The following is a 144,179-nucleotide window of genomic DNA, read 5'->3' as shown; positions in this document are numbered from 1 at the left end:
GAACAAAAACACAAGTGCTGGGGCAGGATTACTTGCCACTCGTGTTTTTGGCAACGAAAACAAAAAAAAGCTATTACTGAGCAACGAAGAGATTTGATTTGTTGTTTTGAAATGTAAACAATTTGAATTGTTTAATATCGTCACTACAAGCCCATTATTTTTCAGATAAAGACCGCAGCTTTTAAAAAGTGATGTGTTGCAATTTTTAAATAGAAAGAATAGCAGGACAGTCTTCTGATGAATCAATTATGTTTCTTATTCTGTGATTACACAGAGGAAGACGGACAATGAAAAACATGTCTTCTAGGCTTACAAAGCAACCACAGGCACCTCCAAGGTTTGACACTTTCTTGTTGCCACTGGGTCAATAATTAAATAATAGTTTTAAGGGGTTGTAGGGAAATATAATTTCATAATGTTAAATAATTTCTCCTAATTCAGTTTCAGTTTTGAAGATAGATGTATGATGGAATCATCATACATCTGTTTCTGCCCTATTCCCACTATGAACATAAAAGTTCTAATAACTTTTTTGAGGTGAATTCTAAACATAAAAAGCACCAGTGTTGTTCAGTACCTGTGGCCACTTCCACCACATTTGTCATTGTAGCTCATGCAACACTGAAACTTTAATATTTTACTTGCCTCTTATGTGACATTTGTTTTAGTGTCTTACTTTTTATCACATTAGACCATTTCAGATGCAGACCCTAGTTATTCATGAATGAAGACACTGAACTGCTTTACAACAGATAAATAAAATATCAAGAAAAAAAAATAGATTAAAAACATACAAAATATGTCCTAAGAAAAGCCAGCTTGAATAAATGAGTCTTCAGCTTGGATTTAAAACATGCCGAATCTGTAATGTAGCTGATGTCACGTGGTAAGTTCTCCAGTTTCGGAGCAGCAACAGCAAACGCACGATCTCCCGAACCTTTTACACCTGAAATCGCTGAACTTCTGAAGTTGACCAAAACAAATAACAGTTTAAAATCAATTCCAAAACCCACTGGAAGCCAGTGGAGCGAGTAAAGAACCTCCGGTTCTCTTACTCTTATTTGTACAAGAAACTCGAGCAGCAGCATTTTAAACCAGCTGGAGGCGAGATAATGAAGACTGGTTGCCTCTGACATAAAGTGCATTGCAGTAATCCAATCTTGAGCTGACAAAGGCATGAATTACCTTTTCAAGATCTTTGAGATAACAATGACTTAACTTTTGCCAGGAGGCGAAGCTGGACAAAGCTCTTTTACAACAGAATTAATCTGTTTATCAAATCTTGGGTCACAGTCAAAAATCGCCCCCAGATTCTTCACTGCTGTTCTAACATAAGTGGCTTGACCACCAAGATCAAGGTTTAAGCCATTATCCTTAACAGATGAGCCAAACACGATGGAACCCTTCTTACACTCATTCAAGTTAAGAACGTTTGGAGACAGCCAGAGTTTTACATCATTCAAACACTCAAACAGGTAATGCAGTGCATTATCCACATTTGACGAATAGATCTGCAAATCATCTGCATAACAGTGGAAGGAGAGATTGTGCTTGTGGGTGATTGACGCCTGTGTGAGCATACACCGTGAAAAAAGCGCTGGACCAAGAATGAAACAATGCGGGACCCCACAGGAGAGAGACGCACAAGACGAGGATGGAGTCTCCTATCATTACAGATAACTTTCCATTAGCTAAATAGGACGGGAACCAGCTCAGAACAGTGGGTCACAGATACCTACACACTGAACAAGGTGAGAGATGAGGACTGCATGATCCACAGTATCTAAGGCAGCTGTAAGATCCAGAAGCACCAACACAGCAGGGTTCTCCGCATCAACAGTTTAAAGAATACCATTATGAACCCTTAACAAAGCTGACTTGTACTATGGCAAGATAAAAAGCCAGATTGGAATTTCTTAAAAAGGCATTTTACAATAGATTTCAGATTCCCGATTTCATATATTCCTCTACCTGGCATTTGAAAGTAGGACATATTTTTTGCTTTGTTGTACAGAAAATGGAACCCAAAAAAGATGAACAGTGGAAAGTATCGTATTTGGCAGTAGGTGACAAATACATTATTGCTTTGTGCACAGCAGCAAACAATCCAAGTGCTGCTTTGGAGAGTGAGCTGTCACACTCCCCGCACTCAGACAGCATCACACCATAATATGAGATGTCCTCAGGGAGACTGCAGCGAAGTACATGAATTAGAAATGTCACCAATACGTTTTGGAAAAAGGGAGCAGATATGCAGCATGGCTCTCAATTCATTTCTGCACAAAACAAATTTTACCTTGAGGGAGATTATATCAAATAACCGGACTCCTGTCAGCAGTAATGGGAACACTGGATGACCATCCATCAAGTGCCAGTAAAGTAAAATATATTCCTATAATACAGAGCATCTACAATCCACATGTGTAGCGTTTGTTTTCAGAATAATCAATATAGTATTTAAAATTTCGGAATATATAACAATCGCAGTTCAAGGATATATAGATATAAATGAGAGATAAATATAAATGAGAGATGATATAAATGAGATAGAAACTAAATAGAGATAGATGTAGATAGACATCTCCATGTATGTACATCTCTCTTTATCCATCATCTGCATAACAAACTGCCCATTTCCACATTTGACAAGATGGAGACTGTTATATAATAAATCACTTGAAAAACTGTTGATTAATTCTCTGCCAATCAACTAATACATTTAGCACTAGAACACATTTGCAAAAATTTGACTTTGGACTCAAGTTACACCAGTGAGAACATCCAATCCAAAGTGTCCTATTTTGTGTAGATTTTTACGCAAACTCTAGCTCCACAGCCTGTGGTCAGACATATGCAGTAATAGATCATCCTTATGTACATTGACTCGGGCCTTAATTAATAGCTTTCTCCCAGTGCTTTCCCACATTTCTAATGGGTTAAAATGCTCCTATACTCACACTAAAGTCCACTGAGACGTACGACGCATTTGAACTTGAAGGCCTTTTTCGGTTAGCTGTTATTTCCTCTGAGGCCTGAAATGAAGACGCATTATGAGCCACACCTGGCAAAACAGATGTCTGGCTGAGGGCTATCTGGAAGCCTTTTCGTCCCCTTCTGGTGACTTCACCTCTGAGATCCACTCACTTCTGAGACTGAGCAGGAGGTTGATTTGTCCGACGCTGTAGCACCTAGAAGCATTGAAACTAAACTTTAATCTAAAATGCTCTTGAGCTAAAGACTCCCACCCTAGCGCAATGCTCAATTTGTTGTTGTAGAAAACAGCTGAGTTTGTTTTCTACACGTTGGGTTAATGGAGTTGGTTACAGAAGTCTTTTTTTTTTTTTATGTATTCTTCTAAATTCTACTTGCATGAACGTGCAGCAGCTTTTTTTTTTTTACTGAAATTACACCAACACCGATTCTATTAGTGTCCCTGTAAATACAATCAGTCTTATATAATAATCTTGCCTCTGACCTATTTCTTCTTATCAGTCGCTGCCCATTTATTAGCTACTGACAGTAGATAAGATGATGGTGAACTCAGTCTTTTTCCTCACTCTCTCTTCTCACAAAATTCCATTTCTGGTTAAGTCATTTATTAAGCCCTGGATTGTCTCCCACTGGTAAAATGTACCAAACACCTCCTGACCTCCAGCTCATTTTGACTGGATGGGCTCCGCTCCTAAAAGCAGCATGGGATGCATAGAACCCCTAACACAGATGGTGTGCATAGCAACACGGCCATTTATTAGGCTCCATTGTTTACCACATAGGGAGAGCCAGAGAAACACCGTTCTGACCTGCAGCATGATTTTGTCTTACTGTGCCCATTCAGAGAGATTGCTAACTGGACTGTTGCCAAAGACCAATGGATTTCAAGTAAGCAATGCTTAATATAGACACCATTTCAAAAAATAAAGAATAAGGACTCATGTTTTTTTGTTTATACAATGGAAAAAAAGCACAACCTAGCATTTGTTGGTTCAGTGTACATTTTGACATTTATTTTTGTCGCTTGAACCTTTAATTTCAGACCTTGCTCAAAAGTATAGTTTTTAGGTTTTGAATTAAAGACAGTAGATGGTGGAGAGGAAGCTTAAAAATTCTCCTTTTGTCAGAAATAGCATTGTCTATTGTTAAAAATTCAAAAAAAAGGCCCATTTGTACTTCAATGTTCATGCCAGAACTTTCCAGATGGACCTTTCTAGTTGCATCTGGTCGTGATCAGAAGCTGGGTGTGAGCTGAGCATAGGCCTGCAAGAATATTCCAGTGCATAGTTTGTACAATATAAATCATAAAAGAACCAAGTGCTGGTAAAATTTGTACTTTTAGATTGTTTTGCAGTTTCTTTGTATTAAGTGATTGTGGAGAGGTTGTTAATTGCAGACAATTAACACAATAAATGTCTCAGTCTAATTGCTCCTGTTAAAGTTGATGAAATTGTGTGATTTAAATGTATTTTTAAGTTGTTACCATTGAAAAAAATGATTATAAACTATTTTATATCTTAAAAAAAAAACAAAAAAATACATTATTGTGTAGACTTGTTGTAGTTTACTTCAGGTAAAGCATATTTACTGAAGGTATAGCAGGTTCGTTTTTGACAGCGACTGATCTTAATATTGTGAAACAGCACAGCAGACATTGGGCTTAGTCGACATGGATTTTTACCCTGACAGGAAACTCAAATGTTGGAAAACCAGGCACACTCCAATTCAAACAGAAATGTTAAAAAAGTTTCACAAAAGTCCTATTGGTAAAGACTCTGAAATACTTAAAATTAAAATATCACTTATTATCAAATACTATAAATCCAGGTTTGAACATTTGTTTTCTGGAAAACTTTGCTACTGTAAGTGATGCTAACCACACGCCGCTAGACATCTCATTTTATATGCTACCGACTGTAGCAGTTGCACTCACCCACTTCAGCTGATGTGTAGCAAGCAGTTTCTGGCACCAACAAGTGTAATTATCTATTTTAGCTGCCCCAGATAGGCGAATCAAGACAGCACCATTGCCAGCCATCTGGCTGCGTGAGAACTCAGCTCTCTGCTGGCAGAAACACAAATATGTTTTCACCCGCACTGTTCAAACACCCACCATAAAAACCTCAGCTGTTCTTGTTCTACAGATTGTGTGTTTGTCACGGTCACTTGGCCTCTGTCTTAGTGAACTGAGGTGCTTCTGTATTCCAGTGGCCGGTCAAATGGCCAGCCTGGTTTGTTTTACTCCTCCTGCCGTGACGACCATGAATAGAGCAACACTGTAAATTTTAGATTTAAAAAAAAAAAAAAAGGTAAGTTTTTTTTTTTAGATCTTCACAATACTCAAAGTGGAGATTTGGTGAAAAAAAAAGAAAGAAAGAAAATTTAAATGCGGGATCAATGCAGGACATTGTGTCTAGAAATATGGAGCTATTTACATTTTACATATGGCTATTTTAAGATACAATGCCACATATTTCCACAGTCACATTGTTGATAAGTAGCCTGTGAAATATGGGGTTTCCATAATAACCTTAGAAACTAAAGCATGCAGCCTCTTTCTGAGTGATGAACTCATTTTTCAAAATGACATTTTATGTACATTGCTGGTCCTTTGAGCACGAGTGCAGGAGCAAATTAATTACCCTAAACAAGAACCACAGTGGCCCTAGGTGAACTTGTAGCAAAGCAATCTTCTTGTGTGTAATGGGGGAAAAAAACAAAACCAAAAAAAAACAACAAAAAGGCGATTTTAGGGACACATACACAGGTCGGAGTTATCTTCAGTGGAGACTTAAAGCCTATTGCAGTTGTTATCTGTATGAAACAGGGCCAGATGGGACCTAACCTTGGCTCATTCCCCCACTGGGCATTCGTCTTAGCTCTAATTAACTGCTTGTAGAAGCTTGCGAAGCTCGTTCTATTGCTCTGGACACAGACACATCCACCTTGCACACCTTGGCTCTCCGTGGTGTCCAGGCCATGTTCAGAATAGGAATCACTGCAGTGTTGGAAATGTTGTTCTCTCATTAAACCGAATGTCGATAATTGACATTCTGACATCCAGTGCTCCGTTTGAATAGGATTGTAAATGAATCACTTATCAGTGAGAGTATGAATCAGGAGTTTATAGTGTAACATGTTTCTACAACGTAATGAAATCTAATGAACACTCATGCGTTACATCCAGTGATCTTCACAAAATCTCGCTGGTACAATATCTGTGAGAGGAAAACCGTTCCGACTGCCTTTATTTTGGGATACAGGCATTTGTAGCTGCAAAAAGAGTCACTTGTTCACATTTTTCAGCATTATATTTAGATTTTTTACTCACTCGCAGTCGCTTGATTTACCCCACAAAGCACTGTTTTAATTAGGCATCCCCCCCCAGTTGGTGCAAAACTGATCACCATTGTAAAAGCTGATGACGGATTATAGATCTGATTAATTTAAACTCTTGGAAAGTCAAGACATGCTGAGGTGTTCTGTTAATCCCAGAAATCCATATTACCATTAAACTGGACACAACTCTGCCTGTGTGATGTCAATTACAACTCCTGTCTGTTTGTTAACCCCTTATTCCATCCACTTGCTCTTTTTTTGATGTGGTCAAGAAAAGCAGAATACATAAAAATGAAAAAGCTATTTTGAATCAAGTACTTTTGCTTTTGAACTTGCTGTGCTGTTTACAGACACTTTGGCCACATTCTTAAATCCAGCTGATGGTTTTAATGTGGTGGCCGATAATTATAAAAGTGTCAGAACACACTTTATCCTACAGCTGTCGAAATGTTCATAATTGAAGTTGGGAGTTTGTTTTGTGATTGATGTCTCACCTCATTTTTTATTAGTTCAGAATAGCTGATTAAAACCTGTTATATGTCCTACATACTTGTACTATGTAATTTTGTACAGCGTCTTTACAGCTAAACGAAAATGACGGATTTCATATTGCAATATAGTTTTATTGCGACCAAACCTACATGTATATCTTACTTTAAGTACACATGAACAATTGCCTGAATAATTGTCTACATATTGCCTTGACTAGAGAGCTGGGGTGTAAGATTAAATCATCTAACCAGCATAGCTGAGTAAATCCCAACCCATATGAAAAATTGATCTCATACCATTTTCTAGTCCATGACATTTAGATAAGGACCGTCCTTCCGAGAACGTTTCAGTCTCATCACAGGTTGATATATTGGGAACAAGTTCCAAACCAGCGCAAGGTTTGTTTAAAATTCTGCTCTTTAACGAGCGAGTCTTTGCTTAGACTATGACCACGTACTCCAATCCTTTTTTTTCCCCCTCATGTTACAGGTAGGTCAGGAAACCGGAATGCAAGAGGTCAAGGGGGAGTCTGAGAACTTTATTATAAGAACCAATAAACACAGAGGGGGTACAGGCCTACTTAATATTCAGACCTGGGATACAGATGGACTGTTCAGCAGCTACAGTGGGAGAGCCAGACTACAAGGTCGATCTTCAGAGTTTTTTTGCCGTTAACGCGGCTACAAAACACTTTTACACATTTGTAGTTGAAAGTAAAAGAAGAGATTGAGGAAGAGACAATGATAAGACATTGAAACATTAATATGGTTGGTTGTGGTCTGTAGTGTGCACACCAACGGATTGTAGCCACAGCAACATGGCTTTCAAAAGGTACAGAAGGGAAACATCTGTACTGTAATTTAAACCTCATCGCTTTTTAACCAGTGTTGCTGTCGAATGCAGGGTAAAGCTAGACTGATGTAACAAGGATGTCATTTTCACTTCATGATCCAAAGAGTCTTGACTACCTTACTGTAAGTTAGGGATAGAGCGTTTTTCTCTCTTCACAAGTTAATTTTCATCTAATTGTGGTATGCAGTCTCTGAAGAAAAGATTTAAGTTAGTATTTTAAGCTAAATGAGTCTCTGTTATACTCTACAAGGTAACATAGCGCATCAGTATATCCTGCTCTTTATTCTGGTGTGAAATCTGTTTATTACTGCCACTTAACTGGATACCTCCTGCACCCGGACAATAGGTGGCAGTAGAGAGCAAGTCTGCGCCAGAGAAAGGAGATGACAAAGGTCAAAGGTTACATTACAGTCACTGGACTTACTGAGCGAGGGGCAAATTTGGCAAAAGTGCGTTTGAGTCAATTGCCTACACATTACAGGAAAGAACGGTGTAATTCATAATTTCTTTAAGTAGAATCTGGATAATGACTATTGTCAATTTTAGGAGAAATGAAACAACTGAGGTGTGACTACACTCCAAGTGAAGTCATGAGTTGCTGATGTTGAAGTCTAAGTCTAGTTGCAAGTCTTATAATTTTTATCAAGTCAAGACTAAAATCACCAATTTAATTAGAATTTAAATATTTAAAAATACTTTGACTGCAAAAATGAATGTATGTTATTAACCTATGCATAATTAATTACAATTATTTTTCTAAACACTTGGAACCCCTCATTTCTACAGCTTTGCAAGTCTCTGCAAGAGAAGGAACCTAATGTACAAACAGTTCATCTCTTACTCCAGGCTTGCTGCATAGCTCAGTGTAACTCTTCTCTAAAGAAAAAGCCTTGAGTTGAAAAAATAAACCTCTTGGTTTCCATCAGCTACAATAATTTTATGGCACTTTTATTGTATAAGACTCGACTCCAACCTTCTATGCTTTTCAGTTTAGTCTATTATCTGACAATGTCCTTGGAGATACTGATGCACAAAAACAGCTTCCTCATTATGTGAGAGGTGGGAAACTGGGTGATAGACGGATACACTGTGAAAGGTGACTGTCAACCTCTGTAATTAGTGGTGTTTATTCGATAAACATTTTGTTTTGCAAAGAACTTTCATCCACTGCAGCACTTACAGTGTTCGTGGTTTATTACACCGACTTACAATAATATATTACTTACTATATACCTTTTATAATACCTATACTTCTAACCCTTCCCCTAAACTTAACCATCACACTAACATTTCATGGCTCCATGGAAGTCAAAAACCCAACAATGTGCGTGTGAAAACCGATTTCAGTCCTCACAATGTGAGTTATACAGTACACGGTGCAAACACACACACACACACACACACACACACAGCGATATACTGCGAGAGCTGGCATTGACAGAACCTTGAACCGCAGCAGTGCCCATGATCCCCCTCTCTAGCCCTCTGACCAACTTGAACTCCCAATGCACAAAACCCCAATGATTTACATAATTCCAGGAACTTCTCTGACCTGGAGAAAATGGTGGGTGATCACGGTGGCAGGAAACCGTTTCCATCTGATACACCAATAATAATGGGAAGGCATAGGGAATAATAATTTATACTGCCACCTTGTAACTACTTGAATAGAAGTCAAAGTAAGACAACTGTGTACTTATTTTGATTGGTTGAAAAAAATAAAAAATAAAAAAGTACATACATAAACATGTTATATTTAACCACCACATGACCAAATACTTATCTAATTGTTTCCATGTTATGGTTTCTTTTACCCCAATTATTCCTTCCTCTGCTTTTTCATTAATTCAATAAAATTACTCTCATTTAAGGCTTAATGTTGTGTGAAAAATATGCTAGACAAACAGAGTGACCTTCTTCTGATTCCAAATCTAATCTTTCAATGCATATGCAATTATCAAGCTCTAAAAAACAGCAATCCAAACAGAAGCTATGCACAGGAACTTAAATGTCCAACCACACATCTGTCAGACTCATGTTGATTTTGGTCAAGTCTGTGATCAGTCTGTGCGCCGTTAGCAATGTCCCAGAGGTTGCTGCAGCTAATGATTCCCGTTCAAAAGGAGCAACCCTTTCATGTCTCCTATGGTTAGTTAGGTTAGCTGTGACTTCCAGCTAGAAAACACTTTGGAAACAAAGTGGAAGAGTAATAGCTTTGTGACCTGGATTCTGATGTCCTCCGTTTGGTCCTCCACAGATTCTTCAAAGTCACACTGGTTTGCAGAAGAGTTGCACAGTTATCCCAGCATGAATATCAAATGTATTTTCTCATCTTTTCTTGCAGCAACATTTTAAAACTTGACATATCTAGATTCAAAGTTTAAACCTGAATGGTATTAAGCTTTCAACATGAATTATTAGATTTACTTATACTTTCCAGCACAAACAGCAAAGCCAGAGTTGAAAATAGTTTGTGCCTCTTCAAAAGAAATCTCAAATTTATTCTACAAGGAAAAGTGATCTGCCTCAGTCTATACTATAACCATTAGGAAAGAGGCTCAAATAAAAAGGGGAATACTACAAATGTCCGGAGTTGCAGGAAACTTTTCTTGAACAAACCCTGCACCCTGCAGTGCCACCCCAGTGCACAGTGGGGGGGGGGCATGTGAGAAACTTTTAAGTTTAGCCCAACTTTAAATGACTTGTGTTTAAAAGTTACCTTTAAGGGTAAAATCTTTGGGTGGGAAGGGAGTCAATTGCTCGACAATGTGGAGTTCGAAGGTAAAAAGGAGTTTTAAGGCAGAGGTGCATTATGTGACCACATAAAAAAGTATTTTTTCCTCCATTTGCGCTCTGCTCAAGGGCATGTATCACGGCTTCGGCACTTGAGGACAGAAAGTACTTATCCCTTCTGTCTAGTTCAGACCTTTATCACCACAGATGCAGATCTGTGCCTTCCTGATGGTCTGTTCCTCTCAAGGCTAAAGTTCCATAGTGCACAATGGGAACATCAGCTTTGTGCTACAAGTAGTACTCTGAACTACAGTCTGCATTGACTGTTTCCACCAACTATCACAGATTACTGGTGAATAAAGAACGACATTTACGGCAAGTTACCAGAAGGCTGGTGGGTCAACTAAGTGTAAATTCCCATGCCTGGTTTAATTCAGGCAAGAAAACCACTTCTGTAAGGATTATTGAAGATTGTAGATATTTGTAAAATCAATCAAACACATTGTGTGGGAAGTGAATGTTACAATTTTTAGGAACAGTGTACTTTGCGTATTATATTGAGTATAAACATTTGCAACTCGCCAATGATATTACAAGTCACCACTCAACAAAATATAATGTTCAGAAAAGGAACAAAGTTTTTAGGGGAACAGGGTTGGTGAGAAAAAGAGTTTGGCAACACTGGTTGACCAAGGTACACACTGGACAGGTCACCAGTGTACCACGAGGACAACACAGAGAGACAGAGACCCAGTCTTTAGTTTTCTCATGAAGATGGACCATTGTTCGACTATTGTTCAGTAGTACAGGACAGAGGAATTTCATTGAGAGGGCAAACGGCCATTGGATTATTACTTACTACATTTCATCCCAAGATTACCTAAACAAACCAGAACAAACGTAATTTTCAACAGTGTCTGATTTATTGTCCTCTGGAGACTGATATTAGATATATATTCAGTTTACAGCATCATAGTTCAAAGTAAAAAAAAAAGTTTACTTAAGTAAATTAAGTAATTTGATGTTTTGTTTTATGTGTTTCTTACAGGTCAATATGTGTTTACATTCCCCTGTTCTAACTAAATGGCATTTGGAGATGTATAAAATATGATGTTTTGTTTATTTGACTTCTTGACCAATGAGTTAGTCACTCAGGTCTTTTTGGTCATTACATAGAAAGATTAAGTATTTCCTACCTCAATTCCCTGTTCAGAAGATGGTAAAGACTGAATTTGTGATATCCGGACTACACAGACTAAACACCACCAAAGGGAAATCTCTCATGTTTACATGCAGACAGCCCACCAGAGGTATTCTAGGTTCAGCTCTGTTTTTTGTTGACACTAGTTGTGTGCATTTATATATGTGTGTATGTACAGTATTTGCCAGTTGCATTTACTTTTTTTTTGTTTTTGCTATTTTTTACTGCTCTATGCGAGTGATAATGACCTTTTGATGTTCAAATTGTATGCTTATGTTTCCACGTGCTCTGGATTTATAATTGACACAAGGGGATACGCCTGTGCATAGAAACATGGGGTGGCCACATGTCCACGTGTTCCTGGGCAAGACACTGACCCCCATACTTCTGGTGTGTTTAAGTCCCTTTGGCTAAAAAGAGCCTGCCAACTTACTAAACGTGAAAGACCTGGTTACAATCCTGTCTTTCAATTGTAATAAGAGTAACAGTGGGAAAAATTTACTTTTTATATTAAATTTGGGAAAAAGTAGATAAGAGGGGTCACAGCCTTTACACTTCTCAAATTATCTGCATTTCTGCAAGAGCGTGGAATTATAAATTTACCTTTGGGAGTTTTTTCCTCGGTGGAGAAAACTTAAGACACCACAAGATGATAAAAAAATAAAAATTAGTGGGTCACTGCCATCATAGTATGAGGGCTTTAGCATAGACTGGTGAGTCACTGACAGACTGGCAGAGCCAAAGAAGAGACTGATGCAAGATGAGATGAGAGCTCTGTCATCACAGATTGGATATTTTACATTTTAGACCTTAGTACAGCTGTTGAAACACACTTAAAAAAAAAAAGTATACAGCCAACAGGTGTCAGCGTCAGCTCAGAAGTCAGCATTTTGTCATCGGAACACAGAGGAATTTTGGCAAAAAAAACAAAAAAACAAAAAAGGGCATTACAAGTCAGTTGACATTTGACATGTTACAGAAGGAAAAGCACAAGTTTCAGGTACTTAATTCACGTGTGTTTCTTGAGTTTGCAACTCTGGAAACTTGTCTTTAATCTGCCCTCGTCTCCAACACCTCCTCGAATCATTCAATCATATCTCGTGTCAGACCATCTACTCACCTGCTCCTCCCCTCATCTTTGCTAAACCCAATCAAACGCTTCATGAACTTTGATCAAAGACTTCCGCCCATGTATTTGACAGTTTGCATACACAGTGAATTACTATCAGCTCGCAAAAGGAGTAATTTCCTTAAGTTATTAGCAGGCTAAGCTCCCCAGAAGGCAGTTGAATTGAGATTGATGTCTTGGTAATGGTCATTCAGGTACCTCTTTGCATTAAGGACTGCTACAGGGAGAAATCCACCCCGCAGACCCAATCTGATAAGGTCACACTGGTTGAGGGTTTAAAGTGGTCCCATTTACCTGCTGGCTTCAAGACGGAGTCAGATGGCTAATAATGTTGATTTTAGAGTTTAGTGACCCAATTTTCAGACGCCTATTCCCACCTTTACCCACCCCCATCTTATTTGATGAGGGGAATTTATAATGTGGCAAGTTACGAAACCAGTCAACCTTAACACTGAAAACTTCAAACCTTAAAACTGTTAAGATTTAATGACCAAAGACTGCAAAAATAATAGTGAATGAATGAATACTGATAAAATATTAGATACACCGGAGATAAGAATATGGATTAATAGGATTTATTTTATAAGCATGTTTCAGGATTTATCCCATTTAAATTAAGTCCAGATTGCAATTTCATGTTGCCAGCTTATAGGAAAACAATGTTTCTCTTAAATCTAAAAAAAAAAAAAAAAAAAAAAAAAAAAAAAGGGAAAAAAAAAAACACTAATGCTGAAGTTTGAATGCAATTAAGTATTAATGGCTTCGAAATCTGAATGATTAAGGAAAGTGACCAAAAAACAAGCTGTGCTTCAAACGTGATAAATGCTGAAGGGAAAACAGAGGAATGACAGTACATTACAAAGCTTTTGGGCATGTGTGTAACAAAGCACCGCGCTGTGTTTTGTGAAGGGAAATCAATCCTTTTGCTAAATAACAGAGACAGGGATGTACTGCAACTCCTTTATGTACGATATGATTTTCTTGCAACGTTCTATTCTTCTCTCCCTCATCCTATTCTGAGGTGCTACAGCAGAGCATCGGGTTCTCGCATTGATTTTGCAGGGTCACAATAGATGCTCTTACCGATGCAGTGCTCCCTAATTTACTTTGCTCCGGACCTACAATCAGAGTGCACTGGCATTTTGGGACAGTTGGGAGCCAAGTTTCTTGTCCAGCTCCTTGTGCGCCGTCAACATATGGCCAGAGGCTTTAAACTGCCACTCTACCCACTGATCTACTGCTGCCCCAGAATTACTGCATTTTGACTAGTTAATTTGAGAACTGGAGACTACAATCCTCTCCCAGCATGTTATCGCATTTCATCTATAGTATCATGGACACGTTTCAAACTATGACTACGTTCAGTTTTTGGCTTCCTCATTTTCTTTACCTACTGTAACAAGTACATTTCAATAGGTGAAAGCACAGCCAAAAAAGTAATCCTCCATTCTTGAAAGCCGCAATGCAGACAAATTAAGACAAGAACAACAGCACGATGGAAATGGCTCAACTACAAATCTAAACTGTCATAGCAATGTTTTTTTAGTTGTTCTCAGAGCCATTTCCATTGTGTTGTGACTTCTGCCTCGCTTTTCTCTTTTTCCAGCACTTTCTTCAATTTGGTTGTGTTGGGGCTTTTAGCAGCGCGTTTCTTAATGCTGCGCCTGTGTTGGCAAAATCGGTGAAGTTGTTTTTGTATTTTTACTTGTGTTGTGTCTAATTGCATGCGCGTTCTCAAATTGCAGTGCTTTGAGCTTTCAGGGCCACTGTACGAGACACCACAGCAAGAGGATTCCAAATATTGTAGCATAAATGAGGAAACACCGACACACCTACACAATTATTGGATGAGGTTTGAGGTAGAGGTGTTTTGATAATGAATAGTTTCTGCAGAAGGATTATGCAAGGACAGAGGAAGAAGGATGAAGGAAGAATGAGACAGTAGAAAGCATACAGGAGAGTAAAGGACAAGCATCAAGTAGTAGAGATACATTAAAAGCCGATTTGAAATGTCTCTAAACTTTTTGATGAGAGTATGTTTTTAGTGGAATAAAAAGACAATTTTGGTAAACGAAGACAGCAGCAGGCCAGCCGGTGAGGTGCACCCACACCTTATTAACCTCCCTCTTTAAGTGTGCAAGCTAAGAGACGCTGTGGGAGGAACCCTGTCGATCTCTGTGGGATGCATGTCAGTGCAGAAGGAATCTCTCTGTAGACTCTGAAACAAACTGGCGTATAGTAGTAGTGTGTGTCTCTCGGAGAGTTATCGATTTTTGCTGGATGTATTCCCAAAAGGGGGAACCGCAAGTGCAGGTGCTTTATTTGTACTGTGTGCATGACTTTATTTGTGAACAGGGGAACAGAGTGATACTTCTGTTTCTTGTTAGTGGCTGAAGACGGTTACAAAATCTCTTTAGTCCAGTTGAGGTTAGCTTTTTTTTGAAGCCACAGGTTTGATGTGAGTAAATGGACAAGATGGGCCGGTCACCATAATATTTTAGATCACTGACATATGCAACTTGGCAGTAAATTTAAAAGTAACATCCAACAAAGAAAATGTTTTAACTTGATACTAGTTGCCAGAAGTAGCAATGTAGTTTACAAGAAGACCAGTATAAATTATAACCCCGATGACCTTTCCCATTGATCACTTCCCACTCTTACGTCACCCACGTTGCAATTAGGTGAATGTGTCGCTGAAAAAATACAATTTCAGAAACACTGAAAAAGAGGTTCAATAATAAAGATCTTCTATTTAATGGGATCAGAAGCACAGTCAGCTGACGAACCAAATGGGAACTTTAAGATTCATTATGTAAGCAAGGAAACGAAAGCTAAGGTGCGTTAGCACAAAACAAAAACAGGTGGAAGGAAACACCTGTGTGGATTAATTAATGGCAGGACAAACCTCAACTCAAGCTGTGAAGGTGCTTTGTCATGCTTCTGTTCCTTCTCCCCTAAGATGACTGGGGAGGAAACCTCTTCAGAGAAGTGTTAATTTGGCACTCTCACACTCCATAATTACCTCAGGTTAAATTCCGTCCAAATGTTAGAGCAGCTGATTTCCCTAATTAGTTTCCTCGGGGAAGTTGGTGGACGTCTGCATGGTTGACAAAGTGCAGGACATTAACGCTGAAGACCATGGCTTGCTGCCTGTGTTGCAATTCTAGAAGCCAACCCTGCAAATCCTGGAAAGCTGTAAGAAACAAACAGGCTCTGGGTTCCTACACTAATGCTTAAAATTAGGTCAAATCAGATCTCAGTGACATAGCAGGTCTCAGTGGTATATTAACTTCAATGCCTGTAGTAACTATAAAGGTTGGGGTTTGATCTGTAGTTTGACTTTTGAACTTAAGGTTGATTTTCTATGCTGACAGATTGATGACGAGCTCTCAAAGGGGAGCTCCAAGCAGACGAAGGTCTCGGTTTACCAGTGTCATTCATGAAAGATAAGAGTCATCAGTGAGATTTGGTTCTGGGTCAGTGTCACTCTTTTCCCGGAAGAAATTTCACAAAGAGACGAGTTTTGGGATACACAACAACAGATGGCCACATTTTTTAAATTGTTAAAAGTTTAAAAGTGTTTAAAAGAATTTTCTTAAAGCTACGTAATGTAACTGCAGCACTTCTCCATCTAACTGTCGACAGGTGTTGCCAAAGTCTCCCGTGAAATCGGATTCACAGATCAAAACCCAGAAGCAGTGCAGAGATGTATTTTGTCTTAAAAAAGGTATTTTGACCCAGGGTCGTTGTTCTAACCAACGTTTTAACAATTTTAGCTTGATCATTAAGTTTTGTTTTGCTTTTGGGCCTTCAAAATATTTAAATATGAACATTAAGTACGGTAGAAGCGGGCTGAAAATATTCAGCATTTGCATTTTTTGAGCCTTAGTCTTACACCGTTTTCTTACAGAGGAGGTGTGACACTGGCTGTTAATTTGCTGCTGCTTGATGCACAGCAGGTGTTAGCTCGGCACCCTTTTTACCATCTGTATAGCATGTTAGAAATCATGGTGCTGTGCATTTGCAGGACACCAAGTCTTAATGTCTCATGGTGCCAACCATGTTTATGCCATACTGAGTTAATGACTTAAAAATAAAAGATTTAGAAGCCTTGTTTAGAAGACTGAGCTTTCTACATGTGTGCTGCGGCTCTGTATCCATATAGATCTTTAGAAATTAAAAAAAACTGTTATTCAAATAGCAAACATTTGAACTAAGAGTATTGACGTGTGTGCACTTGTTCTTTACGCGTCACTTTCACTACTGCATTTTCAGATCACGGGAAGTTGCAATGCAGAGATAACAAACATTACTTAATGATTTCTTTTCCACATAGATGCCTTCAATTGACGAAAAATTGGAAAACAGAAGGCGATTAATAATGATCAATAACCAATAAAAAAAATGATTGAAATAATTATTCTGATGTTTGTACTGCACATACGAGTACTCAACGTTTGTAAAAGGAGCTTTTGCTTTTGAGCAGAGGCGTTCGTTTGTCCATGTACAGTATGTCTCTAGGATGGGGTGCATCACTGAGGAGAAGCAGAAACAGTGGAAGATGCAGTGCAGCCTTCATTTATTAGTTCAGTCTTCAAAGAATTGATTCCCCGAGGAGAACTTCAAGGGAACTAATAGCTGTGAGCGCTCTCTGAAAATGAGGACACCGCCAGTGTTTTGATGACATACACAACAGCCCAGTGTGAGAGAAGACAAGAAGTGGGAAATTATACAACTAGTGAAGATACAACAGCTATAAATATTTTTGGCAAAGAAAACTGTAAGAATTGTGGGCAAGTACACTATCTGTGCATGTGCCTTTACTACAGGTGCATTTATGACTTTTGTTTAATATCATTAAAAGCAGTGCTGCAAACATCTTTGTCATCCAAGATGAAATTTTGCTTAGTGCTGCATCCTCCAGGAGATGAGCAGAAAACAGAATCATTTACTTCTAGAAAAGGTGCAAGGGAGTCAAAAAAAAAAAAAAGATGGGTCAATCACAGCTAGGCTCCGTGTGTTTTGTTGTTGGGCAACAACACTAATGTACCCCACTACATTGGGCTTCTTAACAGTCTGTCATTATAAAGTCTTCCTAACAATTCACCACACCCCCACTAAGCGAGAGTTTTGTCAACACAGAGAAACAGACAGTAATGTTGGTGGGAATGCATTCTCTGCCAAGTGAATGAGACACCGTTCCAAGAATATTACATCAATCAGGGATGGTAAATGTTTCTCATGGTAATGTTTAGGAACAGTAAGCTATAGCGATCACTGGAAGCTAACCAGGTAAGAGGAAAAACAAAAACCATTTTCATATCATCTTTTGGGATTGCTGTGTTTCAAAATTAACAGAATTTAAATCATACAAGATTCTTTAAATGGATGTTGAACGTTAGAAATGCGCATTTACACTCGTCAAGAGGTGTTGCTGGCCCTCATCCAGTGTAAGGAAGATGAGAAGGAGGCTCATTATACATAGGGTAAATTCTGCCTTAAATTCGAGAAACTGTTACATTTAACAGCTTCAAAAGTATATTTCATAAAAATAAAAGAAATGTCTTTGTTATCTGAACTGTAGCTCTTTATAAGGTTTCGGTGTCAACGTTCTCTTCGTGTCACTAAGGCTTTTGATGATGGGTGGAGGAGAGATTATGGAGCTGCATTAACAGACGTCTGCTTTATTTTATTCTTTCCACCTGGGGGCTTCACTGCAAGTAAGTCAGTAAGTAAGTCAAATTTACTTTCACAGATATAATCACCAAGTGCTTAACAAAATGTAAAAAAAGATAAAATATTAGAGACAATAAAACTTCAAATATAAAATAAAAACACAACTACAACATGGATGCAACCATAAGAGCCCAGTCACCTAAAAGCTTCAAAGGTTTGGGCTGTGAAAGTTTGTCCGGGAGGGAACAGAGAAAACACCAGCACATTTGTGGCAACACCATGCACAACGCTGGCTTTACAACTGATTTCAGCAAAGCAACCGTGAAGTTAGAGGTGGACATAAAGTAGTTTAATACGATTGTTAACCCAATGAAGATCGCACCTGCGCATATTGCAGTGACATGAATTCATTTATTGTGCCATATTCCAGAGTGTCATCATTATACCATCACACCAAGAGAGACTGGGGACCAACTGAACTAGGGAAACAGTGGCATTTAGATATTCTAGTGATCTACAAAGAGGTCCTTGGACTTTTCTGTGTCTACTGTGAGACCTTATATACATAGGTGTGTCACTGTCTAAAAAAAGCCATTTTGCCAGACCACTCTACACTCAATAACCCATAATGATATAGTTTAATCAATTTAAAACAATTAAATATGAAAAAAAGTGAATGTAGTGAAGCGACTGCAGTCAAATCGATGTGAAGCTTTTTAACCTATGACATTGTCCAGGCTTGTTGATGAAAGAGTCATTGAGCTCACGCGTATAAGATTCACGTCTTGAGTCACACCTCACTCATCCTTTACAAGACGTACGTTCTCCCATTCCTGCCCTGGATCCTGACCTCAGGTTGATGGATGCTTCTCCCCTTACACAGACAGCAGCTTGATTAGGTTTCTTATTCCACATTAACCCTCCCATAAGTCCTAAATCATGTGACAACAGAACTGAAACAATGAAGTCGCACCAATAAAACTGGCTGGGAAATGACGAACAGCATGAGGCAAATCACTGCGTGCATCAAAAACAGAAAAGATGTATGTCCACTGTATAAAACACACATTAGCTATGCAAATGATCCCTATACATATGCAAAGCTCTCTGAGCATTTGTTTTTAAGACCTTGTGCTGTGATAACCGTAACAAAAAGAAACAAACTTTTTAAACCTTTACCATCTGACGGCGCACTCAGTGCATTTGTGGGGGAATTAGCATGTGAAAAAAGTCCACAAAATATACATAAATCACTAATGGGTACACGTGAATAACATTGATTATCAAGTTACATTGTCACATGTCAAGGGTTGGGATGCATCACATCACTCATCCCATGTGTCCACGTGATGATATTTGTGATGTAAATGGCCTGTTCAATAAATCCTTCAAGTATTTAAACTCTCGGCTTCTTCCCCCCCATGTATTTGTAGCATGTGCTGCTTCAGCATGTGCACTGGTTTTGTCAGATGCCACCTAACTCCTCCTCGGGCTAGACAGTGTTTCAACAAAGGCAGCTCATACAAAATGATGTACAGTATCCGTTGAGAGGGGCATCTGAGTTTGTGCAGAAGCAAACACTTCTTTTTCCAGCGCTGAAAAGTTAAACAGTTAAAAAAAAAAGCACAAGTCAGAGCGGAGGACTATTTGTTGTGGATGATTACCTTTCGTCTCGTCATATTTTCAATTGTGTCATGCCTGAGCCGTTAGCCATAGACCGTATTTATTCAACGTACACAAAGTTGCCTTTAATCCACCAAATGCTTCACAGAATCTAAGGCATTCGCCATTAAATTGCTCTCCTTGCCATATGTTTGTGCATCTAAAAAGTTAAGAATTCCAAGCAATTTATATCTATTGCCAGCCAGCACATGCTGCCACTTGTCACTTCCTTAGCTGTGTCACTATCCAAACTTCAGTTTTAATCCTACACTCTGTAGTCGTCAAGCAGCCCTACTTTACCTCCTATATATCATCATCTTCCAGGCAGCCTCTCTGTGGCTGTCTGTTGCAAATTCATCTTCCTTTAAGGACTGGTGATCTTGTGTTATGCTTCACCTCCTCCACTTTTCTGACTCTCCAGTACAGCATTTTAAAATTCAAAAAAAAAAAAGGTAAAAATGAGTTTAGTTACAGTGGAGCAGTCTGTGTAAAAATGTCTACATTATGAAAATCAAGTTATCTTTAAAGAAGGGGGAGTTACGTTAAGTTAAAATGGAATATCATTGATAGTTCCCAAGATGAACCATATTAAGTCAGGGCAGTTTTGAACATTACATACTGCATATTATTTAAGACTGTGGAGAGACCAGAGATGTTGTTCGGCTTAGAGACAGTGGCACTGATGAAAAGACAGGAGGCAGAGCTCAAAATAGCAGAGCTTAAGATGATGAGGTTCTTTTTGGGAGTGAAAAGGATGGACAGGATCAGGAATGAGGACATCAGAGGGACAGATCATGTTAGATGTGTTGGAGATAAAGTCAGAGAGACAAGATTGAGGTGGTTTGGACATGTTCAGAGGAGAAACTGTGACTATATTGGTAGAAGGATCCTGATGTTGGAGGTGCCAGGAAGGAGGTCTAGAGGAAGAACAAAGAGGAGATGGCTGTAGTGAGAGAGGACATGAAGTTAGTTGGTGTCAGAGAAGAGGATGCAGAGTACAGGGTTAGATGGAGGCACATGATTCGCTGTGGCGACACCTGAAAGGGAACAATCGAAAAAAGATGTGGTTTCTATTTTTGAATTTCATCATAATCAGAGTTAGAATCACAATATCCAGCTCTAACTAATGCAGGCCAAAATATTCGGCAAATGTTAGAACAGTAAATTCCACTGTGTGCGCATTGTCTGTCATCTTCATATTTCTGATATCCATGAGAGCTATTGTCCCATCAACAACAGCAATTGTTTCTCACTAGTTGGACTCCAGTCTAGTCCAATACTCTAAAAGTCCTTGACTTTGGAACCCATCCCAAATTCTAGCCTCAAAATTTCAGAGTCTAAATGTTACGAAATCGTCTAACTTTCTATGTTCACTAGATGTCGCCAACGTATCTGACATTTAGTCCATTTTGTGACTTTACTGTTGTCAGTTTATTAGGGACATCTAGAGGTAAAACTAAGTCTAATCCAACAGTCCGCACTCCATGTACGTGATAAAGTTCAGAATTTTTACAAACTGCCATATAAAGGAATCGATTTCTATAAGGAGCTGCTGTTAAACTCTACTGTGTTGAATCACAGAGGCGATTCCGTACCGAGACTGGCTGTGTAGATAGAGGTTTTATTTTAAAAAAAAAAAACATACGGTTGAATTGACCAATATGAAACAACTAACAAAATCTCAAAAGATTTAAGCTTTATCAAGAAAGCTTTATCAAGTGAGGAGTTATCAGAGTGTATTAGTTTGTGAACCATATCAACCGAGTGTGCATGTGATGATTTAATGATGATTTGATTCAAATATAGGCATCAGTCATTAAAATAAAAAATCTCTAGATCAGATAACTAATTATATATTTTGCACTTTTTTAGTTGTGCTAATTTTTTACATTGTGCATGGAGAACAGAATTTACAGAATAAGTGATCCATTCTTTTTCTATTCACTCCGCTTATACAAAGCCATGTGTGGCGTAGCATATGAATGCCATCTGGCTTTATCATTCCTGCTCAATAATTCAGTTCTGTGCCGGATGTGTTATCCGCCATCATTCATGAAGAAAATTATCTACTTATTTTCCCTCAATGGGGAAACCAGAGGAATCCAACATCCTTCTGTGACACTCCGACCCCGTTCTCTCCCTCTGCTTCATCTCACATTTTCCTATTTTCATATATTTATATTCTCAAATGAATTGTCTGCCGGGGCTGTTGTGAAGCAGGACATGTACATGAATTTGACTTGCTCACTAATAAACAACAACAAGAGGAACACAAATACAAGAGAGGGGGGCAAAAGGAGAGCAGAAGAAGAGGTAGTAGGAGAGAAAGAAAAAAAAGACTGAAAGAGAAATTTGATTATTTACATTTCTGCCACCCATCACTTCTGCAGAGAGCCAAAAAAAGAATGGCTTCTTTCCCCATCAAATTCTAAATATGTTAATATTTTCCATGAAGTGGTAAAATGTCTCGGCTTCAACAGCTGATTTGTTTATGTTCTATTGCGAATAAAAACATAGGCTGATGAGATTTGCAAATCATTCAGCATTTGATTTTTTATTTAGATTTTACACATTGTCCCAACTTGCAATTGGCTGCCAATCTCCCATTCTACGAGACATTTACACTTTAAGATCACACAGTTGCAAACTGGGTGACGTAAATTCTGGTTTGGGAACTACAGACTGCATTTATTGTAATCAGACCTAGCCTCAAATCCCTAATTAGTGACTCAGCACTTTAAAGTTAGGCATTAGGCAAATATACCAGGAAATCTATCCCCCTCTCTGAGACCACTTCTGCTTCTACTCATACTAATTAAGTGATTCTTTCATTGCTGCGAACATGTCTCTCTGTTAAATTATATGCGCTTTATTGCCATGAATGGAGTATTGCAAAAAGACGTGAGGCTGTCAAAGTTCATTGACACCCCAACACCAACTGCATCTAGACAAGTTCAACCCTGCGGCAGAAAACAAAGTCTCCTCTTTTTTTTTTTTTTCTTTTTTTTCCAACCACCGGTTGGAACCTGGAGCAGGAACAAGTCCTGCACTAGTCGGACCTGTCAGTGGCTTTTAGTCGACTCAATGTAATATTTGACATTGGACAAGTTCTGTTGCCTTGGTCTGTCGTGGCAGTAACAGTCAGGACAAACATCATAACCCTTTAATAAAGAAGAAAGCCCCATTAATTAGCAAATCTAGGAAGTTATCTGAACATACAAAGTATGAATTACCATTCCAGCAGCTTTAATGGTTGCACGGACATTTTTGGTGGGGGCTACACTCCTGGTAAGATGTAGTACAAGCAGTCTAGTTTAATAGTGTAGGATCATTTGTTTTTGCTACTACTGTATCGTACATCCATGGATGATTTAGTCTAGGGATAGTTGTACTTTTAGCTTGCCAGGATATTTGAATCAAAATGGATTTCAATTAAGTGAAAGGGCAGAAAAGGACAGAATGAGGTGGCTTTCAAGTCAGTATTAATAAAAAGTAAAGAATACAGAGTGAGGACTAGAGGAAAATGATAAGTTGGAACAAGAGACAGGATGAGAAAAGGGGAGAATAAAGGGAGAAATAAAGAAAGAAAGAATCACAGGCCAGTATTTTACCAAGTAGTAGAGCAGAGGCAAAGCCTTCTGAGACCAAACGTGTTCTCTAGCTTTGGTGCCCTCACTGACTGCTTCGTCAGCCAACACCATGTCTGCTTGGTCAACCATCACATTCTTTTCTGGACACACACACACACAGAGTGCACATGCTCGTGGAGAAAGACATCCCTGCTCCTCTGACCGGTTACTTTCTGCCATGATGAAAACGAGCATAGGCTTCAGTTCAGACTCAGAGGAATTCATGTTCCTCTCCTCCAGCTTTCTTCCTTTGTGTAGAACTTCAGGAAGGTTTTAATGCAATTCAAAGACAATGCAAGAATATTTCAAATCCAACAGATCCTTCATATCCAAAAATCTTAAGAGTGTCACGTGGAGCTTCAAGTGTAGATTTTTTAAAAAGGCATCACCTCCAGAAAAAGGTGCTGTGTGTGGGTTTGAAGTTCTGATCATGTGATTTTCAGTCTCTTGACCCCCATATACAGCCAGTTAAACGAAACAATAGGAATATTGCCTCGTTTGTTCACCAAAATCCACTGACATATCTTGATTTTCAACAGATCCGTTTTATGCCCGATATTTTTTTGTTTGTAGGTTTGCATGAAGCCGTGCATTGTGTGTGGCACTGCACCGTATGCATGAAGCTGCCTGTGGGCACATGATTCTTTTTGCATATGGGTAAGCTATGCCCCAGAAAAAATAAAAAATAAAAAATTGTGGAAAGGCCATTGCATATCCGCACTTTGGTATTAAACCTCATAATTAGACTCATTGATTACACACACGGCTCAGTAAACAATGAGGTAACTGTGTGTTAGGGGCCAGCCGGCAATATGTATATCGAAAAGTTTTCATTTTGTTGCCTCGGGTAGAATATAAAGGTCAGAAAGAGAGCCGGAGACATTTTTGCTGTGGAAGATGTTTGCCAAAATCTCTCTCGACCACAAAAACATTTATTCTCTGAAGACACCCAAAAACAGAACAGTAGCAGTTAGTAGTTATCCAATTGTAACAAAAAATCTACTTCCCAATGGAATTTTAAACAGGCGACAGCCATGTTAAACAGAAACTTTAAAAAAATAAAAAAAACAGCATTTTAAAAATGCAATTTTCTCATTGTCATCTGGGGATACTCGTTAATTTCTTTGCCTGACAGCAATGGATTCAAGTGCCACACATGAAATTTGCGTGAATCCATTTTCAGTGGTATTGAGGGTTAAGGCTCTGTCCATAGACAATATCAGCAGAATGTTTGTACAACTCCAAACTCTTAATAGCATGAAACACTGAGCCATCAGCACAGATGACAACTGTCAAGCTCAATTTGTCTAAAGAAATGATGATTTAATACGAATTATTAACTGAAAGATGCATAACATGATTTTTGATGACTGTGGGATTATGAGTTATGAGAATTAAATTTTACATTTTCTTCTGAAACAACAACTAGGTTTATACCCATTAGCTGTGTTGTTTAGCTTGCTACAGAAGCTTCACCTTTCATCAAGGTTATTTTAGTTAGATAGCAGTTCTTTCACTGGCTAACAGGAAGACTGACTTCATAATACAACTTTGTTGTAACACTGTTGAATTTGTGGCGAGCAAACACACACACACACACACACATTACATTGGACATCATAGTGTCACTGTTGTGTTGACAATGCATAGTTTGGTTTGTTGTCCAGAGTCATAAAACCCTGTAACATGGCTGCCATTTCCAACAGTTGTGTAAACGTAAATCATACTCAGCAACAGTAGAGGGAGACAAATCGCTCCAAATACCAATTATAGCTTTAAATGGTAATTGCATGTTCACCATTTATTGTCATAAATATATAAAACACTTAAGCACACAAGACAATTTCCCATGCAGAACAGAATACAGACAAGAGGAATGAACTTGAATAAGCCTGCAGGGGGTGATTGGGGGATTTCCGTCTTTCTGACAGCCTAATTGTGAGTCCACTCTCTTCAGAAGTATTTAGCTGTTGGCATTTGTCATGTCCGGTCCCTATAACAAGTCTCTCTTCTCTCAATCCATGATAGCTTATAATATATACATATTTGATGTCAGCAGGGGTGACACATTAGCATCAATATTGCGTATTCACCCTAATAGGAGGGCGTAAGAGTACGTCGTTTTAAGACTTGAAGCCTTCTCTTCTCCAGCTTTCTGACCTCACCCTAACCTCTTGTTTCCCCCTCTTCTCTTCATCTGTGTTAATCCTCTGCAATTACATTTTACCCTCCTCAAACACTTAATCCTACAGACATGTTTACTTAAGACATTTAGTTCACTGTTTGGACTGCAAAATGAAACGTTTCCTCTGCCTTGCTTCACTGTCCCCGTGTTTAAGTCACATCTGGAATATTACACTACTTTATTCCTCTATAATTCACTGCCCCCACACTCTACTCCTCCTCTTGGCCATCTCATTATGAGAGCTAAATTAACCATGGCGCATACCTTCAGAGCATGCATTGGTTTAACAGCGCCATCGGTCTCGCCTCACAAACACTCCATCATGTAATTGAATATAGAGTCTACAGAGGCCCTTCATAACTGAGTGATTGCGTGCACATAATTGCACACAGAAATATCTTTGCAAACACACAGATGCATTTGAGTCGGCTGCTGAAGGTCTTAAGAATGGTAGTTTATGGTGAGTGGACAATGTCTGGCTTTGGGGCATCACATACAGCTCCTGCTGGGTCTGATCCCGGAATCAGGACAGTGAGGATGGAATGTCTCGCTGCAAGATTACACTGCGTGTAGAAAACCAGGCTGTAGGTGAGACAGAGTATTTCAGTTTATTTTGACTAGTTTCTCTCACATAAATGTAAAAAAAAAACCACGAGCGTGTGTTATTATAATGCTGTATTATTGCACACTCAGTTTAGCAATATTACTACTAGTTACGTAATGCAGTGACATGTTACTTATGTAATTTATGTGTGAAATCCCATTGTTTCTAACCAAGTGGATTCAGTTGACGCATAAAGAGGCGAGTTATTAGTTATCATTTTGAGTACAAATCATGTTTGTTTATTTCCAGGCTCTGTGAGTATAGGGCACATTATTGTCTGGGATTTACCAGTTTTACCTTATGTATCTTGTTAAGTTTAGGTGGGGGGGCAATGTTGCTCTAGTTCGCTAGTGTCCTGACTTGTGAATTTGGAGATCCTGCACCCAGCCACCACAAAACTATTGATGGTCTCCAGCATCCGTAAATGGGAGAAGTTGGAACCACCATGAAATCGTCCCAGAGCCCGGCCGGACTCAGCGATCGGGAGAGAAGGGACTTCATCAGGGACGATGAACAAGAACCTGATTGTCACTCTGAAAGAGCTCCAGCATTTCTCTGTGGAGAGAGAATCTTCCAGAAGGACAACCATCTCAGCATTCCACTAATCAGGCCTGTATGGTAGAGTGGCCAGATGGAAACCCCTCCTCAGAAAAAGGCACATGACAGCCACCTGAAGGACTCTCAGACAATGAGAAACATAATTCTCTGGTGTGATGAAACAAAGATTGAACTCTCTGGCCTGAATGCCAAGTGTTATGTCTGGAGGGAACCAGGCACCACTCATCACCTGGCCAATACCATCCCTACAGGAAGTAGATGTTATTTTAGTGGCAGGAACTGGGAGACTAGTCAGCATTGTGGGAAAGAAGAGATTATTAATTAAAACGTGTTCCAGAGTGCTGGGGGCCTCAGACTGGGGCAACGATTCAACTTTTAACAGGACTAAGCACACACCCAAGCAAAAAAGACAAAAGAGTGGCTATGGGACAACTCCTTGAATGTCCTTAAGTGGCCCAGCAAGAGTCCAGACTTGAACTCGATTGAACAGCTCTCGCTCCAAGTCCATCATGATGGAGCTTGAGAGGTACTGCAAAGAAGAATGGGAGAAACTTTACAAAAGAGGTGCCAAGCTATTAGCATCATACTCAAAGACTTGAGGCTGTAATTGATGCTAAAGTGCTTCAACAAAGTATGAAGCAAATACATAAATACATGTGACTCATTTTTAATAAATTTGCAAATATTTCAAACAAACTTCTTTAAAGCTGTCATTATTGGCTATTGTTTGTAGAACTTTGAGGAAAATAATGAATTTACTCATGTTTGAGATAAAGCTGTAACATAAATTGTGGAAAAGGTTCAGCGCTGGGTGGATGCACTGTAGATAGTGAAAAATCCTTAAAGGGGATGGTGGAGGTGCTTAGAGGGTAAACCAAAAACATGACCAGACCAGGGTTCAAACCCCAGTGTGAGATCTGCACTAGTAAGGAAGTACAGGAGGGGTCCAACAAGCAGGCAACATGGTTTCCATGGAGTCACATAGTGCTGCTTCTGGGATGTCCAACAGTGACGCCAAAGGGTACCCTGTGGAATCACCATTGGAAATTGAATGTCAGGAAATCCTAAATTGACCCAGGATATAATCCATTTCATCATTTAGAGAAAAAAAATAAGAAAAGAAAAAGTTTCTCCTCACATAATGCTGAGTTTCTTTTACTCACTCCAGACCCTAAGAGATACATTGTTTTAGCCAGAGAAGTGCGAAGAAGAAAACGCTGTCAACTGTGCCAAATCAACTTGAACTAATTTTCTGATCAATGCCCACATTCCTGGCAAGGAGTCATTTTTGGTTTGCTCAGTGACGGCACCCATCATCATCATCATCATCATCATAAGTGAATGTAGCCCTGCATACTCTCATATAAACACAAAGACACCAACACGTGCTCATGAATACAGATGCAGAAATTTACATACATTCATGTTAATGGGAACACGTGTCAGTGCAAAGTCCAAACTGAATGTAGGCTCAAGTGTCAAAGCCTCCAGTCAGTCAGTGCAGCTTTTACACTGACAATTAGTCAAAAGGTTTATAGCCTCCAGTTTATTTGACACTGCTTTGGATTCTACAAAGCTCATAACAGCTTCAGCAGGTTATTTGTTTAGCAACGTCTGCAATCAGAACAATTCCTATAACTGAGCAAATCTTACAGCTAATCATGTGCTGTGCTGAGCTTAATGCAAATTTGCAAGCATTAGACAATATAACTTTGGTGAGCTTATTTCTGAGACCTGTTCTTGCAAGAAGCTCTGCTGTACCGTGTGGTGGCTAATGGAACAAATAAATGATGCATTAAACACATTGCAGGGAGAAAGAGAGAGAGGAGGAGAGATGATGGGAGGAAGGGACAGACAAAAACAGACAGCAGTTGAGTGCAGTCTCAAATGTACTTGAGAAGTGTAGGTCAAAAGATGGGGAGGGTGGAGGAGGGTGGTAGGATGGGTAGCTGATCGATGTGGCTTTATCTCCAGGAAAACAGAATTAGGGAGAGAGAAAGAAGCCCAGTGACCACACATCCAGCTATGAGACTCTACAGCACTGTAATATACATTCAAATGGAGAGTTGAGGAATTGAAGCAATGTTTTATTTTTATTTGACATTTCCTGTTTCTAGCAGTTTCACCACAGCGGGACTCCCCTGAACAGTTATCGTGGAGCTAAATGTTATCAGAGGCTGTAAATTTTCCTAAAAACATGTATATTTACAGCTTTTTTTTGTTGTCAAATTTGCCAGTTTTTAGAACACGGCAAAGAGATAACAGCAGATGAGATAGAAAAGTAACTGTGATCCCGCATCCACACCGTTTTACTGCCCTGACTCTGGATATTACAAACTCATTCCACTCACTCTTAGTGACATCTCACGCACGAACCGAGTTACAGATTGATTGAACTGCTGCAGAACGGGAGAACATTTGAAAGTTTAGAAGAAATTACAAGGGAAATCACTATTTTTGATCAATTCAAGTTCTGGGGGCACATGTTCATATTTGTGATTCAAACAATGCTAATTGTAAAATTATGGTGTGTTAAATTAAAACCACATCTAACCCTTTTCAAACTTGTTGATAGCACCTGAGATTTCTGAGTGCACCTGAATGTCTTTCTTTCGAGCCGTTGTCAGTGCTTGTTACCAAACCCACCGAACCTGGAGGCTCACCGACAGTTAGATGCGTCATGACCAAAACGTTATAAAGTTAAGACACACAGTAGAATTACCATGTGTTTGTTATTGAGATAAAGTGGGGAGTGGAGTTGTACGGAATCACATTATAAGAAGAAGGGGTTCTAAAGTCTAAAATTGAAGGGGCCAAAACATTAGAACCACTTCTTATAATGTAGACCAAAGTCAAACCCATGTGAAGTGTGGGGAGATGATAAATGGTAAGAAACACAACTTCACTGCTATGAATGGAGCCTTATTAATTAAAGGTCACCTCCCAAAAGCTACAAGTTTTGCCTTTTTTGCAAGCTGGCAACACTTTAAGGCACCGCTATAATTTTAGACTTGGCACTAAAAGTACTGAATGCAGTTTTTTTGTATGGTCTAGCTGCTCTTTATACCTGTATTTCTCTAAAGTCGTAACACATGCTACAACTTTGAAAATTTGGCCAATGTTTTGGACTTTAAACAATCCTTAAGGTACATGTCCCCACAGGCACAATCTGCCACATGTATCACAAGAACACACACACACAACAAACAATCACACATAAACTCACCCCAACTATATTCTCGTTCACCTGTGTTCCTGGCTGCAGTGATTCCCCTGCATTCTGCGCAGTCACTCGATTCATGAATTAAAGAGAAAAAAATAAAGAGGAAAAAAAGGGAAATAGGAATCAGTTTAAATAAGGTGTTCTCATGTCTGCGGCCACTGGGTCACATGTTCCTTGTTTAAAATAAAAGTTCTAAATGAGATTTTTTTTTATTTTAATTTTTTTATTTAAGACTGGAGGATGCAGAGGAACCAATTTTTAAAAAAGGGAATAAATAGGAGTTGTATTTAATGAGTAATATTTACAGTTTGAGTGGGTTACAAGTAAGAACATTGTTCAATTGTTGAACAATACATCACCATTGTGGTACAATATGTCAATTACAGCAATTATCAATTTTGTGGCATGAATTGAATCCATTTGTCCAAGATCTAAAAATTATAACTTCGTTATAGTGCTTACACTGATCTTTGGCATTGCACTTGTAACACAAGTCAGATTGTGCCAAGGAAAACGCCACAGATCTATAAATCATGCAGATGCTAGAGGAGATTCAATCTGAAATGAGGAAGCATTTTCCTATGGAAATGCAAAAACAAAAAAAAAGGGTCTAGCCATGACAAATCTTACAACCGGAATCTTTTGCTTTTATGGGGTCATTAAACGGGAAAAAAAAAAGAAAAGAAAAAAGAAACAACACAGCTGACATATACATTTCATACATTCCTTCTTAGATTTCTGTCTCTCCCCCGGAGAAACAGGGCACATGGGTGAAGTTTTGTTGTTGCTCTGGGCCCATAACAGCATGATGGAATATAGATTACCAAAGAGAAAAATGGGGCAGCTTGCCTAATATGAACTTGTACATACATCTGAAGCGTTCACCCAGAAAGTAACCCCCCCCCCCCCTTTATAGGTGCAGCAATTCACCTTCTGTTGACTTCTGTCAGAAACTCCTCTTTTATCTTATTCATTTGTCTTATTTACAGATCTCTCTTCTGATTGGTTGTAAAATGCAAAATATGATATAGGACCACTGCCTTCCACTTAAAAAAAAAAAAAAAAAAGATATATTAAGAGAAAATCAGCTTGACTCTTAATAGTACACAAATGACACATTCTGTGAAAGAAATACATGATGACAGCTCGATTTAGACGTTTGAGTTTCATATCTGCACCAAAGCACAGTGTCTTCATTTTATACAATACCATAAAAGCAGCACCACTTTTCCTAACAGTGTTAGATGGCAATATCTGCCCCAAACGGTATATTAGTCTAAAATCACCCCGAGCAGGTACAGTTAGCGCTGCATAAAGTCCAGTGCTGCAAGCTGCTCCTGGGCCGATTTTGTGCGATAGAGACCTGAAGGATACTGTTCAATGAGAACAAATGAGACACTGCTGTGTCTGTGTTCTCCAACTACAAACCTACAATAAAGTCATATGGTCACCGAGGCCTGTTGGCAACCACGGTGGCACAGACCACAGACCAGTCAGAAGTACCAACAGAGGGATGCTTGGTCAGTTCTGCTGAACACCAAGTTGCCTACTGCTGAAACCTGGCAATTTAACGGTTTCCAGAAAAAGAAAAAAAATAGTGGCTTAGAGGAACACAGCAGGCAAGTTGGATCACATGCTTAGTTTGCGCTTCCCCAGGCTTACTTTTCTCTATTAACTTTTGGGTGATTAAGCGGCCACCCATGGCGTGATTGGTAAGAAAAGCAGAAGTTGCAGAAGTTCCATTTCCTCATTCTATGTTTCAGCAGGTTTGCTTCTCATGCGGCTGATTCAGATCAAATGATACTCCAACACATGGGCAATATAAAGCAATTTGTTAATGTGACTCCACTTTATTCCCTTCATAAAAATCTCTTTTTGTGGTAAGCTGTAGCTCCAGAGGATACTTTATGGTATTTAGTTCACTGCTGTCCTCTATAAACACAGAAAGCAAAAGACTTGTGCTGTCATGATATCTGCCTAGCAACAAGTACCACTTGCTCACTCGACACCTTAAATTGTATCCATTTCATAGTAACCAACTTAGAGGACAAAAAGCACCTCACTCACCAGCTTGCTGAATGTGCATTGTGCAAGAGAAAATGTTTAAATATTGTGGCGACAAGAGATGTAACAATTCAGATAGCTCATTATTCGGTTAAACATACAATATGAAAAATCGACATAACGTCCCAGATGATTCTGGTTGAAAGACCATCACCAAACTCAGCTCGAGCTCAGATCTGTAATGATGCGCGTATCATTAATGCTCTTTAAAGATATGTGAAGTCTGCAAACAGGCTAAATGACAAAGCAATGGCGCAAAACGCAACGTTAGACGTCTTTAATGTTATCATGCGAAGTGTAAAGATAATTTTGGTCCCCTGTTAAACTGTACGAATTACACTGAGCGAGACACCACATTCTATGATTAAACCACAGAGTGTCGACTGGGCTTGCAAACAGTCTTTGTTCACTCTAGTTTCCTTGCCTTCGTGATAAATAAAACGAGTTTCTTCCGTGAGGACACATCTGATTCGGATGATCTCTCACTGTCCGTTACATGGGTGAAATGCAAATGGGCTGATTTCTCATTACATTGTTCGGAGTTTATATGTGAAAAAGGATGATAATTACAATGCATATTCTCGCATTTTTTAAACACATAATATTATGCCACGGTGCATTGCACTGTCAAAGCTTTTCAGTTGGCTGGAGTTGATGTGGGGAAAAAAAAAACTAACATTAAAGATATTCATAAAGCTTACTACTCTTACTTTAAGGAAGGAGTGGGATTACTCCCAGGAAAAGGTATGAAAACAGTCAGAGGTGCCAAGTATAAAATAAGTTCAAACTTAATTGATCCCACAGTGGGGACATTTACTTGTTAAGCAGCTCACAGGGATGGTGGACAGTACAAAAAGCAGTTTTTTAAAGTATTTCCAAAACTTGAAACATGGAATATACAATCTATATCCATAGGCATTTATAACCAAGACGAACAAACACGGCCAAGAAAACTCCTTACTACATGGTTCAGTCTCTTCCTGCCATGGTCAGTGCGGCCCCCACCCCAGCAGAAAACAGCGTCGTGGATAGTTGAGGCTGACCTTGAGTATCTTTGGATACCCAGTCAAGTTTAGAGGCCAGAACAGTCAGTGTGGGTTAGCTGCTTTAACGGCTACTTAAGAAAAACATATTATATAATAAATCCTAAAATTGAAAGGAAAAGAAGACAGTCATACTACAGCCAGGAGACCAACCACCCACTGGCAGGGGGCTGGGAGTATCCTAAATGTGAATGACCCAAACAACAAACCAAACTCAAATGAAGGTCCAACAAAGCATACAAACACTAAACATGCAGTATAAGAGTGAGTAAACTCCCAGTCTACCAGCCATACACGTGGCTGGAGGCCCTGACCCACCGCGGTACTGGAAACTAAAGAAGGATTCAAACTCAACCAATTCCAAAACAACCTAACAAACTAAAACCACAATGTACGACTTTAAATATACAACAATAGTAAACTAAAACGGCAGCCGGCCTGCAAACAAGCAAAGCACTGTTACAATATATGTATTTGTACATAAAGACAAACACCATAACTGACACCAGGCTCAGCTTGTTAACTTAAAAAAAAAACAATACCTCATGGTATTTAAACCCTTACTCTTACTACATACATTAAAATACAAAACACAAAAATGTTAAATGGAACTTACTAAAACCTCAAGCAGAAACATCTCAACAGCACTTGCAGAATGATCAGCAGGCAGCTTCACATTTCTCTCTTAATTAGTTTGCCGTTTTTTTCTCATTGGCTGCTTCTCTTCTCTTGCCACCACCCGTACATGAGTCCAAGCGTCTACCTCCCACATCAGCATAGGCCTGCACACTCCAAAGGACATCGGTCTCCTCCAAAGGCGAAGGCGACTTTGGCCTTTCGTGTTTGTGGGTCCAGTCCAGTTTAGGGTTGACTTGTACACCCGGTATTTAAAACTGTCTGGACTGGAGCGAGGTGTTGTCCTTTTTTCACAGTTGAGGTTTGTAGTTTTAGATGGTGGGAAGCTAAAAATACTGAAATCAGCCACCATGTCATTCGTACAATGAGTCGCAAACTACCTGAATATAATGAATGACCTGGTTTTCAATCAATGGCACTCATTTTTTATCCCTGATAGCGCGGGGTTATTACAAGATGATAATGACAGGAATCATCAGACTCAAATTGTGAACGACTGAGCATGAGACATAATTTTCACTGGAGTGGCCAACTTATATCCATTGAGAATCTTTGAGATGTACTGGAGAAGACGCAGTTCACGCAGTGGTCCGACACTTCATCTTCATCCCAATAACTTTGTGAAAACCCTGGGTGAAAATACATGTTGTGGCAAAGCTCAGTAAATGTTAGAATATGTGAGCTTTTTTTTTTTTTATTATTTGGCTGAGCTGCAATAATTCCTACCACCACGAAAGTTATAATGTTCATGGTTGTTTGAAGCTGTTTCAGAGACATTTTTCCATCTTCTTATTCATGACGGTCACTTTGGTCCTCGTGAGTATGCAACAGCTCTCCATCACAAACCCGTACTATGACTCATGCTTTATTCCCTCACCTCTGAAAGGAGTTGTTAGGCAGATAATGAAGTCAGCAGTCCCTGGCATAACTAGTGGTTCTTCATTGTAAACAAGTCACTGTCACATCTGCTTTAGAATTTACTTTATTCTATCAAGGATGTCCTCTAAAGCAGTCTGCAGGCTATAAAGTTGGCAAGCTAGAACAGCATGAAAAATCACTTCACCTCAACTCAATTGGGTCAATTGACAGGAGAGAAAAAAAATTAAGCACAAGAGTGGTCACACCTAACACAGAGAAATATTTGGCACTCATTTAAAGTTTGGTGTATTTTAAGAAACCTGGCAATTCTCATCGACAATCGGAAGAGCTGTTGTCAGAGACTACAATCCATTGTGACTGAACCAACTCAAATCACAGGAGGAGCAATTGGAAAATGTACTTCTGCACTTGGTCACCGGCAGCCATTAATGCACCCACTTCCTGTCAGATCTCTCTCCCCTTGACCATTACTGCCTATGAGGCAGAACCCGAAGGACGGGGACGAATGAACTGAAGACTCACTGCCTCCATCTGCTTGTAACGAGACCAACAAATTAGCAGCAAATAAATCACTTAGAGGTGGCACAGAAGGAGCCGGCAGAGGCAGACGCGGGCCAAGAGATCAACAGGACTGGCAGGCACAGAGATTAGTTTTCCTCAAGTTAAAGAAGAGGGAATTTAAGTGAAACTGAGTGCTTGTTTGCTTTATTGGTTTGTCTCTGCTCTAACAGAGACACCCTTATTGAGGACCTTCCATCTCCGGCTAATTGTTCACAGTCAAAGATGATTAGTTTTGCACAGAACACATGATAGTGTCCAAAAATAGTCTACAGGAGGGGTTAAATATGTGCCTGCCTGCAGCTACTGGAGGTGTTGGGTAACTAAACACCTTGTCTACCTCCAATGAAACAATATGAGAAAAGCAGCGCATAAAGAATTTGTGCGTAACTTCGGTTCATAGTAGTTGATAAACTGTTAAAGGTTATACTTCATTTGTTAAACTAGATTCACGAGCAATAACAAAGTAGCTGTACAAAACATAGAAACACATTTTAATTGTCGCAAGGCTGTGAAAATATCACATAGACCCACACAAATTCAAACCACACGGCGCTGGACGTCTATTCCATTGACATCTACACAAACCATCTTTTAGCATCAATCATTGTCTCTCTCATAATGTAATCTACTGCTGCAGCTGCTTCTACCATCAGAGCAGCTCTTTCTCTCTCTCTCCCTCTCTCTCTGTCTCTCTCTCTCTGTGTGTGTGTGTGTGTGTGTGTGTGTGTGTGTGTTTCAATCACTCCTGTCTCACACCATCTCAATTCAAGATAGGTTGAACAGCAGCCCAACAAGGTGTAAATTGATGCCTCACTCCCATCGGCATTTGCTGACTGGACTCCAGCTCTTCACAGAAAAGGACCTTTCTGGGCAGTAAATATGTAAATAATGTAAATTTAAACAATAACGTGAATATTACTGTTCTTTCTTTGTTCTACCACAATTGAATCCGTGATGATTTTTCACTAGTAGTCTTTCCAGAGCGTCCCATCAAAAAGAGTAGCTGAACATACAGCCCAGCTACAGAGAAATGATACTGGCATATTAGCACATAGAGGAAGGAACTGTCATGCTCACTTTCACTCCAAATATTTCAAGAATATTATGTATTTCTTTAATATGCAGGCATCAGAGAGCTGGTGTCAATATGCATTACTTCTGAGAGAGTTAGGAATGTCTGCTGGTTGAAGCCACTAAAGAGAACTGCATCACTGATTACAAGATCCCACTTATTCCATCTGTGAATTCAGAGCATTTGCTGACGACAATTTTATGCTTCTAACAGGAAAAAACGTTAATTTGATCGAAAACAGTCTTGGAGTTCCGTTAAAGTCTTGTAGACTGAGGAGGAGGCTGAACTCTTCTTTTCACATAATGTTAAGCTGACGTCTAATGGCTTTTCTGGTCACCAGTGGCGCAATTTCAATTCAACTTTATTTATATAGTGTCACAACAAAGTCAACTTAAGGAACTTAATTCTTAAGGCAGAATACAGTCAAGGCCATAAAGATGTATAGAGAAAACAGTAATAAAGGAAAAGAACCTAAGCTAAAGGTAAAATTAAAGATAAGGGAAAACAATACTAAACAAATTTAGGTTGTGGCCGAGGTTGCAGCTATCACACTTTGCTAACAGTTTCACATCTTCGACTCACACACAAACATCCAACCCCAACCTTACCTGCTTTTATCCTTGAACATCTACCAAACTGTGAACGACGTGGTCCTTCCTCAACTGTTTTTTCCTATCTGCAGGTCTGTCTGCCCTCTGTCTTCTTTCTCACCTGCTGCCAATCTCAACAGGTGACTGCAGCTCCGGAACATAAGACTTAAAAGTAATGGTGTATTGCGCATTTCCTATTTTTGTCAAAATATCCTCAAAGGCTTCGATGAGACTCCCTGACCTCACCAGTTTTTTTGTTTCTTACTGCAGCCTCCTTCAGTTGCTGTTTGTTTTTGGGGATTCTAAGTATTGGCCTAGCAGTTTATGTAAATTCTATGTACAGTAAGTAAAAATGACAAAAATTGTATTTGAAACAATAGTGATCATGGAAAAGCATGTACAATAATTAATGTTGTGTCAGTGTATACATATGTTTTTATTAAATTGGTGAGGAAACATGTACTATTGTTGTTACTATTGTATGAGAGTTAGCTGAATGGCTCTTTCCTACTCTACCTACCCTTTATTTATTTCGTTCAGTGCAGTGAGTAAGGGGGCATTACAATCTCTTGCAGCCTCGACAAAATCTTCACTGATTTAAATGACCTCACCATTGTGTTTGTCTGCCCTATCACTCCACTTCACATCATGTTTAAGGGGCTGTAATCCCATCCGACATCTAACTGTCATTTTGAGCCCCTGTTTACTCCGACCCTATTTACCTACTGTTTCTATGATGTAACTTGAATGGAGGGAACACATTTTCAGACTATTCTGTCTGTGTGTTAACGGTGAGAGGAAAAGAGCTTTTTATGATCCCCATTTTCTCTCTGTTAAAGATAAATATGTATATCAGCGATATACTGTACAGAGGCTTACACTGTTACACTGTATTTGGCCCAGCTGTATTTATGTCTTTCATAAAAGTTTAAATTGCTTATGTGAAGTCTGCTATACAGGGTTATGATGGAGGCATTACGACATCTGCAAATATAAAATGTTCTATTTGAATTACTGGAACCTCCACGTTATGCGTAGCTCTTGTGTCCGTGAAGGATCCGTGAATTGTGTATTTCTAGAGGGTTCCAATTTTGGTATATTACAAATTACCAGAATAATTGCAAATGCGTTGCAAGAAGCACACAAAAAAAAAAAACCTTAATGCATAGTGAAGGCTGAGCAAGACGCAGCAGTGCGGATTCTAAAATCTCACCACACCTCCTCTCATTCGTGATGAAGAGGGAGCAGGGCCGAGTCATGAGTAGAGAGGAAAAAAGGCGCAAACACAATTTTCTGTCTGCCAAACTTTAATTCAAATAACACAAAATTAGGTGTTTAATATGCAAACAGATGAGTAGCCAAAGAATGTGCAACAGAGCAGCCCTTGATCTAGAATTTGTTTTTGGTTTTTTCGGTATGGCCAAACTAGGACCCCAGCCCAAAATGGAAAATGATTCAGTATTCAATCATGAGATCACCTAAAATGAACATGATAACATCCATTCATAATGATTAATTTATACAATTTAATTATTACAGTGGGTCAGTTCTACTTGTGTTTCCAAGTTCTAATCTCTGTTGCAGCCACCTTGGTGCAACAGAGATGAGAAAATACTGTAATTTTCGTGTAGTGATAGTAACATAGGCAACACTGAAATAAGTACATGGAACAATTAGTAACGAACAACCAAACTACTAGCAGTGAAATATAAAACAGATGCAAACTGTTTACACTAATTTAGAAGTGAATATGAAGTTTGTGTATCCAATATTAACAATGTCTATCTCATCAAATTAAAGCGTATACACATTTGTGGGATAGCAGATGAATCCCTGAAAGAACAATAAACATACAAGATACAAGATTTCAATCTACAAGTTATTATCAGCATGGGCATCCAGAGGAATATTTGTCCCTGGAGAACTGTAGCTTATGGTTGGTAAATATTGAGTTTTTTAAATTATAGTAAAGTCACAACTCCAACTTTTGTGGGTTTGAGGCAGTGATCTTTACATTAGGTAGAAGGGAAACAGAAGCGAGTAGTGGGGGGGGGGAACACAGCACTGTGTATTTTAATTTATTTTTTATTAAAACATTTCTGCACGTTTGCACGATGAGATTCATCCCAGTTGTTTGGCGGATAAACTTGGCTCACTTCTAAATTCCCCTGCCACTTGGGAGACATTTTTTAGTTAGGATATTGATTTTGCCTCGACACCAGTTTTGACTGGTAAATATTCAGCATGTGATGAAATTTGTGTGTTTGCTTCACGCTTCTGCAGCCTCAGTGTGAGGCTGTGATTATATGGGTCTGTGTTTTCTTAAGAGGCCTTTTTTTTTTTTGTCTGACCTTTTCAACTTTTACAATTAAAGCTGCCCTTTGGAATCAGAAAGCTGCATATTTTTGTTACTCTTTTTAATACCCTTTACCAATGCACCATAAAACACATTGTGTGCATTTCTGGACAGATTTATTATATATATATATATATATATATATATATATATATATATATATATATATATATATATTTTTTTTTTTTTTTTTTTTTTAAATGGCTGTGAAATTGCTTGGTAACATATGCAAATGCTACCATAAGAACATGCTGATGTCTCGGGCAGCAGCTTTAGGGATCTTGTTATGCATTCTGTTGACACAGTAATTCATGGACTCTGTCACTGTGAGTTGGAAAACAACAGCAGTTCAATTCACGTTGTGGTATTGTGCAATTTTACTTTAAAAAGATTTAGCATAAAACGTGTGAAGGTTCCTCACACCATAGTCTTCTCACTCCTTTTAACCTGTATTTCTAGCACAATTACCAGACATGAAACTCACTCATATTAGCATTATCAGGTAACATCCATGAACCGCTGTGGGCAAAGCCCCACAGTACAAAACGTTAACAGTAGCCTTGCATGTATAAATCATGCAAATATGCTTTTCTATTCTCCAAAACACATATCAATCTTTTGCCTAAGATGCTATGCAACACTACATATCACCATCATTCTTTTTAGCAGACATGTTTGTGGCATATATTTTCTTGAGAAATCAGAGGTAAAACAATAAACTTCCACCACTTTATAATAGTCAGTTGTTGTTTTTTAGCTTTTTTTAGAGACGCAATGAGGTATTTTCTTCTCTGAATGAGAGAAGACTGATCATGTTTTAGAAATTCCTTTCTAACTCAAATGCATGTGCAATAGTTTACGTACAGTAATCTTAACAGGCTGTAATATTATCAGCTTCTATGGTATTTATAGGATTTGCTTTATTCTGTTATGCAAGCAAACACAATTTGGCAGTAAAGCAATGAAGGGAGCTACTGTGTATTCGATTTGATTTGCTCTTTAACCTGAATCTCTCTTCGCCTTTCAAAGCATGTGCAGGTGTGTAGCCTGGCAATTGTTAGATTCATTTCAATAGACTTGGAGGTGAAATCCAGGGAGGTAATTTGAAAGATATTCTGGGTGTTTCCATATAGTCTTCTAATGATATCAGTTTTACCAGCAAACTGCAGAAAAGGGAGGTTAATGTCACATGAAACAAACTTTTTACTGAGCTTTTAAAACTGATTTTTTTGATGACTCTCTCATAGTAAGAACTAGGGAAGGTGTGATGTGTTGCTTGCTTTGCATTATGAAAGTGTCTGTGGTGAACAAACTCTGGGATTTGTGCTATTGTTGCATCCTTTGTAAATACAACATGTCATGCTGGTATCAATAATTAAACCAGTGCCAAATGAATAGAGTAACTGCAAGTATAGTGATGGCACAAGGTAACAAGCGGAATATTAAGACAAAACTTACCTTACTCCTCTAACAGGTACGACCCCAATTAAACAAAAAAGTTGGGACGATGTGTAAAATGTTAATAAAAACAGAATGCAATGATTTGCAAACCTCATCAACCCATATTTAATTCACATTAGAACATAAACAACATATCCAATGTTGAAACAGGAGTAACAGGACTGGGTATAAAAGGAGCATTTCAGAGAGCAAGAGAATCTCAAAAGATGGGTGCAATGTACCTCAATGTAAAATTGTGAAGACTTTAAAGTGCCCACTATCTACAGTATATAATATCATCAAAAGATTCAGAAAATCAGGAGCAATCTCTGTGCGCAGGGGACAAGGTCTGTCTGTGAACACAGCTCACTGCGCAGACCAGAAATGTAAATTAAAGCTGAAGCATGCAAAGAAGAAGTCATGTGTGAACACGATCCAGAAAAGCCACTGTGTTTTCTGGGCCAAAATTCATTTAAAAAGGTCTGAGGCAAATTGGAAACTGTTCTGTGGTCACATGAATCAAACTTTTAAATTCTTTTTTATGCTCCCATACAGACATCTCTTTCATGGGGGGGCCTTGAATATTTCAGCAAGACAATGCTCAACCACATACTGCATCCATCACAACAGCATGGCTGCGCAGAAGAGGAGTCCGGGTGTTGAACTGGCCCCGCCTGCAGTGCGAGACCTTTCAACAATAGAAAACATTTGGCACATCATGAAATGAAAAATCTGCCAACAAAGGCCAAAGACTGTTGAGCAGCTAGAATCCTGCATCAGACAAGAATGGGACAACATTCCTCTCCTAAAGCTAACGCTAATGCTTGCTGTGATGGGGGCTTAAAGCCTGATCCATCCACTGAAGGACATTCTCTATAATCACTACACCTCCCTGCAGTTCTAGCCAAAGGCAACAAGGTCTGCAGTAATGTACTGCATCCAGATGAAATGTTAAGACGCTACAATTATACATTCAAGGGACTGGTTTTGCCATGGCAGAGTAAAAGATTTGGAGACCAGGGTTTACACCAAGCTGTGCATTAATTGAAAGTTACAAGCTCATTTTGGTGGAGGATTTACACAAGTGACTCATCCATTTTAATGACAACATATTTGTGTTGGGATACAAAACGAAAATGATGGAGAGGCAGCGAGTTAAAAAGACACAGAAAGGAAGACAGAATGATCAGTACTAACCAAATACACTTGCAGATTAAATGTGGCTCACTTCCCTACACAGTGTAATATTCTTGCATGAGAGTTTATGATTAATGTACAACGTCTGCTCGCAGTCTGGTTCCTGTGTTGTATATTACGAATGGGCTATATGAGATCACAGATATATCTATAAAGCCTCATAAAAGATGAGGCTGCCACTGGAGGAAACTGTTCCCCTTTATATTCATAAGCCATTGTTTGGTGGCTGTTGTGATTAAACCGGGCATTATTTGATAATGGAAATCTCAAATACATGACCATTTTATGAAACGTTCACCAATATATCGGAAAACATACTGCATATAGTGGCTCATGCTGTATGCGGTGGGGTGTGTCCACCCATCCTTAAGCAGTAAACAAAAGTCAAGCCACTAAATTAATGAGCTAAGCCTTCGAGATCCAGACTGTATTGCTTGAGAGAACAGATCTGTCTTGCTAATAGAGATGTATGATCACTGTCAGAACATTGCAATTATAATCTGTACGTCAAATTCAAATGTATTTATGTGTTTTGAACAGCAAAAAGAATAAACACAAATGCAGATGAAAAGAACAAGGAAAAGTAAATGTAAAAAGCCTCCAAAGGTTTATTGCGCTGAATAGACAGCATTTCCTCAAAAAGCCAATTTTTCATTTCAAAAGTGCACTGTAATGCATCATTTTTGACACCAAAAAAAAAAAAAAAGGGGGGGGTTACGAGAAAAACCTTCTCAACACGAAACCTTGCAGTTCTATTTTCTCTGTGCCCAGTTTTTCAGTGGTCTCAATGAGGATTTTGGAATTAAGCTGTTCTTGTAATCCTGTCCTTAAAAATCCTACTCTCGTGGCTTGGAAAACGATTCATCATGTATGGCATTTTGATGTTTTCATTTGTAAATATATTTGTTCGGATGTGGCTTTTCATCTCGCAAAAATGTAATTTCTTTCATTTCAATCCACTTTTCCCTCCCCTCACTGTTGGGTGCTGCGTGTCTCATTGAAAAATATTTTTAATTCATGTGTGTTGTGTTTTGTTGTGTAAAAAACAATATATGTGGACAGCGATGAGATGAAAGTTACAGGAGGGAGCTCTAGAATGTGAGGTCACCAGTTCAATCCCCAGATAAGTGAGTCTGAATATAGTTCGGACATGTTAAGTGCTGTTAAGTCCTTAATTTATAGCTTTGTAGTGATTTTAAGCAAGAACCTTAACTCCCATTGGAGATGCTCAGTGGCCACAGGTCAAAGTGTTGTTGTACCTACAGATGTGAATGCGACACGGGCCGTTTGTCCATAACCTCTTATACGACCCACTGAACCATTTGTAAAAAATATTCCTGCCACGTAGGGAGGGAGGCACCTTTTGAGATTGCACCCATTTTGTTTCTAGGCAACAAAACGGCAGGCACCATCGCTTACAGTGGCACCTAGATGGTGCCACAAGCCAATATCACACTACGTTTTTGCTCCAAACACTTAAAAATCTGGGAACGAAAATGTGCAAAGAAACAGCTTGATACGCGTTGAGGAACGGCACAAATTAAAGAAATCATTGCTTCCTCAACTTTTTCATGACGTGCACCTGTTGGTTGTTTTTGGCTGCTGGTACAATTGACCTGCATAGTGGTATTTTACAGGAGAACAGTCTCATGTGAATGTCATCAGAGAGTTTCTGTAAAACAGAGGTAGCCATCCATCAATCCAGCTATTAAGTGAACTGCTTATCCTGTCAAAAAGGCTTATGGGGGTGCTGGAGCCAATCCCAGCAGTTATTTGGCAGGGTACGCCCTGTACGGTTTATCACAGGGCCACATATTCATCTTTCACACTTGGAATAACACCGATGGGTAATTTAGAGTCACCAGTTAACCTAACATACATTTCTCTGGACTGTGGGAGGAAACTGCAGTACCTGGAGGAAACCCACTCAAACCACTCCATCACCTACTGCCCCTAAAGCGACGGCCTCTCAGTAAAAATGCCCTGAATAAACAAAGTGTTTGAAATTTAAATGTTTTTACTACTAGAAAAGAAAAAGAAAAACACGTATTTGTATTTTGTCATTTAGTGGACTGTGCTGCTCATACACCTCGCCCTTGGCCATGTTGGCCATTTCTGAGGTTTCTTAACTTTGCCTGCCTGTACTTACAAAGTATGGGAGATAATATCTACAGTGCAAATGCTTTCTGTCGTTTATCTTATCTACTGTCCTGCCCCTGCCTTAAATATGTGATCAGATGTGCACACAATAAATCAAGTTCAATCTTGAAAAAAGCATGGCCTCTATGCTCAAGCAATTATTTATCTGTTTTTGCCTGAATGCCTCTGTCCCGAGGGCTGCACACCTACATTTTTTTTGATTTGTTCCATATCATGTTAGGTCCTTTGAGACAGAGGAGGCCACAGACAGTGGCCCCTAATTGTTCTCACTGTGGTTTCCTTGCGACAAACGGAATGAGAATAGGGCGCTGAAATGACAGTGTTAAAAAGCCCAGTTTTAACGTTAGTGTGGATCACAGTTTTTTTAAGCCGAATGCTCAGTGAGACAGAGGGGAAAAAAAAAAAAGAAAAAACACAATAGAAAAGAGGGAGGTTGGAAATTCAAGTTCCTTTTCTCATCCCACAAATAGGAGAGATTTGATTGCGGATGGGGCCTTTGGCCAGGCTGCTGATAAGCCACATAGTCGGCTTTTTAACTCTGTGAGGCTGTCCAGCATAATAAGATGAAATAATGGAACCGCCAGCACCAATATACAGGCTGAGATAGTGGGCTGTAATGGTCCAGGGTGCTTGTTGTAGCGTGACTTTTGGCCACAGATACCTTAGAAGATGTGGCCAGTGTTCTCCACTACTACAGTAACACTGAATTTGATTGATCATCTCTGCCTTGCAGCATAAGGATAGCAGAAAAAAAATGCCATTTCAGCAGCCACTGCAAAATACCCTTTGGCTCAGTACAGGTAGACATACTGTAGTAGAAGTAGATTTTTTTTATGTGTTTTTATTTTTTTTTACAGTAAAATGTGGCAACTGGCCATGTTCCACATAAATTCAGTACAACAATGCTTCTGTTTAAACCTTACAGGGAGAATTTATGATAGCCTCTATTTCAATGTCCGGAATTCTGATTTTGCACTGACGAAATGCATAATTGCATGAAGGTGATCACTCAGAGTTGACAACAGCAGGAGCGTGAGAAGAATTAAAACCTTTTGCTGCCGGAGCGATATTGTCCATTTTTGTTTTTTTCTTTTCTGTTAAATCATCCTGAAATGGCACGACACAAAATATGGATGACTGCAGTGGATTTGAGGTGTACTGAATAAGATGTAACGAGCAGGAATTAGGCAGCGTGTTGGATCTGTCTTTATGGCTATGTGTAGGTTTCAAGCTGGGAAACACACCAAAAAAAAATTCCTAACCCACCGTGAGGACACAACAAACCATTAGAGGAATGATTTTCACACATTATAACCAGAGACACTGTTGTTAGAAATCATGATGCTGGCTCTGACTGCTGGATACATTTTTGATTGTCTCACAATGCAGCAGTTAAAAAATATCAAACGTCCTGGAAATGATGATGACACTTCTGATTGACATAGAAGATGAGCTTTGCTACGTTTCTAGACCACATTTGCCACATTTCATCATAAAATATCATCACGGACATTTTGGGGTGCTGTTGATGTCTGTGAACAACTAGATAACAGAGCCGACAATGAGCCATGTGGTCGTCCTGTATTATTAACCCAGCGCAAAATTAAAAAAAAACAGTGCCATGCTTTAAATAGGCAGTTGTTGTGGACACAATAAAAGAACAGGCACTGAAAATTAATCAGCTGTTTTATTCCATTCATTTACCAAAACTATGTGAATAAAGCTTTCAAACAAATTGGAGTGGCAGTAACCTGAGAATGAAACTATCAAATAAAAAACATACGACTGTCATTTAACCTCGTGAGCTGGTCTAAACCATTGCTATCAGTCAGTTCTATGTTTCTTTCGTTTGTTCTTATATCAGTGCTCTTTCATCCAAAATCAATATTTTGAATTGCCAAAAATTATGTAGTACTCTGGCATATTCTTTTACAAACGTTTGCAGCATCTTTATTTACCGATGCAGCAGCTGCAGACAGGTGGGATTTGTATGAACAAGCTTAGCCTGTGTCACATCCTCCTTCGAGCAGTAGCGCATTTGCTCCTATTTGGGTGCAGTGCACTTTAATCATAACCATCTTTCTGCCTGTATTTTCTGTTGCTTCTCAAACTGTATTCTCCAATCTTGTTTCCTCTTTCCTTTGTTCTAAAATGAATGAACCAATAAATAAAAGCATCAATTACCCTCGTACAGCACATTGCATTGGGACGAAAAAGGTTCCATTCTTTCTAGTGAACAGGGAGAGATGAGAGGAAGAGAGACAGTCTTCCCAGTTTATAAAATAAAGGGCAAAATGGTTCCATATATATTTTTTATTTTATTTCAAAATGATAACTCTGTTGCTGAAGGTTTTATCACGAAGGAAGGCACAGATGCAAAATAATGAGACAACAAAAGGAGTGATTATGTGTTTGTGTTATCACAAGCCATGTTCACTGCACACAGTAATTGTATTTTATAATTTTGTGCTCACTGCACAATCACAATTCCCCTATCCAATGATGGCTTATGTTTTCTAGTAGTGCTTCGAAACATCCCACCAAGAACGTGTTAGATTAGAGTAATATTGCCGCTGAGACGATTCTGACGGACCAATAGCACACCGGACACATGCTCGCTCACAGCTACTACATATTCTCATTCACTCTCTCAATGCCAGACATGGGTGTCAGCCAAATGGTGCTATTTGCTGGAGCAGGACTGGCACTTCTCCAGACCATGGGGGTAGCAGGCTTGGCAACGCAGATCACTGATGGACTCATTGAAGCGGTTCGCCAGCATGGACAGCTTGCTACCGTGACAGAGAGAGCAGGGGGCGCAGCCTGAACCGCCACAATGCTGGCAGCTGTCTGCCTCCTGGAGAAAGAAGAAACACATTAGAGGAGAGAAGGGGAAGACAGAGGTGAAAGAAAGGAACAGTGTCGTTAGGCAAAGGGTTAAAACGGGGCGAAGATGGGGTGGAGAAGACAAGGGATGCAGGGCCGTTATGCAGGGACTTATCAAACAGCCGCATTGTATACTTCTGATTGGCTATTACAGGTTATTTTGAGGAAACTCATGAAACATCTGTTTTTTTTAAATATTTAACTACTGTTTTACATTTAAGCATATTACGTATAAATGAAATGCTTTCAGTAAGTAGCAGTGTTTGGAAATAATGTACAGCCAGCTGGTCATTACTGCTCAAGTCACAAATAATTAGCTGTTTGCAAATCATCAACGGGACGATGTGCAATGAGCTGACATTTAAATGTCTGCAAACTAGCGGTTGCTGTTTACTGGTAGAGAAGCAGTCGTCAGCGAAAACCTCAGAAAACTTGATTTTCCAGGATTTTAAAACTCTGTATAGTCTTAAATTGCCTCATACCAAATGCCACTGACACACTTCAGAAAACACACCACAGTCTCCTCCAACTGTATTGGAACTTCAAGGCCAAATTATTTGTTTCTGCTGAAGACATTAGGACACAAAATGAAAAGGTGTATGTGAGATGAAATTTCTGCATTTCAGCAGGACTCAGTGCTGGGAGGGATCCTTATGGGCCCTACTACTTCCATTGTGTCATATGGCATTAACGTGCATGACGTCTTCTTCAAATGTTGGGTTTTGATACCTCCAGCCCTGCTCGGTGGAGGTTGTTGCTCACTGAATATTATTTTTGTGTGGTTCTGTGATCGGCTGCTGCTCTATAATATGTTGCTCAGTACACCAGTGGTTTACTTCTTTTTCAGGACATTTCAAAATGTTTTGTTAGTTATGTCAACATTTGTTTAATGCCTCTGGCCTCTGCCTCTATTTTAAATCAATCTCATAGGACACCCCTTGGTACCTGGTAAAAAAAAGAAAATGTTTAAAATAAATGAACACTTATGTCACATCCATCTTTGGATCTTAAACCCAAAGGTTTTCTGTGTACAGCAAAAACAAATAAATTGGCCTTGGAGTTCCAATACCTACAGAAGTGACTGCTTCAAAATGTATGCGTCAGAATCAAATAATCTATATCATGCGGTTAATATGAAAATTGTGGCACACCTTTAAGCTGCCTGTGGGCTCGGTGATGCCCACTGTAATGCAATAACCAACTGATGTACTGATGATGAAATCTAGATCCAGAATCAGTAAACAGTTGGAAAATTTGTGCACATACAAAGTACTAACCCAAGACTTTGCTAGAAATACACAAATAAAGTGGGAAATACAGCGGTAACTAATAGTGTAATGGTCACCATTTTGTCGAGTTTTTGCAACAGGGGCAAAGATGATAAAGAATTAGAGAATAACAGAGAGTAGTGAAATACAATTCTAAAAAAGAAAGCTGAGAATGAACTTTTGTTCTAGTGGCCAGTAAAATGGGAAAATAACCAAAGAAGTGGGAAAGTGATGGAAGGAGTCATGAGAAAGGAACATTAATCAGCCAAGAAGGTTGGAGGGAGGGGATAACAGTGAGCTGGGTATCGTTGCAGGCTGGAAACCCGCAGGCGAAATTGTGCGAGGGCAGAGTGGAAGTGTGGACTCATCAGTATCTGTTCACAGCTGACAGATAAAACAAAGGAAATGGGATGCAGAAGGAGGGGGGGCCCTCAACGAAAAAAGAAAATAACCGGGGCACAAATACAGTGGCGGTTACAAGGAAACACAGATGAGATTGTCGGATGAGCACCAACTCCCCTCTGTGAACAGTTTGAAAATTACAACGACATGGCCGCACAGACGACCTTGCAGTTTTTCACTTGAAAGTAAAATGAAGAAAGAATGGCTGAAGACACATGCAGGGAGGGAGAAAGAAGATGGGAGGAGAGGAGAGGGATATGGTGAGACTGAGAATACCAAGTAATAGAAACAGGGTGATAAAAACCCTATCACACCACTGACAACAATTTGGCTAAGGACCATTACCTGGGTCTCTGTGTCGCTGATCTGTTTCTCCTCCTCGTCCTGAGTGCTAGGAGTTTTAGCCTTCCTCCTGCCCCCCCTCTCCCTGGCCCTTGGGTATCCCTCCAAGTCAACAAGGGACACCGTGTGGTGCCGCAGTGCCTCGGGTTTCCTCGGTGGTGCTCTGATGATGCGCAAATTACTCGTGTAGATGATTATCTTGCCAAAGTCCAACACTGAAGTCTAAAGGAAAAAGTCAGAAATTCAGATTAGGCATCATAATCATACTCTACCTTTGTTAGATAATCGCTACAACTCCGAGAGGAGCCTGTCCACATTTAGCTGTGCATGTTTCGTGTGGGCGAGGAGAGGCTTTGCAGTTGAATGCAGCCGAGTAAAACCCTGTACGTGAAACATTGCATGCTTCGTACTGTAGCTGAGTTCTGGTCAGCTTGAGCTTCCGTCGGTGGAGACATTGGAAGCAATGGCAAAGAAATGCAGAAAATAATGAGGAGGTTGTGAAAGTGTTTTTTTTTTCCCCTTTTAATTTGTGTTGCCTTCAACAAAATCCTTAATGTTACTGGACATGGTTTTACTAAAAGTGTTTGTCACAGTACCGATAAGAGCACACTCAAAGCCAGGATTTACAGCAAGTTTAAAACACTTTATTGAAATATAGCACAATATTTGCTGAAGCCAAATGGAGCCAGAATGTAAATGTTCATTGCATTTAAAATTGATGTAATTAGCTTTGTAATCTAATGTTTATTAGACCTTGAAAGTAGGTAAACTAGTTCTTGTTTTAAGTCTCAATCTTGATATATTGTAACATAGTTATTTACCTTTCGCACTGAAAATACAACCAAAAGACATTTTTGCTGAAAAAAGCTTTAAACAGTACGAGCGCTCGAACCGTGAGTCATATGCTGTATCTTTGTCGAATAGAAAAATGAAGCAGGAAAAAAAAAAGAACGCCTAAGGGAAAAGTTAATTAAATGTGTACTTCCAACACAGGGCGCGCGAACTAGTTCCTCCCCTTTTGCAACTTTATATCATATTTGCAGGGCCGCATTGATTGTCAGCTATGATGCCGTGATTACTGAAAGCTGAAATTTCAGACGTTCCATATAAACTTTTTGGTCTATGTTTCTGTTTTGTGATGTTTTGGGGGTGTTCATTCACTTCATGTCTAATAAGGACATGAAGTGAGAAGAGAAATGAAAATCACATAAACAGCAGTATGTTCGGTGACTGCTATTATAAAACAGGGAGAGAACTTACAGAAAGCATATAAGGAGGAAGTCATTAGACCTTCTACTGTACATTGTAAAAAACTGTTGTTTTTACTGAAAACAGCCAGGAGGGACCGGGAATCGAACCACTGACCGCGTAGTCCATGAACAACCTCCTTACATACTGAGCTATAGCCGCTACACATTGTATGCAGTTTGTTACAAGACAAACGCTACATAAACAGCGACAAGTCACACAACACACACATACTTCCTGTGTGTTATGTTGCGTAACGCTAATCATCAATAAAGCGCATAAGGTCAAAAACTGGGGTTGGATTCTAGTCTACTGTGGGACAACCTTTTAGCTGTGAGGTGGCAGCGCCAACCACTCCACCGCCGTGCCAGCCATTGTGCCCAACGTAACACTCAAATGTTTTGAAATGTATTCGTTACAATTACTTCCATGTTCAGGAAGTTTCTTAAATCTTAAAGGCTATTTAATGCTAAAGGCTATTTACAGGATTCTACTGTGATTAGAAAAAAGGCAAAAATTCACTACTTTACTAAATTATACTGTAAATTAAACATTGCAGTCTATTTACATTTCTTACGGTGCAGGTGTGATCCTCAAGGACCAGTGTGCCTTTCTTTCAATGGTGCTGTAAGAGGGTTAAACTAATTCCAGTTTGCCATCTTCCACTGATAAATGCGTCGAATAATGCGGCCTCGGTCGCCACGCAGGGCCAAGTGCGCCTTTGTTTAGAGGATAAAAGAATGATACTGACACTAAGCCAGCAGGTGATTTTGCTGACCTCCCTCTCGGTCTGCTGCACTAATGATGCCACAACCACAACAGCTCAGTAAAACCAGCGTTTCATCCTGTCACATGAACAATTTTGCTGCTGTTCTTGTTCTACTTAAACTGTTGTAAAATTCTGTCCTGAGCGGAAAGGAGACGATGCTTTCGTCTTGGCCATGTCTTCTTTTTTAAAATCTATGAATTAATTATTTATTTGCTTTGTGTTGGCTGGTAGTTGTGTATCTGTGTGTCTGTGTTTTAGTGTGTCTGTTTTCTTGTCCGCATATGTATCTGCGCTCTGTGTGGGAGACTTCGTATGTAGGAGAAAGCAAAGAACAGTGATCGACGTCAAATTCAAAGCCAATTTGTTTCCTCGGTTTTTCTCCTCTGCACTTTGACTCTGACCTCATAAGTTTTTGAAAAGAAATAAAATAAACTCTCTTTACTTAACGTCTTTACTTGCATTTGTTTAACGTGTACTTGCAGAACTTACTGCACCATTATCAGTTTATCTCAGTATCAAGTAAAAATATTAGCTTATTCACTTATAACATCCAGTATGCATTGCATTGAAGTTAAAAATTCCCAGCTGCATACAGGAGATTATAATGTGTCTTTTCATAATTTCATAATCTTCTGCATCCATGCTTACTGCACTTCAGCGTGGACCGGAAGTGTTGACGGCAGTAAACCTTTAGTCGTTTCTAGACGAGTAAACTGGTTTGTATGGGTTTGTGCAGGTGTAAGCACCGGGCCCAAACTGTGGAAGGTGCGGCGTCGCTCATCCACCACCAGCACTGTTTACTGTGAAGCTGGTTCATTTTGTCTCACAGTAGTCAGGTGAGTTGGAAACACTGTTTAGGGTTGCAATGCTGCCATTTAGCTAGGTGTCGAACATTCAGTAAACATAGCTAAGAAATAATCCCGTTTTATAGACGAGTCCTGCAAAAAAAAGGCAATGAATGTTAAAAAAAATGAAATTTTAATGTTTTTTTTAAACAATTTTAGAAAAGTGTTAATTCCACTCTGTGGTCAGATTTGAGGCTAGAGAATGTCCTGCTGTTCATAACGTTTGATGCTAAAGTGCACTTTACTTTGCTACAAAGGTCACTGAACTAAGATAACCGAGCATTAGTGATCTGCAGAATTCTGGTGGGGCCGCAATTTGATTGTGTCATCGAAGTCAGTGCTCGTATGATTACATGTCTATTACACTGTTGGACAGAAAAGGTCAAGTATTAACTGAAGCAGTGCAGAGAGGACCCTGCCCTGTGGTAGACCGGGCACGAGGGACATTTAGAGAAGACAAAGTGCAAACATCTGTCGCATGTGTCAAAATGAGGACTTTTGTGGACAGACAACCTGCTCAGTTAATAATTCTCCAAGCATCACTAAAACGCTAATGTTTTCATTTTACCACCAAAGACGTGTGGTTTTTGAAAAATGAAGTAACTGCTTGGACATTTAGATTTCAACTCGTAAATTTGTTTTAACTGCACTGGAGAATGAATTAAGACCACTAAGAGTTGTCTCAGTATCGACATTCAGGCTGACAAAACTGGCACAAGTGATGGGAAATCCAATCAAGTTCTCATTGTGTCTCTTATGAAATGTAAGAATCAAGTCCAGCATGGTGCATTGCTTACGGTGGCATCCCCCTCAGTTTTCTCCAGCTGGCCAGCAGTGGGCTTGTAGGTCCCCATTCCTCTGTACACATTTATTCTTTGGGCAATGAGCCCTGTTGGAGGATAGACACCTGGGTACAGAACAAAACACATTGACACAGTGAGACTTAAGATCTTTCATCCATCGCTGATGGATGATGATCGTGCTGATCGGATTTTCCAGCGCTGAGATTGCAGCATACAGTGACTCCAACATTGTGAGCTGTTGACAACAGTTAAGTTAGTGTCTCAGCCACGTGACGGTTCTGCTCATGTTTTAGGGTTAAGCAGTGGCTTCTAACTAGAGACAGTTAAAAAAAAAAATAAGTGGAAACATAAAAAAGACACAACCATACTAAAACTGAGGATCCAGGAAGTTAAACAGTTCAGGCCTCTCTGTCAAGCTCATCAAGGAGCTTGGACGTCATTTTTACAGTACAAATAAACATAATAATATTCTGATTTATCTTTCTGTACTAAGTCAGACTACTTCCCCCCACATATCACTTCTATGTTTGTACTACAGTACGATACAATGGCTCATTGTTTGAACATCATTTTTCATATACAATTTGGAGAGACATGTTTGAGTTCAGCATGCTCTAGTTCTCCATCAGGAAAATGTGATGATGAAATAATAACCTCACCTTTTTGTTCCCCATGAGCGTCCTCAAAGCCACAGAGCTGCTCCATCTCCAGGTGGCTGGGAGGGATCTTGCGGTGGACAAAGCTGTGAGGGTATTTCTCTTCTGGACTGTCCAGCTCCTGACCGTCCTCATACACGTGCTTCAGCACCCGCCCACTGTAGGACGATGCCAGCTTGAACCTCACCTGTGGTTTCGGGTCAAAAGAAACATGTCTCTACCTCAATGACCTTAATGTTTGACCTGGTGACAAGATGCACTGACATGTTGATCACTGTTTTGCTAATGTCAGTAGCTGATCAGCAAATAAAATCCATCAGACAAGAGCAGTGCACACAAATATTTGAAAGCTAACATCCAGTCTCAACATCAGATGCAGAATTATCCTTACACTCACCAGCTTCATCCGGTTATGTAAAGTGTCTCTGCCACAAATAGTGAAACAGATGCATGAAAGTAATATAAACCGATTGACCTCAGTGTGTGTTTTGCTGAACACAGTATATTTATAGAAGTGCTTCAAAAGCCATGACGTTGAAAGAAAGTGGTCCTGCAAAGTACTCACCTTCCTGGGCTTGGTGCCTTCATAGCATTGATTCAGTTTTCTCTGGAGTTCCTCCATGGCGGCTGACTCTGCAGGGGATGCGGCAAGAGTGTCGTCCGACCAAGTTTCTTCTACAAGGCAAATTCACATCAGCTGGACACCGTGGTGCCTAGCGTGATGAAAGGATGAATGAAAAAAATGGGTGAAAAAAATGGGCTGATATACACCTCAACTGAAGAGCTGTGTGTGTGTGTGTGTGTGTGTGTGTGTGTCCTACCTCCTGAGCTTGACTGTACCTGCTGTTTTAAGGGACCCACCTCTCTAGCTCCCCTTGCTAAATTATTCACATCGAGATCGTGTGTACAAAAGCGGGGTTGAGAAACCAGAAGCTCCATCATCAAATAATTATGATCACCAGAATAGAAGCTAGTTGGAGCCTGTGTGGAGCGTGTTTTGTGTGTTTGTGTAGGAGAGAGAAAGAGAGAGTGAGAGTGTGTGTGTGTGTGTGTGTGGGGGAGTTGTTAGATAGATGCAGGACTGCCTGTCACTGGACCGGAGCCGAGTGCATCAGTGGTGAAGAGTAAACACGATGTTTGATGTCTGTTGCTGTCATGCTGAAAACCTTTGGCCTTAACCAAATACCTATTTATATCTCTCATTATTAAGCTTCAAGCTGGATCGGACTGGAATTCTGCCCTGGCTTTACAGCGTTTACTTGTAATCAAATTACAATGCTAATAATACCAATATGTGCAGCATTCCCTCATACGAATAAGTGTGAGGTGAGACTAACGACGTATCTCAGCAGGTAATTTGTTAAAGTTTAAAGGAAAGTAAATTGCAAAAATTATTGACATACAAAGAAATTGTAGGACAAAAAACACCTCCCGTTCTAATCCATAGTGTAATTAGTTGAACTGCTGAGTCACAATTAGTGTTCTAACAAAATCACCATGTGCTAAGTGTCTTTTTGCATTGTGCAATGCGTTTAATTATTTAGTAAATTACATATCCTGATTTTCCATTCAACATGCAATTACCTACTACTTAGTGTGACTAATAGGAACATGTTGCCGTGCATCACACAGTGCAGAATAATGCTGCGTTCTTTCAATATTGTGCTTCGTTAAAGTACTGTTGGTCACTTTAAGGGTTTTCTCTGGTCCACAAACACCGTGAAAAGGCCACTTCCACAGGCAATTTCCCTTGTAAATTATGGATGGCACACAGTCCTCACGCTGTGCAAAACAAAATATTCCATTTCAGCCAAAGCGGATGTGAAGCTGCAACTGTTTGATTAGGGGAAGTTACGCTGTAATTTTAGTAACAAATGCTATATTGTTACTTAATCTGCACTGATTTTTTTTAACTCATACTGCGAAAATGCTTCTCTAACTTGCGCATATGTGCAATTTATACAGATGTGGATTATATAGCTTTCAAATAACACAGGTACTGTACATCTGCAGTCTAACTGAAAACAAAGAATAGGCCTTTGGAGGAGGACTGGTTAGAGGAATGATTACATTTGATCTGTAACCCTTTCAACATACACAGAATTAAATTGAGCGAATGATATCACTGATGGATTTTGGCCTAATTACTATTATCTACAGCAATTTAAATGGAGGTCAAGTTAGTAAAGTTAGTTCTGGCCTTTGTGTTCTGTGGCATCACATTTTGTGAGTGTTCAATTATTTTTGAACTCTTGCAATATGAGAGCTGCGTTAGAATAGGCTGCATTTCCCACGCAGCTCTTTCTGGAACTAACTTTCTTTTGTCGAAACAATTACAACCTGAATTTGTCACAAGTTTGTGTGAATGTTGACCAAAGAACTAGACAAAGACAGGGAGTGTGACAATGGTGGACAACATAAAGCAACAGAAACAAAAAGAGGACAGAATAAACATACAGGACCTAAACCAAGAGTAAAATTTACATAAAAAGGGGAAAACAAGAGAAGCCAAACATGACAGCAAACTAAAGGAAGCTAGAAAAGCTAAAACATGAGCAGGATTAAGGGAAATTAAGAAGCTGAGCATGAATAAGAAAGTTAGAGAAGAAAAACAAGAATAAACCAAGCTAAACGTGAGCAGGAATAGGCATAACAAGAGCAGAAGCCACTATGAGCAGCATGGTAAAGCTTTAGTCCAAAACCAACTAAAAGCAGAGCATGAACAGAGGTTGGCAGAACAGAGGCTCAAGGTCTTAGAAGGGAGTTGATGGACTGGATGTCATTTATGTACTGGAGACTTGATTGCAACGGGAATCAGGTGTGTGGAGACAAGGAGCAGCAGAGCAATCAAGGAGAATTGACCCAGGTGCAAGTGTGTGTGTGTGTGTGTGTGAGAGAGAGAGAGAGAGAGAGAGATTAAGGGCTTTACATGTATAAATGACGCGGGGTCAGACAGGTCAACGAATCCAAACAAAAACAAAGTTCAAGATGTGGATCATGGCAGAAATACTTTTATTCACTGCATATGATCATATTCTACATTTGTACTATAAAAAGCCAAAAATGTATTTTGAAATATGGAATTAAGCTCAAACTCCATGTGTCAGTTTTTTTTCCTTCACTTTCAATAAATCTACCTTTGCTTTTTATTGATTTATTCAAGTATACAATGCATGAATAACCAACAGAACTGCACTGGCTCCCAAGTTCCAAAAGGTGGGTGAGATTGGTTATCCACATTCCAAATAAGGCAACTATGGTCTAATAATAGAATAGAAAAGAATCGATTAGTTAGAATAGAAGCTTAATTGTCATTGTAGCATGTAGGATGAAATTGAAAAAGCCTAAACAGTGGCTCCATCCAATTCATGTAACTCATGTAAAACGTGCAAAACAAAATCCACACAGATCTGTACAGTCAGTATTGCCACAATCAATTATTGCACAGTGGACATGAACTCAGTGCTCAGTTACTCGCAGTACTGGGTAAAGTGGGGGGTCCTGTTGGCTCAGTGGCTAAGCATTGGGTTGTGAAGTGGGAGCTGTGCAGTTCCTCCAGAGAAGGGACAAGGAGACCAATACTCTTCTCTGGAGCTCTTTTCTTTGGGCCACTCTACATCTGGTGTAACACACACTGATACAGTACGTTAGGATGCTCTCAATGGAGCAGCAATAAAAGGACACCAGCAGTCTCTGCGTGATGTCATTTGTCCTCAGGACAGCTAGACGTCTGATGACCAATTGTTTCTTTTCCATTTTAGAAAGGACTCGCCAGCATCTCTAATTTCACTCATTGTCATTTCCAGAATTGCCCTGTCTCGCTCTTAAAGCTCTGAGTGGCTGATTCATGCTGTCAGAAATCTTTTAAGCATCACTTTATCACAGGTTTAGGGAATAATTTAAGATTTCCATCACATAAATAAGTGCCAGTTGTGAAAATGTAGTCTGTATTATTTTCTACAGAGTCATGGGGTGTGTGTGTGTGGGTTTGTATGCATCTGTTATAAAGTATATTTGGGAACCTCTGTATAAATATGTATTTAATGTTCAATCCATAAATGCATATTTGAATTATTCCATTACAGCTGCAGAAAGTGTTCTTATCCATATTTGGAAAGTGCTGACTGTAGTGGCAACTTTTTCTGCATGTTTAGGAGACTATTTCACAGAACAACTGCTAATGTAACAAATGAATGCCATCAACCCCATGCATGTCGGGATCCATCTTACAATTATCCTTACAGATGATGTTATTAAGCCGAGAGTGAATAGACGATTTACAAAAAAGAGGGGTGGGGTGGGGTACACAAAGGCCGCTGTATTGTCTCGTTGCCGACCGAGAGTCGCCTTAATCAGATTGCAGAACAAGCAACTAGGGTCACTCAAGCAAGAAATTGTTTTGGGTGCATCAGAGTGAAGGAATCATTTAATGTGCCTGGATTCTTGCTGCTTTCAGTTTAAATGATTGCCACAGTAAATCTGTCACTCTGTGTCTCCACATTAACAGTTAATGTATATTCTATTAGCCCCATTATCCTCCCTAAATACAATATGCAATATGAGCTTCATCGCTCAGATACAGTACATGCTCTCTGCTGGCTATAGATCTTCATCTAATCCATTTCCAGTGCTCTGATGGTACAGATTCAAACCGGGAAATAAAGTTTCTGTTTCACTGTGTACCAGGGATAATGCACTTAGACTAAAGTGCACAGGACAGGTCTCACTGTGCCACATATTTAAAACCCAAGGCAAGTCAATTCCCCAGAGGGTGTGATGCAACCATAACTGCTTTGGGTCCTTGGAGCAGGTATGAGTGCAGGGCGGCTCATCTTTCCGAGTTTTTAATCTACTTTTGTTACGTCTGGCCCCGCGTCGACAACGTACTCCCTGCCGTTCAAGCCTCAAACCCTCTGCGGCTGCAGCAGCAAATTCCGACCCTGCATGAATGGATGTTCATTGTAGAAGTCGTTTGGTGTTTCGAGGAGTGTGCGCGTGTTATTATTTTGATTATTTCCCCGTAGGCTCTAAATGTACCCAACGGAGATGTGTGTGTGTGTGTGTGGCGAGTCTCACTGTGAAGACTTTGGGGAGGCAATGCACCTTTGCCACCCTTTCCTGTAATGTACCATCTGTTGTGCTCTTTTTCTTACTTTCTCCCTCCTCTTCTCTCAATCTCTTACTTTCTCTGCGAACCTTGGCCTCATGTAAGAGTAAAAAAAAAAAAAAAGGAAGGTGAAACCTCAGCCCCTGTTCATTATTTTGCCTGTACTATTTCTGACACTCCCAAGGGGAAGGATATTGACTGAGTCACGTATCAGCACCACCTATTTTCAGGCAACAACAGAAACACTGGATTCAATTTCTCCATGCCGGTCATCATCCTGAAGGCATGAGGGAGCCATGTTTTCCACTCAAAGTAATGACCCTCAAGTCTTAAGACTTCGACGGAGATGTGATAACCACCTGGTGACAAAACAAACAAAACAAAACAAAAAAAAAGACAAGAGCTTAACCATTTGGAAAGGAAACTACTTCAACCCTCCTTCATCCTCCTCTTTCTCTGTCCGCTTCTGTACTGCATTCAGATTTGGGTTTTGACTTCTGTACTGTGCTGAATATGAGTGGAAGAGAAGAAAAAGACAGAGAAAGTAAAAGGCGGGAATTGTAGATGGATGGGACTATAAGGGGGAACCAAGGAGAGATAAGGGAGGAGCGACAAAGCTATAGATGAATGTAAAAGACCACATTTGTCTTAAATCATGTCCAAAGACGCTAATGTTCCTTTTTGAAGGTTGCAGACAAAAACCAAAAAGGGACATTAGATTGGGATGTTTTATCTTCTTTATTATTTTTATTTCTGTCTCGCCTTTGTGTTGCAGCTGCCTCTGAATGGACTGTAAGTGTCCACATTGTTTTTCATGAAGTGGACCTGTTTATAAGTTCTCCATAGACAACAGAACTAAAACCAATATGTTGTGCCAGCAAGTTCTTATTTAATGCAGGAGTGTGAATGAATGTACTGGGGTGAAAACATTTGATACACACATTTGAGAATAATGAAGGGACAAAAAGTGACTAATCAAAATCAGTTAGCAAAATAGCTATAAGGAAAAAATTGCGCCCAGCCAGCCCAACTAATTGACATATGAATGACAGAATATAAACTAACTAACCGAGTTTACACTGGGACCACAAAAGAAATTACAAAGTAAAAACCTTCAACCTTAAAAAAATCAGTTCCACAGCAACAGTGTTTCAAATAAAACTACTATTGCATTTATACTTCATTATCTTAATTACAGTTAAGGTCAAGTTAATAATTTATATGTCAGTGGGACTAATTTTTTTGAATTCTCATTTAATTAATTAATTAATTAATTAATTAATTAGGGTCTTTAGCTCCCATGAAACCTTTTGCTCATGCAGAAACGTATGGCTGGGTTCCTCTGATCTAGGCACCACACTCTAATTCCAACTTCAGAAAAAAAAAAAAATCCCTTTTAAAATTTATGCATGACTGCCTCCCCCCCAACTGCAATCTCAACCAAAATGAGATTCAGAACAGTAGCAGCGGAATCAGGGCAGGAAACAGGCAGGAAGAGCAGATTTTGTTACAAAGCTCTCTTAAAAGTCTTTGTTTGGCTTAAGTTCATGACCAAACAGGATTCTGGTTTTGCATTTTTGCATTTTTTTTTTTTTTATTTAAAACACGCAGACTTTTAAAACGTGCGGAAAGAAAGCGGTTCTGACAAGACTGATCCACCCCCACGATCAGCTGTGTGAAGCTGCAACAGCATGGTGCTCAGAGCTAAATGCTAATGGTGACAGGTTTGTATGTTGGCAGATGTTCACCGTGTTCACCATCCGAGCTTATTAGCAGCTCAATTAGCAGTAAACACAACGTACAACGACAATTTGCCCTGATGATGGATGTTGGTCAGTCGCCAAAACTCATCCAATTGTTGTCACAATTTAGCTCAACCTCATGAGAGTCTGACTAAAGACATAAAGACATTAGAAAACATCCTCTGGATATTCATTTGGGAAATGTGAATATGTAAACAAGATGATACGGAGTTCGTCAAAAATGTGTTGGTATGTAAACAGTACACAGAACCTTTAAAGCACATTACATCAAACTCCAAAGTCCATCCATAATTGGTTATGTCAAACACTATTTCCAAACAGGAAGAAGTTGTCCTGCTCAAATTATCCGATTTTTGCAGAAGTGACAGGGATATTTTCATCTTTCAATTTCCAACCGCTGTGCAGTTGTCGGGAGACAAAGTATCAAGCAAACTTGAGATGGCCTAACGTGTCTTATTAGGGTACCAAAGTATGACACAGACATGCATAATTTATCATTGTTGAACCCAGGTATTAAAATGTCACACTATTTCTGTAGGCCAGTGACTTCCTCTGTGATAGACTGGATAATCACTGGAATCTCAGTGAAGTATCTCTCAACTGACAGGTCTCCAAAACTACTTGGACAGATCAAACTTAATCAGGCAGTAAATTCAGGCAGAGTCAAAAATGTATTAAACCATTTTGTTTGATGAACGGATCAGTGCGATGACAGTTCTCTGAACTCCAGTCTTACGGAATCTGTTCTTTTTTGGAGTTGAGGATGCTCTTTGAACCACAGACCAATCAAAGTCTTACAAGTGCGGATCCAGCCATTCTCTTTTGGGGGGTGGGGGGTGGGGGGGGGTACAGTTCTCTGAATTTGAATTCAGAGAACTGTACACTACTTTAGAGACAACTGAATGTACATGCACATTTATTAGTTACTAATTATTTTAACTCGAGGTCACACTCACAAAAATAACTGGCCATCAGAAAACACGTTTTGAGCAACTATTCACAAATCTGATGATCAAGTCAGCTCCCATTTGTTTTTCTCTGCTCGTTGCAGAGAACGAGTTGTTCTATAATTTGATGGCTTCTCTCCTGTCCTATCCCAGACATTAAACAGTAGCGGTTGAATATTTTTATATATGTTTGTCTTTTGGTAATTTTAACTCCGACTTCTGTTGTTGTATCTGAAGTTTGACGTAAAACACAACCGGTTGCTGTGGCTGCAAGTGACACGAGACAAAATCTTGTCCAATAATTAGCTATTGGCAGCACCAATTAGTTATTGGTAAAACACACAATTCTTTGTCAGTTGATGTCCAAGAAACCTTTTGTATAAACTGACAACACGTACTTCCTACAAACAAATTAGGAAACATTCCTGGTGAGGTGATTGCTTTGGTTGGTGACTATGGTTTAATTAAAAATATAAATATATATTTATATGCACACAAGTCTCATCGTGTCTGCAGGGGAGGAGGAAATGAACAGGCGAGGACACGTTTGGCAAAAAGACCAGAAGGATGCAGAGGCTAGTTTGTTATTTTTCTCTTTGAATGTCAATGTGCTCTTCTACTTCTACTACCACAAGAGTTTTGTTTGTTTCTTTCCAAAAATAGCAAAGGAAACTGAAGCAGTGTTTGGCTGCCTCAGTCTCCATTTAATGGTTTTCTTGGCTTTAGAAGAGGCCCTCATTTCAAGAGGGTCTGGCTGCATTGGAAAATGAGAAATGGCTGTGGCAGATGTCACTTGAGAGAGGAAGTTTGCTCCAGAGTGGAAGCAAGCAAACAGACTATTCTAAATCCAATATAAACACAATGGCCACACCAGAAACTGAGGATTAGGATGAATGTCCAGCACAACCAAATGCATTTCTAAATATTTTAAATAGTCTCACTAATTATTATCATTTTCTTTTTTTTTCTTTTTTTTTTGAGGATTCAAAATCTTGTCTGACATTGTAGTAGAGATCTTTTCTCATATGGAAGCTGGTTTGGCATTTGTTTTGTAAGAGTGCTTGTGTTCAAAATAAAATTTCCACATCTGCTGCATGAGTCATTCAGTAATGCAAAGCATCCATCTCTAATTTGCTTGTGTATGTAATTTCTTCCTTAACCCCTCCTTATAGATGGTGGTACGTGTGCATTGGTTCACAAGCTGAAGCTGTTACTGAACAAGCAAAGAAAAGGTTAGAAGCCAAAGAATAATTTGAAATCATTGAATAATTTAAAAGTTTGCACAAACAGAAATAGAACAGCTAACAAAGTTAAACTTTAGCTAAACAACACAGATATACAGCAACCGATGCAAGAGTGTGTAGCACTAATGCTGATGCCCTGCTGTGTTATTTATTCGCAACATATGTTATTAACAGCTTAACATCTGCAATGACACAATGACGCACTGTGTTATGTCACAAGACAACAACAGAAAACACAGCAAGACGGCGAATACGTGTAAGGTATCACATGTTATTGGTGCAACAGCAAGAATCTCATCACCATCTCATCATCTGTCTTAAAACCTATCATGTCTTTCAGCTCTCATCTGTGAGTAAACTCCGATCCGATGTTTGACGTAGTCTGATCTCTTGCTGGTCGTTTTGTCATCCTCGTTTCCCACAACATCGTCTTCATGGGACTCTACGCTGCCATACTCAGAACACCCGTCATTACAGACTGGGCAGTGACAATAACTATAGATGTATTATGGGAATTGTCACGATGGGTTTCTGAGCCGGGAACAAAGTGATTAGCAAAGATAACGCGGGGGATGCTGCTAGTGAGAGATGCCATTTGTTTTAGTAGTAGTCAGAGTGCCATCAAAATGATTTTAAAGTTATTTCATTTTAAATATTCACACACACATATGTACTTTAAACTTGTTGCAGCAGCCCAGGAACAATGTACGTTTCAGAGAAAAGAAAGGGACATTTTGTACAAAACGGACTGTAACTTTATAAGTAGGCTGAGTTTCAGCAAGCAGCTGGTGTAACTGGGTGCTGATAAAGAAATCTGTTTCATAACAAATTCATAGAATGAACTTTTAATACCTTTTGCAAATTCTTCTTTCTATTGCCCCACATTACCTACCACACCAAGTCTGCAAAGTTCTGGAAATGCATTCGGTAACTACGCAATTTTTTTTTTGCCAACAAATTCCCTTAGGTGTCACATTTGTTTTTCATCCTCACTGTCTCCCCCAATCTCTCATTCCACCTTTTCCGCCCAGCATTATAATTGGTTTAATAATGATGTATTTGACACTCTGTAGCTGGGACGCTGTGCACAGTGTATTCAATCTGATGCAGTGCTTCAAGCTGTCATAGATTTCCATTATTAACATAAAGAGACCTCATATTGTGCCATCTCTCCAGGGCCCCTGTTCAAGGTTCACCTTTCTCCCTGTTTGCTCACATGCCACATACCTTTATTGTCAGGAAAACAGTGACTGTGTATAAAGGATGGCGTCTGATTGAGTTCTTTTCTGGCTAACATTATTATATTGAAGCGACTTTACCAAAAAATGACTTCGTAGCAGCCAGTTAAAACTGTGAAGAAAATATTATACTCTTCTTCCTCCCAGCTCCCCAGTGGTTATTATAGGATCTAAACAAATCCACTGATGACCTTTACAGGGATATCACTGTACATTTGTAATAACATGAGCATGCAAAATGGGATTATGTCAGTGAAATGACAAAATAACAAGCTTCACCTCGTATTTATCATAACGGGAGGCTGCTGAATCTTATCGCTGCAGTTCTACCTCTTAGTGAAACCTTGCTTCACCTTCATAATCCTCAACAAAAAAATACTGAACACAAAAATACAGACGCGAAGACAGCGGTGAAAGAGAGCATTATGCAGTGATCTTACATAATCTATTAATGTTATTAATTGTTTTGTGATTTCAGTATGACAGTTATGAAAAGCTCTGTATGTGAGACGCATTTCTCAAACCTTGACACATTGGACAAGAAGCAACAGAGACAGAGAAAGAAACATTGCTGGGGCTGGTAAGCCTGAACCATGATGCTTGACTGGTTACAAAAGCGACAAGGCAGTGAGGCAAGCAGTTTGCTATTTTTTTATGCTCCATGTCTAACTAAGTCTTACTGTGTGTGTGTGTGTGTGCGTGTGTGCACGCGCGCGCCCAGAATGCCTTTTATCATCTTTTTGGAGCCAGTGTTTTTTTATTCTTACACAAACCAAAAGCAGCTTACCATTTCTTGGTTGGCTCTGTTTTCTGTCTGCACATTCTGTTGACTTAGCCTGTCCATCTCCTCCTGAATCCTGTACGATAAGCCTGGAACAAGAGATATCACACATGCACAAATACACAAGCACAAAAGGACATTTGAATAAAATAATTCAGAGGGATCTACAACAATGCAACCATAGCTAAAGCGAAGCAAATTCGGATGTGCCAAAGGGAAATTGATGCATGAGCAATTAAAACTCAACTGTCTGCCATATTGGCAGTGTGCAAATACACAATGAGCCATCATATCAGAAAAAAACCCCACTACAATGCTACTTACAACATACAGCACATGTATCTCTAGCATTGCAATTTCAACAAATACAAAAGTGTGCATAAAAAGGCAAACGTGGATTTTTTAAGCACGAATAGAAAGTATTTTAACCTAAAAAATGGTGCAATGCCAAGATTCATAACTGTTCACATAAGCACAGAAATAAATGACAAAACCCCAAATCAACTATAAACACTATAGAGGAGCATGTTGAAGCTTCCCCATCAAAGTTTCACCGGCAAGAAACAGAACAGGACAATTTCCGTGTGATGCAGCCATGATGTCACTTTCACCTTAACTTAATCCATTTCTCATCTGTTCATTTTACTGCTGCAAATGAATCCACTTAATTGGTGATGAACAGAGTGGAACCACAATGTTTATACGTTTATATGCATGAGGTGTAACAATGCAGTTTTGGCCTTTTGGTCAAACCCTCTTTACTGATGAGAAAAAAAAAAAACATATGACGATTCCACAACAACAGCTTCATGCACAATTAGAAAAAGACGCAGTGTTATAATATATATATATATATATATATATATATTATTCAGTCTTGGTTTAACACAACAAACACTGTTCTTTCTTTCCGGAAAACAGTGAGTTTTCAAATATTAATGTCTTACACGAGACCTCGACCCAAGACTGTACAAGCATGGGCTGGTGTGTTATGAATAAATGTGCTGCGTGTTAATGAATTTTCTTTATCTCTGCTTTAAAGTGTTATGCTCCAGTAGTTGTATTGTCTTTGAAGGATATTAAAGCTCACCCTCTGAAATGCCATTTGTAGTGTAGCTTCAACTCTTTGGTTGTCACATGAAATATCAATAAATAATCCATGGCTGTAACTCCATATGGAGATGACTCTTCTTTGGAATTCCAGTCCATGATGGATGTACAGATAGTTCTTCTCTACTAAATGACTAAATATGGAATTTTCAGTAAGTAGCAGCCTATTGTTTAATGACCAAACAGGATTATACTTAAATCTGAATTCTCCTGCTGCTTTGTTGTGAGTTTACAACGGACTCTTTCTTCTTTCTGTACACTTCTTGACATTCTCCTTAAATACGCACTGCACACTGAAGCAAAGAGCTGTGGTTTGTCATCTTTCCACTTCACTGAAAAAATTTGACAGCGCTGAGCTGAACGGAGTCATGTAACACCATTGTGAATGATGTTGTCTCTTAACTTGTTTCCTCTCCTCACCTCCTCCGTCTCAGCACTAACCTCCATTTTGGCTCTCCTCCACCCCTCGGTGTCCGGTCCCTCTCCCCACCTCCCTCATAAACCCAATTTGCCTGTCGTGCCGCCACATCCCCCAGATTTCCTATTGCCCCTCCCTTAGCTTCTCAGCTGCCTCTTCATGGCTTTCAGTAATGCACAGCTGTGCAGCGTTCCTCTGATTTGGACAAGTGATTTACTTGATGCTCTGACTCTTATCTTTCAAAAGCTGGGGTTGGCCCCGAGCTGAGGACTGCACCAACCCCTCTTCGACACACATAATTTCAATTACACATGGTTGTCTGCATGATTCCCAAGCCAAGATACACTATGACACAAAGTCATAGCAACAGAGCACATACAGACGAGGAAAGATGACAAAGTAAAGAAATGTCTAACGAAGCATAAATACAAATATAATTAGTTTTAAAGGGAAATTTTTTTTAAATCATTAGATAAAGACTGAGGCTATATTCTGATTCTTGCAACTATCACTTTAACCAGATTCTTATTTGCATTAATTTCTTAACCCGACCATATTGTTTGTGTCAATCACAGAGCACCTGAGAAGACTGGCCAGACACCAACAGTTTGTTCTATGTGTAATGGTAAAAGAAAGTAACAGAAGTTAGACTTCAACACTTATAGTAGTTGTTTGTTTCAAATGGCTCATTTGCTCCAGAGTAAATGATGCACTGCAGTGCAGGAGTATCGTGAGTGTCAAGAGGGAATAAAAATGAATACAAATGTACAATAGTGCCAGTTTTAACAACAGGAGAAAGTTGTAACTAAACAACTTGTGACTGTGCTGCCTGAGACAGATAACGGATATGGGAAAAGACACTGAAGCACTGAAATGTGTAGCTAATCATTTTCAGACCATTAAACTTGATATACAGAAAAAGTGTGGAAAACAGTTTCTCAGTAAGGATACATACTGTGTATACAGTCTCATTTTCGGTAATTTCCTAATGTTGGATACCTGGAGCGCTGGGCAGAGTCAGATGAAATGTAGCAGAGGCAGGAGAGGAAGGCCTTCGCAGGGCAGATTGATTTCAAGTCTCGCACTAGCACAAGCTTCAGTTACATATTGTAGCTTTAAACACTTTTTCTACCGTCAGTTAGTCCATAATAATACATTGATGATTATATTTGATCTGCAAAGTAACTAGTAACCTCAGCGACTAAACGGTACAATATTTCCCTCTGAATTCAAGTGCAGTAAGTAACATAAAAAGAAGTATTACTTAAAATCATAAATCAAGACCTTTTATTGAAATGCATCGATTATTGTAAAGAGATTTTCCCCCTTTTTTTTCTTTGAAGTTTGAATTGAAAAAATGGCCATTAGTGATTAATCTCTTAGCTTCACAGAGATAAATTAAAGAGGACTAACATTAGCACACGCAACTCTTTTTCTGGGTTGCACATATTTTAGTAGTTGTATCCAAATCCGGCAAGTAGCCTAATGTGTAGACATCCTTTAAGAAATGATTCATTTGAAGCCAAACCGTGACCTTTATAATTACTACGGCTGCTAGAGGTGCTTAACTGTAATATGTTACGTATAGTTGTAACAACCTGTTGAAATTACTGTTGGCGTCGCATTTTCTCTGAGGGCCATAATTTACCACCGAAGGTTGTTTTTCGAAAACATCCAAGCTAGAACGTGTTACTGCTTAAAATTATTTATGTAGCCTTTATTTCACCGGCACTGAGAAAACAGACTGGTTGTGATCATATGCGGATGTGTGTTTCATCCAAACATTCCCGAGATGCAGGCAGAAAGAGACCAAAGGTGATGGACTATGCCATTAGCCACAAACAGGTCTCAGCTCCAGAATTTGTCACACCCCTGACCTTGCCTTCTCATATGAATAGCATCCTCTCTTTGCCATGTCACCATATCCCCCCCACCCACCCATATCTCATGCTCTATTTTCCTTTTCCTCCTGTTCTGGTACAGACAGAAAGTACTTCACAGGCGCGATAATCACTGCAGTGCCAGACTTAAAATTCAGTCAAATAAATCAATGAGTTGTAGTGGACGCAGTACGGAGCAGTGTGCCGAAGCCCAGGGATTAAGACGAAGGTTTGTTTATGAATAAACGAAGAATTACTGCTCAGGAAATCAATCTTCCAAACTGTTACACAATTTCATGTTTTCAATTAACCTCAGTTTATGGTTGCGTTATGTTCATGCTGGACTTTTGTGTTTTATGCACTTTTACATCCTCTCATATAAAAAAACACTTAAATCCATAAGGTTTTATTTGAATGCTGTATTTCCTTAAATATCACATTTTACCGTCTACTTGCCCTTTTGCACGGCTGCCTAATTTTAAGTCTGGTCAGCTAGTACCACTTAGATTCTTGGTTAAAAAAAATCAATGTTAAACTGCTGCAGGGATGTGATGTTCAAGAGAGGAGCGGAGCCAGTAAAATGCTCAAGGACAGATGTTTTCGAAAGGCATGTTATAGATTTTTTTTCCCCCCCTGCACGAGTGTTAGTGGTGATTGAAATGTCCTCATTGCGCCGTTTATGTCAATATCCTGCCGTTTAATAGTCATCATGAGATCAACACATCAGTTGTTATGTATGGGTGAACATTAGTCAGCCTGTTCTTGTATCAACACTAAGCTTCCACTGTCGCTACAATGTCAGATGTGCACATTTAGGTTGCAATTTAGTCACCGCCATTGAAAAGTTCATCGATTTGCTCAGAGGATTAGCTCCACCTCACCGACATGAAAACAGGACACATTGTAGTGGCTAAGGAAGATCCCGTTCTTTTCCTTCCTTCCTTCTTTATGCAATTCCTTGACCTTTCCTCGCCTTCATTTCTTATTCTCCACCACCTTCTGCGGATGTGTCTCTAAGCTTGCTATTACTACGCCGTAGTGAGGGGAAAAGGTGATTTCTTTGCAATAAATAAGAGCATAGGGCATTTCATCGAAGCATTAGTCTGAAATGCTTCGCACTAGTAGGGTAAAAGCCATATTTTCGGCGTGGTCGTCTCCGGTGGAAAATGGCACTCGAACCCTTTGGTGCTCTTCACATTCACCTCCATTTGTCATGGCCAGTGCAGAGGGCTGCACAGTCTGTCTGCAGCCGGCGCGTCAACATGTAGATCTGACGTTAACTCGGATCAAATATGCATGGAAACAATTTGATTCGATTTACAATGATGCTGAAGGTTTGTGTCACCTCACAAGTTCCCAGTGAGCAACCAAAAAGATCATTGCAGCATATTTTACAGTCTTGTAAAAGATAGTCACCAACTCAGTTTTTCACCTTTCGTTTTGTTATCAATATTTAATTGTGGTGAATTTTATGAGGTTTTTTTGGACAAAATAATTTTGGGACTCTGGAAACGTGGCTACACCAGTGATCAGTTAGGCGAGTTCAAAGCACTTGTTTGAATTTTTTTTACTAATTGTGTATAAATCTACATTCTGCTGTCAAAGTGAAATTATGATTCAAAGCCAAAATAAAAAACGAGGGGGGAGGGGGGGGGGCACTTTTTATAGCCACTTAACCATCTCTTTTGTTATGAATTGTCCTGACCTGACCCAGTGAGCAGTGCATTATTCACCGCACATCAACCCCTGCTCTTGTCACTTCCAAAAGAACGACAGTGGCAGTGCGTCTCGACAAGACAAAATAAACGAGGCAGCACAAAGTGCACGCCAGGCTGAACAGCCGGCACTCATGGAATTAAAGAAGCGGATGCTTAAAGGTCAGGACTTGATGGCACTCTGGAACCAAATCTGAGCTTATCTTAGGGTACTGTCTTTAAAGTACAAGGTAATCAGCTAGTCACACGTCTTCAGGAAGAGAAGTTCAGTTTAACCATCTGAACACATCAGTGCTGTGATAAGACTAGTATCTTAATGTTCTCACCTTCCTGTCTTACTTGAGTGGTATCTAAAGAGCTTCAGACACTCGGGCTAACATTTGTGTTTGCTGCATTTGAGTTCACCTGCTCAGTCCTATTCATGCATGATTCCACTGAATGCCACACCCCATCCGTGTCACCTTCTAGGCCCTCTTCACCCCATCACTAAAACTCTGAGAGGAAGCACGGTGCCTTCGTTCTCCTTTACCCTTTCATCCCTTTTTTTTTTTTTTTTTTTTACATAAATATTTGACTACCTTGCTATTTTTATCACGGTTCTTCTTCCTGTGTATTATTTTTAGTTTTCCTATGTCACCTTTCCTTTTTTCTCTCCCTATCCTTGTACAGCTCTCAGCTATACTAATGAAAGGATGACTGATGCAGGTGTAGGTCAGGAGCTGGAGCCTGTCATTTATTTTCCAGTTTTCCACAGGGCTTGCCTGGGGCCAGACTCACCTCGACCACAGACAGTATTACGATAAGAGCTTTTAGTCCACGCTGCGATTGCACACACATGTACGCTGCACTCTGCTGCATTCATTTGTATGCACAAAGTGACTACACACCGACATGCTCACACGTACTGCATTGTCTTGGTGTTGTCACTGATACACCGGTGTTTGTTGGTGTCCCAGGTGGTACTCAGAACGATACTCTGTTTCTTTTCTTTATGTGTATCTCTAACTGGTTCTCTTTCTTTTCCCACCTTGTCAAAATTTTGGGGGGGTTTTCCCAAGGTTACTTTTGTCATGCATCTCTTTTTTTTTGTTTGTCTTTTTATGCATGGGCACAGGTAACGTAGTCATCCTTACTATTTTGTAGGTGTAAGTACAGTATGTGTTGTGAATGTGTGTGTATTCTCTGCTCACTGAGAGACTCCTCAACCAGTCGGCCTGCTCCATGCCTCATGGCTTTTTGTTGTTTTCCTCTTCATTTGACTGACGTGTCATCCTCAAAAGATGTTTGCCTCGCCCAGGCACTCCAGATTGGACACGCTTGCACGATCCCAGCCTGGGCTGTGTTTGAAGAAAGACAGGCAGTTGAAATTCTGGTTTATTTAAACATCTCACACAGGGAGATCAGCGCCTCAGTTGTCTTCAGTATTTGTTACAATGTTGTCAGATTGGTGGGGTAAATCAAATCCAAGCCACGCAGATTCCAATCAACGGCTTTCGGCTTGTCCCTTCACGGGTCGCCACAGCGGAACATGTTGCACGCCCGTTATTCTCGCATGCGTTTTTTAAGCTGGATGCAATTCCTGCCATAAGCCTCCCTTTTTTGTCCAGGCACCAAGGTTTTGCAGGATTCGAATCCGCTGCCTTCTGCATCGCAACCCAATGCTCTACCACTGAGCCACCATTCCCCTAAAACTATGCAGATTAATTCTGTATTTTACATTAGAGACTATTTGGACATGATGTCACCAGGTCGCGAGAGGGATGTGGGAATTAAGTAATTTTATTGGTGAAGACACAAGGGACTTTGCAGTACATATGTAGAGCAATGAAATCTTCATATTGTCTTCTTGGTGCACACACTAACTAGACATCTGTCACCCTTTGTAATATCTATGGGCATCAAGGCTCTTATAGGAAGGGTTAAACACAACATGGTGATACAATTAAAGACCAGGACCAGCAGTCTTCAATTAATTCTCAGACTCTCTTTCCCAAAACAACCCCCTCGATGTCAACCAGTCTGGTTCTAACGGTCATGGAATGTCACAGAAGGAAAAGTCTTCAGCTCAGCGATCCCACAATGGTGGAACGAGCTACCAAACTCTGCACGTCCAGCAACCTCACTCCCAGTATTCAAAAACTGCTAAAAAACAGAATTCAGGATGCACTTAAGTCTATTAAAAAAAAAAAAGAAAAGAAAGAAAAACTCTCTGCTCTTTCTTGCATTCTAGGAAACGGAAACACTTCTTCGGATAGGACTTTGCTTTGATGTTTTCTCCTTGACTTAGATTTTTGCTTGCCTTGTAACATAATTACCAATTATTATTACAATAAGGCCAGTTGGTGGTGTACAATTTTCAGCCTCAGCCTCAGCTGTACTTTGTATTTAGTCCTTTTTTATAAATGTGCCTCTGAGTACAGCCTTACAAAGGAGAGTCTAGCCATGCAGATCATTTTTGGACCTATTTCTGCTTCCAACCGAAAACAGCAAAGCCACAAATTACATTTGCGGTGCTATAACCATTGAAAATGATATTTAGAGTACATAATCCACAGCTGTTCCCATTTTAACTAACTTCTACTGTCTAGCTGTTTCTATGGGAACAACATTAAACTGAATTTTTTAGAAATGCAATTGCTTCTTAAAGAGCGTGATATATAATTTATGGACACTTTGAAGCAGACTGAGGCAGACAGATGAAAACACTAAGTAACACACGAATCGGTGACGGAAATTCTTTGGTCGTGTCTCTAGGTGACAACAGTGACAAGTGTGCACGTGCACACACACACACACACATGTAGAGTTCTGCGATGATGTAATCCATTTCAGCTACCTACAGTAGTGAAGGCTACTATCCTGCCATCATGCCGGATAGCAGCTTTCGCCTTTTAAGTTTTACTCGTGCATTTTATCACTTAAATATTACTTTGCTTACCCTCACACGGATAAACAGTTATGTTTTCACTTGAGACAGTAGCTACTGTGGCTATAATCACATACTCTCAAACAGGTTCAAATATCATATAGACGTTTGACATTAGTGAAGGACATTTTAATGTGTGTGCACGCAGACAGCTGTACTTTAGCTGTTAAGGAACATTTACTTCACGGTGCAGCGCACTCACCGACATTCATCGGCAAACAGAAGAAAAGGTGTTTTGCTTCTTGAAACACTTGACTCTGTTACTTACGCTGTTTCGTTTAGTGACGGTGTCAAGAACGAATAATCTAACAAAAAAAAAAAAGCACTATTCGTATTGACGAGCGTGAATCCCAAGTAGAAAACACCACTGTTAAAGGTTGAGGTTGACGCAGAAACTCTTCAATAATAAAAATGCATCTATAGAAACGTCTTATTGGAGACCACTATACGATGACGGGTGCTGGTAGGCAAACCTTTCCACTTTTGGTAGAGACAGGCTACCTGATTGCCCTTTGCTTTTAGTCTTTAAGCTGGGTTAATTGCCTCCACAAGGGTGTTGATCTTCACATCTACACTTGGCAATAATGTGCACTTAATAAAAATTCACACTGTTGCTTTAAGTGCAGGTGGGGGCTACTTATTATTACTGACCGGTCACACTGACAGAGCAGAATAACATTTGACAACAAAGGGCTTAGCTGAATTTACTGAATGTGCCCAATAAAATAAGAACAGAACATAAAAAAAAAAAACCTAAACACTAATGATTGGACTATTTTATATCTTGAAACATAAGTCATTTTGCTGATATTTTACCCCAGAGTGATAAGTAATGTGTGATGTCATATGGGACAGTTATTTGCACAAGATATATTACATATTCACTCATGTATATGTATTTAAGTGTAATTAGTTGGAGTAAAGTGTGTGTTTTGGGTTATTAAAGGGTGGATTATTTATGTATTTACCATGCCAGCGTTTGCAGACACGCAAGAGTCAGAGGCTTTTATAGTTTAATCATTGGTGTTCTGCATCTGATGTGTTTGTAGTTTAGATAAGAAATGTCTCAGGAACACATTTGAAGTTGCTGTGCAAGTCTAGAATTGGAGGAACGAAGGAGGCAGGGAGTGCGGAGAAGGATCAAAGAATGTAGATGAATCCCAAAGACTCTGCATCATTCTTCCTCACTCTTGCTCTCTTTTCTTCTCTGCACCATTGAAAATGCCTTAGCAGTATACGCCTACACATTCTTCCTCACTTACTAAGGCACTGCGGCTTTTTGACATACAGTAATCACACACACACACTCGCATACAGTTTACTCACTTACATGTCACATAACGTTAGAATAATTCTTACGAAAAGACAGCTAGTCTGGGAAAAGTGATGTGACAGGACTTACAGATTGATACTGGCCTGTTTGAGTTTCCTTGGCACAGAGAAGGGTGATCGGTGAAAACAAGGCAGGGATGTAGGTCACACAAAGATCCAGAGTGGACACATTCTACTACATATATTTGGCCGACACGTTTTTCCAAAGTGACTTACAAGTGAGGTACAAGAGAAGCAAAAGAGAAAGTCGAAGAGAAAACATCAAAGCTTAGTGCTGTGAAAAGAAATGTTTCCATTTCATAAGATGACAGATAAGAATGTATTTAATTAGTTTAAGTTTGTGGGGAAGTTCTGCGAAGGGAAATCAATAATTTATTTATTTATTTTTTTGTGTGTACACAATAAGTAAGAATCCACTTCCCGTGGTCTAGCTTCTTTCCTACGTGACAACTTGCAGGGTTGTTTTTAAGCCCAGTGTTTTTTTTTTCCCCAAGTCAATGCAGCACTTTTGACTCTTTCCTGCAAGTAATGTTGCCCACTGACCGTGCAGAAATGTTACAGCATTCAGGCCCCATAGCTTAAAGTGAAGCATCATTCTGTCATGGCTGCATGCCATCTATCCTCTCCTCCTATGTCACATCAGCCAGCAGTAAATAGAGTGGATAATGAGCAGTAAAACCCCTGGGACAATGTTAGGTCTTGTCTGCAATGACAGTTTCTTCCTCTCTGTCCTCTGTTATGTCATGCAACAAGACATTTTTTTTCATATTCTTATTCCAGTGCATATCTATATCTATATCTATATAGATATAGATATATATAGCTAGCTAAGTACTGTATGAGCTTGTGCCTGTGCATTAGACTCATTCGCAGGACATATGCTATGATTTGTTAAAGAATTTATTTTCTTTCCCTGTCATGCCTGCGATAAAGAATAGAGGGGGAACTAGGAAGCTTTTCTGGAAGTTTAATTTATACAAATACAGAATTGCACATGATATTGAACATGAATTGAACGCGATATCTTGTCTAGAACCCAGTGACACATTGTATAAAAGCTCAAATCATTCTTTTAAAGAAGATTATGTATTAGATGACCCACACACACAAAAAAAAAAATGGTCTTATGGTGAATTTCAGGCTACTTGGATTAATATCAAAAGATTCTCATCTACTTGAGACTGGGACTGGCTAAAGTTTTTGCCATTTGAGACAGAAGGTTCAAAGCAGTCTACATCTTGAGAATGTGAATGATAAAGGATATCTTACCTGTGCTTTCCAGCTCAGAGCATGAGCACATCAGTGTTGTCTAGTTCTATATCCATTATGCAAAGCAATCAAATACATCACAGCAGGCAGCCAAAAATGTAAATGTATCAAGTTGGAAATAGATGACTCATCCGATAACAACACTGTTTTTATTGCTCATGGCTTCGAGATTATGGCTCCTCACATCCATGGAGAGATTCCTGCATGGTTCTCTCATGCAAGAAGCAGATGGGGACTTGTAAGCAAGAGCCTGCCTGACGTGACTCTTATTAAGATTTCTGGTTGCACATTGAAATGATGAAAAGTCCTTCTGGCAAACTGAAGGAATTACCTAAACATTCACTTTGAAGTTGTCACAAGAAAGAAGCCATCATTACACCTTCAAAGCGAGTGTCTACCCCTCAGGTTTTCCGTTGGACATGTAGGACTAGTGCTCCATATTGACATCAAGCAATATAGGTTTTCCAAGTCTGCAGGGAAGGGATCAAAAGGTGATCACAAAGTTGCAGAAGAGGGAGGACGCTTTTTAGCCATTCAGGCCCAAGGACCTGTCATTTCATAATGCATGGTCACATCAAACTGTGCATGTTTTTTGCAAAAGGTAAATTCAGAAATGAGCGGTTCTGCGAGCATTTGGGTCTTCATATTGGAACCCAACAGGTGCTCAAAGAATAGAGAAAAATGTTGGAAAATTACATCTCTACAAGAAGAGCAAGTACTGTGCACATGAGCATCCTGACACACCTGTGTGTGTGCAGCAAAATGGACAGAAAGAATAAATCATCCCAACCCCCGATATAGCATCTGCCTTCTCCGGGTTGTTCACACACCAACAAATGACGTTCTTGACATTCAACTGAGATGTGATGTGTCTTGATAAAGGTTTCTGTACTCACTCAGACTTGTGTCAGTGAGCCCTGGATTGTATTGGCACCAGCTGCATAAACTGGAAAAAAGCTTAATCTGTGTGATTATTGGCCTTATTCTGGACGGTATTCCGGGAAGTTTCTTATAAATTAACTTATTACAGTGGGGCGGTGGGTAGCGGGTGAACGTGACACCTAATATTTAAACAAGGAAAAGTTTGCCAGCAGGTGGTTGAGATGGTTCGATGCACGGCTCAACAAAGCGAGACTTTACCACAGGTCGGACAATTTGAGTTTTTTCAAGTTTTTATTTAGTTTCTCTTGATTTGTCTTCTGTTGTCTTCTCTCTTCTGTGATAAAATTCTTTCTTTTTAATTAACCCATCGCGCCGTCACCTTTCCTGGGTCCTTAATATATACAACCCAATTACAAGGAATTTAAGAATAAATCCTTCAAGGGGCTAAGAATATAGTTCTACTGTGGTACATTAAATACAAAAGCGGGCAAATCTCTACTGTTATAATCCTTGTGTATTACAATCGTTTCTGAAGTCAAATAATTCCTTCAATGAAATTCTCCTCCTGTCTGTCTTCAGAAAAATAAATAAATAAATAAATCTATAAAACCGTCTGCATAGTCTGAGGAACAAAGCAGTGCCAACAAATTCCAAGCTTCCATCACCACACACAAACACACGCATACAACCCAAGACAAGTCAGCTTAGCAGCAGAGCATGCAGGCTGCTCAAAACTGCCAAGGTTTCTAGCTGCAGGACAACAGCAGCTGAATGTGCTGATGTGTTTGAGAGACAGAATGAAAAGAGAGACGCAGGAGGGGCAGCGATGAAACTCCATCACAGATAGTGATAGGAAGAGAGTATGAGGAAGTGTGCATGTGTGTGCGAGTTATGTAAACCCCAGGTGGGGCTTGTTGTCCTGGATAGAAGTATCTCCTGGGGGCTGACTGCTCCAGCTTAGCAGGTCTCTCCACCCCTCTCTCTTTTTTCCACAAACACACAACCAGTAGGAGTCAAGAGGAGAAGAAAATAGGAAACAAATAAAAGAGGGCGATAGAGGAAATGGAAAAGAGGGATAAAGAGATGATGTGATAGAGGGGAATAAAAGCTGGAGCAAAGAGGAAGTGCTGCACTTCCAGACACGAATACATTTCAGATATGTCGGTTCATAGTTTGGAAAAGCACACTTCACTTTTTGCTGATGGTCGTTCAGTTATATGTGCAGCTGGGAGGAGTATGATCCGTTTTTCCCGTGCTGGTAATTTGTATTTTCTCTCTTTATTGACATCTCTGCATAACAGTTTACATTGAGCACAATCTTGGGAAACAAGCTTGTCTAGGTACTGTACATCTACGCGGATCACACCCACCACCCACACAAACACCGCAACCTCAGGGGCTGTTGTGGATAACAGCCTGTACTCTGCACCTGATGCGTCTGTGGGGATCGTTGTCTTCATGCTGAAACAGCAGAAGAAGTTTTATGGTCCCTGTCGGACTGCTGACTTAAGGTGGGCTTCACTGTTCCGAATCCTGACCTCTACTACCGCTGTGGAGATCCCGACTCTGATCCCACATCAGCACTTAAGACTGTTTTCACCCCACTGAGCTGCTGTAGGAATAGAAAACACACAGTGATGGAGCCAGATGTGGGGCAACACTGCTCTCTAATGGTTCAGACATGTCGGTGTATCTGAAAGAAATGACGTAAGGCCAGTGTGTGTGTGTGTGTGTGTGTTTGGGAGGAAGCTGGATGAAGTAGATGACCAGGCTGTAAAAGTAAATGGTCTATCTACTATTTTAGTATTGATATTTCAGATTTTAAAAGTGCAGCATAAATTTTTGTTTCCAGAAACTGTATGTGGATCAGCCTATGAGGACACAGACCCCAGTCTGAGTCTAAATAATACTTATTGCACACATTAGTTTTGGATGAATTAGGCTAAAAATGCCCCTTTAAAGTAAGGGTCCTACTGTGAAAACAGGTTGCGTGTTTCTATCTTGTGATTCACAGTAAGCAAACACTGACTGTAATGTGGATCTGACAAAGTTACACAAACATGGAATTTGCAAAAAAAAAGCCCAAATTGTTGCTAATAAGTCCATGTAAAGGTACTTGAAGGGTCTGTGTAAATAACAGGCAGTGGGAAGGAGTCTGCAGGATGTGCTGTGACTGCAAGTTTCACAATCCACCGGTACAATTCAGAGCTATTGATGCTGATGTAATAACCGTTGGTCATTGCACACGGAGAGGAAAAAAAAAATGCTACAACAGTGCCTGAAGGCTGCTCTGCTCCAGGCAGATCTTGATCGCTAACAACCCCCAGTAGGCAGAGAGCAGTGGATCTGCAGGATTTATCTGTCCTGGGCTGATGCGGAGAAAGTGGAGCCTAATGCAGACAAAATTATTACCATGGAGACAATGTTGATCTTATGTCACAACAGCTACGAAACAGGATATACTCTAAGAAACAGCTGGTTTTAGGCTAAACGTGAACATATTTTCAATTTCCTTTCTGTGGCTTTAGTTTAGGATGTAAATGTACATTAAAGCTTTTAAACTTCCCTCTGACTTTCCGATATGTTAATTATTTCTCTGCTTCTAGCTGAAAAACTCCTCCCGATGACATCATCTAAACTCGTAATGATGGAAAAACTCCTCTGACGGAGCTCTGGGAAACCAGGCTGACCGTGATCACAACCTCCCATAGTACGAGCGACGAGATGACATAATCTGAAGTGAAGGTTCCTCCAAGTGATGTCATCTGGAGGCATTTTTTAAGCTTGAAGAGAGAGAGATATTTTCAGCGACATTTATTTACATGCATTATGCAAAGTGGAACCAAATGAGCCAAGTTAAATATCGGTGAAGACGTCCTTTAAAGGTGCTCGAGAGTGTGTGCAAAATGTAAGAAATGTGCTGCTTTGGTCTTTTTTGTTTAGAATCTGGATTCAAAATGTCCAAAGTGGCACATAAACTGGGAGGCGAAAACCCCATAATGAAAAACTTTAAATTTCCTCTAAAGCGACCAGCATTCATCACCACTGTGGGTGCGTTTAATTTCACTTACAAATGTTAATTACATTTGCATATGAGGCATGATCCGTCATCCCGAGACACCAGCGGTTTGTAGTAATAGAGTTTGGCAAAGCGGAGGGTTTTCCACTCAGGTAAAAGCAAACAATAAAATAATGAAATGAAAAAGAAACGCGAAGAATGACAATGGTTGAAAAATATTTATTTTCCATCCCTGAGGTGTTCACTCCATTGTAGGTAAAATATGATTGGATTTTTCTCTCTCCTTTCTGACACCAAACCAATTTCTCTCTTTCCTTATTTCACTTTTGAGCAGCTGCCAGGTGGGGAAGCACATCAGTAGAAATTAACTAATTACATATTTGCCCTTTTAGGACCCATCTGCTTTGTGTATAAATAACATTTCATATTCACTCTTGCTAGTTGGCATTTCTGGTTCAGGGAAGCACAGCAATCAAGACTGGATGAATAATATGATTGAATGCCTGAGGTCGAGGAACAGAAGGGCAAAAAAAAAAAAAAACATAACAGAAATACAAAAATGGGCTTCATATCACCAGACCGTACTTGAACTATTGACTGTATTCTGAGCTGTGCTGTGGCTTCCATGCCAGGTTCTGCTTCCTAATGGGTTTGCACACTTGTTTCATCCCACACTCAAGAATAAATTAACCACCTCTTACTTAACTTAAGAAACTAAATAATTGCTAAGATCAAAGTACAGTGAGAGGCAGCTCCTCTGCGTTTCTCCGGCTTGACTTTGATTTAGTTTAAAATACGAAATAAGATTTATTAGTCTGATTGGTAGATATTGTCCCTAATGTTGAGTTATGTCCCCATATGCGCCTCAAGGTCTGGAGGGCGTTCGTTGTCCTCCCTTCATCTCTCTTCGTGTCTCAGGGGGACTGAACACCTTAATGCGTCTGCTGACCTTTGGCCGCTTAAATCAAATTCAAGGGTTCACACAAATCATATATAGATTGCGCACTTAGCTCATTTGTACTACTTTAAATCAAAGAAATTGTCCCTATGAACAGTGAGCATCGTGGAATATTTAGCGAACGAGCGAGAGAGATTGATCATTTTGAGCAATACAAAGTTCCATTAATCTCCATTAGAGATCTGTCATTAACATTTGTATTAAAATGGTTTTAATTTCTTATTCTGATAAAAAAAAAAAAAAAACGCCTAAAGCTGCTTGCATGACAGATTTAAACATATTTAGAAGAAAAGAACGTTTCCTGGTTTTTACTGGCGTCTGACTTTTACACCATATGTTTAGTGCCATCTTTTGACAGCTACAGCTACTGAAACCAATCATGTGTGTCACCACCTGCTTTTTACTCATCTGAAAATGTTGAGGAAACTTGAAGTTATCTAGTCCGTCCATAACGTCAAACAACCTCTAAGGAAGGTTTTAGTCCTGCACACGTGGTCAGGCCTCACAGCTGTGACTGTGTGGTTTGTCCATTCCCGTTTTTGAATGTTGATGGATAGACTTGATTTATTGTCCAAGCTGTCTTCAGGCGCAATGTTCTCAGTTAGTGCTCATCGATCTTCGTTGCTCTGCAAAAGGGAAAGCTAGAGTTTCCTTAGGAGCACACTAGGGCAGTGGACACATGATACGTCTGAGTCTTCATCCTCCGCTTCATCTCTCTTATCATCTGACACACAGCCAGAGGGTAACAGCAATACACTGTGGTCCAGTCCTCACACACACTGCCCTGTGGATTACAGAGGAAGCACATATTCAGATAAAACAATGCAGCGTCCAGAAAGTGGAAGGACAGACACAGAAATTCACTCACACCTCTTAAAGCACAACACGGAGTCACACATGCAAATTCTCATTCCTATATTTCTTGATTTTTTTTCATTGTGAGCACACGCACTCACTCGTATCTTGTAGCGCTCTCTGATCCCAACTCGTATGGCAAAGGTGGATCCCGGTAAGACAGGCATGCACAGACACTCGCCGTACTGATGAGCTAAACTCAGGTCTAAACAGCAGGGCACCAGTGCCCCGAGTATACCTGCAAGTGTGGGCACAGATTAGCGACTGCTGGTGTGTGAAAGACAGTTTGACACGTTCGTAATTACTGACACTAAGCCTTTTCAGGTCAGTCAGCTGAACCGTGTAGTCAAGTTACATGTAGTCTTGTCTCCGCAGACGTCAAACAAGCCGGTGCTCCAGTCTCCTCCTGTCTGTGTGATGGTGGTAATGGTCGTCGTGGTGACCCCGAGGCCGGGCTGTATGAGCACTGGGTCTGTCGCTGCAGGGGCATTATTTGAGCCCCAGTTATCTTCACTTCCTGTGGTGGAGCCCCCCGCTTCCTCCTCGTCCTGAAACCTATATGCTGAGCCACTGGTGACCGACAGCCCAGGTCTAAAAATTAGATTAATAATGAGTCTTCACTTTGACAAATGGTTGATACATTGTTTAGAGCTTGTCCAGCTTTTAGCAGGGCACTGATATAAACAGCAGGGTTAATATTAAATAGCAATGTGTCAAATTAGCCAATTAGTGTAAGCTTTTCATTCATTTCATTTGATTCATTCAGTAGTTTTCATTTTTCAAACCTCCACACTGGAAGTAATGAATCTAGTTGGGTTACACGAAAAAGCAGCACCTGCCCCTCGAAATTAATACTGCTGTGATGCCCGTGAGCAACGCTCTTCATCCCAGCTGCCCCAGTGGAACTGCTCAGGAGCCACAGGTAAGACTGTGCTTGTACCGGGTAGCTCACAGGCGTGAATATGAAAAAGAGAGCTAGGCTCTCAGGAAACTACCCTGAATATAAAAAGGTTAAAACTGTTCTGTTGACACCGCAATTATACTAATGTACTAAAAAAAACGTTGTCTGATCACTTATACAATACTGAATAAAATACTGATTTGAAGCTTCAAAACTGCAAATTGCAGTGAAGCTAAAATCCAAAATTGTTGTGTGAAAAAAGAAGTGTGAAAGCAGAAGCTAGAGCAACAGTAGATTAAAAAAAAATATGTTGCCGTTTTGTTTCCACTATAGAGGCAGAAATGCAAAACACAGCAGAATAAGTGAGCTGTTGGCTGTAGTTCCACTGTGCTCAGTGGTGACAACAAAGAAACACTTACTGATGTGTGACTGTCGTCTGCTCCATGACTAGAAGCTACCGGCATCCAGAGAGGGGTGAGGTGAGGAGATGAGAGCAGAGAGAGGGTGAGCGAGGAGTCAGCAAGAATGAGTATGTGGTGGGGGTGGGGGTGGGGGTGGGGGTGGGGGTGGGGGGGCGAGAGACACTTCCCCTGTGAGAGTGTGTGTGTCGGAGCAGATAAACCAGCATTCAGCTGGCTGGGCCAGAAGCTGTGTGACAGAGATAAGTCTTGTAGTTGTCTTCTGTTTTGAGACTTCACTGTGGCCCCCCTCTAATACATCAAATGCAAAAAAAAATAAAAAATAAAATAAAAAGGTAGATACACATCGAGGTACATGAGGATGCACGTTCATATATAAATGAATTAGATGTGAACAACAGATGCATAAACACACCAGAAGGCCAGATTAAGCTGAAATGTAACAATTATTTAATTTCTAAAACAAAGATGCACGGGTCAAAATACAGTCAAATAATTACTTTGCTAAATTAAAGACGTCAAACATGCAAAAACTAAATTGTAGTCGAACAAAGGAATTCATTTTTGGTGTTTGTGAAGCCCCTTGAAACTGCTCTACATATAAAATGGACTCAGACATTCATTTATTCTATAAAGTATTTAAAAAGACACAGTCAATGTTAGGCTCTCCCTCAAGGCAGAAGCACAGACTTCGAGATGAGAAGTGAAAGATGCTTTTTTTTTTTAGAAGCAATGAAACACCAGCAGTTGTTTAAAAGGGGATTGACTGCATTCATGCATTTCCTGAGTTCTGACATTGACCTTTACACTAATGTAATGTTGTGTGTGTGTGTGTGTGTGTGTGTGTGTGTGTGTGTGTGTGTGTTTCAGTTTCAGTCAGTCAGACAGGCGACAAAGGTGAGGAGAGGTTTACGTGGTGGGAGATCACGTAGTGAAATCATGACACACACACGGTCGTAATGAGAAGAAGTATATAGTGGCATTACTTCTTTTGTAGCAAATATGTAATTATTATTTATGATTATATATGTTCTACCTAAATGATAGTCACCAGGTTTATAGCTTTGCATCAGTGAACACTGCTTGTAGGTGCCTGTAATTCTGACACTAAACTTTGTATCTACACATCAGCCTCATCAGAACAGCAACAGCAGGCACTTCTCTCCTGCGCCACTGGGGCAAAGATCCAATCACTTCCCAAAAACAATGACACCCTCTCGATACGAGTTTGGCTCTTGTGGGGAACACACGTCTCACGTCCTTGGAAGAAATATACCAACACTGAGAGACTGGATATTTCCTAGGTTTTATTATTTCTCTGGAAGACCGTAGTCAGACAAGTGCCATCTACAGCTAGAAAACACGGAAATTGTGTGAGGCGCTGACAACATGAGGGCACAATATGTCGCAAGATTGACGTACATAACAACAGAGCAGAGGCATTACCATCTCCATGAAAATGAGCAGACGTCCAGAAGGATGCTGGAACAGTCACATGATGTAAGACCATAAAATAAGTGGTTGACCAGCATCGAAACAGCACACAGTGCTGGATGCCTATCAGAAGGAAATGCATTGTTCGTTCATTCATTATCCATTTGACTTGAACATTACTGTCGATGAAAAGAAGAAGCAGAGTACAAATTGTGGTCTTAACAGAAGGTTTGGGATTGAGCTGTTTCAAAGGGGGTCCCATTAGACTCCAATATTCCCTGAGGTCACATTCAGCGGTGACAAGAAGAGGATTAAATCTAACAGCATGTGCATTAGACATTTTTGAGTCAGTCTTTATTGGCTTTCAGTCAAAACTACCCATTGTAACGTTTAATGATTCACTGCTGAATGTGCCCCCATGTGCCTGTGTGTGACTGTTACTCTAATTAACCAGATAAACCAGAGTGTCCCCAATGTTCACGGTGAGGCCGTTGTCAGCCAGGGTGACTTTCTTCTCCTCCAGATTGACGTTGAACACAGATTTGTTGGAAATGGGCAATTTGCCCTGTTCCTCCTGTCCCAGGACGGGCACCCTGCGAGGCCCCAGCAAGGGGTCCTCATACCTCATCAACTTCACTCTGGAAAGGTCTAGTGGAAGGAAGGGAAACAGAGCCAGAGAGGGTCAGATATTAGAGAGAAGCAGGGAGAAAAAGAAAAAGGGGGTGGGGAAACAAAAAGAGAGGAAAAAAAAAAACACTGAAAAGTAATTCTAAAAACTATATCTACAGAAATTAATAAAAACTAAATTGATAGACTTTCTAAAAAGCCAGTCTTTGTGGCACTTCACATGGTGTGTGCAGCTAATCAAGAAGCATTTGTAGATTGAATATGCACATTTAAGAATCAAAATCCAAAGTTATAAAATCAAATAGAGACTACACTTTCAAAACTAACTCTTTGCCCCAAATAACCTAAAACTAAACAATTATTTGACGTTGAAATAATAAAACCAACTGAAATTCTGGAAGAGAAAATAGCACTATGTCCATACGTGGACAGTCATACTACTGGAGAGTTCAGGAGGTAAAGTAACAAAGAAGATCGATGAAGCAATGTATAGACATGAAAAGAAGTGGCCGGCTACAAAGCACATTGGCGAACATATTGCACTGCTCTTCATGCACTTAAACATTATTGTGCTTTGTATCAAGTCTGCCAGGATGATTAAAAAGGAATAAAAAAAAATAAGAGGCGGTAGGGTGCAATTGAAAGGCAAAAACTCATATGGCAGAATGTAGGGTGTTCTAATATTCTGAGTGAAAATCTCTGGTTGCTTTTATAAAAATGAAGAATGGCTGTGCTGGTTTTGTGGCGAGCACTCTGGAGGAAATATCTGCACGACTGTTAAACTGATACAAAAAGTCAGTGGTATGGCTCTTTGTCGTCACCGTCACACTGGAGTTGCCGACTTCCCCGAGCCTCTGAACAGTGAGGCAGAAATGTAAAGAACAGAAAAGGGTAGGAGCAACAATATGGTCAGAGTCAGATGTTGGACGTCACTTGCATACAGAACGTGTGTCTTAGTCGGCTAAACACTCAGCCAAGTGTTTCCAAATCTTTCACTAAAAAGCTGATTAACCTGCACATCTCTACTGAAAACATGCTCCTCTAAAATTAACAAATATTTCTATTTGCTTACAATTGGAACCTTCATTTCTATATTTTAACAATCCCAATCCGAGTTCCTAGATATTATCCATATCCATTTATCTTACCTTTGATGAGTCTGTTAAACTTGGCTAATCTACGGATGACGCTGTCTCTGTTGTCCCCCTGTCGGATGTCAACCTTTGTAGAAAACAGGCCGCTGCAGGGCTGAGGGTTGACCAGGGACACGCACACTCCAGGCTGGGTGGACAGAGACACAACACAAATGCACAAACACACCATTTAATTGTTCAACTGTGTACAACAACCTATTTTCCCCTCCCCCTCCCTTCTATCAACACACAAACACTGCTGCAGAAGGGGTGCGCGCAGTCAAACAAGCCCCTACAAAGAGACAAACATTCCGCAGGTATGCAAACACGAAGGAAAAATTAGGTCATAAGCTGAAAAATGGGCAACTAAAAGAGAAGCCCCCCCCACACACACACACACACACACAAACCTACCTTGTTATAAACAGCTAATGCACAGCCACAAGCATTTACCTCTGATCTGAAAACGCTGAATGGTTTCCCTGGGCAACAGTCCTCCTTCACTTTTTCATCAGCCTCAGAAGTAAACAAGATGTCTATCTGCTCCAACTGTAGAGAAGGAACGATGTCATTAGAAAAAAAAAGAAATTAAAAAAAAAAAGCCTGTTCCAGCAGATGTGTGTACAAGTGTGTTTGGTAGGCACACTGGCAGCTGATCAGAGAGTTAACAGTCTAAATCAGAGCATCATTTTTTTTCTGGTAGAATTCACAGAGTAGAGCGATTATAAACTAGTTCACAAGAAAACAGCAGAGACAAAGGATCAAAATGTCCAAACACTTGTCTGTAATCCACTTCACTGCTGACAATTCATAAAAACAGCCAACATTATTTTGTCTCTGGAAGAGATTTGATGGAGCATCACTTTGAGTGAGCCCTATTCTTAGAGTTAGTCTGTGAGGAAAGTTACTGAACATCCCCTTTTCGGCCCCACATGAGACAACATATTTATGTTATCAACTTTAGCTATGATCAGAAACAAGGAAAGTGGATTCGGTGTATTACTTCGACATGCGTTGTGTGCAATTTCTCTTTTATGTGGTTAAATCTGTCTCAGGGTTTTCGCTTTTGACTGGGTTAGACTTCGGTGCAGAGCAAAGCATTAAGAGCTTTCCTGACTGACAGCTAAGCTCAGGCTTGTCTCAACTGAGATGCAGTGAGACTTAGCTTCAAGGCAGAGGCATTTCTGAGGGAGCCAAAATGCCGTAAATGCATGTTCCATGACGTTTATGTAAAAGATAAAAAATTTGTCTGTTCTGTTAATTGCCCAAATGTAAAAGGACCTTAGATGTGTTTGCTGCTAGTAGATGTTTTACAATCTCTACAAAGTGTAGTATTATAACCCCGGCTTTGTTCACTTTTGTGCCCTCGATGTTTAAATCTTTCAGGTGTGTGTTTTTTCTTTTTACATGGAGAGAGGCTGCTTTGAGTGGCATGTGCAGCATCAAATTTGACATGTGCAAAAAAACAAACAAACAAACAAAAAAAAAAAACCACATACCTCCAAAGAGTTGGTTAAGTAAACCAGGTTCTCCATCAGAACTGCTCGCTCATCAAACTCCAGCTCCAGATCCAAAACCCTGGGTCCATTTTTCTCCAGGTTCTCCTAAAGAACACGAAGCAGAAGCCAAAAGAGGTCAGAGAGATGTAAACATGGAACTGATAAATAATTTGAAACCTTGGGAGAAATTATTGTGCAGTTCAGTTCATAGTTTTAATTTGAAGAATTGGGGGAATAAAAATCCAGTTTTAGTTTAGAATTCAGCATTACACAGAAAATTCATTGTTATGCTGATGCTGCCGCCATGAGATTATTAGAAGAAAAAAAAAAAAAAAGCTTTGGGAAAAAAGATGCCACAACAAACCATCAAACAAAGTAAAGCTGAGAGTGAAAACAACTTGAGGACAAAAAACAAGCTTGACAGACCAACCGGGGATGAACACAAAGCTCATCATGACTATTTATTAGTTTCATTCTGTTTGATCCCCGCAGTGAAACGGCAACACCTGAACGAAGCATAGAGCACCTGGGAAACATGAAATCTACAACTTTAATTAGAATTGTACTGATCATTCCACAGCAATTTGACCTTGTGTGTGTGTGTGTGTGTGTGTGTGTGTGTGTGTGTGTGTGTGTGTGTGTGTGTGTGTGTGTAGTAAAATTTGAATGGGACTTGCAGTGTCTTTTTGTCATTTTAAATCACTCTGCCACAAGGATGTGACATTTACATCCAAAGAAAATCCTAACTAGTATTGTAGTTTGCGGTGCCTCAGGAATTTTATTTTATATGAATGCAAAGCATCTTAATCACGAAAGGTTGCCATGTGCAGCAAACTTGTTGCTCAAGACAGTTTATAGAAGTTTCACAAAAATGCAGGAACCAGCTGAGGCAGTCTGTCAAAATTATTTTGTATTCTTCCAAATCAATAAAACACTATGCTGAATTCCTGCAATTGCTTTGTAATTTCAATGTAGCGCTGTTATACTGTGTTCTATTGTTCCCACTGAATGACACAATAGAGGGGGAGGAGAAAAAAACAGCAAGAGACTTATTTTAAAAGGTGGGTTTTAGACCAACTAGAAGAAAGGCTGCATGGTGGGAAGACAAAACCTTAGGTGTTAAAACTCCATTTCAACACCGGACATAAAGATGGCACATGTGTGAAGAAAACAGGAAAAACAAAACAAAACAAACAAACCAAAAAAAACATATAAAAAAATTCCTTGTTTGGATTCTTGTGTTGGGAGTGGGTAAGGGGGTGTGGGGAGGGGGAAGGATGTGCCTTTACACAGACTTCCTCCATATCTACCTTGATCATGGCTACAAAAGGCATGACTCGCTTCATGTATTTTTTCAGTTCAGGCAGGGCTCCTAGTTCGCTCGCTATTACTTTGTTGTCTGGAAGTACCCCGTTGTTGCTCTAGAAAAAAAAAAAACAAAGAAAATGCACACAAACAGAGTCAGAGAGAGGCGCACAGGGTAACTGACAGAACACACAGTACATCACTACTGGAGATTTTTAATTATGAAAACATGGATTGACAGAGGTGTAGAGAATTTGAGGTTAACACATTAGGGCTTTGTTGAAATGTAGTTTTTTTTGTGCACCATGTTGCGAGGATCCCCCTACCTTTCTGTTGGTGCCTTACCTTTGCCCCATCTCCAGCAGATCTAAAAGACTTTACCCAACATGAAACAAAACAAAATCTATCTGCAGCGAACTCATCGTGACCACTGTGGCAGGTTGAGCACATACCTCGCAAGGTGGCGGCCCGCGTCCCCCAGCAGTTAACCTCAAATTCCCTATTTCAGTGCATTGAAATAGTTTTTGCTCTTGGTGGGTGAGGTGAGCATCTTGCATGGCAGTTGCCCTCATCGGTGTGCAAGTGTGTGAATCGGTGAATGAGAAGCAACAACGTAAAGCACTTTGGAGAAAAGCGCTACATAACCAGAACATGAACGCAGTGTGTAAAATCTAACATATGCTGCGAGTTTGTTCCTCACCTTATAGTGTTTGCCGAGCAGGGATAAGGCACTGTGCTGCCACGGAGGGTAACTCTTGGCTACATAGATAGTGCAGTGGGAGGGCTTGGCTGGGGGCTTTAAATCGCCTTTCTGTTGGAGGAAACAACATTAAAAACTGCTCATATTTTAAACCACTGGTAATCTAAATGCTCTGTGGTTGCCAAAATAATATTACACATGAATTAAAAAAAAAACAAAAAAAAAAACAAGGAATTTGAAAATTCACAATTTCTGTCTTGTCTCTCTAGTGGACTTGTATGCACTGTCTCCACCTCCGTAAAAAAACAAACCTCCAAGCCATTATTAAAACAAAACACAGCTTCTGTATTCATCTTCTCCTTTTTTCCTATTATCCTTCTGTCTTACTTCCATGGCAACACAACATTTGGAGCAAAATAACTGTTTTGAAGTATGAGACATCAATGGCTGTCTCAGATCTTGTCAATACTAATTTTTTTTTCTTTTCTCCCTGCTGCATAGTCACTTATTGATGTACCAAACTATTAAAACAACACACGAACTTCCCTGCTGTGAACACAATACAGACTGAAAGTCTTAAAGTGTCTATAAAAAGACCCAGGATGCCAAGGCAGAGACAGAAGGTGACAGCATCACTAATCCCCAATTGCTACATGTCAGATTAGGAGGTGTGGGCAGTAAACATGGTCACTGCTAGGCTGCACAAGCTGAGTAAACATGACCTGCGAATGGCTAAATTGACACAGAGCAGAATTTGAGCAGACCTCATTTTTAGTTCAAAATATATTCTACGAGAACAAATCATATGAAACACATTCTACATATGCACTGATTGGAACAATACCAATACCTCCTCTCTTTTGCATTAGCTAATAACAAAAGAACTAAAGTTTAGGACATTTATTTATTCAGTTCTTAGATTTACTGATTTGTATACTCAATATGATGCTGCGGTTTCCTGATATTTTAAAGCTTCTTATTGTGCTCCTGTTATTTTCTGCTTCACTGTGCTTCTCATTCAACAACCATGAAACTGATAAACAGCACCTGAGGGAGGAAAAGCATTGGCGTCTCCAATTTAATTACAACACTTAATGAACACTGCGAGACAAGTGTTGGATTTCATTAAGTCTATTAAAAGGAACGCAAACAATTCAGGAGAAATCAATGTTCAGTTTCGAAATTACTTAAAAAAAGCCATTTTGGCAGTAAAGTAGTGGTGCAGCATGTGCGACAGACGGACATACATTCACCTTGTGTTTGGGGGGCACCATGTAAGCTTTGAGTCGCAGTCGGAGATCGTGTGCAGTCTCCATCAGGTACTGCGAGGAACGGATAAGAATCTCATCAACTGGACCCGCCACAGGCCACGACGCCTTCATCAGAGAACTGGTCTATCAGAGAAAGAAAAAGGAAGGAGTGTTGATTGGAGAGGAGGGAAAAAAAAACCCAGATAAGTTAGGAATGACTACACAGCCAGAGGTCACAGGATCTTTAGAATAAGCAAGGCGTACACCCTTTGTAGCGGGCATGTGTTAAAATCCCAGACCATGTGCAATGAATGCCTCCTAACTCTTTAGCTAGTGGGCAGAACACGTGAGAGACAACACTGGTTGTGGGGCTTGTTGTTGCTAAGCGACAACTGAAAACCCATCCACAGTTTAGCAATAGTCCTTCATATTCATAAATTCGAGAGTTAAAAATAATCTGGGCTCTCTGTGCTGTTGCATTTCTTTCATACTGATGAGAGAAAGATGTGTGAAATCAGTCCTACAGCAGGCCGACATGACGCCTTTGTGTTCCTTACCTTCCTAATTAAGCTAAAGCAAATGCAAAGAAAAGAAGTTTAAATGTTTCTTTTGGAGGGATACAAGGGAGATACAGTCAGAACCTAGGACAGGATGAAAGTCACATCTGAACCCATGGGCAACTCATGAAGATGATACCTGCATTATGATGCTAAATATGATTCTTACCTTGCCCAGCAGACCCCAGGTGTATTCACAAAGGTGTGGGCAGATGGGGGCCAGCAGCAGAGTTTGTCTTTCTATAAACTGGAAGACAAGGTCTCGGTGCATGCCCTCGATAGCCAGCTCACGATACTTATCTTTGGCTGCCTGCATGCACACAAAAATGTGGATTACTGAACCATTTCTACCTCATCCCATACACAATATTCAGTCCTGTGAGATTTGATTCCATAGTTATACTAAACACACTATTTAACCTTTTACAAGAATATCTACATATCTTATAGAATGAGAGAGAGGTAGAAAAAAAATGTGTGTCCTATAGAGCATCACAAAGCATTTTCATTAAGGGAGAATAATTTATTTACCTGAAACTCAAAGAATCCACTTTTTAGAGCCTCCTTGTACATCAGCCTGTCATAATGCTGTTCTGTCTTCAAGATGCCTGCATTCATCTCACTAGTTAGGACACAAAACCATTTCAGTCAGTCTGCAAAGTCAGTTTACCGTTCACTTAAAAGTAGAGAGACAAAAACCTCATCATTTTTCAAAAGGAATCCAAACTCTGGAAGACTGGCTTGAATCTTAATGCCTCGTTTCATTTCTTGCCTTTCAATGTCAATTGACCGGTACATCTCATTTTAACTTTAAGGGGCTCTACACACTGTGTTTCTGTCTGGTCCTTTGCTATGAAGCTGCAACCGTGTTGTCAGCTGGAAATGCTCTGGTGAAATGCGAATGTTTGTTCTTTTTGAATTTAAAAACAGTAATCTAGAGAAAGTGGTCACTAATGGACATTTTTCAAATCAACATACTACCAATGTTCAATTAGCTTCCCTGACAACTATCGTTCTGGCCGTCACTACACACAGTACAAACTTTTAAGCCCAAACTTACAAAAAATGCCACATTTGGAAAAACAAAAAACAAACCTACATTCATTTCACCAAATCACAGTTCAAATCTCAGTTTCCCAATCTCCAAGGTCTGAACATGACCTCTAAACTGATCAATCTGAACCAATTATTCTTAATAAATTCTTCCAAATACCTGGCAAAGACCCGGTCATTAAAGGTATCAGCAGGTCCTGTCCTCAGGTTGTTTTGGTTTGCAATCATCTCCTTTACCCACTCCACCCAAGTATAGAGGCGCAGGATGCCAGCGTCAGCCATCGTCTCGACAAAGTTGGCGTCTTCCACCGTATCGCCGGCATCGGCTAGAGCCAGACGCATACCTGAAGGAAATGAAGGGGAGAGTTGAAGCAGTAGGAAGGACAGAAAACATTGGAATAAGTCTTGAGCTGATTTCTAGTGAATGTCTAAGGGCAAGAGTAACTATTGCCAGTTACACAATTCTCATCTTATTCCGTGATTTGCTCAACTTCAAAATCGAACTACATGGGCCCCCTTTAATGCACGTGCAACACTGAACAAAGTACTTCTTTTCTTTTCTGAACAATACTTTTCGACAAGCAAGTGACGTTTAGGGGCTTAATGAAAAACTCCACAGTCTGAGAAAACTTCAAATACTCAGCAGACATGACTCCAAGCACTGAGACAAGAAGCCAACTTAATACATCTATCTGCTGTCAGACCATGAAGTTCTTAACTCCCACGGCAGGACAGCTCCTAGACATACAGATGCGCATCTATTATTCAGCTCGTTCCGAACTTAAAAAAAATCCAAAAAGGTAGAAATAAACCAACCCACCCCCCCATAAAGGGGAGACATCTTTAATTCTCAAGTATACGGAGCAGAGATATCAAGCGTAATCTCTATACAGACACTTATAAAAAAAGATTTAGCAAGAAAAGACAAAAAGCAAACTCAGACATGGAGGCGAACAACAAACAAACATTCCTCCAAATTGGATTATTACTGTTATTAAATATGCCAAGCATGACCCCACTAACATAACGCTTCGGTTTTAAAGCACATTCTGACACTTTATACGCAGTTTTTTTGGTGTCTCAGAACACCACAGTGAAACTATTTGCCTTTCTTTTGTGGCCCAATAAACAGGTGATTTAAGAAGTTTATACTTTCTTTCTTTTATCTGTATCTAGCAGTTCTGTGGAGAGAGCGTAAAAGTGATATGACATATACAAAAGCTCATAGCTCCCACTTTTGAAGCCTGAGCATTTTCTGATTACGTCACCCGTTTATAGTGTAAACCAGCGTAATCCCCCATGCATTGTAAAAACGTACTGTCATCTGTCCTAAATGTACACCTGGTGTGCTTTTCTTACAGATTTCAATGAAAAATTAGATAGATATAGAAAAGAGACATGAGAAGAGTAAGAAACAGATAAGATAAGAAACAGAACCTCAGAGGGAGATAAATCAAGAAGAAACTGAGTGTACCATCTGCTGAGAACTTGTCAATAGCTTGGCTGAGAGTGAGGAAGTTCCCAGTTGATTTGGACATCTGGTGAAAAGGAAAACAGATGTTAGCAGCTAGAAGCTTTCAAGTCTGCCCACCCACATAAGTTCATTACAAAGCATAATACAGAAAAAACTAAACACATCTGTTTAAAACGTGCAAACCAATAACAGATACACTAATAAAGATTCTAAATGGCTTGAAATACTAGGTAAATACTTGCACGCGAGAGTTGTAAAATTACTAATTAATGTTTCAAATCAAGTCGAATTGAACAATAGACCAAATCAAATTAAACAAGAAGTTTTTCGTTATTTTTCCCCCCTAGGATTTCAAGCTTGATAACAATTAAAGAGGTGAATATCAAAATACATAGATTAACATTTCAAACCTTTTCCGAGTTAAGGAGCAGATGTCCGTTGGCTCGAACTGCCTGTGGCCATTTCCCACTGTTGACGAGAGATAATAATAATAATTCATTTCATTTATAAAGCACTGATGTTTTTATTAATGTCTTTACTCTTTACCAAAATTTGGTCTGCACTAATCCTAGGCTGCAGTTCACCTTTGATATCAGTGTCCTCTTAACGCTTTCCACAGAGGAATTCATGTATATTAGAGCCAAGGTTTTGTCATTATTATGATATTAATAAGAACATGTTTCCAGTATGGATATATATTGGGAAGCAGGGTGTCGGAGTGGTTTGACCTGCAGTCTCACCAAGAAAGTGTACTACCTCATGCATACACATGATTTTTACAGTCAGTGTAAAGGAAATGATAAGCAGGTTAAACATGAAACATAATCCTATATCAGAACATCGATAGCTAATTCCTGATTGTCTATTTAAAACTAACACATTTTAATCAATTTGGTTGCGGGTTTCCTCCCGTTTCCTCCCACGATCGATAAACATGTACGTAAGGTTGTTGGTGAATCTAAATTGCACGCAGGTGTAAATTTGAGTGAATGGTTGTCTGTTTGTCTTGGCCCTGAGACAGACTGGCAACCTGTCCAGGGTCTACCCCGCTTTGCAGAGTCTGTTTCAACAGGATCACTCTAAATCAATAATCAATTATCTTTTACATTTGCATTTTGATTATTAAGATATTCAAGCAATGGTGGATATCTCAACAAGCAGGGATACAGAGAATATCTGTGCAACACAATCAATCAAAGACACTTGCTAAAATTTGAATTAAAAGGTGCTTCTACATCCATTCATTGCAAACAGTAGAACTGGAAATGAGGATCATGTCCCATTACCACTTATGTATAGATTCAGTTGTAATTGACTAATTTGGCCTTCTGACCAAGTTTACAAGTAGACAATTAGTTCAGTAGATAAACCCTCATAAAAATAAATATATTTTTACAATTTGTTTTTTGCACAAAACATTGTGTGTTCACTTAAAAGATGTTTGGAATGTGCTATTTGATTTTACTGCAAAATCAAACGGCAAATCACCATCGTAACTACAATTACAATCACATCAGAAAAAATACGACAGTTTTTTTCTCAACAGTTTCCTCCTACAATCTGTACGGGTCAGTCAAGGGGGCAAACTCACTTGTCTTCGGGCCACATTGCCACATGGTTGTAGAGGTAGTAAGACAGGTGGTTGGGAACCAGGTCTTTGCCAGAGGCACGAACATCCACAGGATACCAGTACTCAAACTCCCTCCTCAGCCTCTGTAGATGTTCTTTAGGGATGTTTGTCTTTGGGAAAGGAGAAGTCTTAAAGAAGATGAAGTCCCACACCTCCCTGGTCATCTGCTCTGGTCTGTGGGAGGATAAAAAGAATCAGTTAGCAGTAATGTACTGGGTTAAAGTGAGGTGAAAAGATGCAATTGTTGTATGTGACTTTGTGTTTTAGCGTCCTTCAGCATTTGACAGTTTTATTTCCTTTTTCCATTTGATGTCAGGCCTGAGGATACTTAAATGTACACTTAGCGACAAACTGATTAAAGCATTTGCCACTGAGTGAATCTAATGTTATTTCATGGACGAATACCAAGTAACAAATCAACTCAAAAAAAGAAAAAACACACTCACACACGCACACACACACCAAACATCTCCCACTGCTGGAAGCAGAAAAAGGTATATCTAATTATATAATAAGATGATGGCGCTTTTCTTAAATTTGCATTTGATCCTTTATTTATTTATTCTGGTGTGTTGTGCTCATACTTAATGCCTAGTGGTGAGGCTCCCTGTCCGTTGAGCACACCTCCCTGGAGGAGGTGGGCTACAGTGTAGTAGGCCATGTAGATGGTGGAGTCTGATAGTGACTCAATCAGCCACTGCTCGTCCCAAGGAAGACGGGTTCCTATGGTAACCAGGAGGCGTGCACACATAACAGGAATAACCAGGGAGAAAAAGACAGGCACACAACCATGAAAGAGAAAAGGGAAAGAAGCATATTATGAAGAAAAACAATTGTCTCCTTAGTATTGAGAGACTCTTGTTGCATTCACAGTCTTGTCAAGGAGAAGAACACCAGTGATGGAAGACATGTTGGGCTTGTAATGCTCAGTCAACAAGCTGATATGTAAATCTGTATGGTCCAATAAACTGAACTCAATCAAGGCACCAACAGATAACTTGTTGTTGAGAGAGACACCAGAAACCTATTTTATCATTTTGCAGCTGGCAGTTTTCTCCAAATATAAGAAGTCTTAGATAATATATAATTAAAAAAAAAAAAGATACATTTTCTGAGCGATGTCTGAGCCTCAATAGGTGTTGAGATTTACACAGTATATACACTTGGCTACAGTCTGTCTGTGGCTTAGAGGTGTTCCTGCATGAAAAATACATGACCTGCTCTGCCATGCTAGATGGAGACACTTTGTCCTTTGTATTCTGAATATGGTATGGGGAGATTCTTACAGTAGGAGTTGACCGTTATGGCCTGGGCTGTACTGTATGCCAGCAGGTCCATTCTGTTTGAACAAAGAGGCAGACTGATGCTAGGTCCTTTATCATTAGTCCTCTGTCTCCATCTATAGACTAAACATTACAGCAAAAAGCTGCCTCCAAAAAGTCTAAGTCTTGCTCATCTTTGACATGGTGGTGAATTTAAAAAAAAGGAATATATCATTTTGAACTAGACAAAGATGATTCCAGCATAAAAACTGTAAATAAAAACTGTAACACAAGAAAACTGAATAATATATTCTCCATAGTGGAGAAGATAAGGGCAATATATACATTCACCACAGTCCTGACACACACACACACACACACACACACACACACACTCACCAAGTCCATAGGTGCGAGAACAGGCATGCTCCTGCAGCCAGTCCAAACTTGCCTCAAAGTTTCTCCTTGTCTCTTCACAAAATCTGTGGTGTTGTTCACCAAAACAAAGAAAATAATAAAGAGTCTTTTCTCTTACTAACTGCGAGCTGGACAGTGATTACATTCAAACAGAAGTCACTGCCTTACGTTTCCAAAGACCCGAGGGCTTCATTGGCTCGCTTCTTCCACTCAGCATCCCCATAGTCCAAATACCTGAGAGACAAATTACACATAAGATGACAAAGATCAATCTGCACTTATAGACAGATCTAGATCTTCAATGATGGTGGTCATATTTTGACTTTTGGTTTCCATTCGGTGACTAGAATGAAGTGGAAAAATATCCTATTTGAGTAGTTTCTATACCACTTCCTTGCATCTTCAGTTCCACTAAGGTCGAATTATTTCTTCTTGTGTGTCGAAAACAACACTTCATTTCAGAAACCTGAACATTGTAGTGATCAAAATTCACATTGCACTTACCACTGGTCACACAGAGCTACCACACACTCATCAGCTGAACGTGACATGACCTGCTTTTCTGGCTCCATGTAGATCATGGCTTCACCCTGCGGGATGTTACCATGAGGCCAGCGTCAAAAACATAAAATTGAACGACAAAAACCAAATTACACAACTTTACCATGTTTAGCAAATGAAGGCTACTTAACCCAAGAAGGGGTGCATAAACCCAAGAAAGCCCCAAACAAAATTAAGTATAAAGTCATAATTTTAAGTTGTTCTACCATGTATTATGCCAATATACTCTATGTTACTCTGAAGTTTTTTTTTGCATTAGAAACAAAGATCCCACCCTGTCCACCATCATCTTCTGGATTGGCTTCTTGACATCCTGGACCTTCTGTCCCTTGTAGCCATCAACCAGCATGATCTAACAGAGGAATTAATTCACAAATATATCTGATTCACACTGAATGACTTCATTCACAATTCTGGCAGATCTGTTAACAGCAAGTGGGTTGTGTCTCAGTGGTGTCTTCTTTAATCATCAATTATCATAAACTACCCATTTGGAAGACAAATTCTCACTATAACCATGAAATGTGTTTTGCGTAATGCCTTGTTGCTTCATTTGTGATTTCTTTCAAGTTTCCATCTGTTGCCTGTAAAAGCAGTTGAATAAAATTTGTTTTTACCCAAGTAATGTCATAATGTTCTGACCAAAAAAAAAAAACCAAACAAAGAAAAAAACAACACACAATTAGATAAAAAAAAAGTCCTGTTTCTGTTACATTTAACAAATTCAGCAAACTCTGAATTTTTAGGACCTATGCAGCTGTATTTTAGTCATTAAGCACTAAGGTGACTAACCCCTTCATAAAAGCCCTTAAGGTAAACTTTCTCCTTGGCCTCAGCCAGCTTTTCCTTGTCATTCTGGCTCTGGATCTTCAGCTCATCACACACCAGAGGAGCAGAAAGGTTCCCATAGCCTGGGATCTCTATGATAGGGACCTGATACACACAAACACACAGGGAGTAAAGCTACATTTAGCTACTTGAATTAAATGTGCATTATTTTTTAAAAATTGTTTTAATGCAACATGACTGAAAACAAACTGAATTTAGTAGATGAGCTTACTGGCTCAAAAGGCAACACCATCTTGTCCTCGATTCCATATTTCTCCCGTAGCGCCTTTTGGAAATGCGTAAACAGCAACATTAATAAAATGCAAAATGTAGAGTGTACTTTTAATAATAAATGTGTTTTTTAATGGTCATGTTTTCCATCAGGATTTATTGTATCTGAATTTAAGTAAACCGTGCAGAAGACAGATTTAAAAGCACAATCTTTAGTTGTATTAGAAGTTTCACATTAGTATTGTTTTCTCTGTTTCTCTTCAGTGAAGTGAATGTACAAATTGTCCTGGATGACTGCTTAGTAAAAATTATAGATTTATAACCTCACCTGCTTTTTCTTGATGTCTCTGAGAGCAGCAATGTCATCAGGGGCATCAGAAGGTACACTGGTAACTACCCCAGTACCTAGCACAAAAGGAGACAAGGCAAATGGTCAACATTTAATTCATTGTTATGTTGTTGCACCTGCATCTTACCTCTGAGATAGTCCCAATATTTCCAAATGTTTTTCCTGGCCTCTAGATTGTAACCTTTTGATATTTACGTCGTGATGAAGATGTTTGTGGCAAAGCCAAGTGTCATGCAAACCAAAGACAAATTTCCACCCTTGCACCAAAAAAAGCGGACACTAAAATTGTTCGAATTTTAAATCAATGCTTATACATACACTATATTGCCAAAAGTATTCGCTCACCCATCCAAATAAATGAATTCAGGTGCACAAAGCAAGGTCCATAAAGACATGGATGATTGAGTTTGGTGTGGAAGAACTTGACTGGCCTGCACAGAGTCCTGACCTCAACCCGATAGAACAGCTTTGGGATGAATTAGAGCGAAGACTGCGAGCACTGTGTATTATGTATTTCATAAACACACTCCTAAACCTCGTGGAAAGCCTTCCCAGAATAGTTGAAGCTGTTAGAGCTGCACTGGGTGGGCCGACGTCATATTAAACCCTATGGATTAAGAATGGGATGTCACTAAAGTTCACATGGGTCTAAAGGCAGGTGAGCGAATACTTTTGGCAATATAGTGTAGCTTGCAAATTTCATTACATATATTCAAAGGTTTTAATATTACCATCACAGTACTTTTGATTTAATAACTGGTTCATTAGTTGACCCACATTCATCATCATTAGACAAGAGATATTCACATTTACTAAAAGTCTGGAATTTCAGCTTAGTCTTTAAGATTGTTCCATTCTCATTGTTCTGCCATTTACAAAAGTCGATCAACATTACACATGAATACAAAGAGAAATGACACCCCTCAAACACCAGAGACTGAAATAAAATATGTACTGATGTCTCAGAGAACCAATGCACTCCAAGTTCAATAAGGGCAAGTTGAATCTCCACAGGGCAAAAAGGAAGCCATTATTCTGATATGTTGACAGCCCATTACAACACTAACAAAATATATGCAGACCTTAGCCTGCTATTTTGAGACTCCCCAGTATTTTTCCAGGCAACCTGCCCAGATTACAAAATGGCAGGGAGAAATAAGGGCTTAAGATCAGTGTAGAAATGATTATAAAGAACCAGCAATAAACACTCTTACTCTATATTACAGGTGGCTTTTGCTGAACTAATCAGCGACTGTCAGTTTATTAAGTTGCTACTTAATAAAGACACGTAGTGTACGACCACTCAAGCTTATTCTAACCGCTGTGATGGTTTTACCTTTCATGCCAATTTCTATCAACAGATATGGTACTATATCTAATGTGACATCATTTTCCTTTAAAAACATTTTCAAAACAACAACAACAAAAAACAATACCTTTGTCTTCCTTTATGGTGAGCATGGGCAGGGCATAAATAACCTTATAGGAGGTCAGAGGAGCATGCAGGGCAGAGCCAAGGATATCCTAGAAAGACACAAAAATGATGGAGAATCTGAGTTGAATCAGGTTTGGTGATGCCATCTTTACAAAGGCAAATCTGTTTGGCAAGTCTGGTCGACTAAATATCCTTTAAAGAATAGTAGGTAGGGTAAACACAAAGTACATAACCCGATTTAAATAATCTTTGAATGATTTCATTAGAATGTATTTGCAGTAGTGAGAAGTAAACTAGGTAATACCTGTCCAAGTATTTCCATTACCACTGGCACCACTCCATTCTCTTTGGTGAAGCCCTGGTATGACATGTTCCTGGCAGATCTACTGGTGCAGATGAAAATGTCTCCACTGGTTGTCTCAAAGGCTACATACTTCATGTCTGGTCTCACCCAGCAGTTGGTCTGACCGAACATTGTCTCTGGTCTCAGAGTAGCAGCCACCAGGAAGATGTTTTTGCCTGTCATTCCACTGTGACAAGGCCAGCATCAACACATTACTTCTGCATGTAAAGCTTATTTGTACAGTAGTACTTTTACTTCTCAGTGTTTATAATTTGTTACCTGCTATAAAAGACTTTGGACTTGAACTTTGCAGTGTATGGCTCAACTATCTTCATCTTGATGAGAGTGTACTCCTGAGGTCCTACTCCCTGCAGGTGAGGAAAAACATTTGTTAGAAGAAAATGAACCAAACACAGCTTCCAGACCACTTCAATTTAAAAAAACAGGTTAAAAGTTTTTCCTCAGAGATTTTGAATAAGATTTGTCAGTGAAGCAAACAGTGAATTGTAGACTGTAGTAAGACTGTTGTAAGAATTTATAGGACTTTAATTTCAATTTTAACTCTATACAGTTTTGGAAAGAATTACAACTCCTGTCTGCTCCCATTAAAAATGTATTTTTATTTCATAGCACAACTCTTTTGATATAAAATAAAAAGCATGTGTCCTGTGTGTTGATTAAATACGAGTCCACACCCTGTCACACAAAATACTGAGAACACGTTTGCTGTAAAATACACGATTAGATCATAATTTAGTTTAGTTTTGTTTTTTTCTACAAATAATACATTTACGCAATTAAGCCAGACAGTACCTCTCCTGTCTGCCTGTCATGGTCCATACATGGCTGTCCATCTTTGGGGGAGTAGATGGTATATCTGCAAAGGATTCAGCGACAGTCATATACAGCATATGCAGTGCTACAACAATGCGTAAGATTAAAAATGCAAAAATTTAAGGCCAGTTTTAGACCAATGTTATGTAAAATATCCAGTTTGCTCATATGCCATAGATAAAAAATTATACATCATAGAGACACCTGGTAAATAATTACAAGCAACACAAAGACAAACAAAATATAGTACATTATTACAAATTGTTATGAGACATTTGCTACTCTTCTGCTTCTTCCTAGATGATTGCGAGAACAGCAATACAAAACAGGTAAAACACAAGATATATATTATATCTTACCTTTTGCCAAACTTGATCTTTTTTCTGTCCTTCAGTGTGAGAAACTGCCATCTGACAAACGAGTCGTAGAATGGATTCACGTCTGTGGTTATGAACGACCGCCTCCAGTCAACCTGTGAAGTTACAACATGACACCAGGATTAAGGTACATTTGACTCAAATTAATGAGAAATAAAATATGAAAATATGAACATGAATAATTTAGCCAAGTACGCAAAAATATAATATTTCATTCAGATACAGAAACAAAGACGCACAAACAAAACAACAAAAGCTGTATGCTGCATTTGCATTATTAATAAATTCAATTCAATTCAATCAGTCACCTTGACTCCCATCTGCTTGAGGTCTTTGACAGCCAGAGGAGGGAAGTACTCCAGCCAGTGTTCAGCACTGGCAAACTTGGCAATCTCCCTGTCGTTCAGGCCCAACGACCTCATAATATCCCACTGGAAAGTTGAGGATCCAGATTTGGCTGCTGCTTTACTCTAAAACAAGAATAAGATTTGTAATATTTGTAAATAGCTATAAATGATCATGAATATTGAATCAGATGTTATGTGGTTCAAAATATAAGCATTAAAACTATAATTAAAATCTGCTCCACCTTTACCAACACTGCCCTTTGACCCTTTTTTTAAATTACTTTAAATTTTTTGCCATAATTATCATAATCCGTATTGTTTTAAATGCATTGTTTTCTCAGCAAAGTACTTTACCTTTTGTACTTTAAGTAAAATGTAGACAATCTCCTTAGTACTTTTACTTGAGTAAAATATTTGAAGGGTACTTGTAGGGGAGAATATTTTTAGGGCAATACTTACACTTTTACTTGAGTATTGTTACTTCTATCACCTCTACACACAGTGTATCACATTTTTGCTGCGTAGCCACAGACTGCTCAGAGTTACACATAAATACTAATCTATATTTAGTGTAAACTACAGATCGTATTTTCAATTTCATTCAATTGTTGACCTCTTTTAATAAATTATATACTTATATAGGAAAAAAATAAGCAGTACTTGAAAACTGTTCATTCCCAAGTGAAAAATGCAATTGATCCACTCCCTTAGATTCTGACCTTCTTTCCCTTTGCTTTGTCCTTGATGATGATTTCATCAGATGTCTCTGGCTTCTCCTTCTCTTCTTCCTCCTCATCTGGAAACAGTGGAGGGTTTCCATACAGCTCCATCTCTCTCTTCAGCTTGTCTGCACAGGCCTGGTGGACAGAATACACACTGATGATCCAGAAAGACTGATTGCTACAGTACATACTGTGTGTAATGGAAGGACAACAAGGAAAGAAATACGCTCACTTTGATTGGCATTCCTGTGCAATGTAGCCCAAATGGGAAGAGACATTTCTTCCCCTTCAGAGACTGGTAACCAACAGCAAACTGCAAAAAAGCGGCAGCAACATAGAAGTTAGCCCCTCTGGTTGAGGTGCAGACTGAAGGCGGTAATCTCTCAGTGTTTGTCCCCGCTCATGTTTATGTACAAGCTTACCTCACACTTCGACAAGCTGAACGTATGGCCAAGGTGCAATCGGCCATTCATGTAAGGGTAAGGGAAGGTGAGAAAGTATTTGTTCTTACTGGAAGAAAACAAAAAAATAAGTAAGTGAGTTGAACAAACTGCGTATTTTAGACCTAGCAAAATGCTTTAAACTAATAACAAAGGGCAACCTTAAGGTGTCAAAGGTTTGCCCCAGGTAAGTTTAACTTGAGCTCAGCATTGTAACCACGTTTGCATACCATGCTCATAATTACACACAGAGATCAGTGACATGATGTACACCTGCTGAATCTGCTCAGGCATTTATCAGTATGTAGTGTTCTACAACAACTTCCCCTTCACACTCACAACTGCATGTTTAACTACTCCTAGGTCAAGTGTGTGAACGAGAGTGGAGTTCATAGGGTTTTTCCTTACAACAGCAACATCAGAGTGCTCCTTACTTTGTGGTTTCGCCAACTGTTGTTGGAGCATCCTGCTCAAATGCACTCTCCTTCTCCCATTTCTCCTGGATTTCGAGCTCAATTTTCCTCAAAAAGTCCAACTTTGCTGTTCCTTTTCGGTCCTGGATAACAACGAGGAGCGCGATTACATTTCATTAGAGGACGTAGCCAGACACAGATTTCAAAACGAAATAGGAGAACATAAAATAATAGGATGGAGCTGACATCTCTACTCATTGTTAGTGCATCTGCACTAGGCTCAGAAACTAACATTAGCATTATGTCTGCTAACTTAGCTAATAGCTTTACTTAGTGAGATTATAACGTCTTACCCGCCGCAAAACCCACATTATGCTTTCTAAACTGTAAACATTAATAACAGTGGACCTACCGTCATTGTGACCTAAAGTATGAGCTATTTACTTGTCTGTTGTTTAGAAAAAAGAAAAAGAGGAAAAAGGAGTTTGCAATTTGACAAGAAAAACCCACGCCGCCGGTGCCTAGCTGATGACACCCACAAGTTAGTTCTCGCGTGGTTTTCTGGGAAATGTTGTCCGTATACATTCTCAGGCGTCGTATCGTCACAAATCTAGTGAACCAGACCACTCGCTTAAAGAGTAAATATTTTATTTAACCTTCACATCCCGCTAGACAACACAATAGTTGTGTTATTACACATTTAATAAATCGCGATTGCGTAACGACAGTGTAGGGTTATAAGTGCGTCGTCAGGCCTGCGTTACGACAATTCGATTTGTGTTGCCATGCCGTAAAACATTTCGTCCGACCTGCTAGTGAAGACTGATAGAAGGCCTTAAAGATTATAAATTTATAGATGATGAAAGTAGGGTTATCAAAACGCACTTTCATTTTATAGACCGTGTTATAGTCATTCTCACGATGATCATAGAGAATGTGGAAGCCTTGAAGTCGTGGCTGGCAAAACTCCTGGAGCCAATGTGAGTGTTGAATTGAAATGACATTTAGCTCTCATGCTACTGAGCTACTTTAGCTAGCCGACGCTAGCTTGTGGGTTAGCCTGGCATCAATGGGGGCTTGCTAGAATCTTTGGGCAAATTCTGACACGAGTTAGCTAACCACGGCTGCCACTAGCTGGCTTTGCATGGCAAAGATAGGTGGTTAGGCGTTTTGTAAACCAAAAACTAAAATTTGTGCATGGTGCAATATGCGCGTGTGTGTATTTGAATTGCACTGTAATTTTAGGATAAAGCTACGTTGGTTAGGAACGTGGTTGGCTCGCGGTAATGTAACTTTATCGTATCTCTGCGGCACCAAGCTGCCCTCTTACTTCTATGCTACTTACTTGTGATTTAAATAGCTAACTGTTAAATCTTGTTGTCTTATGTCTAAATTTACTTTACTGAGTTATAGTTGTTTGTGTGTGTGTGTGTGTGTGTGTGTGTGTGTGTGTGACAGAGAGAGTTGTATAATGTCGTTAATGAATAAAACTCTTTGCTCGTGGAGTAACCATAGTTACAAGTCATAACTCGTTATCATTCTTGTTACTATGTATCTTTCAAACGTAAAATTATTACATCATTCAGTTACCAGAGTTTCCAAAGGCTGCCTCAAATATAAAAGCACGGCATACTCATGAAAAAAAAAAACAACAATTCACTGTTCTTCAGACAATGTTGTGACGAGTCAATAGACAGCAAATATTGAAAATGTCACTTCTCATGTTGGATTAATGTCTTTCATGGTTTTCAACATATTGAAAATGTTGTAAATGAGCTAAAATTGTAGTTACTGTTTATTTAGGTGTTTATTGGTGGAACAAAATATTGTGAACTCTGCGTTTCTTTCTTATTTATGGCTGTTTTTAATATGTTTCCATGTTTGTCTTATTTGATTCTTCATAGTGCGTTAGCTGATATTTAGGGTTTTTTGTGTGTTACTGTATTGTCCTGCAACACTGCCACCTTGGCCAGGTGTTACTTGAAAAAGAGTTTGCTAACCATTGGAATTTACCCTGTTCGTTTAGGGTTAAAATGTAACAAAGCTCTTTGCCAGGCCTGTTTTTCAGTTTTTGGTTTGTCAGAATGTAGTGTTTATATTTCGTCTGTTATTAATCACGTGTACTATGGAGAATATGCACTTTAATCCCCTACAGGAGCTGGTGGTTATTTGGTTAGTCATATATTGACTTTTCAAGAATGCTTTCCTGCAGCTTTGTGTGTTTGTGCTGTTTACTTGCTGACTGACTTCTATCATGATCTGTTGGCAAGAATGTTGATGAGCAGGACATGTATTGGAAATCAGCTCTCTGCTTTTCTTTTGGTTTAAATGTTTAGTGCTTAATGTGTTCGTTCTGTTCATTATTATTTATCAGCCGTGTATTTTAAACTGCAGATGTGATGCTGACCCCTCTGCATTAGCCAACTATGTGGTGGCTCTTGTGAAGAAGGACAAACCAGAGAAGGAGCTGAAGGCCCTATGTGCTGATCAACTTGATGTCTTCCTACAAAAAGGTAGGAACTCTAAACAGTGCAACATGCACTTTTGTAATAAATCCCAACTGTTTCTGATTAAAAATGTTGTCCACAAAGTCTTTCTCCAGCAGAGGCTTTTGTCATTACTTTGTGTCCTCATACATCCTGATGACAGTAGAAGCTTAGCAGTTATGTCACAAAAGCACCGTGACATAATTACACCAGTAACGGAAATGGTTTTTCTATTAAGAATTTTATCCAGAACATTCAAAACACTTCAGACATGATCGAGGCGTAATAATTGTATTAAATCTAAAAGAAGAAATTAGATTTATAAATGGTGCAATGTCCAAAACGCATAGAAATGAAAGTTGTCTTTTAAAATATCGTCAAGACCGAAAACATTATTTGCTGTTTACTTATTATCATTGCAGAGACCATAGAATTTGTCGATAAGCTTTTTGAATGTCTGACAACCAAGAACTACCTGGGAAATCCTGCTGCCAAGGAAGCTCCTAAAGAGGAAGTCCAGCCAACTACAGTTAAATCCGATGTAGTGGAGGTAGGAAAACTTGAAGTGGCTGCATTTTGACCCTGCAAGCCTGTCAAATGTCAGTCTGTGAACATATGAACGTGTCTTCAACTCTTCCTAGATACATGGGTGGAGCCTAAGACAGAGATGAACATTTTCTTTCTTAAGGGGACATTCGATAAATATCTCAATGTGTATCTGATGTATTCTCTATTTTTTTTTTTACTTTTTTTTTTTTTTTTTTTTTGATCACATTATGTATGTAAATATTTTTCCCCCAAAATATAATAGAATAGGGTTTAAGTTGTAACTACTTGTTTCCCTCAAGGCTGAAACTCCGGAGGAGGAGAGAGAGAACAGGCGAAGAAGAAGTCCACTAAGAAACCGCTCTGACTTTGAGTCCAGGTAAGTTTGTGGCTTCAGGGCATAATAACCAAGCATGAGGCCTTTTCAAATAATATTCTGTCATTTGAGATATACCTTAGTCTCATGCTGAAATTTCTACTGCACTTATTTTCCTGTGATAATTATTTTTTTTTTTGCATGGTTTAGTCGTTTAGGGATGGGAAGATGTGGGTATATTTGCATGGTTAGATTCAAATCCTATGAGTCCTGCTCTTCGATAAGGCCCTGGTGTCCATTACACGCCAGTCTAAAATGGAGAGGACACTTATACTATACAGGAGTTCAAGCAGTCAAGTTTGATGTCTATTATATAATGTACGTTCTGATTCATTTTACTTAACCCCCGCTCGTTATTAATGAAACTCAAAACCTTTGTTCGATATTAAAGACTAACAGCCTTTTAAAGAATAAAAAGGAATTATGCCCCTTAAAATGCTGCAACAGCTTGAATTTAACACAGTTGGAGCAAGGAAGGTTTTATTAACAGCGAATTAACACAATGCATTGGAGCAGATCAGGAAGACCAGAGGCTGTTCACTAAAATGAAGAAAATTCTACTTATTAAAACGATGGCTTTCATTAGAATGCAAGGTTCTCCAGTAACAGCTTGTTAACAGGCCTATCTTGTACTCTCTTCTGTACACTTAAATAACACTACCTGAGAACTAATTTCACAGTGCATGAAATCAGATTTCGATGAAGATGATTCATGTGATCTTATCTGGTTTTCATTTAGACCCACATATTCCTTTAGCTGGTTTGGATTCAGTTCTGTTCCGTTTTGAAGTATTTTCTGTAACCCCTCAACCACACAGGGGCCGTGATGACAGGAGGAGAGATGAGCGCAAGCGCCGTGACTTTGATCGGCACGGAAAAAGCGGCAGTGACTCGCACCGCGAGCGGGAGCGTCATGAGCGGCGCAGGGGGAGCCCCCGCGGGAGGAGCTACAGCCGAAGCCGCAGCCGGAGCAGGAGTGGCAGCCGAGGAAAGAGCAGGGACAGGGAGCACAGAGGAGGGAGAGGTGAGAACGTTTTCGACCACACCCCCACAACCAATAACAACAGCACAGGGGACCAAACCCAGGAGTGTAGAGGAGTTCCTGTCAGCTGAACTTTGCATTAGTGATGCAGAAATGCAGCTGGAAACATTGTGCATGTGAGGTGCTCAATGCTGCTGAAAAGAGAGTGAATAGCACTCTGTATGTAGTCGTTTGTAGCATTTTCTGCCGTATTGGTTTGTCAGTGTTGCTGGGAGTCATTATCGTAAGGAACAATGTGGACAACTTTGCATTCATGTCAGTGGGGTTTCGATACCTTGCGGTGGAATTGGCCTCACTATGCACAAGGTTAATCTGCATCTCTGCATTGTGTTTTGCATTACTAGAGAAGTAGCTTTTTGTTTTAAATGTTGCAGGGTTGGTTCTGTTATGGTTCAGTATTTTATGATTTAACGTGTTGGTGTTTTGTTACAATTCCGTGTCTTTCTGTTGGTCTTTACAGACTTCAAGTCAAAATTTGAGGTGGAAAGACAGGACACAGATGGCTACAGCTCTACAGCCCAGCAGCAGCAGCACCAGCACCCATCGCCTCTGTTACCCCTTCCCACACCTCTGCACCCCTTTTCCTCCTCTTCTTCGTTGTCCACTGGAGTCTCAGGAGGTGGAGGTGTTCCCATAGCTACGCCAGCTCACCTGCCTGATGGCACTATAGACAGCTGGTCTGGCTACTATGGCACCCAGAGGCAAGATGGTGTCGGGAAGCCGTTCAACAACAAGAGTGCTTCACTCAAACAGCGTTGCAGGGATTACGATGGTAGGATCAGTCTAACCTTCCTTTCTCTGTCTAGAAGCTTTGTTGTTAAGAACAAATAACAGTTATAACCATTATATGTGAACTGAAGATTTTTATGTTGACCCCATTTACAGTTATATGATGTGGTCATTATGGTTGTGTAAATGCTAACATTAACTTCTCATGAGGGTTATTGATTGCCTTGTTTAGTGACTTGCTAATCACCAGTGCTTAGCACACCCTCTATGTCCCCAGTGAAAGGAAGGAAAGAAGATTTAAACTCACTTTACTCACTGTCCCTGAAGCACAGTGCTAAGCAGTGTGCTCAAACACAGTCACTAGGGACTCAGTTCCTTAATGAGACTGAGGTAAATACGTGCACTGTGATGTATTCCTTAGCTGCCTTTACCTTGGACGGTTGTTAATCTTGAATGTTATCGTCTCCTATTGCTCTTTCATTTGTTTTTATTTCCACAAATACCGTCATATTTTTGTCTCTAATTAAATGTGGGGCCAAAGGCCTTAGAGGAATTATGTTATGACTGTAATGATTCTCAAAATTAAAAAGCACTTGTAAGTATATTAGTAGAAAGTAGTAAGCTGTTTTTCCCCCCTCATACAGAAAAGGGGTTTTGTGTACGTGGCGACCTCTGTCCATTCGACCATGGCAACGATCCTCTCATCGTGGATGATGTCAATCTGCCGAATATGATTCCATTTCCACCACCACCTGTTATGCCCCCTGCTGGCCTGACCATGCCCCCAATCACTGAGCCACCCCCCTCACTCAGGATACCTACGATGCCACCCTATGGCCAGCCTCCGCCACCAGGCATCTTCCCCATGACTGGTACGTAGTATCCCAAAATGTATGTAGTGTCAACTTGGATGTGAGAAGTGATGGTTCCAATGGTTAGTGCAGTTGTGATTTCTTCACCTGCACCTACACCAACTAGTGCAAGGAAGGAATTTGTTCTCTTATCACTTTCTTAACCAGTGTTTATATTTGTAAGAAAGGAAAAAAAAACCTGTCAATTTTGGTGAATTTTAGACATTGAAAAAGCCTTGAACTGCACACCACTGCTTAGTTGTTATAGCACAATTTACAATTTGTTGACAAATACAAAATATTTAGTCCAGAAAAAAAAAAAATTGTGTTCAGAGATGGAAGTAAATAGCTCATTTATATAGTGTGTATATAATCTGTAAAAGTCATACTAGAAATCAAGCTTTACTTTATTCAAGCTTTATTTATCAGTGTAATGTGTAGCCTAGCGTTCCTAAAGTATTTACCCGATTTGCAGACCACACACTCAACTCTCATGTGTAGTAGTACAGCTTACTGTAGTGACTCTGCACATTTAAAACAAAAACCTTGATTTGGAGAAGTTCAGTTCAATGCACAAAACATAGCTTGTAGCCAAATGGTGGATTCTTATGAATCAGTTTTAGAGTTTTTGTTACATATTAACATATTACGACATTTTTTTTAAGGCTGGTTTGTGTCCGAGGCATTAATTTGTACTTGAAAAAGAATTTCCAATACTTTCTTCTTTCTTGTATGTTCTTTTGCATGTTTTTTCCTACCTCATACACTAGTAGTGCTAATAATTGTGGGAACTTTTTAGATGCCCTTGTGTTGTTAATGATGCACGAGTAAATACTTGAGTCCACTGTAAATGGAGTTTTGAGATTGTTATTCAAAATGCTACGGACTAACAAGTGCCTTTTATTTACGCATTGCTTTAATTAAACTGGTTGCAGTGATGCTGTGGAGTTTGTATAACGTGATAAGGCGATAAATACACACGAGACTTTATTATAAAAAGTTTTGCTTTAAACAGAGGTTTGTGTTTCCTGCCTCCTCCCTTGTTTAATAAATCTAAATGTTTAAAAAAGGTTTACCAGCCCAGACCAAACACACTTTGTCTGACCTGCGATGTAGCTGAGACATAAGCTTGTGTCTCCCCCAGGGCCCCCACTGATAGCTACCAGTGGAATTGATACCCCCAACCACCAATCTGCAATCACTTCTTCTCCTCCTATTGGACCTCCTGGTGTGGGCCTGCCGCCTACTCTTCCTCCTCCTACTCCTCCACCTCCTCCTTCTTCGTCCTCATCTGTGTCTCTTCGTCCCCAATATGTCCAGTCTGAATGTAAGCAGCAATGCTTTTCCTCTTCAGATTGGGACGTTGTGTTTTAGATTCGGCATTTGCTGTGGGAGTTCTTTTCACTTGGTGTCTTTTTTTTTTTTTCTTTTTATAATTTTATGTGCTTAGTTTGTTTTTTGGAAATTTTTAAGTTTTCCATTGTTTTTAAGTAATCACAGCAGTTGGGTCTTAAGCTCAGCTATATTGACTAAACCAGCAAAAGTTAAGTTTTGAGGTGCTTTGTGTTGTTGTTTTTCTGTAATTATGTTTGTGTGTCAAGTAGTGCATGTGGTTTGTGATGCTCATTTATTCAGGCTGCAGTGAGCACTTTTGACCACAGGGAAGCGCTATTTATTAACCTATGAGAATAGGGTACTGGCTGCAATTAACATTAGTTTGAGTGCTCTTTCTATAATTCTGCTCATGATTCCACTGGCTTACAGAAAAGCATGGAGTGTTTTAATTATTATTATTATTTTTGTTTTTCTTTAATTACAAACTAAAGTTCTTTAACTTGATATCTTAATAATTACCAACTAAGCCTCATTTTATTACAGTTTTCCTTTGGTTTACTTTAGCTGTGGTGCGGTGTATATAAATGCTCATCTTTTATTGTGTTTAATCTTATATTTCTCAGCTTTATTTCAGCGTTTTTTTGAATGTGTGTCTACTTTTACATTTTAGATAATTATGATCCAGAGGGTTACAACCCAGAGTCCCCAGGCTTGACTACGGCAGGTCGTAACTCGTACCGTCAGTTCATTCCCCGGGTGCAGACCCAGCGCTCCAACCTCATCGGCCTCACCTCCAATGAAGGACAAGGCTCTAGAGGTAGCAAGTATTGCCCTTCTTCTTCACATTTTTTTTTTACATTTTTGTCCACATTATTAACTATGGTATTAAGAAGAACCTAATTATTACTATTGTTTGTCTGTGATTGTGTCTGTGTGTTCATCTTCTAGCTGCCAACATCATCATCCAGACCGAGCCTGCCGTTGCAGTCAGCACACCTGGAAGTAATGTGTCCCGTTTTAACGCGGAGCAAGACAGTAGGAAGAGAACAATAGGTCCCAGTACAGCTGAGGGGCCAGTAGCTAAAAAACCCTGGATGGAAAAGTAAGAATTCAGAATCGCACACAAATGTTTTCATTTGAAAACAGAATTTCTATCATTTCAACAGTTTAATTTACTGACATGCAAGAGCTCTGTCGGTTGCCATGGCAATAAAGCCCCGCAAAATAGAAATTGTTAGTATCTCACACATCTGTAGTCACATACAGGAGTAGTTGTTTGTTTTATGCATATAGCATCTTTAACTCTTCTGACTATGTCATCTGCACCTTAGTGACCTGGAGACCTCAGGGTGATTATTGACACTTAATGTCCTTAGCGAACAGTTTTTATTTTTATTTTGTCATTGTGTTTGTAAATGAACAAGCAGCTACCTCGATCCATTTGCTGTTACTGCTGAGGGAGCCTTGTTTCAATCCAGTGTGACTCATAGGTCAGCAGCCTATCTTTTGTCTCCGTTGTGGAGGGACTGTGTACGCAAACATCACCATGACTAGGAGGCTCTATGCGTAATAGATCTTGAGTGTGAGCAAGTTTATGTGTTTTCAGTCAACAGTTAATGGCTTATTGGAGCATCACTGAGTAGTTAGACATTCGTACATCCAGTTTACAGTCTGGGTTGCATTTCACCATTGTCGTTTATTTTGCCCAAAATGTTGATTAGCTTGTCCTCTTTTCTATCATTTCTTGATACATAGTTTCCACCCCCCTCTTCTTAGGCCAAACTTTAACAACCAACATAAGAGCAATTTTCCCAAGAGGAATCACTATGTAAACACCAAACTGGAGGTTCGCAAGATCCCACGTGAGCTCAACAACATCACAAAGCTTAATGAGCACTTCTGCAAGTTTGGAACCATTGTCAATATACAGGTAAGATGCACCATTGTGCAGAGGGCTACAATTTTTCCTTCATTAACAAATAGTGATGGCCGAGACAAAACCTCATGCAGCATTGAAGCGTTTCATCAAATTGGGTCACTCAAGGCCAAAGCTTTGTGAGGCTTCATTTGCTGTACTGGACAAAAAGAATTAAACAGGTCAAGATATTACAGTAACATTCATGGCCATTGTAATATGGTTAGTGTATAGTTTTTGAACTGAATTAAATAAGTCTACTTCGCAAACTGCTTACTGAACCAGTTACGTGGTACGACCCGCTGGCAAGGCTTCAGACGTCATCCCTTACGTCATTGAAACAAGTTTCCATATGCACTTTGCAAAGTATTCTCTGGATTACCCAACAGACGCTCCAAAGCCTCGGCACGGTACGAAAGCGCAGAACAGTGAGGGGTCTTCAGTGTATCTCTCTCACAGTCACATTCTCCACATGCTCTATAGCCACACTCAACTGACTGACCTGAGAGTGACCTTCCTCTGTCCTGTAAACTGAGGAGGGTCCACATAGACCAAAATCCTTAAGGCAATATTGTGACTCAAGATGGCTAATGTAGTCTTTGAGCTGTCTACTTTATCTACTTTCCTTTTAAACGTAAAATAATGTTTTTGTGCACTTTGTAATGGCTTGTTTCCTACAAAATAGGCATTTGACATTTGTATAAAAGTCGATTAATTGTAAAGTAGTGTTTTTCTCCAGCCCTACTAGCAAGTTCATAAAATTAGTTCTGCAAACACACATACCTGATATTCAGTATCTCCTCTAAATCCAGGTCGTGTTTGGTGGAGACCCAGAGGCAGCGTTAATTCAGTACACGAAGAATGAGGAAGCCAGACGGGCCATATCCAGCATCCAGGCAGTTCTCAACAACCGCTTCATCCGTGTGCACTGGCACCGCGAGCCTGGCTCCAACAGCACTGGGTTTCAGGAGCAGAGCTCTGGGAGCCAGGCGGCTGGATCAGCACCAAGCCAGGGGCCACAGCACAGCAACATGCAAAAGGTTTCTATACGTATAAAACACTGTTTGAAACCCCGTCATCTTTTCATGCTGGTCTACATCTTTCTGTGTTTCTCATTTTCTCATTTTTTTGAATTTGCAGGGGATAAAGCAACACAATCCTGCCGCTTACGTGTTGAACAAGACTGTACCCAAGCATCGTTTACCAGCAACAGCTGGTACCACAGCTACAGCCAAGCCAGACAGCCTGAACCCAAACGCAGATGCTGTAACTGTACGTCGTAGTGTCCGTGTTTCTGTGTCACGTGTGATGCCAGATTCCCTGCTCAAATTTGTTTTAACATACTTTCCATACCACATGCTGACAATTGCAGGCCCATTGCCTTTATGTGAAAAGTAGATTTTCTCACTATGTAGTCGGAAGTCATTCTCCAACAAAATGGCTTTTGTCTTTTTAGCAGATCTAAAAGGCTGTGCTTAGGCACAGTGATGCACACTAGCTGAGGTTTATGGGATGTCTAGTGTAGTATTTGATGGTAAAGCAATTGATAAATAATTATACATTATTTATTATTAGTGTATCTTTTATTAGTATTTAATCCCACCTTTTGTGTATCTCTGCTTTTTCCTACAATGGCATTGTAATGATCACAATGTTCTGCAACTGTGTGTCAATTAGGTGGTGCCTACATTGACAAACACCCAGAAGGGCCCCTATAGTTCCACAGCCCTCAAATCATCGTCAAAGAGCCTTGGGAAAACGGGAAAAGCACTCGAAGCACAGGAAGCCCTCAAAAAGAAACAGGCATGCAGCTTAATTTTTTTTTTATATATCTATATCTATATCTCTATATCTATATAGATATAAATATATAATATATATATCTCAACAAGATTAGAAATTAGTTATTGTTTTCCACATTAAAACTTTTATTTTATTTTTTTATTTTTTTTAGGAAGCATTAAAACTCCAGCAGGACATGAGAAAGAAGAAACAAGAGATGTTGAAGACACAGATTGAGTGTCAGAAGGTTGGAACAGCTTTAACACCTCCTTACCATCCATGTCTCATCGGTCTGTCTTGATCTTTCCCCCTCTCACTGCTTGTCTGTCCTTTTCCAGGCCTTGATAAACCGCCTGGAGAAGAACCGAGGCATGAAACCAGAGGAGAGAGCCAACATTATGAAGACCGTGAAAGAGCTGGCAGACAAAATCTCCCAGCTCCAGAATGAAATGAACCCAGCCTCCCAGGTCTCCTGCAGCAAAACAAACCACAGCCAGCCTAAGACTAAGACAGATGTAAGTTCCAGCCAGCAACATGGGGGAATCATCTTGTTTAGCAGCAACAATCAGACCATAGATATGGAAAATGTGTAAACTGCATGTGGGTCTGTTGTGAAACAGCTTTTATTACCTGGTGAACAAAGTTATTTTCCATTCTATCATGTGATCAGGCCCAGAAGGAACTACTGGATGCAGAGCTGGACTTTCATAAGAAGATGAGCTCTGGAGAAGACACTACAGACCTCAAGAGAAAACTAGGACAGTTACAGGTTGAGGTAATAAACACACAGACACACACACACACAGCTTGAAAAACATGCATCACCTGCATGTATTTGAGTGTCATGTTATAATTGTGATAACAGGAAATGGTTTGTATCATTTTTTTCCCTTCCATAAAAACATTTGCTCTCCTTCAAGCTGTATCTTAGGCTCTCAGTCAGCTCAGACTTAGCCCTACATCTCCTCTCCCCTGTAAACATGCAGCACATTTAAAGACAGACTTTTTCTGCTGTGTCAGAAGATTAACCAAACAAGAACATAGCTTTTGTTAGGAACACCCTGCCTAGCATGTTACTCCCCTCTACCCCCAAGGGTCCTAAATTAGCTAGTTGTTAAAAATACATCCAGTCCTCTTGCACATTAAACTGCAGCCACTTAAGTAAGCCCAGAGGATCAGCCGCTAAGGAAGCAAAATCAGACACCGGTCCTACACTGATGGAGCCCCATCTCATGAAAGTTTGAGCTGGTGGTCCTTGTATAAATTCAACGGATGACAATTAGCGGTAGAAGTGAGGAAGGGACAAATGGAGTGGTGTTGAGTGGCAAGGAAGAGAGGTCACATATGTCACTTTAAAAATAAAGGACTGAGAACTAATGGTTAAGAGCAGAAGAGAGCAAATGTGTAAAATGGCCATTTTAGAGTGAAATCACACATCTTTACTGTATAAATTAATATTTCATTCTTTTGCTATGCATTTTTTCAGGCCTATGATAAAACATTTATGGCCTGTTTGTTTTCACATAAAGCAGTAAACAGTAGTAGCAGAATCAGGTTAACACATTTATTCTAGTCCATGTGTACTGAAACAAGTACAATCCAGACAGTTGCTTTATGAAAGTAAGCGTCTCTGATCTGTCCTGCTTTAGGCAACACGGTTGGGTCTGATCAGGCCTCAAGCGGGTCGAGGTCGGGGCCGAGGGAAGGTGCCACCCGAGCCCGGTTCAATGCATCCGGGTCGCGGCAGGGGCCGAAGTCGTGATATGATGGCTCGTGGTGGAGCCGTGAACCGTATGGTGGTCGACCACAGACCCAGAGCCCTGGCAATATTGGGGGTCACTCAGGAGGAGAAGGAAGAGCTTAGGCCGCACTTTGTGGTGAGTACTGTGCCACTCTTTGTATTTGAGGTGCTTATTATCCAGTCAGAGGAAAAGTCATACTGATCTTTCATCTTTTTGTAATCCTAGAAATTTGGAGAGATCGAGGATCTCCGTGACCAAGATGCCAACAGTGTTGTCATGACATTTAAAACACGAAGTGAAGCGGAGAATGTAAGTCACATCGGACAAAAACTTTTTTTCCTCCCTCTTATCCCCTTAAATTGCTATAACGTTAATATTAGTTTTTAAATTGGTAAAAGCTGGAAGTATAAAAATGGTCAATTCCCTTTTAATTTTTTGTTATTAATTTTTATTTATTTATTTTTTTAGGCAGCTAACCAGGGAGCTAAGTTCAAAGGTCGTGTGCTGCAGATTTCCTGGTACAAGCCCAAGACACCCTCTGTTACAACAGAGCCAGAAGAAGAAGAGCTTAAAGATGAGGAGAATACGGTAGGACACATCCCACATAAACCAAAGCACCAGGAAAAGAGGACCATGATCAGTGCAACTTTAAATTCTAAATGTGGAAACTTTTGGATGTTTTAGTCAAATTCACAGATTTTACTTTTTACTTCTCCTTCTTTCAAGTGCTTCTAAATTTTTCACTGCTGCTCCCAATGGAAAATCCGGGCACGCCTCTCAGTACTAAGAGCATCTTAGCCCTTTGAGTAAAGCTGCATTACTGTCAGGTGGAATCCTCATACTATATTTTTGTGTTTTGAGTTGCATTTTTTGAGGTTGTGGTCTTGTGCCTTGTGCTCAAGTTTTATAACCTCTGGATTTATCTTGCACATAGATGAGCAAATATGAGAGAATATTTCTACTAGCTGACGGTTCATTGTTATTGTGTTAGGTTTAGGGGTAAGTTTGCAGTTGGGTGAAAATTTGCATCCCCTTATTTTGAAATGGCAAAAAGACATAATATTTAATGCAAATTTAGTTAGTACAAAGTTCTTTCACCATCAGAAGTAAAATCTGATCCAGGAATTATAGTAAATTGATTAAACGACAAAAGTGCAGAATCTTGCATCCCCCTCCCCCGTCATAAAATAATTACAGATCAACTTTAATATTTGATGTAAAAACATTTGTACCATCTAAATGTGCATTAAAGATTACTCTTTTTAGCAGCTTGCACACCAGCCATGAGGGGATGCAAACTCTTTTACCCAGCTGTGCTTGATAATATTTCTGAGGGTGTTTGTCCGGTGGCTCTTGCTTGTGGACATAAACACAACAGCATCAGTCTTGAAAAAGCCTTTGAGTCAGTTTAAGTTCCCGTTAATAATTCTGTCGTCATAAAAACAAATGCTTAAATTAGATGTATTGTTTTGTTTTTCATTCAAACAGAAGGAAGGTAGCTCTTATTTGCCTGAAGAGGAGGAGGAGGAAGAGGACGACGATGAAGATGACGAAAACGAAAGCCGATCTTGGAGGCGATGAAGTGTGTCGCGATTCGTCGTCACCTCGCTCTCCAGCAAAATAAGTGTTTATTTTTCCCAACTTGCAGATAAATACAATGAACCGGAAGTCAATTTTTTTCCTTTCCAGTATTTTCAGACTAAGTAATTTTAAACTCTAATGGAATAAAAGAAAAAAAACCTTTACTTTATTGTACACCTAAGGAAGTTGGAAGGGTAAACAGTTTTTGTATCCCGTCAACTAAACAATAATTTAAAAGCTCTCACTTTTGTTGAGAAAGATGTTATAAGTTGTTCTTATAGATAGATAGAAAAACCTATGTAATTTTCAGTGTGCTTACCAGATGATTAATATCAGTAATGCACAACGTTTGTGTCGACTGTGAATAGGTATTTTTATACATACTGTATTTAAGCTGTTTTCTCACCAGTTTTTGAAAAGTCTCGTCCTCTATTCAGGGACAGTCATTCCATCACCAATAGATTACGTTCTCTGTTACGAGAGAGAGATTTATTTTTCCACTGCAGAAATGCACAGTGCCGTACCTATATCGGCACAGCATGGTATGGTTCTCCATTTCACTCTGCTAAGCCCAAAATGTTAAAAGGATCTGGATAGTGGCGCTATGAGCTGGAATAAATACGCGATAGGTTTCTGCATGTTTTACTCCTAAATAAACAGCCTCACCTGCCCAGCACCCGAAGGTGCTGACACTGTACCAGGACCACACATTAGAGCCAGTGCAGGTACAGAAGGATGTCCGTGCAATAGAAAAACCCAAACAATGTTTACAAATTCCATCTCCATGCACATCGGATACAGTCTTGTAGTAAATATTCACTTTTTTCTTTTTTAATGGTTTTCTGTTCACTCAATGTCCAGTGCCACTCTGTGTAAATACCAACACCAATGCTGGTGTTCTAGATTCCTTTTTTTTTTTTTTTTTAAACTGTGTAACATTTTTCACTTGTTTTACTCTGTATCCTGGTCATCCAAAAGGCAGATCAAGGATCAGATCACCCATTTCAGAAATGTGAGATCAAGAGACAGGTTTTTGAATGTAAAACTGAACTGTTGATTTTAAAATATATATATATAATTTCTTTGCCTTACACAATCAGCAGATGGCTGAATTTTTACTGGATTTGTGATTTACTTTGTAAATTTTGTAAATGCTAGGAAAAGAAAATTACTGTTGTACTCATTTCTTTTTGGTCATTTTTAAATGAATGACAAGTTTGTTTCAGGTAGAAAAGCTTAAGCAAGAGTGCATAGTGTCTCTGCTTAACTATAGGAGTCGAGGATTTGTGTTGAACCAGTCAAGCTATTATTTCACTAGATTTCTGTTAAACATTCAGAGCTCACGGTCATGCACATAATAACACATGAAGTTTTGCATGCATCTGAATATCATCAGCCCGAGCTCTAACCCCCATTCTACAAATGTGCACCTTTCACAACAAAAAAAAAACAAACAAAAAAAAATTCTATTTTGTGTTTTGCCTGCTTTGTATATGCTGAATTCAAGAATCCTCAGGGTGGGAGGAATGGAACTTATTAAAAGTTTAAATGAGGAAAAGTGCTTAATGAAATGTTTTATTATTTTTATATATTTTTTTTTTTGGTGGTTAGATTTGTTTCTTCCTTTTTATTTAACTATCTTTACATGCAGCCTGATGAAGTGTTGTTTTCACGTATGCGTCTCCTAGTTTAAACTAGACGGATCATATCCTGTAGCACTAACTGGTCGGACTGAAGCACCAAAACAGGAGGCGTAGTGGTTGGTAGAACTGTAGCAGGGTTGCTCATTTACACGGCCACGCGAACAGAAATCTCCGCGTCTTCACGCGCAGATTTCTGCCTGCGTGTGAAGACACAAGTTCCTCCCACCTATAATGTCAGTAGCGCTCTTGTTTGGATTGCATATCTTGCTGACTGATAACTTCAGCATCCTGCCAGTGACCTTGTGTCCCCATCAAAACCTCTGAGGTCATGTCTTTGTGTGCACCGTCACTGTGTCACCTTAGTTTCGGGTGTGATGGAAAGCTAAAGGTTTTCACTTTGTACTTATTACTTTTGTATGATTTACTGTCGTGATATTTTTTTGTACGAGGTCACTGGCAGGTTTCGTGTGTGTGTGTGTGTGTTTGAGGATTCATAGACGGCCTCTTTCCCACTTTTTGTACGATCTGTATGCTATCACAATAGTGTAAAAAATGTAAAATGTTTATTGGATAATAGTTTTGGATTTGTTACTGTTTATATTTGCAGGATGTGGATGTATTTTCTTCATGTATTTTGTTTGTAAAAAAAAAAAATGGATTTCTAATTTACTAGCATGTTTGCTTTTGCCAATAAAGACAGGAGTGGGGTGCTTGTAAGACAATTGAAGAAGGAAAAAAAATACAATTCAAATTGAATCTTGGAGGGGAAAAAAGATTTTGAGTTGAAGAATGAAAATTGACTAGACAAAAAAACAAAAAAAAAACAAACAAAAAAAAAAGTCAACATTGAAAAGTGGGGAGGGGGGAGAGAAAACAAGCAAAAGCATTCCAGAAAATATTACCTTGAACTTGTGTGTGATCTCCTTTTTATTGTTCATGTTTCATACAAATGTCAGTATCAGCACACTGCCATTTAGAATTGAGCAGAATTGCCTTCATTTCACATGCGCTACTTAAAAGTTTGCACACTGTACATTTGTGATCTGCTGACCGTTTGTCTATTGTGAAAGAAAATTGAACCACGTCAGCATAACATCCACTCAGTCCCAATAAAAAGTTATATTGCTGTTTATTCCAAGTAATGGAATAATGACGGTGTGATTTAGACCTACCTGAGGAAGTCGTGTCTCTCCAAACAAACGAAGAGAACATGCCTCAAGTTTGCCAAAGATCATCTCGATGCTCCACAACACTACTTAGAAAATGTCCTGAGGACAGATGAAAGAAAAAATGCTTTTAAAATGAGAACCACATACCAACAGTAAAGTGCTTTAGAGGGACCGTCGTGATTTGGGGGCTGCTTTGCCGTCTCTGGACCTGGACCGCACCACTGTGGAGGAATGAATTTCCATGTTAAATGTTAATAAATACATCCAACAGGATAATGTCAGGTTGGCTGTCTGCAAGCTGAAGCCCAGAAGAAGCTGGGTGATGCAGCAAGGCAGTGATCTAAGTAAATCTACGACAGAAACCCAAGAAACGATGACCCCATTCACACCAAGAGTTTTAGAAATTATGCTGAGCTGAAGCAGAAAGAACGGTCTAAAATTCCTCCCGAATGTTGTGCAGGTCTAATCCACAGCCACAAGAAACCGTTGAGCTTGACGTTACTGCTGCCAAAGTTGCTAAAGGTAGATACGGTCAACTAGAAGTGAGTCTGTCGAACCAAGGCCTGTACGTTCATTAGAATTAAGTGTCAAGGTTTAAATACTAATCTAGTAAATAAAGAAATAGCTGAAACGCATCCACAATGAATCGCTACTGTAGCAAAAGGAGTAGAAAACCCCCCTGTGACAAATAATGTGGGGTGAACACGTGACCTAGTTAATCACTTTCCTGGCAGTGACAACACACGTCTAACAATTAAGGAGACGAGGTGTCATGGTATAGCAAATCATGTCCCCTGTCTCATTTCAGATCTTCATAAGTGATAGGACACCTTGCAGTGGATTAGTGGATGGCACCGCTGGGCTCAGACCCGGAAGCAGTGGCAGACTCGGACTGGTGGAAAGACTAAAGGTCACCTGACAGCAGAGAACAACGATGCATAATCTGCCTCTACTTACATCGCATTTACTGCTGGGGGGACGTTTGATGGCACTTTTTTGGGGGGGTTTGACGTTACTGACGCTGATGTCACTGATGTTTGATGTTGCCGTTCACGTGTTCTGTTCGAAAGCTCGATTCCAAGGGAAGGAGTTCAAAAAAAAAGATGCACAACGTCCGCAAAAACATGCAAAGCGACTCCAAATGAAGAACCCGACATCGAATCCCCGTAACAACCAAACCTTTTCTGTCTCTGCCCAGGGGCCCAATTACTCACAATCCATCTATGACTTACACGCACCAGATAAAAAGCTTTGGTTTATCCCATCACCGTTAATGGTGACTATTTAAGTTCAGAAATATGGTTCTTCATTTAAATATTCATACAGCAGCAAAAAGGATTGAAATAATTGGATATAATATTTGTATCCAGAAACAGGCCAATCATTCATGAAAACGAGGTTTAGATGTAACTGCTGATTAAACTCTCGGCTCTTTTATTTCCGATTCCTGTCATAACAAAGATGGCTCTCGGGCAAATGTGTTGGGCCAAAGCTAACTGGATCCCACCTTATAAAGGAGGGTAAAGCAGTGATTACATTACAGGTGCTCGCTCTGACATCCATGCCCTCCAAACAAATCCCACCACACCACAGCAAAGACCGTGAACCCTGATGCTTAGTTTAATTACACCAGCCAGCAAACTACCACATATTAAAATTTCACTAAATATTGCATGTGCGTTTCTTACTTTAGCAAGTGAAGTGAAAGCACTTAGAGTCTGTTTGGTTTTAATTCAATAACTTCGGTCCCTCTCCAGGGGATGGGGAAACCAAACTGGGGACTGAATGGGGAACAGTTCTGGGCAGATCCTGTGGCGGCCTAGCGAACGGGATGTAAAGAACAAGCACTCGTAGAATGGGGCTCTATGGAAGCCACTTCGTGACAAATGCTGTAACATGGTTACATTTTGACTGATACTTTTACAGATGGGGGAATAAAACCTAAATCTGTTCCCAAATAAATCAAACCCTACAAATCTGAATATTTTCAGTACGGTATCAGACATAGGCTGCTAATGGCTGCTTTAAGTGCTTTAGTGAAACCTTTGGTGGCAAATGCTGTGTCATAAAGTCAGAGATGCATCTGTGAGCAGGCCAGCTGTTACAAATATGACATATTTCATAAAACGTGTCAGATGTAATCAACGCAACACGAAAGCACAAAGATGACAGATTGTAAACAATGGTCTTTGAATTATGAATGATGCCAGTAATTATGTAAAAAGGGGAAGGATAGAAAAGTGACTCCACACTTCATTCAGACTAATATCATGTTTATGATGTTTGAAGGTGCGACTTCACCAAATTTAAAACTTGCTTTTCTATGGCTTTAGTTTACGGTATAAATGTACATCGATGCTTTTAAATTTCCCTTTGACTACGCTATAGCAAAGTATTTCTCTGCTTCTGGTGGAAAAACTCCTCCAGAGGTCATCACTTGGAGGATGTTTTGCATCACTGGGAGTTCTGATAATGTCATCTGGAGGAGCTCGGGAAAAGGAGGTTGACCGTCATTACAAAGCTCATAGTGAGAGCAACGACATGGCCTGATATGAAATTGGGGTTCCTTTCATGTGACGTCATCTGGAGAGAGATATTTGAATACAGGGAAGTCAAAGGGAACCAAAAGAACCAAAAGAAGCAGGTTCAAAATTGGTGAAGGCGTCCTTTACTATCCCAGGGTTATATGTCACTTTTAAACACCTCCTGTGGAAAATCAAAAAGTTCAGTGTGTGAACAAAGCTGTCAATGAAACTTTAAAAATACACTCTTAATGTATTTTCATTGGTTCACGTTAGGTTATGGCTCAGTCTGCATTCCTCTCTCCGCTAGTCCCATGCAAGTACCTGACAACGTGCAGCTCTTCAGGTTTGGCTCCCTCACCTGCAACAGGTTTGCACGGTGAGAAAAGTGGCTGTTTTAATCTGTGTAATGAATAAGAACACGCCAACGTGGTAATGGATGCCTGCCACTACTCTGCTCAATTATTTAGAGTCTGGGGAACCAGAGAGGCGGCCAGTCGGATCGGATAGACCCGCTGTGACAGTCCGACTCTACCCCCGCCTGGCTCCTCTTTCGGCCCCTTCACCCCCGGCCTCATGTGTCTCAACCAAAGCGCCACATGAGAAGCCCCGATGATGGTGCGTTTGCATGCGAGGCAACCAGGCCAGTGCCTTCTGGTCAGCTGGTCGGCAGCCTAACAGGCCTAACTTCAGTTTCGGCGCCACGGGGAGCGCAGGACGCACGAGCAGCACCAACTGCGCTGTCCGTGGTGCTGAAACTAGGAACTGGAGCATCCTGATCCCAGGTCTGTCATTGTGTGTACGCTGTCGAACACACGTGCAAAAAACAAAACAAACCTAAAAAAAAAAAACTAGTGGCTGCACAAATACTTTGGAGCACGTCGAAATCATAAAATCATAAGAATGTTTCATTGCAATTTAATTGCGTTTATTTGACGCTTACGCGCATTTTGCAACTTGTAAGTTGAGCTGAGGAGCAGGTGGGAGGGAAGGAGGAGGAGGGAGGCTGAAAGAGGAGGAGGGAGAGGGAGAGAGGGATGCCGGGAGGCGCGCTGCCGATGCTACCAGCTCAGTCTGGTGACGGAGAGCAGAGGAGCACCGTTAGCTGTCCGCTCCCAGGCTTTCATGTCAGGGGCCACACTGCTTGCGAGGTGCTTGCAGGGAGGAGGATGATGACCATGAACGGCAAGCAGCATTTCTCCATGCACCCGGCTCTGCACGAGCCCAAGTATCCCGGCCTGCACTCAGGCTCGGAGGGCATGCGCAGAGTCTGTCTGCCCGCCCCGCAGGTACGTTCAGGTCGGGCGAGAATGGCGGTGGAGTATAGTGGGTGAGAGGAGGGGAAAATATCACTCTGGAAATGTCTGTAAAGTTGATTTGACAGGACTTTGTTCTATCCTCTGTCTCTCTCCTCTGTCTGCCACCCCCACCCCTCACTTCCCCTCCCCCCTCCTCCCACTCCCTCTCATCCACATGTCTATTCAAGCAATGCTCTTGCTTTCATATTAATTTTTATGACCTGCGCTTTGAGGAGGGTTCTCTCCTCTCCTCGGCGCTGCTTGCCTTTGGAAAATGTTTTTTTAGATCCTGAGAGCTGCCTGACACAATTCCCCACTGACTCCAGTATGCGCACTCTTGCTTGCAGCTGCAGGGCAATATATTCGGAGGCTTTGATGAGAGCCTGTTGGCGCGGGCAGAGGCTCTGGCGGCTGCTGACAGCATTGTCTCTCACGGCAAGAGTCACCCGTTCAAACCAGACGTGACTTACCATACCATGAGCAGTGTCCCCTGCACCTCAGCCTCCTCTTCGTCCTCCACCACCGTGCCCATCTCCCACGTCCCCTCCACCATCGCCTCCCACCAACACCACCACCACCACCACCACCACCTCGGACAGACCCTGGAGGCCGGAGATCTCCTGGATCACCTCTCCACCAGCCTGGCAGTTACCGGGATGGGTGCTCCGGAGCCTCCAGGGATGAACACGCCGGGGCACCACCACCAGCACCCTCACCACCACCTGCAGACCATGGGGCAGCTGCACCAGGCGATGGCCACCATGGCCCACCCCCACTCCCTGTCGGTGCACGGCGGCATGGCGTGCGTCAGCGACGTGGAGTCGGATCCAAGGGAGCTGGAAGCCTTCGCGGAGCGGTTCAAGCAGAGGCGGATCAAACTCGGGGTGACCCAGGCGGACGTCGGGTCAGCGCTGGCCAACCTCAAGATCCCCGGAGTGGGCTCACTGAGCCAGAGCACCATCTGCAGGTTCGAGTCTCTCACATTGTCCCACAACAACATGATAGCGCTCAAGCCGGTTCTCCAGGCCTGGCTGGAGGAAGCCGAGGCTGCGTACCGGGAGAAAAGCAGCAAGCCGGACCTTTTCAACGGGAATGAGAGGAAAAGAAAGCGCACCTCCATCGCCGCGCCGGAGAAGCGCTCCTTGGAGGCTTACTTTGCCATCCAGCCCCGGCCCTCGTCCGAAAAAATTGCGGCAATCGCCGAAAAACTGGACCTGAAAAAGAACGTGGTTCGAGTGTGGTTCTGCAACCAGCGGCAAAAACAGAAACGAATGAAATACTCGGCGGTGCACTGAGTTTCACACATCATGAATAAAATAGCCTACTACATTTTTGATCGAGTGATTAATAATAACCCAACTAACAGGGATTTATCAACAGCTCTTCACGTCTCGTCTCGGATTATCTCCCAAAAAAAAAAAAAAAGACTTCTTCTTCTCGAGTTTCTCATTTGGTGTCACTCACATTTTTTTTTTCCGACACATGACTCATAAAAGATTGTGTTATCGGTCTGTGAGATGAGTGATTTAATGTTGTGGTTCATGTATGTTGCACACACTGTGAATTTATTTTGTAAATTTCACCCTGACAGTTTGTCACATTCAGGGGCATTAATTCACCTTTTTGTTTTTTGTTTTTTTGTTTTTTTTAAAGCCTACAACATCTTTAAAGGCGATGTCTACGGGTTGTTTCATTAACAGTGGTGTTAAACTGAAGACACATGAAGAAAGATGTGATTTTGTGAGAAGACTGTACACATGTGGAAGTACACTGTAGTATCACTTATTTTTTTACTTTAGAGGAATGTAAGTCCAACAGTGAGGGATTTAAAAAAAAAAAAAACTCATCCACCTCTAAAGTCACGATTTTTAAAAACGATTCGCTGAACTGTGGTAGTAATTGACACAGAACGACGCACTGAACCTGTTTATGTTGAATTATTTAGAAACGGAACTGACACCGTCATAAATGAGGCACGCTGCTATATTTAATATTTTGATGTGAAGGTGTTATGGAGCATTACAGATGAACTTTTTATTATATAGTCCAGGTATATGGGCTAAAATATACATCACCTATTTAAATATTTATTTTTCCTCACTTTTGATTTCACTTGAAATAAAAAAATGTGTGAAGTTTAATAAATAAAATAAATTATTGGTTATTTTCTAAAAAAAAAAAAAAAATCTCTGATGCAGCGACTTTGTTATATTTTGTGCTTTTATGTTTTATTTGAATCTGGAGCTCACGGCATAAAAGGTGATAAAATCTTTGTAACTCGACCGACTGTTTTATTTATGAATGCTCGTAAACCTCTGCTGGGATTAAATATGCATTGTTGTATGTGATATAAGCAGCGAAGAAAAGGAAAAGGCCTCCGCTTTTTTTTTACAGCCATTTTCACACCATGGAGCGCACACAGCGAGTCCTCTCCTGCTTGTAATGGCCCCTTCCCTCCCTAATTAGTGCAGCTTTAATTATAGATACCTTCCTGTCACCGGGTTTTTGTCGGGCATGAGGTTTGAAATTATTAAGTAATGACGATGCAATATTAATTATATATTGGTATAAAACGAAGTAATGTGGAGCTGGGTGGCAGAAGCTGTCGATGACTCAGGGGAAAGACCAACTGGATACACAACAGGTTGACAGAGGGAAAAGGGACATTAAAGTATGAATTAGAATTTTCTTGTTTGGTTGAGTAAGTATTATTATTATTATTATTATTATTATTATTATTATTAGCTTGCTTTTTAATATTTTATTTATATTTAATTTAGCGCAAAGAGTCACGGCTTTCACTGATCTCTTTAATACGGTATTATTATTATTATTATTGTTGTTGTTGTTATTGTTGTTGTTACTTAAAAACTCTGAGAGGTTTGATTGGAATTAGTTGTTTTTCGTGCGTCTTTTAGTAATTCGACTTTATGTTTACAACAAGATATTTTTCTTTAATTCGTGATTATTCTCTGCTCGTGGCTCACAGCAACGACACTTTCCTCGGAAATATCCACTAAACATTGTTAAAAATGCAATAATAAATCAATTACACGTAAATGATAATAATAAATAAATAAAACGCATCCACCAGAATCATCAACGTGGCCTAAGGTTGTGTGATTTTCCCGGTGAGACTATGTGCGGCTCGTCTCAGCCGGAGGATCAGTTTCTTTGCAAATGCACGGAAACGTTTGTGGCACATATTAATATTCTCTTTGATGCTGAGAGGTGATTATCCACAGTCTATAATTAATGCCGTTAAATATGAGTTTTGTGTGGGGAAGGCGAGTTCAAATCTCAATAATCCCACCACGACAATGTTACATGTCGCCGTTTGCTTCCAACTGTCACAGTAATGTGGACAATTATTTATCTTTTTTTTTTTTTTTCAGCTGAAGTTTGGTCGTTAAAAAAACTGTATCTTGGTGGTGAATGAGGTAAACGTGGGTTCGAGAGGAGCTTCAGTGTGAATAATTGATCTTTGCAATACCAGTATTGATATCATAACGGGCTGGATCTGTGGTAAGTTGAGCTGAATCAGGCTGGTGAGCGTCAGCACCATGTGGCCACTGAGGGCACCTCAATTATTCAGCAGCAGTTGAAAGGTGTATTTCATTTTCTTATGCAATAATGAAGCTGTGCACGAGCCCAACGGTGCTTTACCTGTAAAATCATATGTGAGTCAAACCCTAAAACACCTACGAATAAATCCTAATGAAAGTGTTTGAGACGATGGGAATTTACACTAGTTAAAACAGGAACAGAGGAAAACAGGTGTTTGCTCAGGATGTTTTCATGCAGCGAAGACCATTTTTGACAGAATGAGGATGAAAGCTCGGTTTTAATTGCGGAAGAATGCGTGCACATGCACATACATGCTCTCTCTCTCAACCACACACACACACACACACACACACGGACACACGGGATGGCTGTCATCCATGGGAGCAGAGTGAGGGAATGTGAGGGGAGGGGTTTGGAGCCAAGACACCCCAAACTCAATAATTCATCTGATGCCAGTAGCAACAACTGAGAATGTGACCAGAGCGAAGGAAGGCAGCTTCCTCTGCCTCTCTATTAGTCACCTTCTATTATCATCACCCAGCTCAGGACCACCCTACACACACACAGACACACACACACGCACACACACGCTGGAATCGTGTTACTCTCTGGAAACTTGAAGCTGGCTGGTTGCCTTTGTCAAAGTGTATCCAGAGATGCCGTCCACCTGCAGAGTGTGTTCCCTTCACTAGTGTGTGATCTACAGTTCATTCTTTACTGTACAGGCCAAACGTGCTAACAATAAAGCTTGGAAACCTACACAACTACCTGGTCCTGTTTTTTTTTTTTTTTTTTTTAGACCTTTATGTGCGTTTGATATTTGTCGATCTCCTGTTAGTCAATTATTAGTCAATCTCTTTTGTTTTAAAAGTATATTTAACATGTTTGTAAGACTTTTACATAAGTATTTGAATATGACTTATAACAGGCAAAAGTGGACAATTAGCAAAGAGGTGTCGCATATTAGTGACCATTAGTTAATAAATCTACAGTCCGAAAAGAATCACGAACATTTTAGAAAAAATTAATCATCAATTAATTTTTGACTTACTGAAGGATGTTTGTGACGTCACTGTAAAAATCTTGGGGACTGTGAGGGGCATCATTCTGGTGTGTTGAGACTTGGGAGGGGCCTTGTAGAGGCTAAATGATGGCTGTGTACATGTACATGAATGGTATTAAATTATTTCTTTTCAATCACATCTTTATTCAAAATGTTCAGGGAATATAAAATGAGAGAAATTCACATAATATCCATCCACGCAATGCCTATTAATAACTAAGGTTTTGTTGGCAGTTTTTCCTTTAAACATAATTCGCATTAAAATCCAGTCTGCGAGTTGTCAACACTTCCTGAGCTCCATCAGGAGGTGCTGTTCATCTCCTCTGCCCCTAATGAGCCACCAGACATCTCTTATGTTCTCTCACATAATTCATTTGTTAATATTGTCATTACCCACTTTCCCCATGACTCAGTTATATTTTTTTATAATTAATTAATCCCCCTTTTCTTTCTAATGAATCCAATATATTTTTCTTGGCCATGTATTCCAATGAATTTGTAATTGTTCATACACTAAAAAACAAAAACAAAAAACAACTAAATGAATGTATTAAACTTTGTCTTCCATTTCTCAAAATGGCCCACTGCTTCTTGCTGAAGCTAGTCCTGTCAACTACATCATCAGGAGGAAATTTTAAGAAAGTTAAGGCACATTTGAGCACATGGAAGACAGAGGGAAGTTTAACACAATTCTTAAACATGAGAACTGTAGCAAGACAGTTGAAAAGCGGCTCTTTAATTCCGTAGCAAAATACGTGAAAAAAAACCAAAACATGACCACTGTTTCAGTTACCGTGCTTGAAAATACAATTATATTTATATTGCCAACGTTATTTTATATTTATATTCCATGTTAAATTGTACAATGTCAGTGCCCTGTAACTAGTTGAACAAGTGTGTGAGCTATGCAGAGAGAGAATCAAACATCTGTGATGGATAAACATTTAGAGTCTCACTCTAAACCGTGTGTGAGGTCAAGTTATCGGCTAACTAACCCAACATGCATTATGCAGAAACTATTGAGATGTGTGTACACACACGCGCGCGCGCACACACACACACACACACACACACACACACACACACACACACACACAGCAAAAGATGTGTCCCTGCCTTAGCCAGGATGAGGGATGATAATGTTAACTCTGTGGTTTCTATATGAAGCAAGCACTGATCAGCCAGAACATTGTGCTGGTGGGGGGGGGGGGGGGGGGGCTTTCTGACAGGGCAGCAGCTGTGCACAGCAAGGTCCAATGCAGTGTGCGTTCTGACAAATGTCATTAACCAAAAACATGTTCTCAAGCTGACCCCTTGTCCACCACAACACCACCGGTGCTTCTGATGGTTCTAATGGTTTTCATGTGGTTGATTAGTGGCCATTAAAAGCACTGTAGCATTTGACTCGTTCGTTGTCTCCACAAACGTCGGGCATTATGTGTGTTTACTTGTGTTTTTCCAAAAATACAGCATAATACCCTGTAACAGAAAGGACAAAAGAAGGGGAACAGGGTAAGACACTTACAGAACCTCACTTGCTTAATTCATTCAGTGGGCCTGAAGAAGAAGTATTATACACCCCATTCATTATTCAAATCCTCTCCATTATCAAAGTGCCCAGAGAAATAAGATTAACCCAGCCAGAAATAACTCACTGTGGTGTGATTCTTTTTTTCCATGAAGCACTTAGCCGGTCAGGTGCAGATCTGCACACAAACCCAGATTAGAAGATATGATCACTATACACTCTGCTGAACATAATAATCCTCTCTAAGAAAATGTGGATATAGTGTAGAGAGACCGAGGAAAGAAGCAGAAGAGGACAGAAAAAAAAAAAGAATAGTTATCACAGCAGTCAAAAGACGGGGACATGATAAAAGAAAGGAAATGATGATGAAAGATGTGCGGGGACATGTGAAGGGAAAGAATAAATAAATGAAAAGAAAGAAAGAAAGAAAGGAATCATAAACGGTCCAAATATCTTCCACCCTGACTGTCTGGATTTAGCCCTTTTCAAGTTGATCCTGTCAAGGTGAGTGTGCCCCTGCTGGTCTGAACAGCCTGACACTAAACTCTTGTGACAGTAGGAGCAGCCAGAAGACCCAGAGCCAAGAGGACACGATGATGTCCCATCCTGCACAGGCAGGACCATCACTGAAACCAAGGCGATGTCCTTTAAACACTCTTTACCATTCTTGCGCACAAGGAAAATGTATATTTAAAAAAAGTGCATAAATATGACCTATTGCCAGGCATTATAATAAAAAAGAAAAAAAAAAGTAAGAATCCCCAAGGGGGCGGCAGTATTATTATAAATGTTTACATTTTAATGCAACAAGTGTGGTGAAAATTACCAATAAATGGTGACAAATTAAAAGCACGTAAGGTTTCGGTTTACATCACACTCATGTCTTTGCCCAGTTAATTAATATTCTTTACCGTAAAATCAACTTTTGTTAATGTTAAATCAAGACGAAGAATTCACATTTTGTGAACAATAATCATGTTTCCCACAATGTAAAAAACCAAAAAACAAAAAGCAAAATGAAAATGGAAACAAAGGAATGATTCAAAGAGCTCTAGATGGAAACATATCTACTGATATTACTGTGTAGATTCTGCATATCTGATAGCTCGGGGGTGTGAAACTGAAAAACCACTTGTGTTGACGTACTCCATCGCCCTAGATACAGAAACAAAACAAAAACAATGGTAGCATCAGTTATGACGAACCGTCTTCCCTTTGCTCTATCCCTCCACGGGGCCGTGTGTCTTTGAAGGCAGGCATGAAAGCCGAGTCAGGCCACAGCGGGGCCCCTAAAGGAGGTCCCCTAGCAGATGCAGCCAACCCCCCTCCCCCCTCGTCTGCTCCCACTGGCCCCAGGCCCTGAAGACAGCCCCGAGGCTAATCGACCAGGAACACAATAAAGAAGCAGAGTAGTCAGCCGCACTAAACGAGTGTGTCTCTGTGTGTACAGATCAAGGACAATGCAGTCGCACATCAAAATGTGCAATAGCTACCTTGGTCTACAATGCAAAACACGCTGGACTCACAACGTGAGCTGTAAAATTGTAAGATACCAAAGCTTTTGTTGACTTCTTTTCTAACGGCGCGCGCCTACGTCACAGGAAGCCGTTCCTGGCCGGGGAAAAACAAGAAAGCGGAAAATGCAAGATTTTAATGTGGGGTCAGAGTAAAATATATATATATATTTTTTATAATCTCTTGCTTCGTTTATTAATTGCCTAAAGACTGCGGGAATGCAACGTGGCCTTTGTGTTGCTATGGTGGTTGCTACGGAGACTGCTCTTATCTGAAGTTAGAAATTGCCAATGTTTTAACATAATTTTGGCATCATAATGCATTGTGATGACATTTCTAGCGAGAAAAATACACTTTATTTTCATAATCTGTCTCCGGGGAATTTGTTTTTTTCCCCCCCAGTGTAGCGGCAGAAGGCAGCACCACGAGCTGAAGAGCATTGCTGTGGTTATGTTCTGTTCTTGTTTCAGCAGCTAACTTTGGCTGGATATGCTACGTCCATACTTAAAAATAAATAAATAAATAAATAAAAAGTTTGTGTGCTCCTCGGTTCAGCGGTCTGAGGGCCTGTGGGTAGAAGCTGTCTGTACACCCTGCTTTAATGCTTCCGAGTCTTGGGTGAGGTGGTAGATTAGTTTTCCAGCTTTCCTGGTGGTCCTGCATACTCGGCAGTTTTTTGGCCTGGTGTTATGCCGGGCTTCTTGGACGCGTGCTCTGCAGGCCTTCCACACCAGGCCCTGATGCAGTCAGAGAAGACCCTCTAGATGGTGCACATGTAGAAATTAAAAGAGATAAGTGTCCTTTTTTTCCCATGCCAATCTCCTCAGTGTCCCAAGGAAGAAAAGGTGCTGGTTTGCAATCTTAAGTCCTTATTTATATGGACCCTAAGAAACTTGAAGCTGTCAACTTCAGGTGTATATAGATACAGGGCTGTGTCCTCTGCGTCCTCCTAAAGTCCAACACCATCTTGGTGGTCTATCAGACATTGAGATGGAGTTTGTAAGGCAAGTTTAGGAGGCAAAAGGCAGCTCACAGCCCTGACAACATTAATCAGAGAAATTAAAGGACATACTTACTTAAGTTAGTTATGACAACAGGCATCACAAAATCTGGTTGAATAAATAGTAAAAACAAAAACGGCCACTTAAATGCAACAACATGTTGTTAAGTTAATGTGGCTCCACTTGGTTAATTACATGCGACCTCATGGAGTTATGTTCAAATAACTTGAAGCCATTATGTTCAGTGTACCGAAGGGATGCTGCACTAACCTCAATTTAATGAACACCAACTAGCTGATGTTGGAGTTTTTGTGATTGTCCACAAGTCAGGTTTGCTTTATTTAAGCTAGTGCGTTAAATAAATAAGTCAAGTAGTAGTAGCATTGGTGTTCTGCTGATTAATAAGTGGATGACAATGGATTGGACGTGATTCTGTTATGTGTTGCTAAGCGCACGTGGCGCAGCTTTTGAAATTGGCACATGTGGGACCAAACAATACGGAAAGCGTGTTGGGACACTCTTTACATGGTCCAAGGCCTTCAGGGCATTTTAAATGAGTGAGTTACGTTGGTTTACGTTAACTGTATTTTGTTACAGTATATAATATTAATCCAATTAAACTGTCTTTTTTTTTGGCACTAAAATAAAAAAAAATATTTCATAGTTTAACCACAAAACCACCATGTAATAAAAACACCTAGTTCATGTCCGTGAGTGATGATGTCAGGGCGTCTACCTCCAATCTGTTGGCTAACTCTTCATTCCCGGTGATCAGGCCTCTGATGGCAGTATCATGGTGTTGGAGAACTGGGCTTAGTACTGGTACAACTGAGTCTGGGTCACTGCGGCGTCACTGTGGAGGAAGAGATGTCACCAACTGTCACCTCCCGTTTGTTGGGAAGTTCAGGATCCAGCTGCATAAGTCACAATTCATTTCTGAGCTTGATGATGGCTCGACACAGTGTATCACAGTGGTTTACGGTTCATCACGAAACCATCACTGTGTTCTTTACTCACTGGTCGTCTGGCCCTCACTGACCCTGAGGACACAACATCACTGGACTATTTTTACTTATAAAGCCAATGCTGGGTAAATGTCCCTCATATCCATGCAGTCTGTTGTCCCCAGTTCACAGTATGTATAATTCTTGCTCCACCACATGGATGGTGTACAAAGTACCCAGAATTCACATGGAACGTGGAACTCTCCTATGCAGGACCATGGTCCTGGAACCATATTCACAATTCTCTACAACCTCCTGGACTCATTTCCCTGTAAGAATTTAAGACTAAGAGAAACATGCCGTAGAAAATGTTTCATTCATGAAGCTCAATTTCCACGTTGTTGTTATTGATGCGCTTATTGAGACTTTTGGCCAGGTCTCCCTCATCAAAGAGGTCCAATCTCAAGGGACCTACTGGTAAAATAAAGGTTAAGTAAACATTTTTCAAATTAAATAAAAAAGCAACAATACAGTATCATGAGGGGGCTTGGTAGGAGGGGGCCTTGAGGCTCAGTGGTTGAGCATTGGGCTGGGTTACAGATGGGCAGCGGGTTCGAATCCCACCCCACCCCACCCCACCAGGTGTGGCCCCATCCAGCCACCAAGGGCAACTTTGGTGCTGGTTACTGTATAATCTGTGAATCATACAGTGTCATCTTGTCTTTTTACACACCAAGACACTTATGTCTCCTCGATGCTTGTCAGTGGCAAACGATATGAGCTCCTGCTGTGAATAATCACAGACTCGCCGCACAGTTACGCACTGGATCCCATCAGAGGAACAAAACTGCTGTGATATGGTTGAACAATAGCTCAACGTTCTTTGCGAAAACATACATTTTCATCAAAGCAAGAACGCATGAGTCAATAAAAAAAAGTTATTCTAAGGAAAGAGAGGAAAGAGCTTCTCCACATCAAATGATGACCAAACAAACCATCAATCATCACTACATGGAGTTTTTCTCACTGAGACAGGGGACAAACAATTTTTTCACAGGCCAAATTTGCCAAAGACTTCAATCAGCAAATAGACATCAAAGCTTTGCAATAACTATTTGAGTGCTGGGTGACATGGACTTTCCTCCACAGTCACCTGATCCCAACCCTACTAGCATTCAGCTCCAAGAAGCTCTTTGAAACACTGTCACATCATGCTGGGACAACACTGGACATCGGGTTTTGCTCAAACCTGTGGCATCTGTGGCAGCTCGAGTGAATGCTGTGAACACGCAAAGGAAAAAGAAACAAACACAAAAGGCATTAATGCATCAATTGCACTGAAAAATATTACATTAAAAAACTGTATTACATTCACATCATCGCTGACTTTTGGACTCCACTGTAAAGACGTTAAATTAGTTTTCTCTCAACCTACGACAAGATTAAAATGGGGATTGAATGATAAAAAAAATAAAAATAATTCCGTTTGTTTATCCTTCAATAAAAACATAAGAGAGAAAGGTTCCAAAAAAGCACTGGCTCTATAATAAGCATGGTTGAAATGGAGAGTGATTCTCTTTATTTAGTAATGAGGAAACCACGGTTCACTAGTGCACATACGCACAGATGAACAACACACAGAGACCCAACCACCACCACCACCACCACCGGCAAGCCTCCCCACAGCTCTCACATTGCATCAAGTCACTGACTGACGGGTACATTGTCCAAGGCAAAGGGGAAAAGAGTGGGGAAACATGTTTCTCCCAGAGAGCTCCATCTCACCACTGCCAGGCTGAGAGCTTCCCGACACAAATGCATTTCTGGGGCACCCCGGTCGGCTGAATGCACTCCAACGAAAACAGGGTTCTTCTGTCGTTCTTACGGAGCTGAATGATTCACACAGCCATTAATATTCCAGCTACCATTTGAACTCCTAATCGTTTCGCCATTGCTAGTTTTGAAACCCACCGGTGCTTCTGCACACATACGACATATCAAAATAGTTTATTGTGCGATTCCCCTTGGCTTATTCGGTACTGAACTACTTTTCATTTGCTAGGCTCTTTCTTTGCCATTTGGAATGAGACAGATGTTGCAAATTAAAAGGGTTTAAAATAAAAGGCGACGACAATGGGAAATTCAACATCTCCAGATTTTCAAGGATACATGTCTCTATGCACTTGATAATTTGACAATAATGACAGGATATGTGGACTCCTGACTTTCAGTTTATCCTCCCAAAGATGTGCATGTTTGGTTAAGATGTGAATCTAAAGTTGCCTGTAAGTGTCTTTCTGAGGCCCCAGCCTCCAAAAATGTTACTGAAGTTTTTTTTTTTTTAAAAAGGGAACTATATACAACAGCACGACGTGGATAGGACAACCAAAACTCTGCAGCCAATGGCAGATGGACATTAATGTTGGATGAGATATTAAAGGTTCATGTCATGTTTTCTAAGAAAAAAGGTCCAGATTTTGACTAGCCCTAATTCAAAGGATGCCTTCTGAGATATTGAACTTGCTTTTTCTGGATCTAGTTTGGGTAATACATGTACATGAATGCCTTTAAACTTCCCTCTTACGTCCCTACATCAAAATATTTCTCATTTTCTGGCTGAAAAATTGCCTCCAGATGACATCACTCAGAGCACCTTTCAGTTCCGATTATGTCATCTTGTTGCTCACACTATGGAGGTTGTAATCATAGTCAACCTGCTTTTCCAGAGTTGCTCCAGGTGATACCATCTGAAGACCTAGTGATAAAAAACTTTGAGTGCTGGACTACGTTTTTAACTAGAAGCAGAGACATATTTTAATATAGGGAAATCGAAGGGAAGACAAATTCTGCTGTGGGATGGGAACTGGGTTTGATGGATGGAAGAGTTCTTTCGTCATTTAATCTAAGGCAAGAGACACAAAAGGCCTGTTTGGAATCATAATACAAAATGAAAAAAACAAAACAATTCTGTGAGCATGGGCCGTGTCAGAGTTAATTAACTATTGCATCATTGTAAATAAACTGAATTAACTTACTCAGGACAGGACACAAGAAATCTACCTTACAACAACTGTGTAGAGTTACTACTACTCTGTTTGTATGCCACAAAATAGCAAATGCATTCAACATATATTCAAGTTCAAAAGGACAACTGCAGTTATCGTACTGGTTATCTGAAGGATAAAGTTCACCTTTGACCACTTATGGCAAGTTTAACCCACTAGAGGTCCCTCTAAACCGCCATTCGTCCCTCTTATCTCCCAGTGCCCAACGAATTACAGAAGACTAGACAAGCAGGTCCCAGTGAAGCAACAACTGGAAGCTTGAGTAAAAATCATTTCGTGATCATTTGAGCAAACATAGCATATATGTGAGTAAAATATCAATTCACAAAAATATTGCTATACACAAAACTGCTATACAATTGTCATGTAGCTCAGGTCTTTAAGTCTGTGTTTAAATTTGTGAGCAATAATATATATATCTATATTTGTTTGCAAATTAAATAAGACTGTAAATGGCCAGCAATTCAGGGCTCACAGACTCACTGCTATTTTGTTACCTTTAGAAATCCTAACACAATGCCACTGAGGTCAATGTACAAATGATGCACATATTGCCCAACTAAAACTGAAACATGCCACCACTACTGTACTAGTACATTTGTGTCCATAATTTCGCAATGCTATACAATCTTGACATTTTTTTTCTTTACCTTCATACACAATGAAAACATACACTATATCGATAAGACACATATCAGTGTGAAGGTGACTGAAGTGTTGCTTTCCTGAATACTAAGAAACTACAAACAATCGAGCCAAGGGTGAGAAAGTGGTTTAAAGGCAGAAGTGTGATACCGCTATAAACAAAAGAGCTTTATCTGGCAATGCAGAATATGGTTCATGCTTGTAGTAAATGAAAGTGAAATAAATTGAAGCCCTCACACATGAGTAGGCCAACAACTTCTGCCTCGGAGAAACTGGTTATAATGCTATCCAAAGTTTACACTTAGTAATTTTGCATCCAAATTATTACAACTATTATTTGCAGTTCCCACTAGTCTTAAAATAGAATAAAAGAATCAGCTGGATTTATCAGCTGGTGTCATGCATACTTTGATACATTTCTGATCATTAAAATTTTGAATCAATCTTGAAACGGGTATCTAGTTCAACTTTAAAGTCCCGAAGGCGGTTTTAGGACTACAAAGAGAAATTTAACATTCGCCAAATCTGGTGTGGGACATTTTGTCTCATTTTATACGATTACAAATTGGGTCTGTCCCTTTTTCTTTTTTTTTTTAAATACATATAAACTCCTTACATTTTACCTCAAATTTAAAAGAATGCACGAGAAAAGATGACTTGTGAAGAAATCCCTTTTAAAAATCAAATACAACGAATTCAATAAAATAATAAAAACAAAGCATATTTGCTACACTGATGGAAATTTATTTTTCACGTAAACACTCCAATAAATATGTAATTCAAATACATAGTAAAACAGCCATAACTTATTAAATTATGTTAAATATGGTGAGAAAAATAAATAAGCAGGTGTATTAGATAGCACTTAGATAAAGGCGACGACTTCTGTGTTGTATTTTCCACCTGGAAAGACGTCTTTTCTGTTATCAAGTGGCTACAGTGACTTTTTTACTAATTTAAAACTAAGTAAACAGGATAAAGTACATCTGCTAAACGGCTATTTATTACATTGTACTGCAATTTACTATTGTGCTGTTTGGAGCTGTGCTGGCTGTGCATCATTCTGAAGGACGCGAATACATAGACTTAGCGATAAGTCAACACAAAACAATATGTAATAAAGAAACATTTTTTTAGTAACTTATTAAACAACCTATTTTAGCAAACAAACTTCACAATAACCACACATACACCGACAAAAAAGCTTCAAGAGATCCTTTGTCTGATAATGAGGTCACAGGTTTGGCGGTATTCAGAGGTTGCCTTTGAAGATAGTCTTCCGGATACAAATGATAAGGTGTCTCATTAACTCAGGAAGTTGAATGCTGACTCCGGTTGTTGTCACATTCTTAAGTATCACTGTACAGTTTACCTGAAAGACGAGAAAAATCATGCTAAATCAGTGCCTTAACATTTCTACACAATACTGTTACCACACATCATCACTGCGTGTGTGCTACTATTTACTATTTCGTTTTAAACTTTCGAAATTTTGCAAACGGGAGGTCAACAGGAAACTCTTACATTTCTCGGGTTGAAAAACGCATCCAAGTTTCTCACAAGTTCCTCGAAATGTTTCCCACGCTTATGCAGGATATCATGCACTTTGCAGAAGAACTCATGCTGTGTGTAACATAAGGAAAGAAAAAAAAAAATTATACTTTTAGTAAAATTATGCAATCTGTCTTCTTCAGTTAGCGTGTTTGGCTCCTAATAAAACTAACACAAATGTAAGTCTATAAAACCCAACTGCTTTAGTACTGGTACACTGTACTTCACTTGCCAATAACAACATGAACTACACACACACACACACACACACACACGTACAATTTAATAGTCTTCTTACCTCACAGCCAGCATCAACCAGATGACTGACATCATCCACAAAGAATTCCTGTAGCACATAAAAGAATCCCAAAGATTTTAACAATAATGTAACAAGCAAGAAAATACTTTTACTTATTAGAGGGACCCTTACCCAAGTGAGGGATTGGTTGTATTTTTCAGCAAGATCAATTATATGTTTCAGGTTTTGAATGCCCGGCTTAGCTTCACGCTTCGTCGATGGATTGTGTTGAGAAGTGCCGGGAAAAGCGGCGATGAGCGGCAGAAACAGAGCAGATCCCAGCAGAAGCACTGTCACCTTCATGGTAAAGCTTGTTGGCGGACTTTAGGAAGCTATTCAAAAAAAAGGCCCCTAAATCGATCTCTCAGATCAGCTTGCAGCTCATTCTGAAGTCTTGACTGAGAACAGGAGATTTATACTTGCATTTATGCAAATGCAGGATGATAAGATCTAGTGGTTAAAACTGAGCTGCAGTTCTCTGAACTACATTAAAAAAAAAATCCCGTTTAAACAGGTACTCGAGTATAGAGACAGTAATATATATCACAAGAATTTTAATGACAGGGCATTATAGACTAATGTCAGTGTTATTCTCAAAATGACAAAATATTCTTAATTTTCTTATTAAACAAGAACCATGTAGACAATTTGTGTATGAAAATGTATGAACAGAAGTAGTTAAGTCAACTCTGAATTGTAATTTCAGTATGATACACAACAGAACGGAAGCTGTTCAACCTATGAATTAGGACAATAAGATTCAGGGCGAGTTTGTTTTTAAATGTTTTGCACTTGTGGTGTAGTAAGAGAGTTCATTTATTTAGTACATTTATGCAGTATTGGATTTATTGAATTTATGAGGGCACCATAAACGTAATGATCAGGTTTGGTTTACTGAACTGTGATTACTGTGCAGACCTGTTAACTTCCCAGCAAGCTAATAGAAGAAGTGATTAAAAGACACTGAGATATTATTTTTTTGCTACACTAAGTAAACAGAACATGAACTTTGGCCAACTAGCAGGAATATCGAGGGTTACTGTGTATTTCCAAAAGACTTCACAAAGTCTTCTGTTGCTCAGTGGAGATAGGATGAGAGGGAGGTGATGCTGCACTTTGTGATGTCAGAGTTCTGGTCTTGGTTTTTCCGGATGCGGTAGAAGTGTTCAATATAACTTGACCGCCCCAGCAGCTCCACAAAGTCCTCGTCATGGGTGATGATCAGCAGCTGGAAGTTACGCTGGCGAGAGCGACTCTTGATGATTCTAGCAAGTGTGAGCGAGAAGACATAAGTATGAACTGTATGGTTAAACTCAAACTATACAAAAATCTAACAATTCTGGAAATATAGAATTTACATGTTTAATGTCTGGCAGGCAAGATTATATAACCAGCTAGGTTTTCTTGGTGCAGAGCTTCAATCAGTGTAATAGAGACAATAAGACCAAAGTGAGGTTTGGTGTCATGGTTGAAGAGGCTTTTAAAATAGAGCAAAGACTCATGTCTTTTTATGTGTGTACTGACTCGACAAGGGCGTGTGCCAGCGATTCAATGTTTTCCCGATCCAGGTTGGTGGTGGGCTCGTCCAGGGCCAGAATCCCGCAGTTCAGACAGAAGGTCTCTGCCAAAGCTAGGCGGATGATCAAGGATGCCAAAACCTAGACACACACAGCCATGTTGGGGAGGACCAAAAACCAAAAAAACAGAGAATGTATTAATTCAAAATAAATCCCCATGAACTCCAATCCCTTTTATGGATTTTAATTTATCTTTCTTACTTCACAGTTCACTGGAAAACATTGTAGTTTTATTCAGCCACGCAACAGATCTATGTGACACGCATGCTCAGACATAAAATACTTTTCTGGTACCTTCTGACCAGCGCTGCAGCGTCCTCTCATATCCAAAGCTGTATCTCCTTTTACCATAACTACTCTGTAGTTGTAAACCCTTCTTTTCACTCCAGCAGAGGCATTTTCATCCACATCAGACCTGATCTCCACATACTCAATATCTGGAAAGCAGACAAGATGGAGTGATGGAACTCTGATAGCAAGAGGATAACTACATACAGTGATTTGGCTCACACACACACACACACACACACACACACACACACACACACACACACACACACACACACACATATATATATATATATATATATATATATATTTGTGTGTGTGTGTGTGTGTGTGTGTGTGTGCATTCTGGAAAACGGAATCATTTTTTCCTCTCTAACTCCACAACAACAACAAACAAAAAAAAAAAGGAAGAAAAAAAGAAAGATTTAAACATTTTTCATATAAACTATACATTGATCCCCAATAACTATGGCAGTAAGTCCAATAACAGTAAAGAAACCCATCACTTGCGAGACTGTAAACAGTATAAAGAATATCTCTAGGACCATAAAAAAAATTATACCTACCCATAGTAATTGGGCTGACCTCCAGAACACAGGGGACATATATTCTGTAACTTGCTAACCGGTAGCTAACTTTTTAGCTTCTATGTAGACTTTGTTACTTCCTTAATCTGAAGCCCAACACAAAGGAAAGTGAGAGGAGTTTGGTGGTCTGCTGTGTCCATATCACTGAGGTTAGAGGGCTATATAACATAATAATAATAATATAACTGGTTTCTTCTACTGGTATCATTTCCTTATATGTTATGTTTTGCATCCGTCATTGTTCCTTAGAAGCACTATTCTTGAGGACAATGTGACATGGGACCTTTTGGATGAGTTTATGAAGAACTAAGCTGCAGCATTTTGAGCCTCCTGTAAGCAGTGAGGTCCTACTGTTGCAGGTAAAAGGACAATTGCAATACTTAACTTAATGCACGTTTGGATAAGTTCACCTTCACTTTCACTGCAAAACCAGGCTCGGCAGACATAAGATCAGGGTTTATATGTAAAAATGATCAGCCATTGAAATTTTTAGGTTATGCTTTATTTTAAGACAGCTGTGTAAAACAAATTCACCAAGATATCTGTGGAACTTTTCAGGGTTTAAAATAACACAGTAATTGTATATCATTTGTATAAAAATGCTAAGTCCTTTACACTATGGGTATAAATCGCAGTCTTAAAGTTGAATTAAAGTCTGTCCTAATAACATACAAACAATGGAATTTAAAAGTGAGACGCACCTTGACCCCGGTATGTGCTGCGCCATAGGTCCCTGATGATTTTGTTGATCTCATCCATTTTCATTCTGTGGAACTTCATGATTGTTCTACAAAAAACAAAAAAGGAAACTCTTATTTATTATAAATAGTTATGTATAGGTCATTCATTTGAAACTGCACATCAAATTAAAGTTTGAATATTACCAAAATGATGAATGGAATTGTAGTTTAAGCATTTAAACAAAATGGCCATCAAGTACAGAAAGTCTTCCCAGCGCTTAACGTTTTCCACATAATGTTACAGCCTTATTCCAAAATAATACTACAAGCAACACCCCATAATGACAACGTGAAAGACGTTTCTTAGAATTTCTTAGAAATAAAAAGTAGAAAAAAACCCATAATAATAATACATTTTGCATATAGCTGTAACAACAAAATGTGGAAAAAGTTAAGCCCTGGGAATAGTTTCTGGACGTACTGTACATGCTTACGTACATCTCCCATTATCTTTCGCACAGTCCATAAGCTACTTCAATAGATGCCAAGATTTGTGTCACTCAACATGTTGATTGACAATGTGCAATGAAACAACTAGAAATTAATGGGCAAATGTAACTAGTATCAATGAATGGAATCATGAGCTGGCGCTTTTCTTTCCAAAAGCGAAAACTTGCAGAGCACGATACAATGTGCACACAAGCAAGCTTGCAAAACAACTGCATTATCTGAACTCAAACAGCGAAAAATTGATAGGCATCACAAAGCTTTTTGTAGGTTCAATTAGTTTTCCGCTGCACATAAAATACTAAAGTCCATAAAGAAGCTAATTTCTGGTAATAAAAAAGAAAAAAAAAAAGAAAAAAGATCCATGTAATGTTGATACATTGCAAAGATAACGTATCATTACATCAACATTACTGGATGTTGCTTTCCTGTCTACTAAGAAGTATTTTGTCTATAATCTAGAAATTTGATGAGACTCTAATGTGGTTCGAAAACACCAGAATGATAACAGTATAACCAACAGCTCAACTACCGAAGCTCACATGGTGGATAAATAGACAAACCATGAAGAACGGAAGCAAAGAAAAAGGGAGTGCATCAGTCCTTATCCATCCATCTCTATCTTATATAAATAATTGCTTATGCGACAAAAGAAAGCAGATGCTTATGGTTTGCAAGGGCATTGACAGCAAAACTTAACTTGTGGTGATAATTGTAAGTGGTTTTTTATTTGAGATCCAGCATACTGCGAATAAGACCTACCAAGTCCTCTCCTTCTGCGTTTTGTTGCTTAAAAATACTTAATTGGGACTTTCACAGGCCTTTTTCTGTGCAAAACGTATTCTACAGTTTTACAGAAGTGAGGAT

General features: G+C 39.8%; 6 protein-coding genes across 9 annotated transcripts in view; 2 read left to right on the top strand and 4 right to left on the bottom strand.

The window, feature by feature from the left end:
• Positions 1-45,111: 45,111 nt before the first annotated feature.
• LOC137108174 (glutaredoxin domain-containing cysteine-rich protein 2) lies at positions 45,112-54,507 on the bottom strand. Its single transcript, XM_067492531.1, has 6 exons — positions 54,316-54,507; positions 54,060-54,207; positions 53,498-53,681; positions 52,833-52,942; positions 49,177-49,395; positions 45,112-47,132 (listed from the first exon to the last, which is right to left on the bottom strand). The coding sequence occupies exons 2-6, from the start codon at positions 54,114-54,116 to the stop codon at positions 46,959-46,961; spliced, it is 744 nt and encodes a 247-aa protein (XP_067348632.1). The 5' UTR covers positions 54,117-54,207; positions 54,316-54,507; the 3' UTR covers positions 45,112-46,958.
• A 24,826-nt stretch (positions 54,508-79,333) lies between these two features.
• On the bottom strand, positions 79,334-82,373 carry plac8l1 (PLAC8 like 1). The gene is made up of 4 exons (XM_067491570.1): positions 82,259-82,373; positions 81,294-81,529; positions 81,040-81,176; positions 79,334-80,867 (listed from the first exon to the last, which is right to left on the bottom strand). The coding sequence occupies exons 1-4, from the start codon at positions 82,282-82,284 to the stop codon at positions 80,736-80,738; spliced, it is 531 nt and encodes a 176-aa protein (XP_067347671.1). The 5' UTR covers positions 82,285-82,373; the 3' UTR covers positions 79,334-80,735.
• Positions 82,374-83,545: 1,172 nt separating this feature from the next.
• LOC137107701 (leucine--tRNA ligase, cytoplasmic-like) lies at positions 83,546-104,037 on the bottom strand. The gene is made up of 32 exons (XM_067491564.1): positions 103,892-104,037; positions 103,501-103,622; positions 103,049-103,136; positions 102,859-102,939; positions 102,624-102,761; positions 101,866-102,027; positions 101,540-101,652; positions 101,160-101,223; positions 100,626-100,714; positions 100,308-100,533; positions 100,005-100,092; positions 98,548-98,624; positions 98,221-98,274; positions 97,953-98,093; positions 97,435-97,512; positions 97,104-97,189; positions 96,768-96,833; positions 96,582-96,664; positions 95,505-95,643; positions 94,882-95,094; positions 93,701-93,758; positions 93,291-93,354; positions 91,977-92,160; positions 91,295-91,385; positions 90,933-91,073; positions 90,210-90,350; positions 88,957-89,067; positions 88,262-88,372; positions 86,952-87,056; positions 85,906-86,001; positions 85,468-85,600; positions 83,546-84,340 (listed from the first exon to the last, which is right to left on the bottom strand). Exons 1-32 carry the CDS (start codon positions 103,895-103,897, stop codon positions 84,135-84,137), a joined length of 3,555 nt encoding a protein of 1,184 aa, XP_067347665.1. The 5' UTR covers positions 103,898-104,037; the 3' UTR covers positions 83,546-84,134.
• Positions 104,038-104,185: 148 nt separating this feature from the next.
• On the top strand, positions 104,186-120,415 carry rbm27 (RNA binding motif protein 27). 3 transcript variants are annotated; one of them, XM_067491566.1, is made up of 21 exons: positions 104,186-104,459; positions 105,874-105,992; positions 106,388-106,515; positions 106,814-106,890; positions 107,706-107,911; positions 108,390-108,701; positions 109,303-109,530; positions 110,654-110,836; positions 111,515-111,661; positions 111,793-111,946; positions 112,621-112,774; positions 113,572-113,799; positions 113,900-114,031; positions 114,437-114,562; positions 114,714-114,788; positions 114,880-115,056; positions 115,212-115,316; positions 116,191-116,418; positions 116,509-116,592; positions 116,752-116,871; positions 117,772-120,415. In XM_067491566.1, the coding sequence occupies exons 1-21, from the start codon at positions 104,401-104,403 to the stop codon at positions 117,862-117,864; spliced, it is 3,135 nt and encodes a 1,044-aa protein (XP_067347667.1). In that variant the 5' UTR covers positions 104,186-104,400; the 3' UTR covers positions 117,865-120,415. The 3 variants fall into 3 exon arrangements, with proteins under 3 accessions (XP_067347667.1, XP_067347666.1, XP_067347669.1); XM_067491565.1 differs by having other exon boundaries at positions 112,600-112,774; XM_067491568.1 differs by lacking the exon at positions 110,654-110,836 and having other exon boundaries at positions 112,600-112,774.
• A 3,888-nt stretch (positions 120,416-124,303) lies between these two features.
• Positions 124,304-126,591, top strand: pou4f3 (POU class 4 homeobox 3). The gene is made up of 2 exons (XM_067491569.1): positions 124,304-124,487; positions 124,844-126,591. Exons 1-2 carry the CDS (start codon positions 124,368-124,370, stop codon positions 125,789-125,791), a joined length of 1,068 nt encoding a protein of 355 aa, XP_067347670.1. The 5' UTR covers positions 124,304-124,367; the 3' UTR covers positions 125,792-126,591.
• A 13,630-nt stretch (positions 126,592-140,221) lies between these two features.
• rad50 (RAD50 homolog, double strand break repair protein) overlaps positions 140,222-144,179 on the bottom strand; it is a 27,238-nt gene continuing 23,280 nt past the window's right edge. Inside the window, exons 25-28 of one of the 2 annotated variants that reach the window (XM_067492184.1) lie at positions 142,827-142,912; positions 141,545-141,687; positions 141,198-141,331; positions 140,222-140,938 (exon numbers count right to left, since the gene is read on the bottom strand). In XM_067492184.1, coding sequence (XP_067348285.1) covers positions 140,752-140,938; positions 141,198-141,331; positions 141,545-141,687; positions 142,827-142,912 — 550 coding nt within the window. In that variant the 3' untranslated portion in view covers positions 140,222-140,751. The remainder of the gene's footprint in view (positions 140,939-141,197; positions 141,332-141,544; positions 141,688-142,826; positions 142,913-144,179) is intronic. The other variant, XM_067492185.1, reaches the window with a different exon arrangement.

This window comes from Channa argus, chromosome 22, assembly GCF_033026475.1.
Source record: "Channa argus isolate prfri chromosome 22, Channa argus male v1.0, whole genome shotgun sequence".
In the NCBI taxonomy this organism is placed as follows: Eukaryota; Metazoa; Chordata; class Actinopteri; order Anabantiformes; family Channidae; genus Channa; species Channa argus.
The sequence above is the reverse complement of the archived record's forward strand: the minus strand, read 5'-3'. Positions and strand labels throughout refer to the sequence as shown.

Bases quoted from the DNA above. Each gene is read 5' to 3' on its own strand.
- LOC137108174 (XM_067492531.1), bottom strand. From the start codon at position 54,116: ATGGAGGAACTCCAGAGAAAACTGAATCAATGCTATGAAGGCACCAAG. The intron at 53,682-54,059 runs GTGAGTACTTTG...CCGAAACCACAG, and splicing joins AAGGCACCAAGCCCAGGAAG to GTGAGGTTCAAGCTGGCATC. The intron at 52,943-53,497 runs GTGAGGTTATTA...TTCTGTACCCAG, and splicing joins CGCTCATGGGGAACAAAAAG to GTGTCTATCCTCCAACAGGG.
- plac8l1 (XM_067491570.1), bottom strand. From the start codon at position 82,284: ATGGAGCAGACGACAGTCACACATCA. The intron at 81,530-82,258 runs GTAAGTGTTTCT...TCTAATTTTTAG, and splicing joins CAGACGACAGTCACACATCA to ACCTGGGCTGTCGGTCACCA. The intron at 81,177-81,293 runs GTAACTTGACTA...CCACACTTGCAG, and splicing joins CTGCGGAGACAAGACTACAT to GTATACTCGGGGCACTGGTG.
- LOC137107701 (XM_067491564.1), bottom strand. The intron at 100,715-101,159 runs GTACTGTCTGGC...CCTCACCTGCAG, and splicing joins ATGACAGGCAGACAGGAGAG to GGAGTAGGACCTCAGGAGTA. The intron at 89,068-90,209 runs GTGAATGTATGT...TTCCTCCAACAG, and splicing joins TGGTGCCCCCCAAACACAAG to AAAGGCGATTTAAAGCCCCC.
- rbm27 (XM_067491565.1), top strand. From the start codon at position 104,401: ATGATCATAGAGAATGTGGAAGCCTTGAAGTCGTGGCTGGCAAAACTC. The intron at 109,531-110,653 runs GTACGTAGTATC...TGTCTCCCCCAG, and splicing joins AGGCATCTTCCCCATGACTG to GGCCCCCACTGATAGCTACC. The intron at 111,662-111,792 runs GTAGCAAGTATT...TTCATCTTCTAG, and splicing joins TGAAGGACAAGGCTCTAGAG to CTGCCAACATCATCATCCAG.
- pou4f3 (XM_067491569.1), top strand. From the start codon at position 124,368: ATGATGACCATGAACGGCAAGCAGCATTTCTCCATGCACCCGGCTCTG. The intron at 124,488-124,843 runs GTACGTTCAGGT...TCTTGCTTGCAG, and splicing joins TCTGTCTGCCCGCCCCGCAG to CTGCAGGGCAATATATTCGG.